The following is a 144,179-nucleotide window of genomic DNA, read 5'->3' as shown; positions in this document are numbered from 1 at the left end:
ATATTAAGGACAACAAATTTCGTGATGTATTATGATTTTGTAATTAGCTTTTAATTAATGATTATTATAATCATCAACCGATGGACTGAGTTTTACTGGCACGAAAATAGGATTGCATTTATTATAAATACACATTCATTGTTACATCTAACAAGACAACTTGAATGAAAATAAACAATTCACATTATCATCATTATTTTATAACGTTCATGAATACATTACATATTATTCTACTCTACTCGGGGTGTAAATCTTATAAATGTCGAATAAGCGGATGACCGTTTTACATAAGACAAAAAATACAAAAACACGCGGAGTCTGGTGAATGGATCCGATAAAACTTTTGCAATAATTGTCATAAATTCTAGATATTATGTAGTAGATATCCAAAACGCTTTAGCTTAACACAATAGTTTAACTAAGTTTTTATCATATAAAGCACCCGTATAATGTGTCTTTTCATTACTTTTCGACAATGAAAGTGTACAACAAATCCAAACACGTATAACTACCGACCGAAAACGTGTAAATACAATTGTACCTAATTAATAAGCTTAACTTTCAAAGTCATGTATTAAATATATTTTATATTAACACAGTGCATTGAATTGCATACTTAGCATTCATAATAGGTGCTTTTATAAAGAGTGCAGGCTAAAAAATATTACAAAAACAAATAGGATTTGTTACGACCGGCGTGCGTCCATCAAAAACAGCAGTAAAAGCGAATAAGTATAATGAAAAGTGGAGTTAAAAAAACATAAATAAAAATAAATAGCATTATTACCTTTTATTTTATATAATCCAAGACTGAATCACTAAACTTTATGACAAAGAACACACTTAACAGTTTTAACAAGTACAGACTCACTTGACCGGGGCGCGCACACAGCTCAATATGGCGGCTACCCCACCCCGACTTGATTTCAAACTTTTGTTGAGGAAGACAGACTATTTTAGCGTCATTTCATTGGTACAAAATACTACGACGCTTCAATTCTGCCAACATAACAGTAATTGAGTAATGGACAGTGGCGCCAGTGGTGGACAAAATAAGAACTATGAGTTCAATCATGTAACATCAGAAAACAAATAATATGAGATTACTTGTAATACTTAATCATATCGCACTATCTTTCTTATAATGTTTCCCATTTAAATTTAAAACAAATTATTTAATTACTGCTAAGACCCGAATAATATGCATCATTATAGTATTATTTTATATTTTAAGAGCAGTTTTTCTCAATAGGTAGGTACCTACATATGCTATTTTTATAATATAAGTACTTACCTGACTACATTTAAACCTGATTGTTTTTATATAAATTAGTACTGAAATATTTCATTATTATGTTAATAATAACTTAATATTAAATGTTTGAATTATGTAGGTATATTTTGCGAGTAAAAATAGTCTTATAGTCAAATTATTGATAATCAATCACTGCACAGAAATCTCTTTTATTGTGTAATATATTAACCTTTTGGTGGTTTTAATATTGTTGACGGACCTATGCAACCATTTATTTAACAATTATCATTGATAAATTCCAGCCGACTCTGATAATTCAATTATTATTCGAATTTGACTTTGAAGTCCTTGAGATAGGGTTTGCCCTTTTTTCTTCGCGTGAGGTTATATTCTACTAATTTATTTTCCTTTTTCTTGTCGTTGGTCATTCCTCTCTTTTTATTTACTGGTCATACCCGCGCGTTTATTTTTTTATTTAGGGAGTTTGGGACCCCTTTATCTTCATTATGGATTTGACTTTCTTATTGTTTACATGTTGCATCAAAAAAATTATCTTGGACGAACGTTAAGTGATCAGTGATTATGGCGCAACATCTGAATGACCGTGGGGAGGATATTCTAAAAGCAACACCAGACGGCGGAGCAGAACTGCTACAAGAGGAAAAGTCGATTAAGATGCTGATGTTTGAGGTATCCTCGTTACGTACCTTATTTCAGCAGGGGGACCGGCAAGAAGTGGCACAACGCCCAAAAAACAATTCTTGGCGGCCCCTACGGTCGTAGAGTTAGGTCTAAATGACAAGCTGCGTCGGTGAGACCACTCGTCATCAGCTAACCATCTGACGGAGAGGACCATCGTGGCCCTCCAGAATGCGATGTTTTCCCAACGGTACAGCTTCTGGAAGGGTATGCAAGGGTTAGTGGATTGGGCAACCAATCCTCAAAACATAACAGCGATGGGCCTGTACCAAAAAATCGAAGAGGGTTTTGGGGACAACGCATAATAAAATTTGCGAGAACATGACTCAGATCCTTACCGGAAGGATACCTTTACTCGGGAGGCACTATCAAGGATTCCTCCTAGCTCAGAGTCCTGGAAAGTCCTCGAACTCACATAATGGCCGGGGGTACTCCCAAGGGGCGACGCCCTGTCCATCGGAGGTACGGGCTCCACAAGGGATTCGTACTCTATGCGGAGGTGACCGCATCTGGACGACCAACAACATTGGGGGCCGCCTAAGAGACTTTCGGGGAGTCTGGATGGCGTAGTGTACCCCCCCCTAACATTGGAAGTAATAATAGCCGTAGCCCGCATACCTTTTGTGCGGACACCACCATTGGTAAGTCCTTCTTTACTTTTACGGAAAGAATTTCAAACGCAACAATCAGCAGAGGTCACTTTCGAGATCGAGGACTAAAAGAACTCAGGGGTTTTAGAAGAAGCGGGTCCAACCCCCAGTTTTCTCTCAACCCTGTTTCTGATCAAGAAACAAGACGGGACCCTATGCCCTGTTTTCAACCGAAAGCGTTTGAATGCGTTCCTACAGCCAAAGCCATTCAAACTAATTCACCATTACGAGGTTCCAGCCGTCTTACAAACAGAAGACTGGCTAGTAATAATAGATCTAAGCCAGGCGCTCCTCCAGGTACCCATGGCTTCTCAACATCATCGATTCGTTCGACTAGCCTACCAAGGGGAGCTCCTACAACTCACGTGTCTCCCGTTCGTGCTGTTAGCCGCTCCGATTATGTTTGCATCCCTGACCTATTGGGTCGCCGAACGCCTACGAAAGAATGGCTGAGAATATTCACTTACCTAGACGGCTTCTTAGTAGCCAACCAATCCGAGAAACAGTCTCGGTTCAGGTGGATTTCAGGATAACCTTCATACAATCTTTAGGGTGGTTAATAAATATTAAAAGATCTTGTCTGAACCCAAGCCAACAATGAGGGTTCCTGGACATCACGTGGGACACACACAACAAGCGGAGGTTTCTGTCGCCGGAAAAGTGTGTAGCACTCCGTCACCATCTACTAATGCAGGTACAAAAAGGCAGTTGGTCCCTCAGACAGGCACATATCCAATCCCTTCTGGGGCGACTCAACTTCACATACTACCTCCACGAGGAAGGTTGCATTGCCGACGGCTACAACGCTCCAGTCATCAATATGGCCGAGGTCCCATCCTCGCCAGTTGATGACAATCCCACCACAGGCCCAATAGGACATCATGTGGTGGCTCTAGGCGATAGGATCCTCAGAGTTGACACAACGTAGGTACAAAAACGCAGTTAGTCCCTCAGACAGGCACATATCCAATCCCTTCTGGGGCGACTCAACTTCACACCCTACCTCCACGAGGAAGGTTGTATTGCCGCGGCTACAACGCTCCAGTCATCAATATGGCCGAGGTTCCATCCTCGCCAATTGATGACAATCCCACCACAGGCCCAACAGGACATCATGTGGTGGCCCTAGGCGATAGGATCCTCAGATTTGACACAACGCAGGTACAAAAAGGCAGTTGGTCCCTCAGGCAGGCACATGTTCAATCCCTTCTGGGGCGACTTAACTTCGCATCCTACCTCCACGAGGAAGGTTGCATTGCCGACGGCTACAAAGCTCCAGTCATCAATATTGTCGAGGTCCAATTCTCGCCAATAGGTGACAATCCCACCACAGGCCTAACAGGACATCATGTGGTGGCTCCAGGCTCATCTCATCACTCTCAGAGTTGACACACAGAACGACATTCAATCACTTCCTGACGACAGACGCAGCCGACACAGGCTAGGGAGCCCAACTGAATGAATACCACCTATCAGGTACGTGGGAACAAGACCAATTCAATCTCGGGTACAATCAATCATAGGATCAGATCTGCTTCTGCAGACAGACAACAAAACAGTGGTGGCATACATCAACAACGAGGACGGCACAAAATCTGTCACCCTCCTAAACCTATACCGACAGATACTAGTATTTACCAGTCGAGCCAACATCACGTTTACTGCACAATACTTCCGCAGAAATTACAACTGCGTGGCAGATCATCTCTCCCGCAGACAACTCATTCCCGAATGGTACCTCATCAACACCGCAACCACCCCCCTGTTTCAAAGATGGGGTGGGGTGTTCCCGAGGTGGATTTATTCGCAAGCGAAACAGCACACGTCGTTGCAACGTATGTGTCACGAGACGTTACAGACAGTGGCGCACTGTTTCACGACGCCTTCAGCCGAGTATAGGACTTGCGTGGCTGGCGTGACTGGCGTGGATATTTCCCCCACCAAACTTACTTTCACGAGTCCTAGCGCACCTGAACTCAGCAAAAGGGAAGTACTTACTAGTAAGTGGCACCGAGCTGGAAACAATGCTTTTGGGGAGTGGACTTACGAAAAAGGGCGATAGTACCTCCTTATACGATGCCTCACCTACATACGACACTAGTAGGTATGGAGACCAACCGTCCAACTCCAAGGACCCAGGACCTGTCCCTTTAACTATGGATAATTTCGGGTGGAGTGAAATAACATCAAATTGAATGGTGGAAGAAAGGGCACTCCTTACTTCCAGATGGCGGCCTTTGACTCTAAAAACTTACAAACCAGCTTGGAACAAATGGAAGACAATGACATGGTGTAACATGAACCTAATGGATCGTAATAGCCCTCAACCAATAGAATTGGCCAGATACCTAGGCTACTTGCACAACATTGAGGGTTTGTCGTACAACACCATCCTGGTGCATAAGTCAGCCATAGCCACATTTTGTAAACCGATTATCATTGTAGATCAACGTGCTAGTACAGCACAATATGTTACAGGCAATTTCGGTACATAAAACGAAACCCGTCAAACCACAGGTTTGGGATCCAGGACGATTGGTAGATCATCATAGGAAAACAACGCCGGTGGAGTACAACCTATTCGAAACGTCTCGCAGGACAGCTACCTACTCGGCTGCTTCTCGCATCGGGACGAAGGGTTCATGACCTCACACTACTCAGTAATAGTAGACAATGGATTAGTGGAGAAAGGTGACCACATAATTGTATGGCCAATGTTTGGCGCAAAGACAGATACCGCCAAGCATCATTAATCGGAATGGAAGCTAAGCGCTTCCACGTGTCAAAACATCGACCCAGTATTCTGGTTACGGAAACTCGTCTGCATGTCAATCCAAAGGAGAGAGGAAGGTGGGGATATTTCGGAATTATTTATATCTTCAAAAGGACCACCAAAACCAGCCACCAGGACAGTTATAGGGAATTGGATAAGGTCAGTACTGTTGGAAGCAGGGGTACAAGAACCACCAGGCAGTGTCCGCTCAGTGGTGGCTTCCTTAAACTGTAAATATACCCAAAAGATGATATCTTAAAGAGAGGTAACTGGCGTAGTGAGTCGACATTTCACGACAACTACCAGAGAACGATGGACACACCACCATCAGAAGGCGAAAAGAACCCATTAACTTTTCTATTCAACCATATACATTGAAAATCACGATGGTCTATGCCTCGTCAATAAATCATTGTCACATACAGGAATTTGGCATACATAACAAACAGATATCTCAAGGACTTCAAAGTCAAATTCGAATAATGAAATGAGTTTTCCCTAGCAATAAAACTCTTATTATTCATGTTGACTTTGAAATCCAGGTAACTTCTACCTGGTTCCTTGAGCCATATCATTATGAAGACAAAGGGGTCCCAAACTCCCTACATAAAAAATAGACGCGCGGGTATGACCAGTAAATAAAAAGGGAGGAATGACCAACGACAAGAAAAAGGAAAATAAATTAGTAGAATATAACCTCACGCGAAGAAGAAAGAGCAAACCCTATCTCAAGGACTTCAAAGTCAACATGAATAATAAGAGTTTTATTGGTAGGTAAAACTCCTTTCATTATGCTAAATTTAATTGCACCAAAAAGGTTGAGTTGAGAAACACGTTGAATCAGTAGGTAATGATCCAACAAAAAATCAATTAGTTTCAAAGACATTGCACGGTGCCAATTAGTTTGTACTTCATTATATAAATAGGTAAGTACCAAAGAGATTGAAAGACTGTCCAATCTCTTTGGTAAGTAGTAAGTAGGTAGGCTACTTACTACATGCCTTGATAAGAAACATTCAATATTTTCTTTTGGTGTAATGCAAGGGTTCCCAACCCCGAGCCCGCGGGCACCATGGCGCCCGCGGAACGATTCGTATGTGCCCGCCACTATTCGACAGAGACAGAATTTTCACACTAGCCTGACACACGCAGTTTGTTTGTTTACTTTGTTTACGTTTTGTAAATACATTTCTCTGTGTGTATGCAATTTGAATAATAGTTTTATTATTTTGAAACAATTTTGTTTATTATTTGTTAATAAATTATGAATATAAGAAAATAAATTATGGGAAAATGAGAAGTTATGGAAGGAGTTTGTCGATTAAAAATTGGTGGTGCCCGCCACCCTACCGATATTTTAGAATGTGCTCTAGAGTACAAAAAGGTTGGGAGCCCCTGGTGTAATGAATGATTAAATTTAATAACAATGTCTTAAATTAATGATCTATTTATTATACCTAAAGCAAACTGAAACGGTAATAGTACAATGTCATCTCCGTTTACGATATTGATAAATAATATTTTTACCATTAAGTTTTATTGGGTTTCGTTTTTTCATTGCCGTAGTTTTCGATTTAAAGGAGAAATCCTTGGACAATGGCAACTTCGGTCAGATAGACAGATATGTCAAAATAGTGACATCGTTTTTGAATTATTTTTGTCAGTCAAAATTATTAAAATGTTTGACAAACTTATCAAGTATCTCAATGATCCGTTATTGGTTGTGAAAATTCAAAATCTTTTTGGTGTTCGTTACTGTAAAGAAAAAACGAAGAATAAAATTGCAGTGCACAAAAATAGTTATTCTAACAGTAGTGAACATTTGAATAAAAAGGATGGCAATGTCAGAACTGCTAGAAATAAATGTGAAGATGAAAACGTGCAAACGTTAACGAATTTTTCTAGTGATAATGATCTTTCGGGTGATTCTGATAACACCGAAGATCCCCCTTGTCTGGTGACTAATAAATTTTGGTATTATCTCTTCATTGTTTGTACCGCCCTAGGGGATGAAATATTCTATGCTACTTTTATACCATTTTGGTTTTGGAACATAGATGGAGCGGTGGGAAGACGGGTTGTGTTAGTTTGGGCCATTATAATGTATGTTGGTAAGTATGTTTGTGTGGATGGAGATCCCTAAGTTTATCATTTAGTATTGGCCAATATAAACAGTAAATATACAGTATAGCATATTGTTTTTGGGAAGTACACCGTATAAAATAGTATTCCATATCCTCGCTATGGCGATTTTCATTTTCTTTTGACTACACGCCAAGAAAAGAAGCCAAAGAAAGATGTGCCATTGACAATTAAACATTAAAACAAAACAGTCTTAGCAGTTTGGATCTGTTTATTTATTGATCGTTTTTCAAGCATCTGATATATCAATTCAAGAAAATGAAAATCACCATTTAGACCAGGGGTATTCAACCTTTTTATACCTACCGCCCACTTTTGTATCTCTGTTAGTAGTAACATTTTCTAACCGCCCACCGGTTCCACAGTAATGGTGATTTATAAAGTAGGAAAGTAACTTTACTTTATAAAATTTATAAAGCAGAGTTACAGCAAGTTAAAGCATGTAACAATAATTACTTCAAATCAAATACTTTATGTCAAGACTTTCGCTAAGTTTGGCAGAATAAATCTTTATAAAACAACTTACATACTGTAGTTAAATCTATCTTTTTATTTATACTTTGCATACATGGAAGCATGAAGTATGATGAAATTAAATTGTCACAGGGTATTTTACGAAAACATAGAAAATGTTTTTAAAACCCCTACCGCCCACCATGAAAGCTGGAACGCCCACTAGTGGGCAGTAGGGACCAGGTTGACTACCCCTGATTTAGACAATATGGAGTACTGTTTTATATGGTATACTTTACCCATTTTTGTGGTAGTGGTCTTATTTTGTAACTGGAAAAGACAGTAGCAGAACATTGTATATTGTCAAAATGGCAGTTTTCATTTTTTTTTCTCAACACACTAACAATAAGCCATAGAACAGTAAAAATAAATTTGAAACAATTCAGTAAGTAATTGCCGGTTTTCAAGTATTTCTTTGACGATACAGAGTAAGTACTGTATATTTACCGCAGATTTTTATAGAGCTACCGACATGCTTAAAAAATTAATAAGTATACAACGACATTCAGAAATGAGTTTCTAAAGATAAAATGTGTTAATAAATAGAGATGAATGTAAGTATAGATTCACCAGTACAAGTTGTCCACTGAGTAAGGGCGCCACATGCTCACATTTGACATATCGTCGCTATAGGATTGGTTTCCCGAATATCCGTTTTTGTCGAAATCGACCTCTTAATGCATAATGTTTTTTTGTATCTAATTGGACGAGAACCATCCTTTTCTTTAAATTACTTTGTAATGGTAATGAATACATCATTCATATGCCTTAAAAATAACAATTTAAATATCTCCATGTATTTAAATATAGGATTATGAAATTTGTTTTTCGTCTCCTGAACATTTGGTCTATTCGGGAAACCAATCCTACAGCGACGATATAATTCAATATTTTTTATACTGTGATGAGCTTAGCTCTAAATTCCGACACCGGGTATTAATTTAATTTAAAAAATCTAGTAATACTATTATTATTTTTTATTAGGTAAATCTATATTATTATATAAACATCATTGTGTTACATTGCAGGCCAAGGATTCAAAGATGTAATCAAAATGCCTCGGCCTGGGCCGCCTGTTCAAAAACTACAAAAGAAATGGGCGTTGGAATATGGGATGCCTTCAACTCACGCCATGGTCGGCGTATCGATACCATTTTCGGTTCTCTTCTATACTATGAATCGTTACCAATATTCATTTGTCTGGGGGCTGTCATTCGCAATACTTTGGTGTTCGCTGATTTGCATAAGCCGAATCTATTTAGGAATGCACAGTGTATTAGTAAGTTCCTAATCTATCTCTGTTACTATTCACTGGACATATTTTATTTTTATCTGAATAAGAAACTTTGTTTATCGTTGGTTATAAATTTATTCATTTATTTAAGACCCATATGAATAACTTTTAATACTTTTTATTAAACATGAAATGTGAAATAAGGCGGCCATATCTATAAGGTACAATTAATAGACAGAGTGCCTAGGGCTTATAATATTTCAGTTGAAAATATAAATACAAAAACAAAAAATCTAAAATAAGCAATATCAAAAGTTCGTATTACTCCTTTGTTATATTCCTGGCCCCCAAATCATGAAACGGGCCCCCGGGCCTGGAACTATGTCAGAGCCCCCTACTTATCGCTAAGGTTAAGGGCAGTGTGATCTTGTACATAGTGTTCCCCAAGTGGTTTCCATGGAACTATTCCGTGTATTTTTAGCGATTTATAAATAAATCCAGTTGTCAATTGTCGGCACTTAGCATATTATGAAGCACTGATCGCGACTTCCTTTTGTGATAGCCAAGTAACATGCAACAATTATTTTAAATAAATTTTTTTTTTCTCTCACTTAACTTGTTCACCCGCCACGCCGTGTCCCCTCTAAGCACGGGCCCACAGGATAGAGCCTTGTCAGCCCCCCCCCCCCTTGTGGGGACCATGGTTATAGTGTTCATCATCTTTGTTATGTTTAATAAATAATAATATTTTCTTTATTTTATAGGACATAGTGGCTGGGCTCCTATTGGCTGTTGGCCTGTTGATTCCTCTGATTCCATTGGTTGATGCTCTCGATTCTCTTCTTCTTACCCACCACTGGTCACCTGTTTTTGTGCTTGTTATATCAATATTAGTAATCGTCTATTATCCAAACAGCGAAAAATGGACACCCACTAGGTACGTGATATGCTTATTTTATTATTCACAGTCCCTACAGTAGCAATAATAAATAGTCAAAATTGAATTCAAGATCAAAATCGCAGGTTGAATATTTAATTTGAGTAATTGAAAGAAATAACAAAAAATTGTTTTCAAATAAAATCAGGAAATTAACAATCATTGTCATATAAGTTGATATAAAAAAATATATACATGCAACAGTTATTTCATTGCCAAATCATTTTCTTTCTGCAGATCTAGTAAAACTCATTGAAGGAAACAATTATTCACATGTATACTGTGTTGATTCAAACATTGTCAAAAGTGAATTATTTCTACAACAAAAAATCTTTGAATAAAACGTGTTAAAGAATACTATTTTTGTTATGTGGTAATTTTCATTCTGTCTTCTACTGATTTATTCTTTGTAATAATTTCGGTAGCTTTTTTTCTAATTTTGTATTTCGTTACCTCAAGACTACAACTAGATAACTCTGATTTGGTCATTGTTAGGAAAATGAAATTTAAACTTTACTTGATTAACATAAATTTAAATTTAGGCTATAATTATTATTTAAAATAAAAATGGAAAATTGTGCTTTGTCTAATTGGGAACAATTAAATAATGTTCATTTGTATGATAAATATTGTAGATATATTATTTTATTTATTTAATGCATTTATGGTTTTAAAGTTATCTAATATTTTCAAACACAAAGTTAATACAGTTCCCATTAACTTCTGAAATACCTAGTTTTATCATGTTGTATCAATAGCTATATCAAAAGTAGTGAAAATCAAGTTATCTAGTTGTAGTATTGAGGTGACAATTTGATTCATATTTTATATTCTACATAAAAAACTATTTTGGAATTCCACACCGATGCCATTTCTAAATCAGCAATATCCGGTTAATTACTGAAGAATCTCAATTCCAAGTTGTTAAATTCAATTTTATGACGAGATTTAACATAATATATTATAGTTGTTCAAGTTTATTAAACCTTTCTAATAAAAACCTATTTTATTTCTTCAATACTCGGTAAATAGATTTTTATTGTATTTTCTTAGGTAGCAATACTATTTCCTATGTAATTATTACATTTACATAAAAATTATAGCCACAAAAAATAAGTGAACGTTGAAATTAGTATAACTATTTCCCACAGATATACAAATTACTCTATCCCAGAACAGTATAATAAAATTAATATAAAAATTTAAATATTATGTAGATATCTTGTGTAAACTATTGTAATTTTTATCAAATATTTTTTTGATAATTTATGAAAATCTAATACTTTCTAAAAATCATTTAGGTAGGTATAGGTACTTTATGGTATAATCTTATCAATTTGTAGATATGTATTCGTCTTTCTATGACTTTTGATCGCATAGTCTATCCCTTATGTGGATTGATATCTTATAGAATTAGTGGTATGTGATAATAAAATGATAACATATCACCAACGCAACGCATGTTATACTTAGTAATTGTGTCAATTGATTACTATGTCAGTCGTAGTTTTAATGATTAGGATAATTTTAATTCTTATTATCTATATTTTATGGTTTACATAATTTATATTATTTACCTACACACCTACTTAACCTTTTAACAGCCCAGCTGAAAGTACTAGGTATACTCCCCAGGGCCCAGGAATTAATTATATTATAAAAAAATTAAAAGAATAGTGAAAAGTCCAATATAATGCACTTACATATATGAGACCTCAATTGAAGTTCGGCGAAAAAGTTTTTCATACACAATTTCGTGAAAATGTCTGAAAATTTTCAGGTATGGTAGGGTTGTCACAACACTGCACTTACAAGAATTAGTTGATTTTTTTTTTTTTTTTAATATAAGTATTTTGAAAAATAAATTTTATAGTATTTTTGTAAAATTCACCATAAATACTTATAGCACTAAGAAGTATACTAAACACATTAAAATCACTAAAAACTTTCTTGTGTATGGAAAATTTCGAAGCACGGTTCAAAACACAGCAATGTCGCACTGCTTGCACAAATACCTAGTTTCTTTCCGTCTTTTCTGATTTTTTGTATTGGCACATACATAACATCTTCTTGCCGCATTAATTTTATTGTTAGTAGGTGGTATTTTACCCAAAAAATGTCTTTCTGTTAGCCTAGAGGGTAGGGGTGCTTCAAAAGAGTTTTTGGTTCTAACTTATGTTTTTCGATCAGTTGTCCGATGACTTTCAATTGAAATTCACCCAGCGGTTGTTTTTTTCCAGTTTTTTGTTGGAACAATACATGGGCATTCAGCAGAGATAAATCTATCAAATGGAAAAAAAGTTTTTTGTACCATTTGACAGTTTTTCTTGTCGAATTTACAGAAGAAATTATCATATCACTACGATCCACAGCATCCATGTTTTTATTGTAATCAACAATGCATTCCGGCTTGGAAATCGGAATTTTAGTCTTATAGTCTACTTTTCCAGTAGGTTTGAAAGTATTGTTGTGAATTGTGGACAACATTGTAACATCCTTTTTATCCTTCCACGCCAAAGCCATAATTTCGTCAGTATGGAATGTATCGGTTTCCCCTTTTTTCAATTTCTTAGTAAATTTGGGCATCCCAATTCTGTTTCTCCTTACGGTTCCACAGGCATTCGTCCGGTGATCATAAAGATACTTGAATAACGTTGGGCTGCTGTACCAGTTGTCAATGTACAATGTATGCCCTAGTTCCAAGTATGGTCCAAGCATCGTTACCACCACATTGCCCGATATACCGATGTAATTATTTTTCTCAATTTCAGTTTGTTTTCCGGTATAAATGATTACATCTAAGACTAAACCAGTTTTGCAATCAGCCATTACAAAAATTTTTATTCCGAAACGACTAGCCTTCGTCCTGATGAATTGGCGGAATAAAAGTCTGCCTTTGAAAAGGAGAAGACTCTCATCAATACATATGTTCTGATATGGACACATGTACTGCTTGAAAGAAATTTTCAGTTCCTTCAGGACCTGTCTAATTTTATATAGTCGATCTCCGGGAACCTGCGTTTCATTGTCACAAAAATGCAACATTCGATGCATCAGTTCGAAACGATTCCTGGACATGGTTTCGGAATAACATGGTGAAAATAACAATCTGTGGATAGACCAGTGTTCAGATATTTTATTCCGTGAATTCCTTGACATTAGCATACACAGCCCCAAAAATGTGTACATATCATCAATTGTGCAGTCTACCCATCGCCGTAGACGATCACTCAAAACTGTGATATTTTTTGTGGCAAATACAAATTGTCTGTTGGTCTCTCGGACTAACATTTCAACAAAAGAAATATCGATGAAACATTTGAAATAGTCCATTTCGAGTGCATCCGAAGTCAAATTATCAGCTTTGCATCCCGAAACGTTAGCATCGAAGGAAAATGCGCGTGGCTCAAACATATCCGATTTCCACTCAAATGTCAGTCTTTCAGTGGATTCCGGTGTGATAATTTCACTTTCATCGACTTCCAAAGTTTCCTCAAGTTCGACATCCGAATCATCACTTCCATCGTCTTCAGATTCAACTGTTTCGATAAGGTTATCGATTTCACCAACTTCGTCGATCTCATCCATTTTGAATAATAAAATTTGTAAAACTAAACTCGTAAATAAAACACTTTGTATACGCAAATCGAATCCGAAATACAAATAAAAAATAGTCACAACACTTAGTTCTTTGTCAATTTCTATCTAAAAACATCGAAAATCTTTCTTTTCATTCAAATTTAGTAGGTAAAATCTAAAACAAAACTCGTAAATATAACACTTTTTTATACGCAAATTGTATATGAAATATAAATAAAAACACTTGGTCACTCAATAGAAATTAAATTTCAATGTAAAAACATTGAAAACATTCCAATTATAACGCAAATCTGAATAAGAAAGCATTCCGAATTAGCATCCCGACTAAATGATATTCCGGCGACAACTGACTCATCACTATCGAATCATACCAACTGCCTATTGTACAAGATATCCCTGTGTGCAGGGGAATTTTGAGCTAACCCTGATTTGGCCTCTCGGGAAATTCCCTTATTCTCGCGATGTATGCGCCGTACAAATGTTTTTTGCTTGCAAGGTCTGATCAGAAATGTAGTTACACGTTTTAAAATTAAATAAATAAATATTTGACTCATACAAGCGCGTAGAACGGCTCGGCGTATATCGTACGGTACGGGCGCCTGAATCACCGCCGTGCATGACGTAAACGTTACGTTACGGGCAGCTATCAGGTTAATTTGATAAATATTTTATTCTACTGAAGTTAAAATATGTCATGATTTTTGGAAGTTATTCTGATTAATCAACTATAAATGATTTTACACTAAAAAAAATGACTTCTCGTCGTTAATTTTCTACAAACATGTATCTCAAAAAACATAACTTTTCAGGAGAGGCAAATAACAACTTTATTCTCTCAGTTTTTAATTTAGAAATAAATTTTCTTCTATAAAATATCCATTTCGTATAGTTACACATATTTTCATGAAAAAAAATGTTATGTTACTTCAATTTATCGCACTATACTTTCGACTGATCAGTCATATTGTCGGAGATACGAGAATGCGTTACAGCTTTACTGTGAATATTGCTGCGATAAACACGTATCTTGACTTACGAGGAAGAGCTTCAGTATAATCATCTGTCGGAGTTCAGTATTCTGTATACTTACAAACACGTAACTCAAGATACGAGTTTATAATATTTATAAAAGTTATTGTGAAACGAGTTTTATGTAATTGCTTAAATCTATTATGTTATAAAGTATGTTTTGAGATACGTGTTAGTGGAATATGTGCGTATTCAAATTCTGAATACATTACATCAAACAACTCAAAACTAACAAAAATTGAGATACGTGTTTGTAGAAAATTAGCGACGTCTGTAATCCATTCTTTATTTAACATACATAATTTAGAAAACACTTCTGCGAAAATATATTAAACCAATAGAAAAAATCTTTTTGGTAATCTTCTAAAACCTTCTTTATTTATTTTCATTAAATCTCTGGTATTGTAAAATTGTATTGTTTTTAGGGGTGACACGACTATGGTGGTGAGCGTCTGTGCGGGTATACATATCGGGGCTTGGATCAATTACCAGCTGGGCCATATGGAAGCCAGCGGCATGTCTCCCCCGTACCGGATTATCTGGCCCTCCTATGACATGTTGGGCATGGCGATCCTGAGAACCATCCTCGGGTTTTGTGGGGTCATCGCCACGAAGGCTATTGCAAAATCTTTTTCATACGCTGTCGTCTGTGCCTTATTGGGTAAGGACAAAAATGAACTGAGAAACTCGGAAAACAGTTTGGAAAATAAAAACAAAATAATTGTCGAGCTTTGTTACAAATATTTCACTTGCGGCATGATAGGACTGAACACTCTTGTTTTGCTTCCGAATGTATTTAAGTTAGTCGGTATCGAACGACCCACTTTTTATACAGAAATATAGATAATATATCAACACGAATAATTTATTGCGCTTAAATCAAAGAACAACATTTTGTATGTTGGTAGAATAGCCCCCCCACAGTGATTTATGATTATTTAAATAAAATACTGAATTTACATACTATCACTGTCATCATTTTTACATTTACACTGCCCAGTGATTGTGGTGGTAATTTTACAAGACATACTTTTCATATTCAAGTATTTTTTGTTTGATGAGTATTTACCAGGAAAGAAATAGATCATTTTCACTCCTAAGAGTGCAAGAGGAATGGATATTAGCCATTCGCCCAACCATAACAATAATGATTTATCCATTCCATAATGACATGTAATCGAAATAATTCTCGTGAATTTCTTATAATTAATATTATCTTTTAAGAAATATTTCTTATTCCTTCATTGTGATATTAAGATAACCAATATAATGGATTCATATTCTTCCAGTGATTAATTATTATTGTCATTAATTAGTCTTGTTTGAGTTTTCACAGCTCTAGTATTAATTTATAAACCACAATTAATTACGATTGAAAGATTATTCATGCTCTAGTTTTTTTCCATTAACTCTATGGAGTCCTTTAATAATACAAAATTTGTATTAATTTTATAAAATAATTATTATTATGAGGAGTCTATTTTCAAAAACGGATAAGTCACAAATTTTATTAATTAATATTAATTGTTATAAACAGCATTTCGTATGATCGGTTCAGCTTTAATGATAGTTGCCTTTTTCCATTGTATAGTATTTTTAAATTAAAATATTATATCCATTTTTATTAGCTGATAAACCAGTTTGTACAATAAATATAAGCAAAATAAAATTGCATCTACAATAGTGTGAAGTTTGATAGTTTTGACAGAAAATAAGTCAAAGCGATACATTAATCTTGATCGAAATGCGTTAGTCAAATTCACCGTCTGTAAGTCATGCGCATTAACAAAAATCGTATCTGCGCATATTCAATTTTTATGAAAATAGATGCCTCATATATGTATTCTTAGGGAATATTTAAAAATTGCAAAAGTTTCATGATTCTTTTTTCTAATTCGGTATTACATTTCTAATACCTAACTATGTTAACACTATCCATATCTTATTTACTCACTATCATTTCTAAACATTAGAAAATTTATCATTACATTTCATATTGTATTATGAAAATATTTTTGTTTAATTAAAAGGTAAATATTGTAGTTTGTGTACCAATATAATAGACACTGAAGCGCACAGCTTTATGTTATGTGCAAATAACATGCAGATGTCACCCTATTTTAAATGCTTAAAACACAAATGTAATTCCAATGTTTGACTAAAGTGAGCTGTGTGATATTCCTTGTTCGGTATCTGCAATCTTCAGCATGTTGTGATGAAATGCGTGTAATATGTGCTTTGACACAATTTTATGGAAGTACTGACAACCAATAATTTGTGAGAATATCTTTTGCTTCCAATAAAACTAAAGTCATGCAATGACATCATGTATATGTCGGTGCCTATTGCTAAATATAATAACATGTGAATTCAGATTAATTATTATTGTATACTAGCTGAAGTAGCCAGCGTCGTTTCGTTGATGAATTGATGTATTGATCTTCAGTAATCATATTATTATTTTAAATAAAATGCATTTGGCATTATCCAGTGGCGAAGCTTTCATACTAGGCTATAATTTAAAGCATACCTATTTAAGGTGGGCGAAAATCTTATATTGCTCACATTCGGTTTGGGCAAACCTGATATAAAATCTGAAAACCGCTACATACTAATCACTAATAAGCGGCAGAGCCATCCGTCTAATAGGATTCACATTCACATAGATATAGTAGTCATAGTGTATCCAATTTACTATGTAACACATGCAAACAGAGGCTTGCTATAGAGTTTTTTCTTATGTACTTTGATGATGTTTGTCCTTGAGACCTGATTAACTGTCTGCTTCAATGGGTGAGGTTCATACGGTGAAGTCTATCTATGTTTATGTTATTTTACGCATACCAGGAAAGCTCTGACTGGCTATCGGATAGAAAATGCAGCTAACGCCTTCGCAAATTTTTTTAGTGCGTGTCTTTATTTTTTCGTGAAATATCTTTTATAAAAAAGTAAAATATAATATTTATTTCATTTAATACTGAAGATAAAACAAAACTTAAGCGGCTTACATACATTTCTTGTAAAAAAAAAACTCATAATACAACTTCCACTCTGTGAGGCCAATTTATGATCTTCTTAGGATCGAACATGATAAAAAACAGACTTTTTTCTGTTACCTACCATAGCCTAACTTCCTTCATCGGGCACTCTTCGCCACTGGCATTATCCTTGCACATTATGGAGGAAGGATACTTTTTGATTTAGTGTTAAAAAGTAAATCAAACACACATAAACTGTGGTTTATATTTTTATATTGAATAGTATTCAATAGAAATATGAATTACTCTGAAGAAATTTAGGCTGACATTATATGTTATTTAGTTAGTAAATTAATTTATTTTAGTCAGTAAAAATAAATCGAATGTAAACATTTTCATTAAATATTTTTTTAATATTATATTTTGGCACAGAAATACAACTATTCTAAACAAAGTAGTTTTGTATATCTGTATGTTGCATAATAGACAATCGATTAATATTATATGGATAGATAAATAATGAGGGCACTTCCAAAATTGTTCCGTTTATGTGATAAGGCTTGTAGTGTCAAAATATTAATTCATAGAATTGATGGTCACTATTGAAATAAATGACGCCACCGTGATAGTCATGAATTCTTTTGTAAATCATTTACTGAAAACATAATGACGTATGAGGATATATTATTAGCTCAAGTCGACAACTTGAACAATAAGAGATTAATATTTTCTAACACAGGTGTTCTTAGGAATGATTCGTTTGAAGATAAATAATTAATACTTTATCTGTAATATTGTATTTTCTAGATTTATGTTTCTTTAGTAGGAACATAAATTAATAATTCATCATGATTTGCTTTAGTAATATTACTTACTACGATTTACAGGGAGTCATTATAGTTCAATGTTACCTTAATTGCATGTATTATAAATATTAGTAATTAGTCGGAGTAGCTGTATTCGAAAATCTATAGTTCAAAATAATTTTGCATAAAAATATACATACATATATATTTGATATTATAATATTATATAGAGAAATTAGGGAAAAAAAACATAACATCATAAATCATGCACTACTATGCACAGTAGTGTAATAAATTCATGTTAGACCTAAAGATATTGAACTAGGTATTGTAATGGGTGGAGTAATACAAACTTTATGTATTAAAGAAATTAATAGTCATTCCGGAATGTTTTAATAATATGCTTAAGTTGGTAACTAAAAAAAATATATTCTCTGCATAGTCTGCATTGTTTGTAAATAAAAAAAAAAATGGCGGTATATTCGTGACGTCTCGTTATGGCTGTTATTTTTAGTGATTGTTCATTTAAATCAGTTGTGACGAACCAATGGCACGCGTTTGAAGAGAAAAAAATACCTATAACAATAATAAATGACAGATCGCAATGTATAAAAAACAGCAGGTAAATACTCTTCAAGTATAAGCATTATGTTTCATGTAAATATATAATTCCATTGTTCGGTCTTTAGGCTTTATGTGTCATATATAAAATTATCGCACCAATCTCATCAGGCGGCGGGGTATGCCGCACCGTGAACCTTTGATTTTGATCAATTTACAATGCTTGAGATCACTGAAGTGAGAGAATGCCTTGTCTGATCGGAGCAATTCTGATGTCAATTTGTGCGTAAAGAACCAAACTAATTAATACAGTAACAATTTCAATTTTATTCACAAAAATGGCTGCACCGAATAAGAAACAAAACTTGGTGGAGCTAGTATGTAGTAGTAATTCTGACACAGTTTCAAAATTGATGGAATGAAATGTATGGCGTAATTGAAAAAAGTGATAAAACTATATGTGTGCCATCTTCTGTATTTTTAAAAACTATTTTTTCCATGAAAAACTGCTCGGCATGTCAGATAGTCATAAAATAATATTTGGGAAATTTACACACGCGTACGTAAAAAGGTTCGCCAACCCTGATCTAAATGGTGACAGTTCACATTATAAAACTTCTTGTTTAGGCAAAATCTTGGAGCATGTGTGAAACTTGCTTTAAATGAAGCTGCAATTTCAAATGAATTCCTAATTTACACACAAACATCAATGTTTTTTCGGCTTCATTTTCACATAATAATAGTTCAATATGCGTAGAAAAGGTTTTATGTATTGAATACATGTTTATAAAAAAATAAGCAGTGCTTCCTTAAAATATAACAAATTATAGTACCTATGTATAATAATTAAATAAAGAGTGAAGGTCTAAAAACAATTAAATGACTCGAAACAAAAAAATGAATCCACAAAAATATTTATAGCTGAATTTCAATATGGTTAGATTTTTTTACTGAATATTTTTGAATTTGAATAGTTCCCTGAATATTTTTTTGTTATTTTGTAAATTATGAATTCATACTGTTTATTATATTTTTGTTTGGTGAGATTATTTTGTTTCTAATCTATTTGAAATAAACCTAAGTTATACATATAATATTATTATAGAATGTAAATTTTCTCCATAAATCTGGTTATTTATTGCATTCTAACATTTAAAACTCAAATAATAGAAATCTTTAAAAATTGGGTGAAACCCGAAAATCAATGCCTTTATTGTAGCAATTAATGTAATGTAAGATTTATTATAATTTAAGGGCGAAATGCAGAACCATATTTGAAAAAATACGTCGCATGTTCTTTCTCACTTCAACTAAGGCGTTCGATTAAGAATATTAATGTTTTTCCACTTAATCATGTTCACAATGTAGAACAATGTAGAGGTAAAGCGGCAATGATATTCGTGTTCGCGAAGTGACTAGCTAGGCTGCATGGACGTTATAGACGTCTATCTTATTGTTCTGCATTGCGCTGTTTATGTTTTAGAAGTAATATAAGTATCCAAAGGTTGTGTAACTTTCCCCTCCATTTGTAATATACCAATACATATCATTTCTATTGAAATATTGTCATTAGCAGTGTCATTTTTTATTTTAATCAATTGTCATAGTTTTTACTGATAACTAGTAACTGGTACTAGATTGAATTTGGACAGTATTTGTGATAAGTACCTTTCATTCTACTAGATATTTTTAAATCTATTAATCCGTTACATTTAATATCAATCATAATATGACAAAATAATAATATAAATTGAATATTGTACATTGGTAATAGCTATTTCGGTTGTCACACTATGTATTATCAATACAGGTAATTCAAGGTTCGTAGTAGATTTTTGGGTGTCCACCGTGTGTCCTTCTTCCTTCTTTCCTCGACGTTTCGGGCTCGTTGCAGAGGCCATTATCAAGAGATGATATGTTTTTATGATGAAATGTAGTACACAAATTTGACTTTGAAACCAAGATATTGGGTCGGAATAAAGGATATTTCGCACGATTGGTAAAGGAGGCCATTGAAATCCATCGAAACCCTGAAAATATTAATAGGGATGATGGATTACGGTTAAAAACGTCATGGCTTCCGGCACTATCAGCAAAATCCAATATTCAAGCTGGTATCTCTGGTCGTAACGATTGACACATTACTCTGAGCAACGTTTGCTCTTAGCTAATCGGATTCCTTTTGACATTCTTAGAGCAACGTTTACATTCATATACCTACACTACATTTCATCATAAAAACATATCATCTCTTGATAATGGCCTCTGCAACGAGCCCAAAATGTGGAGGAAAGAAGGAAGAAGGACACACGGTGGATACCCAAAAATCTACTACGATGAAAAACAACCGTGAAAGCCTCAAACATTATATAATTCAAGATTGTTCAGTAACCGAAATAGCTGTCAGTCAACTTTAGATTTTAATACCTTATTAGTTTACATTATTATTTTGTAAAATGAAATGCTAACTCAATTAACCCAATGCTTACGGGCCGCACAAAATTGTGTTTTTGCTAATTGCTTTTCAAATGCAAATTAACACATTAATTACAAAATTAATTAAAGGGGCCCGTAAGCATTGGGTTAATATATCATAATATGCATGACACATTTTTATTTTAGAGTTTTTCATGTACCACAAGCTAATTGGCTTTATAGGAAAATAGAATGTAAATTTTTTCAACTTTACTTACTTGAAATTTATATAAATTGAAAGTTTTGTAGTCTTTTGCCCAATTATATGTATGAACCAGTGGCGTGCGGTGAGGTTTGCTTGTGGCCATGCTGTTGGAAAAATTTATATAAAACCATTATTTACTACATATTATCAGCACTCCTAAACTTTGGGGTCCCTGTTTATTAAATAAAACTATATTCAGTTACTTACATCATTTGGGAGACAAAGTCAAAATCAATGTTCGTCACACAAAATTATACAACGTAACAGAATCAAAAATTAAAATATTTAGTTAAAGAAAATATACCGGCTAATTGCATAATATTATTGCATGGTATGTAAGTATTTCTGGGCATGCTCTGCATCCTCAGCATCTATGGATTGCACGCCACTGGTATGAACCCATATTCATAACATTCAGTCACAAACTAAGGTTTTTTTAAATATCTATATGCAACTGTACGTATACACGTATGAATATCATTTAATTGACATTGCTAAGTTTAAATATGTAGTTTCATACTTTTATTATGCATTTTAAACATCAAAATATGCAAACTTGTGATTAAATACTAAAATATAAATTTTGTACTTATTTATATGCTTTCATGGATACCCTTTACCATATTTATGTGGTCTATTTGGATGAGCCACTTTATTGTTTGGGTGTCTTTCATCATTGAGCTGGTTGCCCCACTTCCATTCCTGCACCTTCCTTGCCAATTTCACATTCATAAATATCTACTAATTAATACAGCTAACAAAGAAGCGGAGAAGTTAGCTTGTATTTGTTTTTGGCATACCGGATTACCAGTAGTGGTAAGATTGGTCAGATCATTGTGGATGTCATCGTGCAGGCTCTTTCTATGCAACCCAGGAGGGCTTATATGTCAGATTGAGAAAAAGCTATGTCGTGCGTTAGAAGCACTGGATGAATATTATACGTCCAATGCATCGCGGCCCAATTCATACAAGACCGTAGTATTAGCGCCTGTACACATGCATGGATTGACTGGCACCAATAGTGTATAAATTTAACGTATCGCGTTAATATGTTACTGTTTACGCGTCATAGTGCTGACTGTCTCGCCAATTTCATTCTCCAAACGTAAGCGAGACGAGTTGTCATTATGTATGTTGCTATTTAAATGTCAAAATGCGCTACGCGGTGTATTCGTATTTTTTGTGGCAGGTTCGCCACTATTGTTCTTGCATACCGCATACCTTATGAGATCCAACTATCGCAGGAAATTTCAGAAGCTTCTGAACTTTTTTGATCCATGAATGCAATCTTTCAACTTGCACAATGTGTTTACACGTGCATTTTCTTGTTATGGTTGCGATAATACTTACTGTCAGTAAATTCATGCACGTGCAAACGGGGTATAAGCATCTTAACAGACTTGCGGGGAAAGAGCTTTTTGGCAAATAGAGCAAAATGCAACTATGCAGCATTCTCAATGGCGCCTGAGAAGCTACCACCTGGGGCATGGCTCCCACAAGGGCGAAGCTAACAGGGCTCTAGCCTGGGGCCCGGCATGGTGGGGTAAGTGAAACACTAAAAAGGTCGCTAATTTACTTCTAATGTTAATTATGGTTTTAAAATATATATAGTTATGCGATGCAATTTTCGATGTGTGCCAATACTCGACAATTCAATAATTCAAATGGATGTATTAAAAAATACTAAAAATCGCTAAAAACTATACAAAATTCTCTTAATTTTACCTCGAACACCATTTGGAAGTAGAGAACCATACTGCCTTTAATCCTAGTGGTGGGTAGGGGGGGCTACCAAAGATCTGGACTTGGGGGTCCGCTTCAGGATATGGGACCATGACCTGGGGGCACGCAGGACTTCGCAGTCAGACAATGAATTGAATACAAACTGGAGTAACTAGGATCAAGGACAATATGAAGTGGGGATATTTCGATGATCCTGCAAACAGCGAATGTGACGCCGAGGAATCTGCAAAACATATGATGGTCCGTCCGCTTGTTCCAACGATGATATGTTTGAAGCCAATGATGCGGTTATTATGGTGGCCATGGCATGGTTGGGAAGAGTCTAGGTCTAGTCTCTTGCATGGAGATGACAGAAGTTAGTTTGTTTATAAACAATAATATTTATCAAAATTTTCAAAATATAAAATGTATTCTACTCGGGAAGAAAGAGGTAGGTTCAATAGTAGGTAAAATAAAAAAAACAATTAAAATATTAAATAAAACCATTTTATTTTGTAAAATATATATTTTATTTCACGAATTTATCGATGTGAAATTTATCCATATTTCAACAATCCTGTTGTACAAAATAAACTCAAAAATTCTAATACTGGCTTATAAAAAAAAAACTTATGACTAACAAAACGTAGGTACATCGGGGATTTCAAATATAACACAAAACAAACCAGCCCTTTAAGACAGCGGATTGATAATTAATTATCTTCGAGCGAAGACCAAAAATTCAGTTCACATATATGTGTTTACTTTTAAAACAGCAGCTGTAGTGCGTAAAATAGTAAAACTACAGAACGAACATTTAAATATATAATTCTTTCGCCAATTTCCATTCTGACAGAATGATCGGCCAATTTCCATTATTGCTTACTACGCTTGTTATTAAGTAACTTTGTTATGTCATAATTAACTATTATTTTGCCATAGTTGGGATTTGAACATTCTAGTTAACTAGTTAACAATGGGTGAGGTAAGATTATCACATTTAAAAAATAATATTTTCCTTTAGTAAACTTCCATATTATAATTATTAAACTATAGGTACATTGTCTTATTTATGTATAGTTTTGTTTTCCATAAAATTAAGAATATAATAAATTATCTATCAGAAAATGTTTTATAATAATTATCATGATTACTATTAAGGTGACTTTAAAATTAATAAAATAATCTCAAAAAAAAAAAAAAATCATAAGTAATTCATTAACTAAGTAACAATCAAATGACATCTTGCATTGCATTCTGATGTAATTGAAAACACACAATACAATAATTTAAAAAAAACCTGAGACATTAAAATCATATTATAAATAGTATACAAATATTGTAAGTACAAAACTGTAGATAAATATTAATTAATTAAGTCAAACAAGTTTCATTATGAATTAGGCAGTGATAGAGGTCTTTAGTGCAATTAAGTAATACACAAAATATTGAATTGTCGAAGGACTAATTAATATTCATGCAAATTTTTAAGTAGATAAAATAAGTATTGCAGTGGTTAACTTCCAACAAATTATCACATGGAATAATTTTGTTTTCAGTTTAATAACGTATATAAAAAAATATTATACCTAATCAAAAATATACATTCTGAGAGCAAACCTAGTATTGGGAATGATTATATTTTGGCGAGCGCGCTTGGGTGAATTTTCATTCAATTTGTTGCAAATTCGGTATTGGCAATCACCATTACGTATAAGAGTTTCAGATTCACGGTAAGAAATTAGTTTAATTCTGTATATGGTCGAAAAGGGGAGTAAGTCTTGAAAATGAAAAAATGAGATGAATATGCCAAGTTAATCATCAAAATTCACATTTAAATTAGTGATTTTAGACTTATCTCCCTTTTAAACTAAACTAATGTGTTAATTAAAACAGTGACAGTTATTCAAATACTTTTATGACGAAAACCCATTTTTACAACAGATATTTGCTGATAAATTAATTATTTAGCCATTTATTTGAGTCCACATTTTGATGAGTTTAACCTAAACTCAGAGGAGGTCCATACGTTAAGATGGTACTTTTACCACACTTTAGAGTGATTACAAAAATTATTTCTTTTCGACTACATTTGAAGGAAATAATAATAATATATTACTCATTGTCATTTTGAGTAAAGAAAAACTAAAATCAATTCACAATCAAATTAAATTTTAGATATTAATTATTCTATCTAACTTTGAAACTATGAATTATGTACAAAATACAAACTGTAAGGCTAGTTAATATTTTATTCAACGAGCACCTCAATAATGTAATAATATTAAATTGTATACCATAAAAAAAATATGCTATTTTATATTTTTAAATAGAATAAAACAAAACGGTCATCCATTGGGCATATTACACAAAATTAAGTTTATATTATGTGTGCAAAATTTAAAAAAAATCTTAAAACATTATTTCTCACACAACAAATATAACACGATGCTAGTCACACTGTGACAGACAACACATACTTAAGTAAAAGGCATTAAGTGAACAAGGCATCCGAATGAGATAAATGACGAGAGGCCGAGACGAATTTCAATTTATTTATACTAATAATTCGAATTCGATTCAATTAAAAAAATATTCCATCTTCACTACACATAAAAAATGAAAAATATTAACACTGATATTTGGATACCGTATCTACACAACAAAACGCCGATGCTTTTTACCACTTTACCTACCGTAAGTATCTATACAAAGTAGGTAAACAAAATGTTTCATACATATTAACAAATTTCGAAAAACTAAATTAAAATGTGGTTCTTATAACACTCGGCTACTACAGAATGTTACGTTGTCGTGAGCGGTAGGCAAAGTGTTAATACTACGATTTCATGTTTTTAAGAATTTTGTTTGCATTCTTTGAATTCGTCGTGCCATTATAATTATAACACCGCTTACCAAATATTTTTACTAATGATAAAAAGACGCATCAACAAAAATAAAATTGTTCGCAAACTTACATATTAAGGCAAGATTAATAACGATAAAAATCAATTCAATTGACGAGGCCGGCGTCTTTGGCCATTCCGTAAAACATAGAATTCTTATTGTGTAATAGTCTTTCCGGTGAATCAAACTCGGCAAGCTTGCCTTTGTCCAACACCAAAACCCTGTTTGAGTCCATTATCGTATTCAGCCGATGAGCAATGGTCAGCACGGTGCAAGATGAAAATTCTGTGCGGATGGTTCTCTGTAATAACAAAAAATATTACTCATGGTATAAAAAACCGTTATGGTGTAAGGCGATACAAACAGCAAAAACACAAAAAATTTGTGTTTAAAATAATTATCATATAGTGGAATCAAGATCATGCCACTTATTGAGTCGTCGCATGACAGATGAATCTGACACATGATTGGACAGACGTCTCGCGGAGTAATATTTTAATTGATACCGAAATAGTCCCAGCATGTATAAGAATTTATGTTTTAACAATTTCAAAGTGAATAAAAAAAAAAACAAAATAGCCTATCAATATTTAAATATTATTATGATATATTAATAAGTAAGACTTAGACTTAGTAAGAGTAGAAAATATAAAATAGTGTCGAAGGGTGGACGTAGGCTGTGGAGATCCAACATAATGAGTGCACACTAAACTTTGTCAGTCATACTTATTTGTTTTCATTCAACTGAGAACAGAAATTGCGATGGTTTTAGTTAGTTTTAAAAATTCAATTAAACCCTGCCTAAAACAAAACTTGATTTGCAAATGTATAGTACTATTTTTATTAGACAGCTGTGTAGAAATCTAAACAGTTTAAAGTCTACTATGGGAACAAATATATATATACTTATATTTTTTTTCTTTATTTGTGCAAATATATATAGCAGAGAAATTCTCAGAACATGTGCACACTTTTTATGAAATAAGGTTTTTGTACCAAAAAAAATTAAATAATTTGACACATTTTCCTGAAAATTGTCACATTGCAGCGGTCCTAGCTACAGATCCTATAAGACACATACTTCATTTAGAGCAGAAAGAGATATTAACCTGAATGAGATCATCAGTCTCAAGGTCGACAGCGGCCGTGGCTTCGTCGAGGATGAGTAACTTGGTCTTGCGGAGCAGGGCTCTCGCGAGACACAACAGCTGCCGCTGCCCCACTGACAAATTATCTCCGCCTTCACTCACAGTGTGGTTCAATCCTGCTGCCAGCCCTATTGTTGATAGAACAAAAACAAATGAAACAATCAATAAAATATCTCTATCCGTTTTCTCAAATACTTCATCTAATCTAAAATTACAAAATTAAACAAACCTTGCTTAAAAAATGCATGTTCAAATCTCACTATATCCAAGAATTTTTCTTGGATTCTTCTCAAGATGAATTAGGTCCGATAAGCTACTCCCAAACCTGTCATTCTTATAGAAACTCAAGATATATGGCAATAAAATGTTGGGATTATAGATTTTGAATCTTTCCATTTGGCAGGGTAAATTATAGTCATAATAATGTAAACTGCTAACATATTTATAATAACTGAGCGTTTGTTAAACATACCCTTAACGAAGGATTTAAGATGCGCATGCTCCAAAGCCCTCCAGACTTCGTCGTCGGAGAAGACAGAGAAGGGGTCGAGGTTGGAGCGGAGGCTGCCGGAGAAGAGGACGGGGTCCTGCGGGATGATGGTGAGGCGAGAGCGCAGCGAGTGCAGCCCCAGCGTGGCGATGTCTACGCCGTCTATCATTATCTTGCCACTGAACGCTTCCACTATCCTGTTGTTGTATTAATACATTAATATTGTTTATACTCACACCTCAAAATGAATACTTATCATTACGTTAAAATTCTGAAAATTGAAATTAAAATGTTTTTTGGAATAATAACTTGCTTTTGTCAAAAATTGTATTAAAACTAATATGTACCCAGTTTACATGTGTATGGATTTACTGTAGAAATTAGTATTATCGAGGCCATAACAAGAAAATGCACGTGTATTATCGTGCAAGTTGCAAGATTGCATGCATGGATCAAAAAAGGTCAGAAACTTCCGAATTTTCAGGTGATAGTTGGAACTTGTATGATATGCGCAGTAGAACGATAGTGGCGAACCTGCCGGAAAAAAACGAACTATACCGCATTTTCGTCATTTACCAATTTTCACAACCAGTCAAATAGCACCATACAATGACAACACGTCTCGCTTACGCATGAAGAATAGATTGGCGAGTCAGTCAGCACTATTACGTGTAAACAGTTATTATCGTGATAGTTTAATTTACAAATTATTGGCGCCAGTAAATCCATGCATGTGTACAGGTGCTATAATCCGGTAATTCTTGGACATTTTCAATCCCATGATATTGGGATGAGAGAATCGTTTAGGATTACTACCAGATTGCAAGCCCTAGGCATACTATTAATTTATATCAATTAGGTATGATTAGTTATCAGTCATTCGATCAATATTTATTCAGGATTGTTGAAAAGACACTAAATCTAAATATGGAAAAAAGTACAGTATCATATTATGGGACTCCACAGAGTCTAGGTACAAGTTGTATTAACAGGCCTTTTTATGAAGAATAGTTGTTAGCCATTCCTCCAAGCCATTGGGTGGATTGCACTGGATCAAATACATATTGAAAAAATTACATGCATTTTTGACCAGCTACGGGTTTGAACCTGCGACAGACGGCTTCATATTTATGACAAAGATAGCTGCTCCATCAACTAGGACCGCAATACAGAACCGTTGACGTTAAGCAGCCATTCTAACAAGAAAAACATGTTACATGTTCTTTCTTTCTTCCACTTGGATCGCAATACCGAATGAAAATACCAATACCGGTATTCGTAAAATAATTGTAATAAACAGAAGTATATAAGTATGTGGAAATCTATTATTTTATAGCATGTGTCATTGTTGGTCACCAAGGATGAAGAAGGCCCACGTAAGTAAACCAGATATCGCGTAACCCGACAAAAATTGCAGTCCTGTTAAGCCTTTTACATAGATTAATACATTTTGTATCCACTTTTCATACCGAATGTATCGGTATTGTTTGATTTTAAAAACCGGTATTACGGTATCGTAAAATACTGGGATACCGGTATTGCAATCCCTACTTGGGGGTTCTAATAAGAATTATATATGTTTTTCTCACTGAACTTAGGTTGTTGAAATCGGCCCATTAAAGTTAGGTGCATATCTTAAAGAGGCGCCTAAGTATGGTTTTGCATCGTGCTCTAGGCCAACATAGGTGCTTATGCAATCATTAATAAAAATTCGATTCATAAAAAATTTCACATAGCAAGGATAAGATCTGGGAGCAATTTTCTGATTGTAAATTTGTTCCTGTATGCATTGCATGCAAATCTGACACTCATCTATTGCAGACGGCATACAAACTTATAGTGGCGTTGAAATAGGTAAGTATTGTAATAAACGTAGACTAACCTGAAGAGGGCTAGAGTGAGAGTACTCTTTCCGGCTCCAGTCCTTCCAACGATGCCCACCTTCTCCCCCGACTTGACATTGCAGCTGATGCCATGCAGAACAGGCTCGGTGTTAGAGCGGTACCGCATCACCAGTTTTTCGATGGACACCTGTCCTTCCACTGGCCAATCTGCCTTAGGTGCCGTGGCAGGAATGTCCCATGGTGCTTCCTAGTTCATTAAATATTGGTATTAATAAAATACTGTTTTTGGCTCGATCGTGTGCATCTGAAATCTTACGTGGAATTACTATTTATACAAATGCAGTCCATATATTATAAGAGACATTGTCGCAATTAACAAATCATAATAGACCTTACTGCTCTAGTTATGATTTGAAGAAATGCTGACTTTGTTTTTGCTCTATTGTTTTTTTTTTGACAACAAAACATACATATTTAAGTGTGTCATCTATGTAATGCTGAGTATGCTGGGTACGATTGCTACAGATAGAAAATGTACTAAATACCTTCATTCAAAATAGATGAGGGTCAAGTACTGAGAATGGTAACTTTTTTACCATGGTTTGAGGAGATACCATCAATTTATAAAAAAACTACAGTAGTAAAGCGTTTCTGAAGCCGCAAGTTGTGGGTACAATCCCGTATCTGGCAATGTACACTTTTCATTTTTAATGCGTGTTCGGATTCAGAGCAAGGACTTGAGGTGCGGCGGTTTGAAGAACAATATTTTGTAATACACAAGTACTATTCATATTCGTACGACAAGTCATGCTTCAGTTTATAGGTGCTCATCACCGAGACTTAATAAGATACCTTAAGGGTTGACAAAAGGTATATCAAAAAAGGTTAAGAACCAATGGTCAAAACCATAAAATGAGAATAATGGATGGTCATTTTAAAATTGCATATTGAGGTTTGTGTACCGCATAGTTATCAGAACCATTAAATTTCTGTAATCCTTGGGTAATTGTGACAGATAAATGTAATAGACATACTTGGACTGCTTCCCCGTACTCCTTTATTCTTTCAACGGCAACGATATTTGTTTCCACTTCAGATGTCATTCTTACAAGCCAATTCAGAGTTTGAGTTATCTGCAAAATAAAAATAAGTTTTTTGATTTTGTTGAAACAATAAAATGTTGAAGGAAGCTCTTCTCTCAAGTAAGATGTAGTCAAAAGATAATAATTAAGATGTCTATTTCCAAACACCGATAAGTCCAGATATTGTCAAAATCTAACCAAAAATATGTATACATTCAATGTGTAATTTCACACAATAATTAATGATCTATAACTTCCAAGTCCGCCAAGAGTGGATTTATTGTTATTTGGAAATAGACACCTGATATCGTCATTAATTTTCTACAAACACGTATTAAATTTTTGTGAGTTTTGAGTTATTTGATGTAATGAATTCAATATTTGAATATACACATATTCAATTAACAAGTATATCAAAATATACTTAATAACATAAAAGATTTAAGTAGTTTCGCAGTCTCGCAAGTCAAGATATGTGTTTACTGCAGTAATATTGTGGAATGATTCACAGTAAAGTTGCAACGCATTCTCGTATCTTCGACAACATGACTGATCAGTCGAAAGTATAGTGCTATAGATTGAAGAAACACAACCCTTTTTATGAAAATATGTGTAACTATACTAAATAGATTTTTCATAGAAGAAAAGAGAATAAAGTTTTTGAGATACGTGGTTGTAGAAAAGACATGACAATATGAAAGATTCCTTTGAAGGGATTTATTTAACAGAATTTTTCCGAGATAAATAAGCCTTGTATTAGTATTACAAGCATAAGAAATATGAATTGTCATTATTTAGAATATTTAGATGAACAATCGCATAAAATCCCAAATAACATAAATAGGCAACTAAAGAAAAACATTAAAACAGACCGCCATTTTCATTGTTGACATAAATGTTGCCACAACGCAGAATATCAATTTTACTATGTTTGCCGTACTCGAATTGCTATCAAATGTTATAATAGGTACGAAAAGGTTATCAAATCAATCAAATCAAATTTATTTATTTTACATATAATGAACATAACAAATTACAAATTCAAAGCGTTCACGACATGACATAAAATAAGTTTTAAAAATAAAAATACAGAGAATAAGTAATAAAATAAGAAAATAAATAAAATAAGTAACACAATAAAAGTAGATGGAAGCACACAGAGTGAACTTTGATAGACCCTATCTTAAAAACTCATAAAACAACGTCCACCTAAATTCACCCTCACGTAAGTGGAATATATCAATATCCGAAGCGATTTCATTAAACATGGTTACTGCCCTCCCAATCGACATTACTAATGGCAGGTTAGTTCTGTACCGTGGGATAACAAACAACGGATGCCCTCGATTCCTAAGGTAATTATCAGAGACACACACACAAGCCCACACCACCAAGAATGTCAGAGAGTTCACATTTACGCCGCGTATAAGTCTGAAAAAATATGTAGCTAAATAAAGATCCCTTCTAAATTTTAAGCTACAGTATGTAAGCATCCCTAAGAGAAAATCAGTCAGATAGAGCCACGGATAATATCCATACAGCCGAAAGTAAAGGAGTCTTAAAAATTTCTTTTCGACTCTCTCCACCATAAGGCCGTACTTCAACTGATGCGGGGCCCAAACGATAGACTCACTCTCAAGTCTGTTTAGCGTCTTTTTACAAATGGTATCTATATGACCACTAAACGTCAGTTTACCGTCAAACGTAATTCCAAGATCTCTTACAGATGATATTCGCGAGAGATCACTGCCATGCATCGAGTACTGGAAAAACAACACTCGTGAGGCTTTAGTAAACGATAAAACATTGCATTTATCAATATTGAAGTCCGGTTTGTTACGCCTGCCCCAATCTAATATATTATCTATATCAAGTTGGAGTTGACGACAATCGTTCAAGGTGACCACTTCCATGAAGAGTTTCAAGTCGTCAGCAAACAACAAAAATATAGCATTTGTAATTACCAATGCAATGTTATAATATGTTTCCTCCAGGTATAGTATAAATCGTTGGCTAATGTATATTTCTTTGAAATTAAAATTTTGTAATTAAATTTTTTTGGAACTAGTTATTAAAAAGAAATGATGGGATCTTGTTGAGAATAATTGCATAAATAATATGTAGGAATCAAACTAATATTGAAATACAAATTGACCTGCAGGGCATAGCTGACAGACAGGCCGACCAGTCCAGGGTTCATTGTCTCCCTCGCAAGGACAGCGAAGAGAGCGGAGAAGAGAATGATGAGATTGCCGATCATCTCCAGTCGCACGGCCAGCCAGCGGTTCGCTATGATACTCGGGTATGTGCACACTTGATTGTAATCCACCTTCGCTTCGGATTCTTCAATAAATCTACACATCAGGAAAAATATGAGACAATTAAAAATAGTTGAAAAAAGTAATCGTGTTCATAGATAGTTAGTTAAATTGGTAAATATCACATCAGATATCGGTTGTTCTATATGTAATTCAATGCGGGCAATGTAATTCAAATGGCAATGCCATGGGCTGACTGCTCCAGGACGAACGCTACAGGATCCCCTCATAGTGAAATGAGATTGTAGTATTGTGATATCTAATTTTATACAATGAGGCATAGTTAATTGATAGATGAATATCATATAATAGTACAATATTAACATTTGACAATTAATTATTATAATCAATTATTGTTATGCATCTTTTTGTTTTGAATTTGCACCTCCTTGATTGAATTTTTACTGATTGACTTTTCACTTGTTTTGATTTTCACTTTGACGTTGGCACATATTTTTATACATAGTAGGAGTAGGTTTAATTTTACATGGGAGTTTATATTATTTATTTTTAGTTAATCACATCGGGGTCACCATTGTGGGATTGCTTGTGGAGGTGACCAGGGAAACACGTGTTAACACTTTTGATATCTGTTTATTTGTGATGATTATAATATACACATACATGTTAATTTATGAGCGTGTGTATTGCAAATGTGTGTATCGTCCCGTGTTGTTAAAATATTTATGCCATATATTCATACCTGTTTTCGATTCCATATGCTCTGATTACGCCTGCGCCCGTCACACTCTCTCCAAAATGAGAATAGATGGGCGACCGAGATACGGATTCCAATCTCTTAAGCTGCCGGGACGTGGCCACATAGAATCTTTGTATGAAGTAATAGACTATGCCGATAGGAATGATCACGGCCACAAACACCGGAGTAGAAATGCTTATCACCACCAAAGTGGCCACTACCTATAAATGATAAAACCTCTTCAGACATTGCATTAAGTTAAGCAGTAGAAGTATAATAATATATCATTGACTTTTGATTTGCATCGACTAAAGATAATAATATTTCATAATTAATTAATTAATTAATAAATATGTAACTGAAAAAAATACATGCTGATTTTTAAAATAAAAAAAAAACTAAATACGTAGCAAAATCATTCATTTTCTACAATCAATCCAATCATAGGAGTGCTTTATAAATAGTAATAAATTCACATTTTCCCAATTATATGACGGTTGCAAAATTTACTAATAAAAACAAAGTAAGCAATAATACATGTCTTATGGGAGAATACAATCATTATCAGATTACAGTAAAAATCGAATATTACATTGAAAGCCTACACTTATAGTTAAGAACCCAAAATATTATATAACTAAAGTGAGAATTCAACACGACAGAGAAAGACTAAAAGGAGGCATAAATATAATATAAGCCCTGCGCAGACCACAGTATGGATTATATCGAGGCTGCAGATATGAAAAAGGTAGAAGAGAAGAGATAAGACTGAATGACTCAAATGCGGTTTGCAGGAACGGTGAGTGGTTATTGCTAAAATGAAAATGGCACGAAATCTGTGCGTAGAAAACTAGGCGAAAACAACAGATGCATCTGCGTCATACTAACGACAACTAGTGCCAAGATGTTAAGCCGTATGTTCTGTTCATTACCTCAAAGACGCAATAGGTACAATCGGATATTTCCTGCGGCAGGGACGTGTCCAACACGTCGACGTCTCTAGAAAACCTAGCGAGAATCCGGCCGGTGGGTGTGGTGTCGAAGAAATTAAGCGCTGACCGCATCACTCCGGTCAGCATGACGTCGTGCATCACCCGAGCGGCCATCCAGCAGCCCAGTTGGGGGGCCAGGTCGCAAAAGAAAGAGGCCAGCGCTGCAATGCACCAGATCAAAACCCCACGTCAGACAATTTGCAAGTCACTCAGCCTCTACACCGGAACGATCGCGACGATTCCCCCGACCGATAAACAAGCATTTGCACTAGCACCAGCAACCCTACGTGTTATGTTATACGGACGTACACTTCATTACAAAAAAAAAAAACAAAATTTGACTGCCATTCATATCTACCAATCCTGATTCTCAGGAACCTTCAGTGGCCTCTGATATTGATCAATTCATTTTTTATGAATGTTTTGACTCTACAATATCGGATTATATACAGAATCAACAGAGTATGAAACAGTATTAAAGTCACACTATTGCGACTGTTCTATGCGGATGCCTAGTGATGGTCGATCTCGCCAAAGAAAATTAAACAGAAGAGAATAGAGATAGGTACATATATTAACTGAGAAAGAAGAACATTAACACGGGCATAGAAAATATACAACACTGCAAAACTAAAATAACAGTGGGACATACATAAATAATGAACAAAATATGTAATTTCAAATGTCATGCTGATTTATAACCTGTACATGTAAGCTACATAGGATTATACCGAAAAACTGAATCCGAGAACACGACAGGTAATATCACCAGTCTTCTGTTAGTTAAGGGTATTCATCCCATTTGTTAGCTGTCTCCACGAGAACATGTATCTTATGTTTAAAATAAAGTGATAACTATTAATTCAATGACAGTGACACAGTATTAAATAAAATTTCGGCTTGATGTAGAGCACTGAGAAAGAAAATCACTTTATTAAAAAAAAAAAAAAAATAATAACAAATGGCACTCTTTTATAATTATTTATATTCAAACATACAGCGAACAGTTATGTTCGTTTCAGATTCAAATGAAATTTATGAGAAAAATCAACATTTTTGTTATTCTTTGCTAAAATCCAATTAGATTAAAAATCTGTTTCACTCAAGATTGAAAAAAATGCATAAACTGCAGAACACATTACTAAGATGGAAATCTGAAAGCAGTCACCAGAGACCAAGGTTTTGAAGTCAGTATTGGAGCCTTGTTTGTTAAATTTGAAAACGTGTGACCATTCGGTGTATATTTGAAAAAGCTAAATAAGCTTCATCTTTCATTTAAAATCATAAAAATAAATATAAAGGAGCATTGGTTATAATCAGAGAAGATACATTTTTTCGCCAAGACAGAAAATAAATGGGATGAATCCCCTTAGAATAGGATATTTATCACCTTTACTTGATAATGAGAAAGATGTTTTTCCTAAGTTATTCATCACTACATATTTATTTTAACAAAGGGTGAGAGCAATAATAAATAAATTAATTAATTAGCTCCAGTCTACATGTTATTCTACATAATACATTGTAAGTATATTAATAATTGCTACTGGGTATTACAGAACTGACCCTAACACAAACCAGCCTAAACTTTACCCTACCCTATTAAATTTCCCTGTAACCTAGAACATTAAACTTAAATTTGTATTGATTAGGAAAATTAATGAATTTCACATACCGTAATAAATCAAATTAAGATCTACTACCATCCCATCTGCCTAAATATTCATAGAAAAAGTAGGTAGAGCTTAAAATATAATATATTACATATTATTTAGCAATTAATCTGAAAGGCACTAATCTGGCAACTGCTCAGGAATATGAGACGGATTGACCGATGTCCGTACGGATTAAAGTATCATTATCGCTTTCAAATACCTTGAGGATTGTACTGATACACGTTCTGAGGTTTTCGGGAAAACGGTTGTCCAAGACATCAATGTCATTGGAGAATCTCGTCAACAATCGGCCTACAGGTGTGACATTGAAGAAATGCATTGGTGCTCGTAGTATATTTTGGAGAAGCCATTTGTGGATTTTTTGGGCAGAATTCAATACACCGAAAAACAGTACGATGCTACCAAAGCAAAACGACAGTGCTGTAAAAATATTAATCAATATTTTATAAAACTTACACTATCACCTCTAAAAATTAAGTATATACCTAAGAATATCTATTCGTTATAAAAATGTCATATCCTCCATTCATCAGTGTACACGGGACAAGATGAATTAAAAAAATAAATAAAAATCAAGATACTTATATAATATGATTAAATTTATGGGGTCATTATTTTTCCAAATTCAATATTGTATTAAATATAAAACATGATTTTTGTACCAATCATTCATAACTAATTAATGTTAACCATAATTTAAAAAACTCTGACCAAATAAATACAAGTCATAATATAATATAGGTATATTATAATAAATTACGTAAACTATTGTACGGTGAGTATGTTATATTGTTAGTTTGTAGGAAGCACATAAATATATTCTATGAACCACTAGGTATGTAATTATATTTTATTTCAATTTAGGCACAATGTGGTTTACCTTCTTTAATAGGCGATTCCAATCATGCACACATTTAATTATTGATGTCAGTTGGATGCGTTTGCCTGCATTGTTTATTAATTGTCACTATTTAAAATATAATTTGTACCTATGTACTTACCATTCAAAAATGTGTGAAAATATTATTTCGATATTGGAATGAGCCTAACAAACCTTAATGACATGAATTATTTCCACCTGGAAATTTGTTTGTCATGACTTGTGAAACACTGCATTTGAGAAGGTACTGAAGTATTTTAGACTTTTCAACATATTATTATTGCGAGAAGATTCCATTTTGGTAGAGGAAAAACAGCAACAGCGGACACTTTGGATTAAAACTATTAATCCTTACAGCGCGAATGCCACAGCTGTTGTGTCCTGATTAAGGGGTCATTAGATATAATTAGCATGTTATTTAAATGTGGTAATTAAAAAGTAATGAAATGCTCCGCAGTAAATCGGTTAAAATTGAATTATGGATAGTCCCACTTTTGATTTTGTATTAATCAATAATCAATTTTATGAAATTCAGCGTTGGTATTGACAACATAAAAAAATGTTTTACATGTGTTTCACTCACATGGTGAGCTATATGAAGTATGAGTACTAAAATCTTATACTTGATATTATGATTGATTATAATATCTAGTGTATTAAAAATTAAATTAGTAATTTGTTGAACAAAAATTTGCGACTTAGTTAAATTAGTTCCCCATTAATTACTCGCAGTCATAAAAATCAGGCAACATGTTTCAATAATCAGTAAATGTTGTAGTCAAAAAATAAAAATACTATCGTCAACCAAAGCTTTGAAGCAAGAACAAACACAATTCGATAAAACTGAAAAAATTCAAAGATTCTTCACTCTCTCTCCACCTTCTTGATGATACAGCATAACTATTGAAGCAATTATTATTAGAAAACAAATAAATTTAATTGATTGGTAAAACTGTAAAGCTGAAATTGACTGAAAGAGAAAAATATTCCATAAAGTATCCGGTAACCGTATCACCGAAAATTATGGTGTCAAAATGCTGAAAAAAGTTTTTAAAGGAAAGTAAATTTTCATAACCTCCATTTAGAACAGAAAAAAAAAGAAGAAAGTTGTACATTTAAACCATTTCTAATACAAATACTATAAAAAAATTTGTTGTACAGTTTTCTATGTCATTATGAGATGCATATTTAATACACAAAGCACAGGACAGAATAATATGTTAAATAGATGCACCCAGATTATTTACAAAGTTGAGTCAGTGCATGAATTATGTAGATAGTTTAACGGGAACTACAAAAACTATGTAACAACAATAATATTATAGAAAGCACATTTTGAGCATTATAGATTACGATGTGTTTCCCACAAAAAAATGGTAAAAATAATGTTTTCATTTAAAAAGAAACCGATTATTACCAGTCTCTACTTGCTTATTACATAAATACTATACTAGAAATAATAAAAGCGTGTATCTAATAATGAAAGTAGTGAGAATGATGAATATGGATGGGTCGAAAACAGTGGATCGTCATACCACAAAATACATAGTGTTCAAAAATATTCAACTGGATGTTTTTTTTGAGTTCTGGAGACATGTGTATTTTCACACCTATACGTAATTCTGAGAATTGTTCTTAAATAATTTTAAAATCAACCATCGCAAGAGGGAAAATGTGAATTCAATAATGTTAAAACTAATATTATAACTACATATGTTATTCAAAAATGGTGGGTTAATTTGTCAGTGCGATCGTTTCACATTATTGTGATTAGATAGATTTTAGTGAATCTTAATTCACTAAAATATTGTAAAATCTGTCAAAACTACTGTATTTATAAAAAAAAGTTGCAACTTGAAGAAACATAATTTCGAAGTATTACAAAATTATATGACTTCAATTTATTTGAGTTACGAGTATGTCGGAAAATTGATACAATGATGAATCTTTAGTTTTCTGAATATAAAAATATAAATTGATAATTTATGGCAAACTGTAATTTGATTGTACGTTACAATCGTTGGTATCTTTCTTAAATACAATCGATGTGAGACGAGCGCACCGAAAAGTTTCGACAGCATCATAAGAATAATTGTCACTTATTAATAAAATTGTTTCAGCACAAAATACAAGTCATGTAATAAAAGGCATCGGGTGCAATAACATCGATGAGGGAGTGGGGGGCCGTACCGCAAAGAAGCAAGAGACCCATCCGCGCAGCGTCATGGGCAGGACGTTGTCGAGGACGTCCACATCTTTGCTGAAGCGATTGAGGATGCGGCCGACGGGCGTCACGTCGAAGAACTCCGTGGTGGGCGCTCGCAGGATGGACGTCAGCATGTGCACGTGCAAGATGGCCGACGCGTCCAGCGTGCCGAGGTACAGCGCCAGGGAAGACACCGACACCGTCAGGACTGTCACAGGTCTGCACTTTAGTAAGGTTGTCGGGGAGAGGAGGCCTCGCGGATTCGTTCGGATCGTATTTTACGAATGGAAGCCGAAACCGCAGCGGGTAACTTCACGATGGCACGGTCTTTAATTGATGAAAGCTGGGGGCGTCCCTCACCTCTATTTATACTATGTTTAAGCGACAGAATTCAAAACGATTCCTTCAAACGATGTCAGATTGTGGAGTGATCAGCGAACAGATACAGTGAAATACCGCCTAAGTGAAAAACGCTTCATTGATTGAACTGAACGACAAATTTATACTATTTGCACAAATTCATATTAGAAACGGTGATAGCTTTTGCAGATGACAACAAAAGTACTATCAAACCTTTAGCCTAGCGCTATTTCTCTTTGAATAAGCCTGAGTACTCGAGATAACAGACAGAGCGTATTACGACAAGCAGCAGGGAACAAAAGGAAAATGGATTTTAAACATAAACGAGGGTCCTCGCCGATATGCCATACTCAGCAGGTGAGTGCAATTGAGGTGAGGTAACAAATACAAGTGCACCTGGGACCAAGTTGGGTAAATTTACTTCAAAGTTAACTGTTTTAAATACACATATAAGCACATGTTCTCAAATGATCCACTACTACTATTACAAGAAAACATTATATTTTTAATTCTTTGTGTTTTTTAATATTATTAGCCGGGTCATAATATAAACTCATCTCGACTGCAACATGTCCAAATTGTCGATGTGATTTTGTAGGCATTTACAAAACATATATAATTAATATATCGCCACACACAGTATGATTGCAACATGTGTGGTTGAAAAACACGCTTGATGCCGCATGCAACATATTTTGAATGTCGCTTGTGTGTAGTTCAAAAAGTCGTTGCTACGAGGGTGGGTCAATAATTCCTTAGAAAAAAGCATTAAAACAGTTTTTATTTTTGTATTTTTTTTTTATTTCTCAACATAATCTCCTTGGAGCTCAATACACTTGGTTAGACGTTTCTCAATTTTTTTTAAACCGTCAGAAAAATAAGTTTTCGGAAGGTCCTCAAAATAAGCATTTGTCCGATCGATGACTTCTTCATTTGAAAAAAAAACGTTGTCCACTTAGCCATTTTTTTAAGTTTGGGAAAAGGAAAAAGTCACTGGGGGCTAAATCTGGCGAATACGGTGGGTGGTCGACCAATTCAAACTTCAATTCTTCAATTTTAGCCATTGATCGTAAACATGTGTGAACACGGGCATTGTCCTGATGAAAGAGGATTTTTTTCCTGTTTAAATGAGGCCGTTTTTCTTCAATTTTGTTTTTTAGCTGGTCCAATAAAGATGCATAATAATCCCCTGTTATTGTTTTTCCTTTTTCCAAATAGTCAACGAAAATAATTCCACGTGCATCCCAAAATACAGTAGCCATAACCTTACCAGCTGATTTTACGGTTTTCGCCTTCTTTGGACATGGTTCGCCTTTCGCAATCCACTGCTTTGACTGTTCTTTCGTCTCGGGAGTATAGTGGTGTATCCATGTTTCATCTACAGTCACAAAGCGACGAAAAAATTCATCCGGATTGCGTTGCATGAGCGACAACAGGGCTTTAGAGGCCACCACCCTATTGCGTTTATTGTCGACTGTAAGCAAACGCGGCATCCATCTTGCAGAAATTTTTTTCATGCCCAATTTGTCATGTAAAATAGAAATGACGCTACATTTTGAGATCCCTGTAACCTCAATTATCTCACTCAACTTTAATCTTCGGTCACTTAACACCATATCGTGGATTTTATTGATCATTTCTAGTGTAGTCACCTCTACAGGACGTCCTGAGCGTGGTTCATCCTTTGTTGATGTACGACCACGTTTAAATTCATTTAACCAGTTATAAATAGTTGCAAGTGAAGGAGCAGATATGCCGTGAACTAAATCCAACTCATTTTTTATTTCCTTTGCTGTTAACCCTTTTATATTAAAATGTTTAATAACAGCTCTAAACTCAATTTTCTCCATTTTCCATTTTTCCATTTTCCACAAGCAAATTTTTTTTTTAAATGTACGAGAAACACACAACAACCCGACCAATCTGATTGAAACTTCGCAGCATACTGAATCGGTAGTGCCGCTGCATGAAAACAAACCGCTTACAGTACTAGTCGCGCCACCTGTCGGCTTTTCTAAGGACTTATTGACCCACCCTCGTACCATGCATAGAGTGCCTACTATTTTACAGCGCGCAGGTCGCCTTGAGTACTAGTACAGTAGTACACATGATCGCCACGCGACTTCAGAGACCTTGTCAGTGTCAGATCATGAGAGAGATACAATGACAATTAACGGCAGTGATCATAATGAAATGACATTTCAGGTTAAGAAATATCCTTCAAACAACTGGAGCACTATGCATTCATATATTTCTAACTGATAATGGAGTGTATCCAAATGACTGCTTCTTTGTCGGATGTACAACAACGTTTATCCGTTGACATTAGGTTGCTTCATGTCAGTGTCGCAAGCTCGTAGTAGCTGTCAATAATGATTTATGGCTTTGTTGATGTCGAGTTGAATTCAGTGTGCATTGTGCCTTAGTGTTTTAAGGAGGAAGTCAGGTCAAAATAGTCAAACGATGTTATGAAAATAATAGTAACATTTCATACAGAATGTCATGGAATGTAATCCAATGTTGGAACTAAAATGCTTATAGCTTTTTATACAAACCAGTTATATGTTTAAATCCCGTTTCACACATAAATAGGCGTGTGGTGATGTGCAGAGGGGTGCTAATACCAGGGGACGCGGGTTTGAATCCCGCTGTCATATCTTTACAAAAAGATTTTTTCTATTGGTAATATATTTCTCACATGTCTTTTCAAATCGTGTATCTTTAATATTTGTTTGTGCCACAGAAGGCTTTAAAAGGAATGGATTAATTAACAGACTGTGGTCAGTGAAATTCAATTTGGTCTCTATGGCAATTTGCAACAAACGTATTGTACATATTGTAGTGATGGAAAATTGGCTGACCCCCCGACACTGAGGTCACAGGTTCGAATTACGCATATTGTATTTTTTTCACTATGCATTTGAATCCAAGGTTTCCAATATTCATTCCTCGCAAAAGTCAGTTAAAATAAACTTAAATTCCCTAAATGAAATTGCTATCCCTCAACACTACTATATGATTATATTGTTACTTTTTGATAGTAAAACATGGGTTTGCAACATTCGTCACATCTCATAAGAATTTGAAAAAAATAGCATAAATTCATCACTTTGAAAATGTTAACTTGTTTACAAAAAAATCCTTTTAACAATCATGAAAATTAACATAATCATAACTGGTACAACATTGTGACAGCTATAACATGAGGTGCGGCAGTTTTGAGAACTAATCGCTCACAATACTCACATCTGTACTGTCAGTCTATAAGCTGAATAATTTATGTGATGATAATTGAATATATCACTTTTTTTTGCTAAGTACTTATTTCAAGATGAAAAAAATACTAGTTAATTTTGTCATAATGAGTTAAGACGCCGTGCCGTGGCTTAATTTGTACGTGACGTCGTATTTTCTCAAAGATTGATCTGAAGTGTTTATGTATGTTCAATATAACTTTACTCAATCAAGGTGATATTAAGGGGGAGTGCTTTGCTACTGTGGATTTATTTACTGGAGGAATCTAGTGGCAAAATATATTTTAGATAAATAAAACACTTGAAAATATAAAATATCATAAAATTGTATTAAATTGCATGTTTCATATTCTGTCCCTAGATACCACTAGTAGCATTATACTCCCCCTTAAAACAGAAGTGAATAGGTATTAAATTGAAATATCTATTTTTGGTCACGTGAACGGTTCTTGGCCTTTGCTACTTGTCAAAGCTATGTAATTTGGAAGAAATCATAACGTGTACATGCAATCGGATGAGATTATGCAGAAAGAAACTAACCCACATTTCGTCAAAAAATATGTCAAATATATAAAAAAAAATTACTTGTGTGGGTTAGTTTGTTCTACATAACACCCATCCGATTGAGGTAATATTACCATCCCAAAATATCAATTAATGTCCTGAGACAAAGTGGCTCAACTCAGGTACGATGCAGAATGATAATATTGCAATATGTGAATATAGGTAAATGAAGTAGTATTAGCAGTATGTTGACATTCTGTTGTAAGAATATTATAAATATTATTATTTTTATTGAAGATGGAAGACTATGAAAATGCCAAAAGACATTAGACCAGCGAAAGTATTGGTAAGCTTATACATCCAAAAAGTTTTATGCAGTTGCTTGAAAGTTAGAGTTTGAAATAAATCGCAGAAATAAAAATAGTTTGACAGTTGAATTTTAAATTGAAAATTTGGCTTGTATTATATTTTGTTTACAGAGTTCTATTATACCGGTAGGACATACAAAATCGTCTCAACTGGAAGGAACATGGTCATAAATCAAAACTGCCAGCAATATTGCAACTCTCTTACGCGCACACAGCTTGGACAGTGATGTCACACGGCTAGCCTAAACGAATGGCTGCCGCGAAGAGCAGCATTTACTATGCTGATGATTTTTTAAAATCAAAATTGCAGTCGATACAAGTTTGTGTGTGCGAGTGGCCTCAGGGTATACTCTATTTTAACAAACTGTCTCTAGTTTACAATTCGTAGTAAAAACAGTGAAAACAATGAGACCGTTACTTTACTTTATATTGGCAAAGAGACATCGTCTTCTACCTACTATGTTATAAATATCATCAGTTTCAGACTACCTACGTAACAAAACTAAAGGGTCACCCATATATACCATTTTGGTATTTTTTTTAACCGTCCCTCGATGTAATCACAAAATATTTTACCTCCCTTCCTAAATAACATCAGTTATTTTTGAACTTCCCCATTCATTAAAACACAAATTCGTTAAAAATTTATGTTCTCAGAAAAAAATGATGTTACATTTTTTTAACCCCCTTGTTTCAATTCATCATATTATGTCAGACTCCTTCCCCTCTTAGGGTTGAATGTAATGGACGACCCCTAAGCTGCAAACAATAAATAACTAAAATCTTTTGTAAACAATTGAGAAAATACAGTGAACATTCATTTTTGAAGATCTAACAGAGAAATAGGAGAATATTTACGTGTTTACCTGAATAGGCAATACAGTCTATATTTGCTATAAGATTTATAATAGCTACTGACAATATCCAATACCTACACATGTAACATCTATTACATGGACGGAAGGATAAATAATAACACACAAAAGCCTTACTTAAAACTCAGGCAACAATGATTTAAAAAAATACCTATAAATGACTCTTATTACTTACTTACTGAAGAACTACATCTTAATGATAACTATGTATCTATTAAAATTAATAAAAAATACTATGTATTAAGTAAATATTAAATTCTTCGCATACTAAATGGACATAGATATTATGGATGTAATAAATTATTGAAAATATTATGTGAGGTGGGTGGATTAAAGAAAAATATTATATGAAGCAGTGACGAATTTAATGTATGAATGACGACCTTAGCTTATACTGTTAATAATATCAGATATGAAATTGAAATACAAAAATGTGATATCTCAAAATGTTCTAAGATCCTTAAAAAAATAAATCTATGTAGAGAATATAAATCAAACCAACCTATAATTAATTGGTGTCTATTTACAAAATAAATTAAGTAGGTACACAACTGGAGGCTTCTTTTTTCATGTTGATTTAACACAATCTCAAAAAAAATTCATTAAATTATATTTTCAGTTGCCACATTCTCACTGGGCGATTTTAGTCATTCAAGTATATGTTGAAAGTCAATTTTACCATATTTCAACCAATTCATCAATTTATAAGTTGAATTGAATGAAGTTGAGGTTCTTTCTACTTTTAATCAATTTAACAGTGAATCATCGTTCGAGTCAACCATGGTGATAACTCGCATCAGCAAGTCTAACTTGTTTTGACTTGCATGCGATTACATAGTTGATTGTCGTGAGTCACAGAGTGATATTGTTTTAGTTTCTGAATTAAGAAGTATGGCTTTTATATACAAAAAAAGGTTTAAAGTGATAGAATAAAATGACGTTAACAAGCTAATAAATTCAATCAACGCCATCACGGTTACGACTATAGATTCAACTTGAATTGATATGTGGGAACATTCCATTCAATTTATTTTTCAACGTTCAACACCAAGTTGAGCAACAAAAATCGACAAGTGAGAACGCAGCATAACTAATATTCTATAAAACAGAGAAATAATAAGGTATAATGGGTTTCTAAAAATGAATTATTTTCTATTTTGAACAAACATTATTTACTGACACTGGGATGCCTGACAAGAATATAATACTTTTTTTATATCTTGTCTTTGATAGTTGTGTCTGAATACATAATTTATTGCTATTAACCCGGCACCTGCCTCAAAAATCGTATGACGCACCATAACTACGCATGAATTTCATTATCGTCTTTGTTCTATACTAAAAAAAGCAATAAAAAATATGTCACAGCTCCAGTCGAGAACCCAAAACCATTAAAATAATTTCGACACACTAAAAAACCGTAATAAATCAGTTATAATATCAGAAACACTCGAACAAACGAATGCTATCCAAATTTGAAAGAACTCACCGTAAGACGCCATTTTGTAGCCAATAGTTAGAGCTCTGCGCGGTGTGTACTATTTCGACACTTGTGCATTACGTTCCCACGAATTGAAGTGTTACTAATTTTCAAGTGCATATCGATAAATCACATATTAATGTCTTCGGGTTGAGTCGTAAACAAATATAAAGGGGACCCTTTTAATATATTTAAACTACACAAACACTTAACTTATTGAATATTATTGATAAATTAACACGAACTCAGATATTAAAAAAAAAACAAATACAATAATAAACCTATTTTAAAATTCTTTTGACGTGTGATATATTTTAAAGCAAGGTGACAGACATAACGCAACATCACACGTTGGGCACATATAGCGAGAGAGTTTTGTTTTTTTCGGATTTTTTTTAGAATTCCCGCATACGAAACATCTCCTTCTAGGCTTATCGGTATTTTGTGTCGGTAAAATGTATTCTGGCAAATGTCCCGTTGCACTTTTGGGCAATAATCGTACGGGATTATCGCTAGTTGACGCTGTCGGCTTGGGCAGGGGTGCATTTGAAATTCTCACACAATATTTGTTCACTAATTGTTTTATTACACAGAGTTGAAAATCGCCCAATGTTTTTTTGTCACATTTAATAAATTTATATAAATAAAAAGCATTTAATAAATATAAGTCGATCATGTGGAATGCGACCTTTTTATACCACTTGATCGACTTTCTCATACACGACAAGTTGCTAAGCATCATGTCGGACTTATCTACCGTACCCATATTTTTGTTATAATCTATAACACATTTTGGTTTTTCGATGTTTTCGCCAGTTCTATAGTTCACTTTTCCCGTTGGTCCAAATGATGCATCGTGGAGGGTGGATAGCATGTGAACATCCCTCCTATCGTGCCATTTCAGAGCCAAAAGTGGACTATTGTACTTAGACTCGGTATCTCCCTTTTTCAGTTTGCTGAACTCTGGCATATCTTTACGATTTTTTCTCACTGTACCGCAAGCATTCGTTTTGTGAGAGTGAAGGTATTTAAAAAGCGCCGGACTCGAATACCAGTTATCACACCATAAGGTGTGACCTTTCCCGATGTAGTCTTTCATTAGCGTTGTCACTACCGCACCGGAAATACCGAGATTTTCATTGTCTTGTATGTCAGTCCCTTCCCCACAATAAATTATAAAGTCAATAATATATCCTGTCATTACGTCACACATCACAAACATTTTTATTCCAAATCGATGTCTTTTGGAAGGAATGAATTGTTTAAAAATTAATCTACCCTTAAACACGATTATGCTCTCATCTATGCAAAGATTCTGATACGGTATCATCGTTTCCCTAAAAATTGTTCTTGTGTGTTCTAACAGTAATCTAATTTTAGCTAGTCTATCATTTGAGGCGGTCACACTAGGATCAGAAAAATGAAGCATTTGTAAAATAAGTTGGTATCGATTTCTAGCCATTATTTTCCCAAAAATGTCTGCATGCAGGTAAGGATCGGTACTCCAATGTTCCTCTATCGACGTGTGCTTATTTCGAGTCATCAGCATTGATACGGCAAAAAATGTATACAACTCCGGCACTGACGTGTCTGTCCAATTGTGTGATCGCGATTTCGGTCCAAGGTCTCCCGCACTGTACGAATGGTTAAAAAATGTATTCGTTTGGTTCACTATTTCCGACATTATATTTTTATTCAAAAAATGTTCAAAGAAAAGACATTCGGGAGAGGATTCGTTCAAGTCGTTCGATGTCACGCCAGATCGACAATCATTGAATTCGTGAACTATTGGAATATACGGGCCAGTTCTCCACGACCGCAAAAATTCAATTGGCTCGTCAGAGTCCGTATCGTCGACGTCATGATCAGTCTCATGCTGTTCCAATTCCTCTTCCGACATATCATAATCTGAGTCCAATTCCTCATTAGTACGCACATTTTCTTCCTCCATATTTACGCACTATAAAACTATGAAATGTTTTTAAAATGTTTAACTACAGTATTAGGGAACGCCAAATCACAGAAACCATTAAACTCACACACAATAGTTATTGATATCAGTATTAATTTTCACATTCACTAAAATGGGACACGGTAGACAGTACAAAAAGTATTTTAAAAATCGCGGTAAAATAAAATCATACGTTCAATAGTTAATCATGCCAGTTTTAATGTGATAAGTACACCAGACAGCAAAAAAAGTATTTATCAACGATTGCGGTAAATATTCAACTTGTATGCGATAAATACAATCCCGCGCAATGGCCCGCTCGGTTGAAAGTCTGTCGTATACTGCGCAGTCGCGGCGCGCAGTTCAAACTGATTTCTGTCGACCGGCAAAACTTGGCCGTACGAATTGGTTCGAAACTTTGGTGATTATTTTATATTTAGAACCAATGCTTTTAAAATATGTCATAGGTGGCAGGAGAAGGACAAATCAGGCCAAATTTACGTGAAAAAATCAGTCCCGTATGATAAATATGGACGCGGTGACATCGATTTATACACATGCGCATTGCGAATTTGGCCGATTTGTACAAGGTGTGTGACATCGGCGCCGGCCGGGTTAATAAAATCAGTATTAAGTAAACTGGACGAATACTAAATATTAATAGAATCAAGAACAAGTAAACTGGACGAATACAAATATATACACTTAAAAAATAGTTGAAGCGTTGTGTGAGATACAGGACACGTAAATATAGGCGTGAAAATATACACGTTGAGTTATTTTGGAAATCCACAACCGTCGGTACATATATTTGGCTATTTATTTTAGACAGATTTCATGTTTTATAATACTAAAAGAATTGTGAAACAAATGATGAAACAAGCATGAAAGCAACTGACACCAGGCAGCGGATAGTGTAAGATTTGTATTGCGAAAGCATTGGTGGCTCGCCCATTAGAGGTTTCACTATCATAATACTCGTACATACGTTATGAGCCAGTTTTATAAAATAACATTCCAATGAAATGATAAATCCTCCCATGAAAGCGTTACTAAATTATGCCCAACATATGACAAAAAATGACAAACACAATATAAACCAGACCAATCTTAACATGAACACCCGGACGGAACAATGATATTAAAATATACATAATAATATAATAGTGGAAAATCGAGATCGAAACAATAATTTTGCATTGGAAAAAAATGGCACTCATTAAAATAATATGAAAATATTGTCAAATAATACATTGGAATTATGTATAATAATTAATTCTTAGCTGAAACCTTCGAATATGAAGGAATTTTTTATTTGTTTATTATCTAGTAAGTAATTATTTATTTATCAAAAAATTAATAATAGAGAATTTACAGAGGTAATCAATCAACAGAGTGAATAAATAAATACCTTGTCCAGCTCCCATTGCACCGTACACACCAAGATATAAATCACGCTTTTGTGGGTCTGTTGTGCCATTCGCTGTCTGAAATTTAGCACAAAATCATTATTATTATAAGTATTGAAATATACATAATTTGGAAACACCTCAGAAACATATAACAAAAAAATATGACACCGGACAGGACTCGAACCTGCATCCACTGGATTCCGGCCAATATGTTTTACCAATTTAGCCACCTGCATCCTACCTAATTACGATGAAATTTTTAAGCAACTTCAGTCATAAATTTCAGCCATTTTTATCTATGTGTTAAATGATTGATTAAAACCATCTGAATTCCTCTACAGCGATCAAACCGATTACAGTAGAACCTTGTTAATAAGAACACGGATAATTCGGAATTCGCCGTAATTCGAAATTTTCGCGAAAAAAAAGTCCCTTGAAGATTATTTTCATATAAAACCATACTTTTTATTCGAATTTCGTAATTCGAAATTATTTCCGAGTCCAGGCATATAAAAATATTCAATAAATCGTAATAAAGTACACTATTTCATGAGCCCGTCATTGAAAATTGTGACAGACTTTTCGTAAAACATCATAAATTTCTTATTTTAAGGTAATAAAAATAATCCTGACATTATATGACCCATGCTTTAATGTGTCATTATACATACCACCATATCAGGGTCAGCTGCCCACACAGACAGCCAAACATTTGAACCAATAGAAAAGCCTTGGAAAACCAAATTCATTATAATTGTAGCAACGGAGAGAAAGATGCCGATACTCCTCAGGTAGTGAGAATACACTTTCCATTTAACCTGAAAACACACATCAAATTAATTAAACACAACGCACACATCGGTTTATCATTAGGTAATAACACAAATTCAAATTGAATTTGCAGCTATGAGAAAGAGATTAACAAAGTGAAAGATTTATAAATACATTTATCATACAATCTGATGTTGATTATGGACCATTTCAACATTTAAATTTTCCAGACCCAGGATTCGAACTCTAGACCTAGGGCTTCATAAGCAGTCACGTTACCATTTGTCCATTGCGTAAGCTTCCGTTACATAACAATGACATTGGGATATTAATATGAACAATAAATAATGAAAGACAGTAATAAAATTAGTATTGTGACCATTGGGGTACACCATTCTATAAAATATTCAAACATAACGATGGGTACTTCTCAGTTCGAGTTCAGCACAGGGTTTACATCGCTTCTGTCATATTGGGTTGTCTCTTTCTCGATGCCCACCTGAATTTTACGTACGATGTGGTACATTTATTGTTAATTCGATAAAAAATTTACTCACACTTCCGGTTTCAGTTTTCTCAACCTCGATAAGTTTATTATCTGCCGCTTTATTTTTGGCGGGAGGAGTGAATGTGTCGGGAGTCTTTTCAGGAGTGCGTTTCCTCACACTGCTGCTGCGTTCCGCTGCAAAGTAATACCATTTATATATTAATATTATGAACAGTAAATAATGACATCGTGTAAGTGATAAGGATAAACCTATAAACGGTAAACCTTGTAAAAAAGTGATAATATGACGCCATATCTATCATTATTATATTATTCTAATCAGCATTTAATGGTCAGATAAGATGTTTTGTCATCCTAAAATTAAAATTGCATTATTGTAACGCGTTTGTGTTTGGTGAATTCTCAGTGTTTTTAGTTTGGCAATAGCAAAATTAAATTCATTAAGTTAACACTAAAATCTTGATTATAGCCGCCATTGGTGGCACCCCTCTTTTGATGTTCCGTTATTATAATATTAAAAATAATGATAGTTCAATATTTGGCTGCTAAACTATGTATGTACATACAATTGAATATTGTCATAGTTTGTTTTATCATGGAATTTCTATTATAATATGAATGCTTTGTTTTACTATGTACAAGTCGAACATGTTTCAAATTTGAAATGGTCATTGTAATAATTAATTAAACAAATTGCAAGAAATTAACTGTTTGCGCGAATCGAAAAGTTTATTGAAATGACTAGTGATTATTTTTGAAGATATGCGAAGTTTGTTACGAATCAATCTGCAATGTTTTATAGAAGTCATTTTCAGCTTTACTTTAAAACATTTATGTTCCATCTTCTAGAGAAGATATTCTTCTGTGTTTGGTTGTATATTGGATTTACTGCAGACCATTTGACTTTTGCTACTGTGCATCGAGCCTAGCAGAATGCGGACGAGGACTTCATGATATAAATACACTATCATTACCTTGTTTGTCAAACTGTTCACTTCCTCTTTCAATAGTTAATTTACCTGCCGGTAATATAGATGTTTGGTAAACCAGAGATATTATAGATGGTAACTTACCACTGGGAGACTTGTGGTCCGACATTGTCTCTGATGCACTCTCTGAAAGTGAGCGAGCTCTTTGAAGTTTGTTCATGAACTCCATGCTGCCCAAACTATGTTCTAGCTGTTGCTTAATCTCAATCAGTTCTGAAAATAGAAAAATCAAAATGATAATACCTACATAATATACACAGTTTTTAAGTTAAAGTTTTAGGTGCCATTGATGGTTAAAAAATGGTATTTTTTTTTGAATAAAGCCATATGATGATATGGGTGTCCATAAGGTGGTCGGTATCTGCATAGCGGCAGTGACAGAGGTGTAACTTATATATCGATAGGTACATCAATAAAATTTGTCCTTGAAGAGGCACCAAAATGTTCTTAGAGCAGAATGCAGAAACATTTGTCATAACTAAAATTTCCTTAGCAGAAAACAGTATGCAGAAACATTGTCCTTAGTTAAGATCATTTCTATTGAAAATAATACCATATTTAAAAATTCTCGTTAGGTAAATTAGGTAAATTATATTATAATTGTTAAACGATGACAAAAATATGACAACTGCATTTTATAAATGCAATAACTATAAATACATATAAATATTAAATTATAATACTCTTATGTTTCCATTATAAGTCATTATACGTGATTCCACAGGCACCGCAAGATATTTTTTTAACATGGTAACACTAGCGTTAAGCGTTATTCTTCACCTGGTATTTTGTATTTCTGCGGGTTGGCGTATAAAAGTAAAATAATATTTTACAAGTACATGTCAAAAGAATTAACACTATCAATATCCATATTGAGATACATTGTTAAATGAATTTGAGTGTATGGACTGTGTTATAGACATGCGAATTTATTTTGACAGCAGCTGTCAGTGGTAAATGGTAATACAGAAGGGGGCGTGTTCATAACAAAAGTAGTCTATGGTTAAGGATTCCTTAACTCTATACTCAGGATTGTCTATAGTTAAGTCATGCTTTTCGGCGACTTATCCTTAGGAACGAAATCTTAGATTGTGCATTCCGCTCTTAATTCTTAAAAAAGATTCATTTATTGAGTAGAAGAATTTTTAGAAGGTCCATCATTACCTGGTTTTTCTTCTGTAATTTCATCAATATGCTGCATCAAGAAATCGGCAAAAGCTCCTTTCTTTGCAAGCAGCTGCTTGTATGTTCCAAATTCTGATACCTCGCCGTTTTTCAAAACGATGATGTGATCCACTTTCGGTAAATACGTAATGCCGTGGGTGACGAGGATACGTGTCTTGGATTTCAACAATCCAGTGGGGCCGATGACATTTTCGAAAATGTGCTTGCCAACGTGAGAATCGACAGCGCTCAGGGGGTCATCCAAGAAATAAATATCACTGTTAAAGTATACCGCACGTGCCAGAGAGACTCTTTGCTTTTGACCGCCGGAAAGATTTATACCTGGAAGAGATAAAGAAAAAATTGTGATATTCTGTGCAGGGCATTTATGGAAGCAATATTGTAATCCGTCGTCCATAATGGAATTGAGTTAAAACCAATGTAACAATCGTAACTGTTACCAAAAGCAATTCTTGCCGTAGGCTGTTCGACAAAAATAATAATTCCAGACGATCTTCATTCAATGCGATGATGATTGGTGATTGTTTTCTTTAAATGATAAGAAATTTGAAATTGTTCTTCCCTTTTCGGAGACATTATCGAGTTAACAAAATAAATCTTACCTTTCTCTCCGATTTCAGTCTGATCCCCACCCGGCAACATATCCAAATCAGGTCTCAGAGCACAGCTGTCAACAATAGTATCGTAGGACTTTTGATCCAACGGTTTTCCGAAGAGGATATTGTCCTGGAGGGTGCAGTTCTGTATCCAGGCCTGCTGCGATACATACGAGATGGTGCCGTGCGTGTTCACTCGCCCTGACAACTTGTCCATCTCGCCGAGGAAGGCCGACAACAGGGAACTCTTTCCAGAGCCTACGCTGCCCACCACGGCCACCAGGGAACCCGAAGGGATGCTGATGTTGATGTTGGATAATGTCGGTTCGTCAGCGCCCCATGAAAATCTGCCGTTCTCAATTAAAAGAGGGTCAGCTGAAAAAGTGATAACAATTTGTTATTAATGCTAATGCATAAAAATCTATCATCTGTTTAATAGGTACTCCAGATAATTTTTTTTAATCAGTGTCACATTATACGCTCTCTAGACATTCCGATTTCATTGGCTGTTGGGTCAATTTAGTTGATGTTGGGATATCTGTAAGTGTGTTGGGTGATTTTGAACTGTCGTTCTATTAAATTCGTACCGTAAAACCCCCTAACTTCGCCAAGTGTCCCTAACTTCACTAAACACTAGAAACTTATGTTTTTACTATTGCACCACTTCAAGCCACTAAGGCGATTTTAAAGATAATATTCGTCCTGTCAATACACAATTTTCAAACCGCCATTATTTTCACCGTGTTTGTGTTAGTAACGTTTTTTCGAGTCCGGTTTGAAGACATTTTTTCGGAATACCTCTGAACTTTTGCTGATTTCTACGAATCTTGTAGAGGTAGATTTTTCATAATTGTACTATAATATAGTGATAATAGTCTGATTGCCAAATGTAACTTGCAATTTCCAATATTTATATTAAAACATCAATTATTTGAGTATGCAATGTTTTGTGAACTACTTGTTCCTAAACATCCCCTGGGTTGTCAAAAAAAAATGCTTTTCTTGAAATAAATGTGTTGTTTTTTATTTTTATGGTTTTTAGACCATAATGCTTTAGGTTTTGGCAGCCCTAACGTAAACTGGTAGGTTGTATGAAACAGTCATTGAAGTGATTCCTATCTTCACCTAAGTAGATATTTCTTTAAAATATGTCAAATTGCCTCTGGCATAGGACCTACATTTGCTTGAGGACATTTTTTAATGGATTTCGTGAGTATCCATAGACAATATTTTTATACTGGACCTAGTAAAACACACTGGGCGAAGTTAGGGAATAGAGCCGTAACTTCGTCCATATAAAAAATAGTGATTTATTGTATTATTTATTATGAAAAGGGTGTTACTTCAATATAAATAAAAATAAACACAATCATTGTGCATTACATAACGTCTATAAGACTTCAAATTGGTGAATATTTTGGTGGCAAAATGACTTTCTGTTAAAAAACTGGGCAAAGTTAGGGGGTTTGACGGTAGCATTGTTGTGAGGTCTATCATACAACAAATAACAGATACATTTTGTTCATTCTATTAGCCATTTTTTTATTCCTTACATTACTTAATAGTTAATAACTCTGCCGCTAGTGTGAGCCCAAATTTTTGATAAAAATAAGTGTTCTGTTCAGGAAATTCAAATTAATTGTCAAAAATTGAAACGTCTGACGGTGACATCCAAATTGATTGAGATAACCATAGACTGAAATATACTATATTATGTTATTCAACCAAATTGGAATAGTTCGATAGTGTTTTACTGACATTTTGAATGTGAGATTTTAGTGATGTCATTTAAGCAAATCATCCTAATAAGGGCTTCACAGTTAGTGACAGTTCTTTCCGTAAAACGTTCTAATATTATTTTCAACATCAGCCTAATGAAGTGAAGGTAAAAATAGGTAACATGCAATATGCCTACTTTCTGACGGGTCATGAGACGTGCTGTTGGGATCCAGTTCCTCGGCGTTCATAAATTTATTTATCCTTTTGACGGAAACGCCGGTCTGAAATATTAATCAAGCAAATTAAATTTCAATAATACGACATAGCATTAGACTAAAAGAGTAAAAACTTAAAAGTGTTCTACATTAGATAAAATAAATAAACTATTATTATGCAACTAAAACAATACCTTCATTGAAGTATGTTCATTTAAATGAGTGGATATTTTCAAGGCGGAAAATATAATGATGTTTTATTACTCACCTCAACCCTATAATGCAAAGTTTTGTAATTAACTATAACTATGAAAAACGTCAAATCATAGAACTGATATAATTACTAAAGTTGTTATCAACATGATTTAATCAATATAGAAGTTTACAAAATTAAAATATATTTGAATCAAAGTTATTTTTACTAAATTTGATGGCAAAAATACAATACGAGGGGTGTTCAAAAAATATTTGACGATTGCTTTTCCATGGAAACAAATGAAGTACGGTGGCAATCTCCTCTGTTGAAGAGACAGATAATACTTTCATGTGAATGCTTGAATTTTTTTTTCGTGTGAGCGAGTGTAATCAGTGGCTGGCAGATTTTCTTTTCACACAATATGACAAAACGACTTGGGCAGCGGTATTATATTAAATTTGCATCGCGCTTGGCTGTACCTAAGCGGAAACTATTCATAAGATTTATCAGGCTATTGGCAACGATGCCGTAAGCATCACACAAATTATGGTGGTAAAACTGGTTCAAAGATGGCCGTACGCCGTCAACGAGTCGAAATGATGTGGTCATTGACCATGTGCGAACCTTGCGTGACCATTAAAAAACTTGCAGACAAGGTGGGAAGAAGGCCCTCCTGATACAGTATGTAAGGTGCTGGCCTTTCACCTGAGGGCCCCCAATTTGATTCTCGGTGAGGTAACAATATATTTATGTGATTTTCTCAAAGTCTCTACTGTCATTGGGCCTCATAGTCTTTTGTAGTATTAAAAAGAATACCACATGTTCGGCCAAAGATTAGATTCCGAAGCCGCTAACGATGTAACAGAAGCAACTCTGTCCGCAAATCTCGCAAGACAGTGCGGACGGCTCGTAACGTGGTTGCCTGTGATTTTTTACTGTTTGCTGAAAACACACTAAAACGGACTCAATTTGAATCACAAAAAGACATTATATAACAGCTGTAATTCATTCCGAAATAGTGTGCAATCCCAAGGAGATTTTTTAAGGGGATACAGGTTTAGACTCGTAAGTGAGTACGTAATTGTATTTTCTCAGCCGAAGGTCGGATACTTTTTGAACAGATCTCATAGATGTATTTTTGATAACATGTACTTACAATTTTTTTTAAATATTTTGTTAGGTTAGTACAGTAAAACCTCGTTAGTAAGAACACTGATAATTCGAGATTCGCCGTAATTCGAAATTTTCCCGAAAAAAAAGTCCCTTGAACATAATTTTCATACACAACCATACCTTTAATTCTAATTTCGTAATTGATTGAATAATGATTTCAGAGTCCCTGGCATATAAAAATATTCAATAAATCGTAATAAAGTACACTATTTCATGGGCCAGTCATTTAAAGACTTTCCTTAAAACACCAAAAATTAGTTATTTTATGATGGTAATAAAAATAATCCTGACATTTTATGACCCAATTCGGTAGGCACATCTATGATCTGAAATGAAATTAATAATGAAAATCATTTTTTTTTTCTTCAAAATATTAATATTTTTCCCCCATACATTTCGTAATTCGTAATTCGAATTTTTTTTCGATTTTCGGTCCCATGGAATTTGTATTAACGAGGTTTTACTGTAATTCTATAATGCTGTAAAGTTGAAGATACATAGGTTTAAAACAAGTTGAATAACAATAGGAATAAAAATAAGTTATATTCAGCAAAAGTCAAAGATTATTTATAGCTGACAAGAGGTATTATTGCAGCGACTACTGATGGGCAATGAAGAGGTGTCAAATAAAAAGAAAGCTGTCAGTATTTGTGAGACTTACTTGTACGACATTAGATATCATCATAGGCAGCATAGAGAGAGGAAACCGGAGGATGTTGAACAATGAAAGAGAGACGAAAGCCGTCTTGGAGTCCAGAACATTTTTGGGGTCGGATAACACAAATGTTGCAAATGTTACCAGCGACACCTGAGTACCATAGATAAATAAATTTTGCTCAGTTAGAAAAGTCAAGGAATGAAATGAATGACAGCCACCCTCACCGTACAACTGAGTAATGAAAACGATGTTTGCAATGAATTATTGAACCCAGTGAAACAATAAAAATTACTGACACTAATAGTTAAAACTAGTTCATCACTAAAATCTGTGAAAACAATCTGAGTTTGGAAAAATGATAACGTTTGACAATTGAAAATTAAATTTTAATTGATTTATACTTTATAGTACTGTTCATTTGAGTAATTTTTTGCAGCTCAATCAAGTAGAATTTAATCCAATTTTTTAATTCGCATTAATGAATGTTCTGCACTTATTCCATACGAATCAGTTTTAGTGACCTTTTGGCATCTTAAATTTCTATAAAGGATTTTTGTCAGTTGTATATTAATTAGAATTCTAATTCCATCAAATCCCCTGCGTCGGTAGTATTACAACTATACAATTCAAATAATCATATAACTGAAAAGCCAATTTATAAAATTAAAATAGAATAAATTTCATAGTAAGTAGGTACTTTATCCACATAATTTACTAAAGATCACATGGAGTACTTGAAAATATCTCTATCAGTGTGACAGAGTTAAAAAAGTGTTACTTTCCAATAAGTCATATAGAATGGACAGAATTAAAATCCTGTCCGATACATCTATTGTGGGCACTGAGATTAAATTCTACTTTTATAAATTATACTTCAACATGAATTTAGCTATTGTTTCATTAAGTTCAGAAGCTATTTAAAGGTCAGACAACAATATGGCCGACGTAATGTAAAAAGAATATAAAAGAGAGAGTGCGAGTCGTTCTCTGTAATTGAGTTTCCGGCATGTATTGAGAGTTCAAATATGATACACGATGAACCTAGTGATTAGTAGAGAGCCGTGTTAGTTCGGCCGAAAGAAGACACCGCGCGATTGCCATCGGAAGGTCACATTAAAATCACTTGTAATAAAATACCTCTGCGCAGAAAACGATCAAAATTGGCAGCAAATTGAGGGGCATGTACATAATGTTGAAGAGAGTGAGCGCGACGAAAGCTTTCTGCGGAGTCAGCACGTTCTTCTCATCGGCAAATACGTACGTGATAAATGTCAAAATGGTCACCTTTTAACAGATTTCATAAGTGAAAAGATTATCTTTACAGATATTTTCATAGAAGACACTACAGATGAAATTACAAATATCAACAGTAAATCTAAACATTCTGAAGTAGATATTAATGTTCAATGTATCGGAAAATAAAAAGGTAGATTAGTGACCTCCAGTAAATACCAGTTATCAATATGGAACAGTGCTAAAAAAACAACATATCTGACAACTATTATCTATATCTAATATCTGATCATTTCATTATCAAATTTCCTATCATTCTTCCGTGTTTTTTATATCCACCATGATTCATCTGTATTTGATGAGTAGAAAAATTCAGCTTTTAACAAATTTATTTTACTGTGTCTAAGTTATGAATACAGTATACTCCCAAATATCGTGGCTGAGGAGCATAGACAAACAAAAAAATCCTACATATTAAAATTTTTATTTCATTATAAAATACTACATAATTATGAGGTTTCGAACTGGAACTGAAACGAAAACCAGAAAAACCGTTATTTTTGTCAGAACGAAAACCGGAACCAAATATCGGTTTGGAACATGTTCAAACACGCGTGTTAACATGATCTTACTCCCCACTTCAGTTGTTGTAGTATTTAAAAAAAATTATGACTATGGCCGTGCAGTGCAGCATAACCATTTGTTCCAGAACGTGGCACCGGGCTATCATACAAGTACTATAAAATGTTCTAAATTATAGTGGAAAATATTTTTTTAATACAAATAAAAACATTTAAAAGTTAATCACTCGGAGCTGAACTGAAAACCCAAAAAAAACGTTATTTTTTTCGGAACGAAACTGGAGCCAACCGATATATTATATATTTTTACTTGAAAACCGAAATGAAAAAAAAATAATGGTTCGAAGCCCTGCTTTTTACCATCATTTTCCATAATCAGTCGTTAGTTTTAAAATATATTTTTGGAGGCTATAGATCGGTATGTCCTATTGTGTGAAATAATACATTGAATATGTACACCACATTCATCTTTATGGTACATTTTTATTAGTAAAGGAAGGTTTCCTTCAACAATGTGACATATTTTTAATTTTTTAATCATCTGAACAGATAACTTTTGTTTGTGTTTGAGAATCGTATATGATTTTCGAATATATGTACGAAACCTTGATAATTGAATGCATGGATAATCCAGGTGTTAGATCTTGTCTGGCAATGATTGTAAAAAGGTTTCTTATGTAAATGTAAAGAGGCACTTGTAAATAATGTAACGAGTACCGATAAAAAAAACCCTAGATAACACATTATAAATATAAAATGATGTATCGGCACTAGATAAAATTACTTTATTAGTATATTCTATGGAAATTAGGGTGGGCAACTAATACTATTTCTTACTAAGTAAACAGAAAATGACAAATTGCTGATAGTGATGATGAAAAATCAATTACATATTATGTATTTACTATTTTATATTGGTTTCAATACAATATTCCTTATCTTTGTGAAACTTTCACACATTAACCACCCCATTTTATATTATCCCAATAGTTATCAGTTTATCACACATTTAGGTTCAATCAATATCCAAAATAATGGCCATGTATTTTCTAACACAGAATGAACAACTTACCAAAAACGGAGCACAGGACCAAATGAAGGAAGTCGCGGCATTCAAATATGCGGACTGTTTAAGAACATGGATTTCTTTGTCGCGAATCTTCAATATTTGCTCTTCGAAGCTTGGCTCCCATGCATATAACTTGAGAACCTGAAGAGAAACGAATAAATTATCTATCTGAGGCTCTTTATTTGAATATTCTCCTAGATCACAGCATGCAGTGACATAAATGAAAATAAACTATATTCTTTCTTTTTTTTTTCTCTTTGGCCATATCCGCCGCTTAATTGGAGCATATGGACACCACGCGGCGCCTATCGCCGTTAAATTCAATGATCACACTTTGGGCATCAATGGCAGAGGTATACAGGACTGCCATGCCATTTATTGTGGTTCCCCAACTGAACTAAACATGGAAAAAAAATCACTGGAAACACCAAGTGAAACATGGTAAAATGCTTTCATTCATAAATTATGTCTGAAATATTCAAAATTCAATAAAATTATGTATTGAATTTAAAAATCAAATTTATCTGAACAAATTCGAATATTGCATGACATCTTTGAAATGAATTCCAGACGCATGTGTGCATTCGTTTGATTTATAGACGTTATGTGTGCAGCGCCCAAGACCGAGGTTACATAACGTGACTGTATACGTTTGGTGATTGTGTTGTTTAAGCCAGTTCAAATAATATCTCCGCAAAGAAGTTTGAGAGAAAAGGAACATTCTCAAAAATGTGAAAGAACACGTTGACATAATAAGCTCTAAATAAATTTAAAAAAAAACATCCATTTTCCATTTGTTTACATTTTTTTATCAATCTCTTCAAAAACTTTAAATCCGAGTCTCACTAATATACATACATATCGTCTCTGTTCTGGCAGAACACACTAACTGGAGAATACTAGTTTTGAGTAATTTGACTTTGAAGTTGTTAAAATGTTTGAAATGGTCTATCATGTAAGTTTATTAAGTAATTGTAAAAAGGATGACTTTAACATAAAGACTATTTATTTATTAAGAAGGTTTCCAGACGGTAAAGTTTGAAATAAGGAACATTTTGGTATAACAAACTCAATATGTCATTTTTTCGAATTAGTGTCTTCTGCCAGAACAGTGACGATATTATATCTTATATAAATTATCCATGACACATGGCCAGCAAACAATTAGAAAATTGATAAATTGGCCAGACCGATACCAACAGAACATCGTTTCATGAAGAAAGCAGTGTGAAAATCTTAACCCTCAGTTGATTCACCCAACTGCGTGCGGTTACTTACATAAACGTGAAACCAATATGCATGAGGCAAAATAAAAAGATCACTACGTACTACATTAGTCAGAACTTTACCATCTTAGTAGACATTTGAATGAAAGAGACAATTAAATAGAATAGATTGGCAACAAATAAATAAATTTAGTAGCAAAATTACTTGACACTGTAAATAATACATTATCTGTGCTTATTTATTACGCAGGTCAGTTGTCTTGCATCAGGTCGTTTTGCAGAGTAGTCCAATTTCAGATAATATAAGAAATAATTTAATGACTCCTTTTGCCGTATGTACGTCATGCATTATAAAAATAAGATCTTATATATAAACACAACATATCGTCGTTTCCGTTGCAAAATTGTATATCTGCAAAATATGAGTTTTTTACATTTTTGTATAATTAAAACCGCAAAAATCGCCTTAACACACATGCAAAATAACACAATTTACAAAAATTGCATTTTCGTTGAAATTATGAAAATCTTTTTGAATTGATTCAAGTGCCATACATTTTTTAAACTGTTTTATGCTCCCCTGAAAACTTGAGATTTTGCAGATATACAATTTTGCAATGGAAACGACGATATAAAGCATTTTTAAATCGGACAGTTTAATCCCTAAATAAACTGAAAACCAAGTAGTATTTTTAACCCAGGCTAATTGGATTGACAATGTGAAAAAAAAACAGTTTTCATCACCTTAATTCCACTGAGGACTTCATTCATGAGTTTCACTCTTTCGTCCTTATTCTTCATCTGACGGATCTGCAGGATCTTTACTCGGTTGGCAATAAAACCGTTGATGGGGATGAGTATTATCATGACGGCCAGGCCAGCCAACACCGAAGGGCCGAGAATATTCCACAGGAAGTAGAGGGCCAGAGCAATTTGTAGAGGGGCAGACCAAATCATGTTGAGGTAGGCAGTCAGGTCCATGAATCTGTGCAATACGGATTTTGAGTAAATTGTTATAATTCAAATGGAGACAGGATAAAAATGTTAAAGAAAACATTCCCTGCTAGACGGATCCTAATACATGTATGTAAGTGAAGGTGAAACAAAAGAACTCATGGTCTACTATTTAAATTAAATACTATTTTCACATGTTGGATTCATTTAAACATGCAGTAAAACCTCGTCAGTAAGAACACTGATAATTCGAAATTCGCCGTAATTCGAAATTTTCCCAAAAAAAACCTCCCTTGAACATTATTTTCATATAAAACCATACCTTTAATTCAAATTTCGTAATTTGAAATGATTTCTAGAGTCCTGGCATATACAAATATTCAATAAATCGTAATAAAGTACAATATTTCATGAGCCAATCATTGAAAATTGTGACAAGACTTTTCTTAAAACATCAAAAATTACTTATTTTATGATGTTAATAAAAATAATCCTGACATTTTATGACCCAATTCGGTAGGCACATCTATGAGAGGATTTTTTTTTTTTTTTCAAAATTTTAATATTTTTCTCCCATACATTTCGTAATTCGAATTTTTTTTCGATTTTGGGTCCCATGGAATTCGTATTAACGAGGTTTTACTCTACTTCACTGCTCATCTTCAATTTATTATCAAAAACATCAAGCTATTTTGAACACTTCTGAGAAATATATAACCAGAAAAAATCTTTTTGAAAAAAATACAACACACAGCAGGATTCAAACCTGTGCCCCCCGGGATTCGCACCCACGTATCGATCACTAAGCAATATTAGTGTTTTCAATTTTAGATTTACCGAAACAGTTAATTCTATAAATTTTTATTATCATTGTTATGTCAAATTTAAAAGGTGATTTTACTTGTGCGATGATCGCACTAGTTTCTACATTTTGTTAATTTTACAATGCATTTTGGCTGAAATATTGCAATGCGACAACACTACCGCGAATATTGCATAAGAAAAATAATACCAATATAAAGCGCCGAATCCATGAAGCCATTTTAAATGGCAGAATATGATATGTGGTGAAGAGTGAAAAACAAAAACAGGCTACGCTCGAATGGCGTCATAATATGGAATCGAATCATAATTATTCATGTATTTGGCTGACATTTGATATAGGGTATTATTTAAAACTTGTTTCAGTTACCTTTGTGCGTCCACAGACATAAGATTAACGATTTCTCCGACTGTAGACTCCTTACGTGCGGTGTTGGATAATCGCAGGGCTTTTCTGTAGATAGCGCTTATCAAAGCCGTCCTAATGCGCAGACCAACAATGAACATTCGGTGGAAATATTGGGCGAGAACAAGCGTCTGAATGACGGCTGTCACAAACAGGAGGATCACATACATGTAACCCTTCCACAGGTGTTCACTGCCTTCCACAAATGTTATCAACCAGCTATACAAAAAGAAAGAGAACACAGCTTTAGTTTATATTTTGTGTCAATCCGATTTGGTTTTTGAATAATTCCTATATAAAATGTGTAAAATTAATTATTTTTTATGGATTGTTCATTTAATTCTTGGCAATAGTTATGATTTATGAAATATGATTTGCCTCTGGTTGCGGTGGTAATTGGTGCTCTTTCGACTAAATTCTTCATTACAGTTCGGCATATTTCTTGGGTAATTTGGATGATTTCTTTGCAAATGATAATTTCAATTGTTGAAATGATTGTGAAAAAACAATCTGGTGCGGTAGGTATATAAAGACACGCATTGTAGTAATACTCATTTCATATAGTTTTTTTTTTAACCATATACTATTCAGAAAGGTTAGTTAAGTATGAAGGTTGTTGAATAATAAATGAAATGTAATTAGTTTACCTCAAAATCTGCGGAGAGAGGAATGTCATAACGTCTTGTGTGAATTTCAAAAAGGCTCCTAACAAAAATGTCGGTCCAAAAGCTTTGCAGAGGGCCGGTAATATTGACGCTTGATTCTTGGGCTTGGCGTTTCCAAAGTCAACACTGCCCGATGCTATTCTGAAGGATGCGTTCGCTGATTGTTTCCTGTAATTTTTAAAACATTTTTATTGTAATATTATGTACCTTATATTACAACATTCTACAACAAGTCTTGTCTTTTGAGTTTTTCACTATGAATAAACTGGCATGCCTGCAATACGAACACTCAAGTCAGTCAACAGATGTGTCAGTCTTTGGCGATGGATGTTATCACTAAAAGGTGCTTCGTGTCTTTCAGATGCTGTCTGAGAGTGACACTTCAACGTCATAACTGAACCTAACAACAAACTGGTCTACTCAAAGTATGATTGAGAGATTTTTACGGGTTATGCTAACATTATTGAATATCTGCATCCATATGATACACACATCCATGATAAGTTATTTCAAGAATCTATTCACCTTGTAATTCATGTCAATACAACAGAAAAATTTGCAAACATCTAAAATACTATTTGTGTAAAGTTTGTTCTTGTCATAATTTTTTTAAATTTCGAAATTTAAGTTTTTTCTGTATCCTCAAAGAATATTTTTGATTTACGAGGTTTAAAAGATAAGAACAATGATAGTATTAAATTTAAACCATATTCTGTGTTACAAATTGTCATTCAAAAGTATAACAGATAGGGTAAGACAATAATAAGCTAGTCGGTGGAATATTAAAAAAAACCAGCATTTCAAAATATAGGACATAATTATTATGAACATTCTTTTCACAGGAACAAAGATTTAATAAGAATTTATTGTTTCGCCACTACGATTAAAAGTGAATACAGGTAACATACCTATAAAGGTCCAAAAAGTCAGCTGGCTGATTTTCAAGCAAATCTGTTGTAATATTCTGGCATTTTTATGAAGGATTTTAAGCTGTTTGCAATGTCAAAAAATGCTAGATTTAATGCTGTATAATATGCCAACACAAAAATTACTAAATCAAAGAAAACTTACGTTGCACTCTTTTTCAACGACTGATTCCAGTATTTATCGAAGAGCGGTACGACTTCTATGGAACGATCTTCGGCGTTCATTGTCCATAAATCATCGACGATCAGCGGCCGTCTGAACCCTGTCCATGATAGCGTGTCGAACCAGGCATATAAGATGCGAGACAAGAAACTGCTGTGGTATTCAGGACAAGGATTCTGGAAAATGAGCACATTACAAAACTTATAAATGCGATCTCTTGCAACTGTTACATGGATTTCATTATTGATTTCTCCGAGGACAGACAGGTGTGTAATTGTATGGCTTATTTATAGAATAATCAACATTATTTGACGTTGTGATGATTGGCGTTACATTTATGTGATTTTGCATAAAACTACGGTAGGGACATATTATGAGAGAATAAAAGTAATGGCCGAGTGATTACGTGTCAGGTTGTGGATCCCGGGTCTGGCAAATTCACATGTTATTTTTAATGTATGTTTGGACCGAAAGTATGGACCTAATTAGGTTGGCAAGTGGCTAACATCTATTTCTCGTAAAAACAAAACGAATCTGTTAATACAACCTTCACTCTGTGGAGGCACGGCCCATATGACAATATCTTAACTTTTAATATCGAACATGGTACATGAAAAAAAAGTAAATCCTCAACTCATTGGTCAAGAAAAAATTAATGGGAAACGTAGCAGACGATCACACGGCATTTCATACCTTAATACCTTCTTGATTAGTATGTGCCCAAACGGTGCAAAGGCACTTTATTCAAAATGCTTCCAAAGTAACATGGATCAATATTGTTACATATGAATTTTTATGCGCAGTACAGCAATTTCGCCGTTTGTAGTGGGCCATGGTCAGCCTCGACCTACCAACCTTTCGGTTGAAAGCCATGTGCACTATCGAGGCAGTGGTGAATGTGATTTTTTTAAGAACACACAACCACTTGACATGGTGGATTGCTTTGATTTCGAGTCAGCCTGCCAACCATGTAAATCGCTCGACTCTCGTGGAAATTTCATTAATAACAAAACAGAAATTACTGATTGACACTTAAATTTAGTACATCATGCATTCAAAACGTTAAAGACAAACCATAATAGATATTACCTACATAATATGCTATTTTGTGTTTTACGTACATAAATATGTATCAAAGTCTATGTTAACGATGAGTAACTCTGTAAGTATGCTTGTCATACTCTCACTTTTCTGTTAGAAACCTTGTCCCATTATTGTGTAAAAAAGAAGATAACATATTATAAAATATTTATATATTAAACTAAGTTTTTGCAGCCAGTACCATAGTCATGCTACTAATAGTTGGTTAAGACAACATCTAATTATGGGTCGAAAAACCCTGAGATTACACTTAGGATAATGGTACCCTTGTAATAAACGCTTGGTTTTAATCTGTCACAATGCCGATTGAATATAATCGCAAATGTATTTAAAAAAACATACATCATGCATTGAATAAATACCCTTTTGACATCAAATGCTATCTTTAGACTGTGACACAATAATCATTTGGACAGGTAATAATAATATCATGTAGTGGACTACATACCATAATATTTTTATTATTATAATCTTTGGAAGCTTTAAAACAGAGATGTAGAACCCGCTATGTGATTTATAGTGGTCGACTGATGAAATGAAAAAAAATCCTAATATATCCTGAAAATTTATTAATCAAGATTAGGTTTTCTGTGGAACATGATAAAATGCTTTCATCAATTAGTAATAAATTTAAGAGTTTATTGTGATACAATTTATTATCATTTGCCGTAATGTTTCACTGAGATGCAGAGAATGTCGATGTTATGTTAAATTGAAATATAGTCGAGAACCATGCATTTATCCTAATATAATGACAGCTACGAAAATATTAATTAGTGAAGCAACAGTGTATTCCGCAATCGGAATTATTACCATTTTTTATATTCTGATTCCCTGATGGTTATTAAAATATTTTTTAATTGACTTACTACAATGGTACACTTGATATAATGCAGTTTGCAAACTGCATTATATCCATTGAATAGGTAGTTAAAATAAGCTTTAAATAATTTAATGGTTGCGTTATCTGAGGTTAATTAACGGATCCATGACGGATACAGTGTACCTGCAGTGCCTTCTAATTTGTATATTTTTTATTGATATTACAATGAAATTCGTATATTAACATGGCGTATATTGTTCACATAATAATGCTGACAGTGTGATTAAAACAATTACATAAATTTAATATTGCTAGTCTTTCGTGTATGTATATATAATTGGTACGTACTACTAATAATTTTCCTTTATCGGACACAACGTTAAAAACTATTTATTTAATTTGCAGTTTATCCGTCGCGCACGCATACGCAAGATGGGCTAATTACCTGGAAAACGATTAATTAGTATTTCTTTATAAGTGAAATTCTATGTTGTATAATAATATAGAATGAATGAATTGGACTTAATAATAAAAATGTTGTGTAACGCTGTATTAAAATAATCATTATTATATAGTGGTATTTGGAGTAAATCCTCTTTACGCATGTGTGCATATATTATACCTAAGTCAATTCATATGCGTGTATATAGCCAGAGAGATAAAACAGAATGTGACATAATTCACGAGAGCTCCTATGTTTACTGTTTACGATGATAACAAAACATATAGGTAGTATTTTTGTGGTAATAGATTTCTCATTCAAAGTGTGTGTACTATTTAGGATTAAAACATTTATATAATAACAGAAATCTGATAACGTTTTAGAGATAAATTAAATGTCTATAAACTTGGCACCTTTGTACATACATTTATAAAATTATGTAATTTCTTTTACTGTGTTAACTGTCTATTCATGGTGGAACTGCATTGTATTATTTATTAATTAAATAAAACACAATTTTTTTAGTACTTATTCCACTTTTATTATTTAATAAATCTGGACCAGTTTCGTCCCTCTGAGGCGAAACCGGTCCAGATTTGTTAAAAATAAAAGTGGAATAAGCACTAAAAAAATTGCGTTTTATTAAATTAATCAATAATATGTATTATATAATAGTATAATATAATTGGCTTATCTTCAAAACCCACATGTATATACATCAAAATTTATCATAAATTCTACTGATATCAGTAAAGACCTTATTGAAATAAAAATTTTTATATATATAAACATAAAAAATACTATATTAGGTATACAAAACAAAACATTAGGTTATCAACAATTTTATTGTTATGTATGTAAAGATTTTAATTTTGATTTTAATTCTGTAAAAAAATCCCCATTTCCCAAACTAAGGTACAAATTTACAAATTAAATAATATTTAAGATAAGCAATAGATGATGTACAATGGAATCTCTATCTGTTGTTCTGTCACCAAAAACCCCTTTTTGCAACCATTATTTTTATCAGCTCTACAATCCGACGTGGATCTTGGCCAAATCAAAAATAGGTTTCTTAAGAGATTTTTTTGTTACATGGAATGGATTTAGCCACTCTATTGGGTGCATGCTCTGGGTTCAACCACACATTGGAAAAGTGTGAATTTGCCAGGCCCGGAAACATATGTTTGTGATTAATTTCGATATCCGTACTTTAAAAATTTCACTTCTTAAAAACAAAAAAAATCCAATTCTAAAGGGAAAATTTTTAATTGGTTGCCTTATATGATTCTATTGTATTCAGACACATAACACCACTTAATCTCACACTCCTGCAATTAAAGAAGCTTACTTCAACAGCATTATGTCTGTTAAACATTTATGTGATCGTATCACTTCTACTATAGGGCCATATAACCTGTAGTAGCGTTAAAGAAAAAGAAAAATATAAATATTTTTTTTATTTCTGTATTTAAAAAAAGACATTAACGAACCCTTCTATAAAAAGCTGATCGGATTTGAAGCATCATTAAGGGGGGACATGCTCAGCGTACGTTAAAATGGAGCTTTTGTTCTATTTTCTTTATGGCTACGGCCGTATGTTGTAGCTTAACCACTGGGCAATGCCAAAAGAAATGGCGTATTTAAAAAAAACACTACCTTATTATTAGGTCAATAATTATTATAAAGCAATCATTATTCGTATGATGTTTATCACACTTGAATGGTCAAAGACATAGCTTATAATCAGTACCTATCTTTAGAATTATCTTCAAATGTGTTAATCTTGCCCATTTTTTGAATAATAAAATGCCTAATTCTTGTCAAATTTGGGATGACAGAGATTATCAATATAATTTTTTATCGTAAATATTTCACAATAATAATGTCGATATAAATTATACTGATGGTTTTATAAATGCGTTTAAAAATTAACAAATGTAAAAAATCTTAACACCACTGCACATTTATGTACTGAAATATGACTATATTCTAAAGCATTAGAGCGAGAGGTTGAAAAGAATACTATTTTATCTAATAAAAATACTTAATGCAGTCATCAAATGTTTAAAATAAATATAAAGGATAACAAGGCTTCAAAATTATATAAATAGATTATCTACAACGTTTAAGGTATGTCCAGGATCATGCTTTAAAAATAGAAAAAAAGCTCCATTTTGACCGACGCTGAGCACGTCCGCCCTTAAGAAAAGTGCATTAAGTTCCAATGAATTATAATGTTGAAAAGTAAAAAATTTTCCCACCCACACTGTTTGCTTTTTGAGACTGCAAATTTTAATGATTTTCATTTTTATTTAACTCTGTTTTGTGTTCCAATGAATTTTTGTTGGACTAATTTAACTATAATACCTACTTACCTACCTATTATAGCCACATAATTATTACTCTTAAGGTTCAAATAGACTATATGACGATCAGGCACATATATGCTAAGAGCATTTTAGTGTCTATGATCAAATCTATGCCATTCCGACATATTATACATACATATTGTATGACAGCTATGACATCCTATTTACACTCTGTGACACAGGACGCCAACATAAGAAACGGGTTTTTCGACATATATATGACCGATCGTCATAGAGTGTATTTGAAGCATTACAGCCATACACATTTATTGTATTTTGTCTATGGACACCAGTCCTACCAACTGAATAAAATTACCTGTCATTACTATTCTCAAAGACTGATCATTATATTATCTGGGATCAACCAATAATGGAAAAGCCGGATGTGAAGCAAAAATAAGAAGGTGTACACCGATTGTGAAAAATGCCATGACATGTCCTACCACTATATCGGGAAATTTGGCCTTGAAAAATGCCTTTGAGATGTGGTGTGGACGCCAAATGCTTCGTATTTCTTGGATAGAGCACAAGACAAACCAATCAATCATCGAGACTACAGAGAAAGGAACGGTTCTCGACAGTATGTCTGAGACGCATTTTGCAGTTTTTTGGACATATTGTTCGGCACGGACCGGATAACCTGGAGAGACTGGTGTTTTGGGTAGCCTCCAAGGAAGGCGAAGCAGAGGAAGAGCGTCGGCATGCTGGAACGACCAAGTGAAAGAGCTTTCTGGGGGCAGCCTTCACTCTGCCCTGAGTGAACCATAGAATTGAGAGGGGTGGTCGCTCAAAAGATGACAGCATTTCAAGGTGGTCACGATCGTCAGCCACGAGGGAATGACTGAGAAGAAGAAAGACTAATCGAATTTGTCGATGTGATTTTGCTGTCATTCACAAAACAGATGTAACTTAATGTGCTGCCACACATAGCATCGGTGGGACATTTTTGATAGAAAAAAAATCTACTTGTGGAGTGTGACGAATTTGACTGGACATGGGGCGGAGGTAGAATAACAAAATGTCACATTGGCATATTATGTACAGAAGTTGTTTTTTCATTAATTTCGGCTAGCCTTGTGACGTTACTATTCCGGCATGACCTCACCTGTACGTATGGAAGAGGGTTGCAACATTGCACAAGGTTTTAATTTATGACAGTATCCCACTCAAGACGATTTTCAATGTGCAACCAGGCTTACTGTTCGTCCGCATATTCCTCACAATTTTGTATATGATTTTATTAGTTTAACGGATATGATTATAATGTGAATAATTTTAGGAATAGATTTTTATAATAGCATTTAAATATAACACCTGCAAGATTGTTTTACTGAAGTAGAATTGATTTTTAGAATATCTAATATAGAATCATAGAAAACTAAAATTATTAATGTGTTGTAAAAATGGAAAACAAACTCACCTTTTGTTTGGGATATGCCGTCTCGCTGGGGCTCATATCAGCAAAGCAATTTAAAGCTAACAGTATTAACACTAATGGGTAGAAGATCATGTAGCTGACAAACGGGTACATGGCAACTTCGGGATCTGTTCTGTTCGCCTCTCTCATTATTTCAGATCTAAGTTGCGGGATACTGCATATGGCCAGTAAAAACCAGAAGAGGAACAGGAGGCCGGATGTTTGAAGCCCATACTTTCTATTGTAATAAAGAAACGTTCCACACAAACACTGCAAAATAAAAAAAAACATGTTGGTAATTATTTTTTATTCAGTAGATACTAAATATACAAGATTTGTGAATAGGATTTTTTAATTGAACATACATAACTTATAACTGTTTCACTACCTTATAGAAAAATGTTAACTAAGTATTCAGCTCAGTAGGTTAATGGATAAAGCAGTCCCCTGCCAAGTGAAAGTAATAGTTTCAAATATTATGAGGACCAATGTTTTTTCAAGAATTCTTCTAATAGGTATATTTCTGACTTTGTTACAAGTTTTCTATTTTCAAATGAATTCGCTGGAACAGTGCATTTTCATGCTTATATAAATTTCACTCCTACTACTTGAAATATTGTCAATTTCCCACTCATATTCCTACCAGACTTAAGAGCATATCTTTATATTTATGATTCAAACTTGTATCATAAAAAAAGGTTTTATTCAAGACTGATTTAATGATTCATTTAAACATTGTTTACACTTTCAAGATCAAGCAGTGGTCTACATGTTCCCTAAAGTGCCACTGTATGACATATCAAAATGTGAGTCGGAACAGCAATGATTTATACAGTTTGAGAATAGCATATTTTCATGAGAATTGGTTGTTAGCCATCCGCTCAAACTCCTGAGGTAGTGTGATGAACATCCCAGACTTAAATGTTTTTATTTGAAATATACTTCATTATATATAACTACACTTGTTAAATGGTTACGTTATTTTGATTTAAGGCCAAAAGAATACTTTACGACATTGGAAAAAATATTGGTAAAAATATATATACAGCAGAACTTCGGTACAACGGACTAATACCGGTGAGAGGTGTCCTGTTTATTCGTATTCGGATGATATATCCAAACACACCCGTTGTGGAGTAACGTTAATGTTCGATGTCGACGCGCTTTATAGGTTCAGTCTATGAGCAGGATGACAATATGACATGATGATCATGCGCAGAACATTGTTTATAAGCGGTGGCACTTGGATTTAAACATGTATAATATTAACAAGATGTCTTTAACAATTTTTACATTTGACTGAATACTTTGTTCGTTATATCAAGGTTCTACTCTACTTAAAAAATTAATAAGAAATTTGGACAATTAACAATGAATCGTAGATAGCATAGGTTTGCACTGGATGCAGAGCAATAATAGTCATGAGCACCTGCATCACAAAACTACTCCGCCGACGATTAAACTCAAAGGATTTGTCAAAAGTACTTTCTCATTTCAAACAGGGAATGAACATCGTAGGTCAAATTGATCCCAATAAATAACTGAGAGTTGAAGACATGACATTCCACAAGTAGTAAAATAATTGAAATAAACTGACATAATAAATTAGAGTAAAATATTCAATGTTTAAACAAAGCAAATTGTAAGATAATAAAATGTAGTGGCGATTAAATCATTTGAAAATAGTTTTTTGAATTAATAATTATAATTTCAATAATTATAATTATCCCAAGGTAAGGTTAATGCGCTTATAATGGAAAAATTATAATGTTATGTCATCTGCGAAATGTTTTTACTTATCACATTTGCCGAACACGTTGATTTAACAACAACCTTGCTGTTATCACATTTACCGGTTCATATGATGGAGACCTGTTCAATCAAATGAATTAGAAAATGTCATCTGTACGACGAGATATCGTTTAACCTTGTAACTGCTTGCACAGTTTTGCTAAATCACAAAGTATTGAGTTTTTAATATAACTGATAACATGGACTTCCTTTGATTATTTACGACTTTTTAGGAGCATTCCACTGACTGATTGCATTAATTTTATTTTAATTATAACTTAATAAACATTGTTGCAATTAAAACAAAACGTTTTATATTTCAATTCAAATCACATCTTCAACTGTGGATATACATAATTATTATCATTTATTTTTATTTAATAATTATAGCACCTGTACACGTGCATGGATTTACTTGCAGCAATAGTGTATTTTAAACTATCGTGATAATAACTGTTTATATGTAAAAGTGCTGACTGTCTTGCTAATCTCATTCTTCAAGAGTAAGCGAGACGCGATGTTGTTATTTTATAGTACTATTTGACAGATAGTGAAAATCGGTTAACCTCAAATTGAGTGGGCGGCGGTGTAGTTCATTTTTTACCGGCAGATTCACCACTATTGTTCTACTGCGCAGGCACAAATATCGAATTAGCCAACTGTTGCGTGAAAATTCAGAAGCCTCCTAACTTTTTTGACTCATGTATGCAATCTTGCAACTTGCATGATAATACATGTTTACACGTATATTTCCTTGTTATGGCCGCGATAATACGTACTGTCAGTAGTAAATTCATGCACGTGTAAACAGGGTATAATAACGGATAGGCGATAAGGGCTACCAAGGTTCCTACCATCACCCGTCATGTATGTACAGCCGTGGATATGCATGGCCGCCTTCCACGACTCTATAAACGTGTCTGAAAGAACTGATTTTAAGTGCCCATTCCATCCCGAGATGGAGCCGCACGGGACTGATACTGCAACCATGCACCGTAGTGCTAAAAGGAAGTTAAGAAAGAAAAAAAGGCTGACAGAGTGGAGTGGAGAGCGCCTGTCACTGAATCTATTGTTTCGTAGAAATTACTTCAGCTGATAATAATTATACATATTATATTTTATGATATTTTAGAGTTTTTAAACATTTTAATATTATTTAAATATATTTAATAACCTTCTTTAGATTACATTTTTAAGTTATATGTTATTTTGGATTTTTTTTTATATAAGTAGACTTCAATCCTGATATCCTGGAATTTTGCGGAAAAAAATGAATGTGTATTCCAGCATTGTAAAGTCTAATACTAGAGGTGAGTTAGAAATACTGTCACCAGTTTGTGTACTCAAGTCTTGGTATGCAACTACCCATACTAAGTACGTGTGGCCCAATAAACTTATTCCAAGAAACTTGTTGAAGAAACTATTGACATTAAATGCGCGGGAGCGAGATAGCATAATACACGTATGTCGAGCCGTGACACACTCAACTGTCATTTGAGTCATTGCTTTCGCTTTCTCCCCAGTTGTAAAGTTGGTATAGTGAAGGACAGAAATGGTGATAAGTTCATTTTATAGTAGTAATATGGAGCTAGTTTTAGTTCCAGTTGAGTATGAGACTGGTAAGTATTTACGCGTCTATCTGGTTCCGTCACGTCGAGTTTCTCGATATTTTAATGTTATAATTGGAACTTATACACTGAATTCAAATTTATGCGTGATTGTGTAAATGAATAATAATTATACAAACAATTTTTGTAAAAATGGCTTCTAAAAAGCACTGACACAGCTTTGCACGCCAAACGCTCTATATAATATCCCAAATACTAGTAAATATTTCAGAACAAGTTCAAATACTAAGTATTTTTTTTATACTGGTAGTAAGTATACTTTAGTCTTCAAAATCGACCAGTTTTTCCACCTCTAGTATATACGTAATTTCCTTTATTTTTATATAAATGTATGACCATGACCCATGTGAGTACAGAATTCTCCCAGTAACACATTTTGATGACATGTAAACATTACAGGTAGAAGAACTAGGTCACACTTGAGGGAGTTAATTGGGTGAAAGGAGAAGAAGTAACTTATTAAATATTCAAAATAAAAATCAATACTTACAAAACTTAATATTTTGATGACAGGTGTGTAATATTCCACGTCCGACACAATTTCCGTGGACGATTTGTGAACGGCGACACCCAGGTCGACCACAGTCAACACCACAAGTAAAAATGTTCCAATTAATTTGCTAATGCTAAGAAAGTTCCACGGTATATTTCTGTCTTTGCTATGGAGGATGTAGGATATCTCCATCAATGAGAACAACCACAAGAAGGCACACGGTGTCCAAACTAGCACTGACTTCTCGAAGCACGGGGTGAAATACGGGTCCTCCGTGTACCATGTTAGATTTAGGTCCTGAAATAAAAAGAAAAAAGTAATTATTGGGATGCTATGATTTAGGCTTACATTTTTTCCTCTAGATAAGAATAAACATACGACTATTAATAATTGGCACAACACAACCAAATAAACTAGCTTCTATAAAAATAAAGATGTATGTAAATGAATTGTTATCAATTTTATTCATATTATAATTATTGATATGAGGGTTAAAAGGAGCCAAGTGCATGGGTAATCAACTTCAAACAAATACCTATGAAATAGTATAATATTCTTCATAATTGTTTATAACACTCTAAATGACTGAAAAGTATGAGAATATATATGAAAGAAGTATGAATGGTCTGAAACAGACATTAACCATTACATTTTCATTGTCTGGCGATGACTAACATAACAATAATAAAAATGCACACAACTCATGTGATAATAATATATCTATAAAATGTAATTATCTTGGATTAATGTAGTAAGGTGGCATTTTAGGTCTTAAATTATCGATCTTTTCTGTGTGGATCAGAAAATACGTAAATATTAATAACAGCTGGACAAATGACAAGCTAGACGGGACATTGGGACCCATCGTCAAACTGGGACAATCTTCGTCAAATCAGAATGTGTGGTATGCCTTCAAAGAAAAAAAATGCCGTTTATCAATTTTTATTAGTTCAACATTATCTGTAGGTATTCTAAGTTCAATGAAAACAAAATCTAAGTATGACTGACAAAGTGTGTACATATTAATGTTGGATTCCCACAGCCTACCTCTACTCTTCACTATTGCAAGTAATGAACCTGCATCCATTAGTTTTCGGTCAATGTACCATAATACGAGGGTGGGTCAATAATTCCTTAGAAAAAAGCATTAAAACAGTTTTTATTTTTGTATTTTTTTTTTATTTCTCAACATAATCTCCTTGGAGCTCAATACACTTGGTTAGACGTTTCTCAATTTTTTTTAAACCGTCAGAAAAATAAGTTTTCGGAAGGTCCTCAAAATAAGCATTTGTCCGATCGATGACTTCTTCATTTGAAAAAAAACGTTGTCCACTTAGCCATTTTTTTAAGTTTGGGAAAAGGAAAAAGTCACTGGGGGCTAAATCTGGCGAATACGGTGGGTGGTCGACCAATTCGAACTTCAATTCTTCAATTTTAGCCATTGATCGTAAACATGTGTGAACACGGGCATTGTCCTGATGAAAGAGGATTTTTTTCCTGTTTAAATGAGGCCGTTTTTCTTCAATTTAGTTTTTTAGCTGGTCCAATAAAGATGCATAATAATCCCCTGTTATTGTTTTTCCTTTTTCCAAATAGTCAACGAAAATAATTCCACGTGCATCCCAAAATACAGTAGCCATAACCTTACCAGCTGATTTTACGGTTTTCGCCTTCTTTGGACATGGTTCGCCTTTCGCAATCCACTGCTTTGACTGTTCTTTCGTCTCGGGAGTATAGTGGTATATCCATGTTTCATCTACAGTCACAAAGCGACGAAAAAACTCATCCGGATTGCGTTGCATGAGCGACAACAGGGCTTTAGAGGCCACCACCCTATTGCGTTTATTGTCGACTGTGAGCAAACGCGGCACCCATCTTGCAGAAACTTTTTTCATGCCCAATTTGTCATGTAAAATAGAAATGACGCTACCTTTTGAGATCCCTGTAACCTCAATTATCTCACTCAACTTTAATCTTCGGTCACTTAACACCATATCGTGGATTTTATTGATCATTTCTGGTGTAGTCACCTCTACAAGACGTCCTGAGCGTGGTTCATCCTTTGTTGATGTACGACCACGTTTAAATTCATTTAACCAGTTATAAATAGTTGCAAGTGAAGGAGCAGATATGCTGTGAACTAAATCCAACTCATTTTTTATTTCCTTTGCTGTTAACCCTTTTATATTAAAATGTTTAATAACAGCTCTAAACTCAATTTTCTCCATTTTTGTAAACAAGCAAATTTTTTTTTTAAATGTACGAAAATAAAAAACAACAACCCGACCAATCTGATTGAAACTTCGCAGCATACTGAATCGGTAGTGCCGCTGCATGAAAACAAACCGCTTACAGTACTAGTCGCACCACCTGTCGGCTTTTCTAAGGACTTATTGACCCACCCTCGTATCATTCTGCACAATACTAATCATACTGATTTACCAACAACTATGAGTTTGAGGTTTTATCTCAAAGACGGCAATGAAAGTAAGCAGAATCAAGAATGAAGTTGATACTATTGTGAAAAGAAATTCTACTAAGTAAATGCTATTTCAATTAGTGAATTAAATTTTTCTTATAATTTTAGTATTATTTGTTATAACTTAGGAAAAAAAATTATGAGTAAAGAATGATGTATGTATCTTTTCTATAAAACACAGTTTGTCCGGAATTTAAATGCTCTAGAGCAGTGGTTCCCAAAGTTGACTGGGCTCCGACCATCTAACAAAAATTTCCAATCTTGGGACCCACCTATTAGCTGTCTTAGAGAAAAGACGGCATAAATATTGGTAATGACTCAGATTCCCTAGTGGCGAGTCGTGGAACTACTTAATGCTGTCTTATTTGTTATAATTGAAATAAAAAAAATATTTTTAAAAGTGTTACCAATATGAATGAAAGACTGTTGAAATAAGAAACACAACTTAAATAAAAAATATTACTTAAATACCTATACCTGCAAGGTTTTTTTACAAAGTTATTTCAATGGGAAGGATGTATTTGTTTCTTATTTTTCTTCATTACAGTTTTAGCATCAACTTCAACTTTAGTTACTTTTAATCGCAGTGAGTTTGATATACCTATCCAATTTATTTCGGTATTTAATAGCCGAAAATCCGACCTCACATAGATATGAGGTAGTAAAGAGGAGGAGGACTTTCATAGCTTCATCGAACAGGCAAGGATAATTATCGGCAACTGAGAGCCATAATTTCGTAACGTATCTTCTGATAAATCAATGAGTTCTTCACTTGCTTTTGTTGACATACTAGTTGGTAAGTCGTCTTGAAATCCGTAACTGTGTTGCCATCTGTAGTGCATTGGCAAATCAAATTATTATTTTATTATCACAATATTTTCCGTAACTTAAGTTTATTTCAATTTTTAGGAATTATAAATAGCTGAATGAAATATCAAATGTATCACTTCCTATTTTTTTAAATTCATGTATACAGTGGCGAGGGCCCACTGAATATTCGCTCGCGACCCACTGGTGGGTCGCGACCCATAGTTTGGGAAACCATGCTCTAGAGTGCTGAATTTTTTATAGAAATTTTCTTAACTAAACCACAGATCAATTCAAGAAAAATTGAATGAATTGGAGTTTTAATTTACAATATATGAACATTTGAAGGTTCCCATATATTATCATGTGCCGACTGTACCTAGTCGAAATAATGGAACGGTATCAAATAAAAAAATTGAATTTATGGACGTAAAGATTGTCTATGCCAAAAGCTGAAAGATTATCTTCGGGGTAGAACGGTAAAATGTACATAAACACCATGGAGAACCCTCAAGCGAAGCTGGGTACAAATGCTGGTATTACATGATCATAAAAAATTATGTAGCATGCGTGCATCATATTTGATTGATTTAAAAGTTGTCGATTATGAAGTATACCATTATTTTCATTGCCAATAATGGAAGTAAAATATATTATTACTACGGCATTGACAGTGAATCAGAATGCAACACATTTGACAATAGTTGAAACTAAACTTTAACAATTTACCTCTATGAGGGTTTTAATCGATATTTATGTTTGCATTTATAAAACCATCCTGCGTGCTCATTTCGTATAGTTTTAGATTGAATGCAAATAATATTTTGACATTATATAAAACTAACTAAATAATATGAATCCTATGCGGAAGATAGTTAAGTAAAATAATAAATAACATGTGATTTTTAGTGAGTATTATGCGAGACATTATTACAAATGGTTAGAATCCTGGGTCTGGTAAATACACATAATATTGTTTTTCAATTTCTGGAGTCAGAGTATGGACCCAATAGGTTGGGCAAGTGGCTAATATCCATTTCTCGTAAAAACAAAAATCTGTTATTACAAACCTCCACTCTGTGGAGGCCCATAATATGATCTTATTAGGATCAGACATGGTAAAATGAAAAGCTTTGGTGATGGGGTTCATTTCAATGTACCTATGGATATTTGAACAAATTATAATTTAAATGGGTAGTTTTAATTGAATTTTGAATATTTCAGATGTCAATTGAGCATATAAAAAAACATAAAACTGGAAATTAAATGTGCTAAAATAAATCAGGACGGTAGAAACTACACACAAATAACGGGAAAATTTAAATTCCGATCATGTAAAATCGGGGTTCCAACGTAGTTATAAATTATAGTGAAACAATAAAATTTTGACAATGCTCAGCAAATTACGTAGGGTAAAAGCGATTATTGTTACCGTTGCTATTTGCTCAACTGCAATTACATGAAGCCTATTGCATCGCTTTCTCTTGCTAGGTGCCAGTCTGATTATGTTGTATTTTCTGTCAAAACTATCCAATTTCACGCTAATGTGGTGTTTATAATACTTTTAAATTATTTGAATAAATGCACGCATCGCGGATTCTGTATCCCTGGGATTTAGAATACTAATTGAATTGCAAGTATTGTAGCAATTATGTTGGTTAAAGCATGCGTACAAAAATGTCAAACTGATTTCAATCGTTTGAATAGCATAATGAGATATTTTTAATACTGTGTTTGTAGATAATCGGTACACAATGCAATTTTGCTATGTCGGAAACGAGTAAACGACGTTTGATAATATAGTTACTTGATTCCTGTTAACAGAATTTATTTGACATTTGTCACTCATCGTGCATCATGTATTATGTGCACCTGAAAATTAGCCACATAATACATAAGCCCACTTATTTACGTAAGTATGATTATGTAGAGGGCCCTCATACAATATTAACATTCTTTCAAAGTATCGGAAGCTTAAAAAATATTCCCATCACATTTAAAATTATAAAAAAGTATGCATTTTCAAGTCAATTAAAACTCATAGTTAATAAGGGATGATCTTTAGTGTGTGTTTAGGGCAGGGGTGGCGAACCTTTTGCATACCATGCGCCAATTTTTTTCACAGACGAGAGCGCCATACAACTCAAGCACCTTTTCTACCTTCTTGCGTTCACGGTTGGGGTTGGAAAATAGGGATAGGAATTCGCTTAGGGTAGGAAAAGGAATAACTCAATCATGCAATTAAATTAATTAATTTATGCCAGTTCAAAAAACACACGTTTATTGGAGCACCAATCTACCCCGCTGATGGTGTTACAGCTGCCGGAGAGTCTCATTTGGATTTCGCTAGTCTTTAAATGTTTGGTGTTAAATTTGTTACCGAGAGCAACAGAGAATTCTTCAAATTTGAATAAGTAATTCGCGACCTTGTTTTGCTTTTAATCAGCACTCAGGTGTTGGAAATATGAAGATGGATTCAGTTTATGGCGCCTACTGTAGAAGAATAAGTAGGCGCAAAGATTCAATGCGCCGCTTGAAATCATCCAATGCGCTACGGTTTGGCCACCATTGGTTTAGGGTGTGGTGAATATATGATATAAAAATGTTTGTGGTATTAATTAGTTTTTAATTGAAGTACTACTGGTAAACTGTATTAACATAGTGTCAACTCTTGAGCAAATATTTTGAATTAATCAATACGTTATAAATGTCAATATCAATGAGTTCCAACGTAAACATTTTATTTTTGATTAGTCATATTATATGTGTAGATATTTTAATTCAGTTTTAATATAGAAACAGTACATTTTAGGATTTAATCATGGCTACAGGATAAAAACCTGTCATAATTTTATTATATTGATCAAAATTATACCCTACTATGAATATTATAATAACAGAGATAACATCATAATAGTATACCAATACGACACGGTTTTATAAATAATCTTTTGAAAGGATTGAGTATTTCATTGATGGTAATTCATATACTTTTTAATAAAAAGAATCTCGATTTTTTTTGAAATAGTGTTATACATACAAAATTTACATACGCATGGATTTACTGCTGGCAGTACGAATTGTCACAATCATAAAAAGAAAATGTAAGCACTTATTGTCGTGCGAGTTGCAAGACTGCATGGATCGATAAAAAAAGTTTAACAGGTTCACACAAACTATACCGCGCAACACACAAAACATGCACGCAACAACAACAAACGCATCTTGCTGACACTTGAAAAATGAGATCGGTAATCAGTATTTTTATATGTAAATAGTTATTGTTGCAATATTTTAATTTATACGCTACCTATTGCTTGCAGTAAATACAGGTACAGTATAGGCGCTATTAGATCTTTATTTATTTACCTATGTTATTTTGTATGATTTGTTGATATTGTTTGTTTGTCTATGGTAGATTTAATAGTGATCACAGAAGAAGTTGATTTGAAAAGTTGGTCACCTTTAATTATTGATTGTGTTTTGTTTTATTCATAACATCGGTTAAACGTACATGTGTCATTATTACATACTCCACGTTGAAAAATAGATCATTAATAACTATGTTAACCTCCCATTTAATTGAACCTTTTACATTTTAAATGTTATTGAATGATAATATTTTGTATCAATTTCAGGTATTTAATATATTTGTCATGACAAGTGCTAATAAATAACGTTCCACAAATGTGGAACTACATCCAATTGCAGAAAGTTCGATGCGTATTATAGAAAGAGTTAATGTCTTTGTTCAAATACAGAGCAGAGCTGATCTTTCATGTCTAATGAATATGGTTACGCAACAATGTCCAATATAATAATAGCCGATCAATTCGCTATAAAGTACAACTTTTCAACTAACAATGCAGCAGGAAGTATGTACAGTGAACAGCATAATTGTAGCTAAGTATTTTAAATGTACTCTTATACAGAAATTACTTCATAGAGATGAGAGTGACTGTTTACTGATTAGAATCACATCATAACTGTGTAAAACGATAGTCAATAATTCAAGTTCTATTAAATTATTATACATATTTAGTGAATATACAGTACTTTGTATTATTGAAATGGGAGTTTTTTTTGACAACGCACTGAGAATACGAAGAGGGGAGCGAAAAATCATTTGAAACAATTACTTTCACTAAAATCTCAGTAGGTTGGCTTTCAGTGGCTTGTGGTGATTTTTGAGATTGGGCATGCTGTTTATTATAAGAATATTATGTTATTGCTGGATAAGATTATAGTGGAATCACTTAACCTTGAAATTGAGCAGATTGTGATCTCTTCTACTGCACACGAATTACATAGGGTAATTTTAATTATTGTTACCATTATTATTTTCTGACTTCTTTTACATGAAGCCTATTGCATCGCTTTCTCTCTCTCAGCGTCGCTCTACTGACGTCATATTTTCTGTCAAAACTATCGAACTTCATGCTTATGTGGTATGTTTATAATACATAATTTTATAAATTTTGAGCTGGTGTATCGCACAGCGGTGGTTGAACGTTGCGTCAACGCGACAGATTTTATTCATGTCTCGTCAGTATTGGACAACATACAATATTTATAAAAATGTGAATGTTTTTATATTGTATCGACATGAATGTATTGGAATAATTCAGGGGTCCACGACATCCACAACATCTAGCACCTAGAGACAGACAACTATAGCTTGAGGCACATGCGGCAGTTTAAAGAATAATAGCTTGCAATACTCATATCGCGACACTAAAACCGAGGTTACACCTCGAGCAGATGTCGCTCTATATCATCACAGCACACCTACTGTTGGTTTATTTTGTTGTTTTCCATTTCTCAAGTAATTCTCTGACGCTATGGAGTACTATTTATTTACAATTTATTTAGAATTATTATGAATTATATCTAATCTGATAAGATAAAAAACAAAATTACGATTGTGTAAAAGATAGAGCTTATCTTAAGATGTGGAAGAAACCCATTATTGAAATGGCATTATAGAGCGACAAACTATTATAATTATATATAACAGCATGATGTCAACATTAAACCAAATGAAATTCAGATATTTAACAAATTAAGATTTAGGCTTTTTTATAGGTACTTAACACAAAGTATGGTTAAATCTGTGATTTACATAAAATTTTATATAAAATTCAAATTAATATCGAATTTATAAATATTAATTATAAAAAATACCTATACAAGAAATTTTAATCAATAAAATGATTACAACCTAACCTTTATACATCCAACTACGGAAACATGTTTTACGAATGGCATTGAAATAAACACCTTATTCAGAGTCAACATAAGTATTATATTTACAGGAGTACCTAAATAACCCATTACATAATTCGTGAAGGTCAGATATTATAATATTATGTGATTAAAATTATTTATCTAGGCAGCCTCAAAAAAAAAGATGATCTTTGTTTGATTGAGGAGAATTGTAATTGAATGAACAGCATTGGCCATGGCAGAGAAAATTTCGATAAAAAAATAAACAGCACAATACAACTTTATTACTAATGAACACATGACATGGCAAAATGGTGAGTAATGCCACATCAAAATATTATCTTGTTTCAGTACAAGAATAATAAAATTATAAATGTTATATTCTGCTGTGTCCATACAAATATTTATATTGTGAAAGATGTCTTGATACTGGATCAGTTAAGAGTTTAATTGATATGAACTTAAATAATATGAAATGTAACATGTCGTGAAGACGGGGACACATGCAATAGAATTATTACAAAGTTAGAATAGGTATAAGTGATTACTTATAAATTGAAAATATTTTTCATAATATTGTCATGATTAAAATTAGTTTCTGCCATTTTTCACAAGTAAAATATTATCATTTTGATAATTGAAACAAACATTGGTATACATTGATGTATTTATTAATTTCAGTAGGTAAATAAATGCTTACCTTTTGCCTGATAAATGTCAATATCACATAATACTAGCAAATAATATACAATGCTCCCATGTGAGACCTATTTGCTAAATAATTGCAATTAATGACTTTTATCTGTGATAATATTATGACAACTAACTTAACAATGTTCATCAATCCTTCATTAAATAATATTTGTATTTTCGGTAAAAGATACTGCAATATTAGGCTAATCACTTATAAGCTAAACACCGATTAAGTGGCTTCACGGCAGTGAATTCTACGATTATGTTTCCAATTTATTCAATCGAACTTACTCATCATTAAGTGTTTCTGAAAACTTTCTCTGTCGCACTCAGATTGCAGTTTCTTACTGGGTTTCATTTAAAACTTACTTGCTTGCACTTAAAACGGAACATCGACACATAGAGTACTAATTTTATTAGTGAATTACTTAATTATTATTTTTTTTATTATTTTAACTTGTTATCATATTCTATTATTTATATTTTTTGTTGATAACAATACTGTTTTTTTCTGTAAAAAAACTGGAATTTTTACTTCATTTTGAATTACCTATATTCTAATTTACTAAGATAACACCAAAAAAAACCAAGTAACAACTGTCAAAATAATAATTATTAAAAAGAAATTTCCTGCTTCAAATGATAATTTCTTAAAAACAATCAGCCAAAAGCCTCGTGGTGATAAATTTTGACATTTACAAGAATGTATATTAACAGAATAATACAACTAAATCATAAACATGCAGCGCCGGCGCGGGGTTATTTGGTGCCCTAGGCAATGTGTTTATTTGCGTGCCCCCTTTTTAACAAATTGTCTCATTTTTTTCGAAATAATAAAAAAAACATTTAGGGATCATTAGACATATTATAATAGACACTTATTAATAAAATAATTTTAGTCTCTTCCAAAAATTTTGATTTAATAAATTATTATAAAACACGCACTTTAATTATTATAAACTCTTTATTTTTCAGTTTCAAATATACAGTTTAATTTAAATAAAAAAAGGATTTGTAACCAAATAATAAACAAAAATGCTAAAACTACGTTCACCACTTGCCACTGGTACAAGTGTTATTGATATTCTTAGAGCTACAAAAACATTTGGTACACAATCTTCAATATTTTGTTCCACTATAAAGAGCAGTACTTCTGGTGGTGGCATAGATTTTGAAAGTCTTCAAGCTACTGCTTGAAGCTTATTGCATAGAGCGTTAGCATCAATATTTTTGTTAGCAGTATGGGTCAAAGCTTTTTCTAAATTTTTGCAGTCGACAAGTATATCTGCAGGTGGCTTTATTATATTATATATGTCATACAGGAAGCCAAATAAAATATTATGTTGCTCCAATTGTTTGAACCTCTCCTCGATAGATTGCATAGCCATGTCTAAAACTGGATAGTAGAAACCTATTTCGTATTGCTGTTTAGGTTCTTGGGGTGCCTCGTCTTCTGCTTCATATTGAAAGTGCCGTTTCTGTCTTCTCCTTCGAACATGTTTTGTGTCAAATTTTGGTTCGGTTTCTAGCATCTTTGCAATCTTAGCAGCATCAATTAAAACTTGTTCATAACTTTCATCACTCCTGCATCTTAGTAAATATTTTTTAGTTAGCTCTAATTGACTTCAAGCAGAATATATATCAGTATCATTTCCTTGTAATATTTACTTCTAAAAGAATAGTGTTCCATGCGACAATTGACACCATACATTTAAAATCGCAAATTACATCAGCAAGGGAGGGCCATTTCCAGAGAAATAATTATATATTTGTTGAAATATATTCATATAAATTGCTGAGATAAAAACGTATACGGTCTCTTTTTATCTTGGATTAGCTTAGACTGCACCGCCTACCTGGAAATGTCGCAGTTTTAACAAAAACGGTCGATAGAAAATAAAAATTTTGATTAGCGATCGGAATGTTTTCCGAATCTCGCGGCGAGAGGCTGAGTTTCAGGCCCAGAACCGCCTTGTAAACGTTTTTAAGTAATTAGACTAAACAATACACAGCTGTGTGACAAAACCCCGAGGTTTGTATCATTTGTACCATTTGTATCTGGCTGTATCGTTCGTATACCTGAAGCTGGCCATGGAACGACACCAGATTCCGAATCCGATCACTACTTATGATACATAATCACAACCGATAAAAACATAAAAATTAAATAAAACGTATTAAGTATTTAAAATTATTAAAATATGGAAATTAATTTTAGTTCTCCATTTATGTGCCCCCTTATGTCTTGTGCCCTAGGCGGTTGCCTAGTTCGCCTATATGGACGCGCCGGCCCTGTAAACATGCATAAGTGACGTATTTTAAAAGTGTACAATTTAAAAACCTACAACAATGATTTAACAAATGATTTGAAGAACACCCAAGGACTGAGAAAACGACCGGTGATTAGTTTAATTGAATTTGAAAAATAATTATTTTTGCTTAGGAAGACTTAGTTTTCATAAAATATTATAGACTGATGCAAAATAAATTATTTTACATCTGTCTATAATAATTATTACTATTTATGATATAATGACTGTATTATATCATAGCAACAAAAAAAGAAGCCATTACATAAGTAGGTAAGAATAATATAATCCTCTTTGATAAAATAGTCAAAAAGTATTAAAAGCAGAACAAAAGACATAAAAATAAAGAATGAAAAAAAAAACCTAGCAAAAGGTAAAAAGGTGTCAGAAATTTTAACTTCAATAGACTATTACGTTACAGAGAAAACTGGTTAACTAGATTCCTTAACCTTGAATGTTTTTAATTAAAATTTATAAATAAAATAGTAAAACTGGTTTTTTCAATAAGTACCTCGCCTTTATTTACCAATTTGAAATGCACTTCGCGAAATTTTCCAGTTTTCCGTGTAGGTTTAAAAAATATTTAACATTGTAGCAATATAAATACGCACCTACGATTGAAGATGTTTGCGTTTGAAGGTGAAACCAATGCAAGATTGTAGACAATAAAACTAAATTGGGGGATTAGTCCGACGATGGCCGAGCGGCTTATGATGTCGTGGTCCCAGGTTTGAATCCTGGGTCTGGCAAATACAGATATATATTGGTATTCAATTTGTGTTTGGAGTCAGAGTATGGACCTAATAGGTTAAGCAAGTGGCTAACATCCATTTCTCGTAAAAACAAAAATCTGTTAATACAAACTATGCAGAGGTCCATACGATCTTATTAGGATCAAACATGGTCAAAAAAAACAACTAAATTGACTCATATATAATATACTAGTACTTGAGTTAATAGATATACAGAATGCAGAAATACACTGTTTGTGAGATCTAGGTACACGCCCTCACCTCACCATTCTACCGCTGACAACTGACCACTATAAATAGCTACTTGTGACAGATTGTTGTAAGAAAAACGAGTTTGGCAAATGAACCATAAAACATTCACGCATAAATGAGAAAAAGGATATTTTACACAGAAATATTGGCGTTCCCATTAAAAATCTTTTAGCTATCATAAAGAGTAGTGATTTTAGATGTATCGCCTTTTTCCTGTCGCACATAGATTAAATTCTGAACAAGTGCAGATGCAATTTCTTCTAGTGTGCAGCAATTAGGAAGGCCGAATGTGATTATTGTTACAGTTGCTATTGCTTGACTGTACTTAAATCATAAGAGGTATTCTCATATTTTTGTAAAGGGGATGTTTTATCATTTGGTCAAAACTTTGGCAACATTTTTGGAAAATCGTGTCTTGTCTTTCCATGGAATTAACAATGTTTAAAATGCATTGACATTATCAATTTACACTTTCATGCATTGCACACAGCGATGAAAGAACAGGACAGTATTACACAACAGTTGCAATTGTTGTGCAATTCTTGTAAAATACAACACAGCAGGTCATACGACCCGATGACAGTAGAGTGAGACAGTATTGCAGGAGTAGAATCAAGAACAATCACATAAACACCCAGGTTTTGGGAAAATCACACACATGTATTGTGACTTAACCGGGATCGAATCCGGAGCCTCCAGATAAGAATCCAGCACCTTACGCACTGGGCTATGAAGGCAACTAACAACCAATTATCGTTATTTGTGTAGTTTTAATTGTTACTATAAATGCTATAAATTTCATTTATAATTATTTGTAATGATAATAACATTGTTATAGTATTAATAATACACATTAGCCTAGATATGGAAGGTAAAGTATGTAATGGAACTTGTTGATGCCAAAATATTTTTTATGACGTGTAATGTTAACAATGACATGTTGTTACAGCTAACAAGAGCAAACATTGAATTCTCTCTACTGTTTTGCAATTAGCATTATTTGCACCTATTCCGTATAATTAGTATTTGGTATGATGCTAGTTCATCATGTTGATATCAATCACATATTATATATTCATCGTTTTGGAAGGATATTCCTTTAATATACTTGTCAAAATAAGTCATGTCCATTCATTGTAGAACAGTAAAATATTTAAAATGAATCATACATGATGCTTTCAATTTGAATCGTTATGAAGAGTATAAATATTGAACAATCTGCAGAATTATCAATCATACCAAAAGATAGTCGACAAATCATATCACTAGATATATAACTAAATTAATACCATTTATTTTTCAAGTTTCACATCTTTGACTGATCTATGACTGACTGACTATCTTGGCGGTACCGATTCTAGAGTTTGCTGGCCAGAATAATGTTTTCAGTGAACCTGTGCTTCTTTATTATCTTCCCTAGAATTATTAGCCGGAGGTGTCGGTTCCTATTGTTTCATGTGATATAATATCTGAAATATTGAAGTTTTGTTTGGTTGATCGAATTAAGTTAATTTTCCTAATTATTTGTTAGTTAAGGTTCAAATATATTATGATGCACGTCGCGTACTATCATGTGATGTCACTACGGGAAAAAAGTGTGTTATATCGTTTTTCTTGGTGGCACATTTTGAACGTTGAAACCTTAAACGAGCACTGTCAGTTAGCAAAATCTGCCGAAATCACCAGAACAACAATGAGGTCACCCCATGTTGTACCCTACTACATCGACACCTGCATGACTCAATGAAAGTTTTTTATTATTTTCTACATGCCAACACATTTGTGATTCATGTTAAAATCGCGTGTTTTTTTTTTAGCGGTTGGCACAATGTATTTTCTATAAGAATGTTGACTCTTATCTATGGTCTGCAGCTCGGGTTCTGTTCAAAATATTATCTATGGATGCAATATCGCAAGTAATTTTAACATACGCACACGTAGAAACTGTTAAAATTAATTGATATTAGCATGAAGAATGAATAATAATTCAAAATACTAATAAATTAGAGTTGGCACTCTCCATCATTGAATTTAGGTATAGAGATAGTGATCGTTCAAAATATTCTGCAGAATGACAAAACCATAGACTGAATTTGTCGCCGTGACAGCATGACAGTACACGACGTGCATCATAATGTAATGGAATCATTACTCACATAGTATTATAATTACCAGAATATTTAAATGCCCATTTCCACAGGTATTTCCCAACACTTAGGTAACATAATATAACCATTTTACTATTATGACAAGAAGTCAAGTGTCAAATAAAGATTTTATCTTTTAAATGTCCAACAATGTGCAGTTGAGACATTGTTATCTAATTGGATGTATCTTTATCATTACAATGCATTTTTATATGAGAGGCAATCTTCATTGCTTGCATGAAGGCTCTATCTATTTAATTTATATCTACATTTACTAAGTACTTAATAAAATTGTCTATTGGTTTCTATTTGTTAATTTATAACTCAAAAACTATTAAACCAATATTAATGATTTTTCGATACTTAGGTAGTAGTGGTGGAGTGGTGAGGTCAGATGGCATACTTGCCTAATAGCCTTTGTCATTTTGCACACAGAAAATCTTCCACTGTAGTAAATAAATGTTACAGAACGAATGAATGACAGATGAAGCACAAACAGATATAAGTCTAGTACAGATTGAGAACATCTGTGGGTATATGAACAATGCATGGGCATTTGTATCGAAACATATTAAATGGTCTTAAATGTTTCATGAACATCTTAGATATGTATAATTTTCGGAGAGTTTGTATACAATATTAATATGTACATCAAACTGATGTACAGTAGACTCCCGATTATCCGGGCTAATGGCGAGAAGAGGCGGCACGGATTAACGAAAAACACGGATAATCCGAACTATGGTTTTTCTTTTTAAAATACTACGTATTATACATTTCTAAAGCAGACTATTATTTTAACATGTTTAATACTCATTATATATTAAGAAAGCCTGTGATTTTAGTTTGTTTGCAGGAATCTTTTAATGATTTTCCAATATCAATTTTCCTAAGAGCTATTATAAAGTTATATGTATTCGAATTCCCATTGGTCAATGCACTCGAATAAAGTGTTAACAGTAGTCAGTGCCGTATTATGACTAATGTGATTGATAATTTTTTCTTTCTCACTTTTAGCCTCATTCTCTTTCTCTTCTGGTTGAATGAGATTGGAAATAATATCCGCATCACTCATTATTTGAGAACATAAATCACAATATGAATCATATTCTAACCACTCTTCTTTATCAACATTTTCAAAGCCATGTAAATTTGCCATTAGCTCACATATTTCAGATACTATTTTACTTGTCTCAGGCTCGATAGAATCCAAAAATTCACTTTCTACATTTGGTAGAATTTTCGTCCATGATCGAATGAGTGTTATTGGCTTTATTTTGTACCAAGATTAAGTTACTCCATGTATCGCATACAATATCCATCTATTCATCCATGCTCCTTTCTGGTTGTAATAATCAACAGTAAGATTTCTTATACCCGTTCCCTTAAGGGCACACATGCTTACCTAGAGTTTCTGTTTTTTCATTTAAAGTTGAACTATGACATTGAATACTAGGTATGATTTTTAAAGTGAAAGTGATATTATGTTACATCTCTTTTACGCATGCTAATATGATTAAAAAGTTTTTCTTTCTCTTTCTGTCACATTCGAATTTGATTACCAAAGTTTAAACATTTACTATGCGTATTAGCTGACGTGCTTCGTCGTTTACAAATTATAACATGAATTTAAAAAATATATGTATTTATAATATTAAATATATTTTATAATGTACACAGATTTTTTTAACAACTATATTATATATACTTTTATTTATTTGTCGCATATTCAAAATGTTCTTGCTATATTAAAATCTTTTTTTTAGCCGGCCAAGTAAATCCGTATTTTTGGCCATAGACTAATAGAAAAAACTCTCTGCTGTCAGATTATGTTGATAGCAAATTGCAAGATACCTAACGAAGGAATTGTGTTTTATATCAGGAATAAGAAACACTATCTGTAAGTACAATATTATGTTATTTATTACTGTAGTAGTATTCTGTGTGTTTTGCATATATTATTCAAGTGTTAATTTATTGTTTTCTTAGTCTACATTAGTTGCGTGGTTAGTTTAGAGGTTATTGCGAGAATGCCTGTGATTTCATATTTATTTGTTTGATATAATCTAAGGCGTTCTAGTTGTTATTAAACATGTTACCTACCTGATTACTTTATTTTAGTTAATCAATCTTTTTTGATGCTTTGTATTATCACTAATCCGTTTTAATTACCATTCTTCAAACAGTCGCACACTATAAAAGATTAAAAATCACACTATTAACAGTTCATATGTTATGTTTTTTGCAGATGGAGAAAATGTCTACCGAGATCTTTGCTTGTCGACGGTTTCATATGAATAAGATGGAATGAAATAAATCTTTTAATTAATAATGAAATAAATCCGACTTTCGGCGTACGATCCGAACATGGCGTGATTCATATAATATTATTTATGACGTAGACCATCAAGCATATATACCCATTTTATAGATTTAATAGTACAATTACAAAAGGTAAATATAAAGTGACTAATGTTTGTAACCTATAGCTATGTCTATCTCGCATACATATTTAAAAAATAAAACAATTTTATAATTACATTTTTGCACTAAATTTATTATCGATAATGATATAAAAGTTGCTAAATTGATTCATAATATTCTAAAATATAATATAATTTTGCATATCAGTTACTTGTATCATATCAGGTATGTCATTTGGTAGAGCTTACTCTCCAAGTCTTTTCTTTTTCATCCTCAATATCACTTTGATATTAGAAACATTGTCTTTCTAACACCATTTCAAAGACTTTAAGTTTTCTAGATGCTGTATATTAATTCTTCTCTTCGGCTATATCTGCATCTTAGTTGCAGCATATGGATACAATGCGGCGCCTCCAAGAATCTCTGTCACTCTAGTTTTTTTGCATCGTTCCAGGTCATACTAGCAGCCCGTAACTCCGCCAGATATGCTATATAGATAGTATTTAGCGGCCATCCAGGACGCCGGAATCCGGTTGGCTTGAAGAACAGGCAAACCAGATTGGGATTCTCTTCAGGCACTCGCAGCACGTGGCCGGGCCAGGTACAAAGTTGCGTATTCACTCTCAACGTGATGCGAGGCTATTTGGTGCGTTCTTTTATCTCCCGTTACTTCTAAAATTACCGCACACCCAGTATCCGTCGTAAACATCTGTTCTCGAAGCTCAGTATACGGTTGCTCGGAGCCTTTGTAAGGTGCCATGACATAAAAACTAGTAAGATATTTAAAATAGCTGCTAGAATGAATACATTGTTGAAAGGAAATGAAAACTGATAATATGATATATCAATTAATTTGTCCATCTGAAGTTGTAGATATCAGTTAATAATTATGTGTTATACCAGTAATTAAATGCTGACTTCAAATGAAAATTGACTATTAAATATTGAAATAATATATTACCAGTTTTGATTTTTTTAAGTACTATACTATATCCATGGTTCATATTACAATGTCATAGTAAAACTTAGAAGAATAAAATATGTCGTAAGACGAAATCAATCTTGGGGTTTCAATATAAGTTAAATAAATAGTACACAGCTAATTTGTTATTACTTTGAATACATGCCATGTCTTTACATCAATAAAAAACAGAAAAACAATTTAATAATGTATAAATATTTATATAAGACTTAACAACGTCTAGTTAGACATCTAGTTAGACACGATGACCTCCATTTAATTTCCTCTTATTTTAAAATTCACCAAGATATATCCTAATAAGTAGGTAAGTATATTACATTTGTACATATAATAAGTAAATCAAGTACTTAACATAAATAATTATACTGTAAAATTAAATTACAATTGAAGCAGTATATATGGACCCCACAGAGTAATTAACAATATAATAATTTATATAATTATATCGGGTATATACTATATTGACACATTTTAATGAAGTCTATTTTTCTTGGTACCTACGTTCAATGATAAATGTTGTTTTATATTGTAACATAAACAATGGTAATATGCATTGATCTTTCTGATTTTTAAACTGTGATATCTATTTTATATATCTATTGATTTCTATGTGTATTATTGATACATTATTTATTTCAAATACAATAATTTCAAAACTAACAGTAAATAATATATAGAAAGCGTCATGTTGTTTAGTTGGAACATCTACTAGGAAATTCCATCCAATCCAAATTCAATTTTTACCAGGTGGGTACTTGTAGGTCAGTTATTTTTGGAATAAAATGAATCCCTTAAAAAATATGAAATAAGAATAGAATGATAAATATTTGTGAAAATTTACCAAATCAACATGTTTAACGTGAATATTTTCACACTAAAATGATAAATATTGTTAAGAAAATATACACAAACAGTTCATTCAGAAGTTATGACGTTTAAAAGATCCCGCGAGTTAACTCGTGCGTGGCACTGATCATGAGGTGATATCAGTTATAATCATTTATGAGGAATGGTTATAAGCCATTGGCACAACCAATTTGGTTTTTGACCTTGAGAACAAAATGTACTTTTTACACGGAACCAAAACTCACGGCTGCAGAGACGAATGCTTATACAAAATATGGCGCAGTGGAATCGCCAGCAAGATCTGCAGGTATCATTATTTAGATGTAAGTATACATATTATTTTGAATTTCATAAAATTACACTCGTTCTGGGTGTCTCGTAACAGTAAACTATATTAGTAAATTAGATATATCTTGATGAACTATAAAATAGTGATGTAATATAGACTTGTTGAAAATATATTAAGCATAATAAAATTTAAAATAAAAATTTAGAAATTCAGCCTTTCTGGTTCTCTAATATTCATAGATCTACTGGTTCTGGGATCTACTATTTCTGGCAGTAGACAATTCATATAAAAGTGATATATCTTTTTTTCAATCTTTTCAATCCAAAATGTCTCGTCTTTTTTGATTAATTCTATTTTAACAGGAAAATTATGTCCCGTCCAAACTCCAAATAAACAGACATCTTTCTTAGTAATATGAAGCTGCCCCTGAATCTGGAAGTACCAATCGTGATTTTTATCTATTACCATATTCCTGTCTTTATCTACTTTCCAAAATTTAATTTTTTTCTGTACAATAGCTTCATCTGCACTTATTCCAGCAGCTGAGAAAGGACATTTTATTTCAATAATTGTATCATCATCGCTGATGCCATCTGGCGTTGCACCGATAAAATCATACACATCATCGATAAACAATCCACATCTCTCAATCTTAATCCGTTCTTGTACACTAAGCTGTTGTAAAGCTATTGATTCATTTTCTTTACCATATTTTACCGCTTTCACGTTGGCTAATGATTGGCTATATAATAAACGTTTTACCAAAGGCCCAAATTTTGTATTTTCTCGCCGCTTACACACCTTACCAAAAACAGAGGCAGTAAGAAGGTTTCGTCGCCTTTCTAGCCATTCTGCACATTCAGATTGTAATACGGTGCGTCTTTCTATATCCCTCCTCTCATAGTTTGTCAGTTTGAGTTTTTTCAAAAAAGTTTCTTTTAACAATTGATATTGATTTTTGTCCATATCAGGTTTTTGGCAACTCTCTCCATAATCTGGATTAGATAAAGGAACAGTATGTATTGGTTTTCGCCAAGATTTTCCTATTTTTTTTTTATTTATTTTCAACCTTCTTGATTCTAAGCGATTTATGAAGGCTTTTGGGCTATTTTTATAAACTTGTTTTTGAATTGTGCAATGTAACTTATTTGTATTAAATGCGATTACCGCCGCTGCACATCGTCCCATGTACGATTGTCTTTGAGAGTAGTTAATTCTCTTGCCGCCTACAAATTTTGCAATCATGTTATTAAAAGATTCTGAAATATTAGTAGAAAAATTATAAATTAAACTTTTTGAATTTAGCACCAAACGAGAATTATATATCATTAATTGAGAAAATAGACTGCATTCTTTTAATGCTGGTACATAATTTACATCAAGCATGTCCTCTGTATTTGGTTCATTTGTACAAAAATATGGTAGACAAGAAGTATGGTCTCCAAAAACATGGTGCGGTCCATTAAATAAATCTTTTTTCAGAGCGATAACCTTTTCTTCGAAAGTACTATCTTGTAGTTTTCTATACTTGATTGCACCTATGACGGCTTTCCGCAGACGTCTTTTTCTTGACGCAATGATTTTTCTTACATTCAAGGGATATCTTGTGTCTTTGGTTAATGCCTCTATTTTGCCACAATAATTTCTAATTAAATGGTTTTTACATTCAACTTTCTCGACAGTTACATTCGGATAAGGGTGACAATCAAGAATTTTTTTGTATGTGCTGGAATCTCCATCAGCAATCAATTTTGAATAAATCAATCCATGTGTATTAATAGATTCTTTAAAGCCTTCTAATATTGCTGTAGATTCCATTCCACCTGACGGACCGGTATAATTTAAAAAGCATTTATGTTGTTGAGCAGGGATATTTTTATTTTTAGCTTTGGCGCACAAATCGCAATATTTATTTTTCACTGACATGTACAAAATCTTTCCGGTTCTTTGACCAATGATCGTGGCAGCGCCAGATGCTGCGGAATAATTGCATCTGTATGAACGTTTCGACCAACAGCCGTCTGCAACAACTGATATCATGGGAATACCAGAAGAATCGACGTCACCATTTTCGATTGCAAGTTGTCGCTCTTCTTTCGCAGCGTTTTCCATACTCTTATTTTTGGTTTCTTCAAACCACTCGTACACCTTCTGTTGACTCTTTCTGTATGTTCTTGCTGTAATCGATGGTACGTCAATTGCTGAACACATTTCTTCCAGATTTGAAAATCCACTGCCGATACTGATTATACTGGATACAAATGCGTCACACAGATTCATTTTGTTTTTGTTCATTTCAGTGGTATATAATTTTAATTTTTTACCACAAAGTTTACATTGAATAAAAAATGTACTACTAAAGTTATCCCGATTTTCCCCAAAAATTTCTAAATGTGATAAATTACAATTAAATGGAGAATCATGGTGGCTAATTAATTGAAGTTGTTGGAAAAAATATGAAAAGTCTATAATTCTACGGCCTTCTACACGGAATTTAGGGCTTGAATCTTCAATTTCATTTTCTATAATAAATTCTTCGTGTTCGTGTTCAAATGTGGGATGAAATTCTGGTTCAGGTAGTATGCTTTGAGGATTTCCATGCTCAGGCATAGTCTTCGGCAATATATCAATACTATAATACATTCAAAAATATTAGTTTAGTAGATAGTTAACAGAAAACAAAATGTATAGCTGCTATTAATTATTGTACCAGATTATAATTTTTGTCACAGACACACTAATTTCGAATAAGACATGGCACAAACATAATATAAAAATAATATAAGTACAAATGATCATTATACTTAATTGTGTGTATTAATAAGTAATACGCAAAACTTCCTTTTGCAAGATAAATAAATATTGTGAACCAAAATTTTCTGTGAAATGTGGTTTTTTCAACTATGTATAATTATGTCAAATTATAAAATAATAATTTCAAACCTTTGTGTTTTTAATGTATTAATATTTCCATCTTTTCTCCTACGTCTTTTTTTGGAACTTCCAGCCATCGGATAGTGAGTTCGTGGCATTTTTTGTAAGTACAATCGATATAAATAATTGTGATAATATTGTTAGGTACCTATGTCAAAAACCGAGGATGAAAATTTCGCATTCCCGCTGAAATAAATGACGTTCATAGTATTGCCAGGCTAAACTTTCGAAATTAAAGTTAGTTTTTAAAAAAAAAATTACATTGGAAAATATTATGTAAGTACAGGCATCCATTATTATGTTATTTGATGAAAGTATTCTTTAAAATCATCTGTATTATTATAATCTCGCAAATTCATAATTTAGTAAAAGTTAAATTTTCTGTAATATAAACATCAGTAGGTACCTAACCTATGTTGATTCATAATTTTGGCTAAGTAAAAAATATAGATATTTTTACTTCGCGATGTGTTTGGGGTGTTCTAAATTATGTAAGTATGTTTAATAACAAATGTGAAATTCGTAAAACCTCATGTGTATTATTTATTAAATAAAAATAGTAAAACTAATAGTAGATACAAATGGTGAAAAACTTCATTCTCTTATTTACTAAAATATCAATTCAATAATATTTTAGTAGATATGGCAATACTGGACGACCCGATATATGTCACTGAAATAAAATAAAATCTATCACAATTTATAAAATACATACCTACTACAATCATAATTATTTTGAATGTAGAGGGAGATAGTTATAGAAAGGGACAGAAAACTGATTGCTATGTTGCAATATTAGGCAAAATAGATTGCAACAGTGTTAAAAATTATAATGTATGATTTAGTATGACATAACGTAGAATTGACGCAAATACAAATTTCTTCAGATTTTTTTTTGTTTTGTCCTCAAATGTCAAAATATGTTTTCCTTTTGAATAATATGTTCGAATTTGTGTTTGTTTCGCCTATTTTTGTGTTCAATTTGTAGCATTCACTTTTATAAACATATTTTTGTACAATACTTGTGTGTTGGCGTATTTTTTTGGTCATATAAAGTTAAAATAATACCAGCTAAAGATTCCATACATCATACACCAATTCGCAGGTGGGTCTGGCGGATATCAAGATGGTCGAATATTTCGTGGAAACAGTTGTTTTAAAAAGGTCTCTATTTAGTATTACAAATTTATAACTAACAAGATATTTCATCATTTATTCAATGATTAATGATAAACCTTCTGATACGTAGCTTTATATTATTTCGTATGTCTATAATTGTAGCATATTTAAATAACAAAATGTCCACTCGCTTCCATTAGATTTAGAACCAATAGAAACTGCAAATATTATAATTATACTGAATATATTTTACTACATTATGTTTTATAACATTACAACTATCTATAATAAATCGTTTGAGATAATAATTAAGGGAAAAATTTGTCATCATCACAGCCTATTAATGTCACAAAAATATGGCTTCGTTCTCAATTATCACGTTTCACGGTTTCAAAGAATATTATTTTACGTCATAAAAATACTTTATGTAGTTATCAAATGTTTTACATAAATATTTGACGATGAATAAGCTTCATAATGATATAAATAGTTTTTCTACAAATCTTACGTACTATTCAGGCTTAACCTCTGAAAATACCAGAAAATAGCTGACATGGAACACCTTCCCCCTTAAATTATCTTGGTTTTTTCGCTTTTCCAGACACCCTCCCCACCCGCTTCAAACATCTAAACACCAACACATGCACTTATAGGTCACGTAAACATGAAAGCGAGTAATTAAAAAAAAAATTAATTCATGCACAGATAATCCGCAAACTGGATAATTTGTACAAGGATAATTGGGAGTTTACTGTATCTTGGTCTGGACTAGGCATAATAACGGATAAAGATGTCAACGTTATGTAAAACTACCTAATAATGAACCCTATACAAAGTCAATAGATTAGAAAATTCTCACCACGTATAACTAAATATTGTTTGTATAGTTTTAGGTATAAAGGTTAAAAAGTAAAACATAATAATTGTGGCTAGAGTTGAAAGAATATTCAGTATATTAAAAATCATAGCAGGTAATGAAAGAAATTCAGTTGGACCAATGAATTTGGACAATAAATACACGGAGCCTTATATGTTATTTCTGTTATGAGATTTTAAATTATTTAGCAAGCGTGTGAAGCGTGAAGATTGTTAAGGTGGTAAACTCTACAAATATGAACATCACTCAGTTACGTGCAGTTATAAACAACGTAGTAACAACGACGAAATGTAGCATTAATAGCAACTTATATTTGGTAACATGGAATAATTGTCTGCATGATTTTTACATAGGACCAAAATAGATTTACTACACCACTGGGTTCGAATATTATACATCTGAATATTAAAGCCCGTTTACACATGCATGGATTTACAGCTGACAGTAGGTATGTATTATCGTGCAAGTTGCAAAATTGCATGTATGGATGAAAAAAGGTCAGCAGCTTCTGAATTTTCAGGCTATAGTTGTAACATCTGCCGGAAAAAATACGAACCAAACTGGGCGGAGCATTATGACGTTTATCAATTTTCATAACCTATCAAATAATACCATACAATGAGAACAAAGCGTCTCGCTTCCGCTTGAAAAATGGAATTGGCGAGAAAGTCAGCACTTTTGCTTGTAAACAATTATTATCGTGATAGTTTAATTTATACACTATTGGTGCCAGTAAATTTATGCACACATACAGGCGTTATTAAACCTTCAAACATCATTTATGACCTATGGAAACCGATATTCTTTAAAATAAGTTCAAATATAGTACAATGAGAATATGATGAATATAACATGCAGTTGGGTATCTGCTGAATGATTTTTTTGATTGGAGCTATAATACAGATAAGGTGCGGAAAATGATATCATTCATGATGATTAGTTAGATAATCAGGAAATAACCGCAAAATCATTTTCTATAATATAAGAAATATTTCATGGCACTTCTGGATAAATGATAAATATAACAATGTTGATTTATTTAGCTTTGTCATGCTGAACTACTATAAAAGATAAGCTTCTGATAAGTTCTAGAATTTGAATATTAATATCGGAGTTATAGTATTTTGAACTAAAATTTTGATGTATTAATATGTGAAGATTGATAATGCAAAGTAGAGTATACACTTCATAACTTTCCACTCTGGCTCTAGGATGAAAATGATGTAATGTATTCTAAAAATACTTTTTTTTTTACATATATTATCCATTTATTTAATTATTATTATATATATTAATACAAGTGAATACCATTCGATCTAATTTTATGTGAGGTAATCAGGCAAGTGTAGTAAAAAGTGAAAAAAAAGTGTTAGTTATAAAACGTATACTCCGTGGTGTATTATCTATGATTTAACCATAGATTAGACTTGGCGAAGTGAAAGCTTTGATGAACCATGTAGACAGCAAAACAAATTCCTCTTCTTGACGCATGCACAAAACTTCTCGGTGTAAAACCAGAATTTAAAAGTTGAAACGAAAGTGGGCGATGAAGTGATTAGATGTGGACTTAGATTTTGAAGTAAATATAAATCAGTATGCAGTGGCACCATGGGTACCAACACAGTAAAACGCTTTACAGTATTGTAGTGAAATTTTTTGCTAGCATAGAAACAGACATTACAGCAAACAATTCCAATACATCCGTGAATCGCCTATGTTACCACTGTTCACTGATTCACCTATACATTTATATTAATTATAATTAATTTAATTTTCAGGTAAAAAATAATACTTATAAAATGATATGCTCTCATCACTATTTTTTTCTTGTAGATCATCTTAAAACCGCACTATCAAATACTGGCAAACAGTTTCAGTCATGATTTTTTAATGATCATTAAAAACATTAGTTTGGTGTGATGAAGGGGGGTTGGGGGGTGCACGAAACTCGCTATGTCAATGTTACTAATAGTTTGTTTAATGTTTTCAGTAGGATAATTTTAACATGCATGCATAATATGGCGAAAGCTAGAAGCCTTCTGATTTTTATTGTCTTATAAGTTCAGTGTATATCTATGTATGTCTATGGTTAAAATTCACAACAATAAGTCCATGCATGTGCAATTTTAAAACTTGTGAAGATTTTGTACTATAGTCAACCTAAATAACAATGGCAACACTTATTTCAGCTTCAGGTTATTTATTAAAGAGTGAAGATCGAATGACAGTTGATTTGACAGCTAATGAAAACTGTCAAGTTATAGCTTAGAATAATTGTCATTTTGAATAGTATAACACGATCATAGTTTTCATAAAAATATTGCATAAAAAACATTGAAACCATTCAAAAGAATAAATTATCGAAAAATTGAAGGTACACGTATTTGAGTAAATTGACGGAAGATATTCTTACATCATGATATTATATTCACAGTTCTGAGGAACAGACAATTCAGACAATTTCAGACAATTCATTAGTTTCAGAGGAAGCCCCGTTTTGCTAGTAAGAAATTGTTATCAACAAGATTATAGGTATCAAAGTTAACACAGTGAGTGCATGATCATCCAATCAAAAATATTAAGCCGAAAATGATTTGATTAATTTAATCATTAAAATAATCCCCTGCACAGTACATTATTATGTATAATAATAACTTTTAATATCTGTGTTGATGTAATTCAAAGATATATCTTTATCTGTGTCATCCGTACAAAAATCCCATGTCGGTGTTATTAACAAAAAAGTATAATTTTACATTTTCCAAAAACTAAAGCCTAAAATGCGTACGGGTCTTTTACCTACTTCCAATTTTAAAAACATTATTTTGAAGTCAATGACAGATGACCAAAAAACAAATGAAAATCTAGTGAAAATTACACATTGAAAAGATAGCTCCATATCAATGGTTCCTTGTTAATAATCAAATTATGTACATGCATATATTATGTTGTGGCGATTCCTTAAATTAACGGGGAACACTTTTATCCGGCCATTTGGATGACTCCATTACTAATTATTATTTGTGGAAATGATACTTTTACATGTGCAAGACATTTTCCTTGGCAATCGACATATCGATATTTGGGAATAAAAATCTCGGTAACTAAATATCAGATTTTGGTAATTATGCCGCAGAGGTGGACACGAGCTTTTATAATTTTTTTTTACGAAAACAATTTATTCCATGTAGACAATTATAATAAATACCTTTTTCTGTCGGCGCATCGGCTTTTCGATCCATTAATCGTTAATTGAAAATTTGAAATTTTCATACATTTTGATACACCATTATCACAAACTAAGATTATATAAGGTAATATTAGGTTGGCGTAGGTTAGATTAGGTTAGGTTATGTTTGGTTTAGTCTAAAAAAGAAAGTTGTAAAATCTCATGTCCACCTCTGCGGCACATTTACTATATATTATTTTACAGAATTCGAGAAAGAAGATCCAATCTAAATAAAATTTGGTACTGTTCGGTTATCAGGAATACAGCGGAAAACACATTTTAAAAATACCCGATATACTGGATTATTTGTTAGATTGGGTTAGTTTAGGTTAGGTTGGGTTGGGTTAGGTTAGGTTTAGTTAGGTTGGCCTAACAAATAATCCAGTTTATCGGCTATTTTCAAAATGTGTTTTCCACTGTATTCCTGATAACTGAACAGTACCTAAAATTTTATATAACTTAAATCGAAAGTAAGCTTTACTGCTGGTTTATTTATGAACAATTTCAATTAACTTTATGAAATCAAAAATACGTTAAAATTTGATTGAATATCTTATGTGGTAAATAAATAATATATTAGGTACTTATTGATAGTGTTCATAAAGAAATACGTCACAATAATTTATATGCACACATGTTTTAAGATTTCAACATATTATTTTGACATAGGTATTATGATTATTTGTTATTAGAGATACAATGGATTTTTTAAATAACAACAATAACAATGGATAAAACACAAAATTTACACAATACAAATGAAAAGAGAGCTCTAAATTCATTCAAATGTGTAGTAAATGTCATGAGGTTATTTTATAATTGACACTAGAAAGTAATGTTGTACTAATTATGAAGTGTTTGAATGTGGATACATTATATTTTATTTGACCAATTTACTTAATAGTTTTTTTCTAAATAAAATTACTGGTTTATTTAGTTACTGTACGTAAGGATAGCCGAGCTAAAAATAAAAATCACAAAGACTTCCCAGTACTGGGCACTGACATCCTGTGATCAAAACAAACATGACATGGGGTTATTGCCCTTGAGGGTGCATAAATGACATTTCAATTATTTTATGAAATATAATCGAACCTTTCAAGTTAAAGAAAAATCAGAGATGTTGAAATGTATTAGATAATGAATTTTAGTTTGAGATACTACTATACAGTTTATTACAATATTGATTGCTTTTATAACCTAACTTTTTGACTGAACTTCCAGAGAGTTCCGTATAATAAAATATTGTTATTCGAGGATAGATAGTATTTAAAGTGAATTTATGGAGAGAATTGTCTTTACTTTTTGACAGATTTTAACAAGAACCGATTTCACAATCATAATATGTTTACATCGATCACTGAAATATGGATAAATGACAGAAATTCCAACAAATTAATTAGAAAGTATTACAATAATTGTAACACAAAACAGTTTCTTGCAGCCAAGAGATTGTCATTATTCGCAATAATAACTCTCGTATTCATAAATTTAAAAAATAAGGATGATGGTTATATGTTTTTAAATGTTTTCAAGTATTGTGCAATCTGTCAATCTTCACAAAGTTTACATAGACCAAATACCTCAAGCGTATTTAAATCTCACTCGGTGTACCTAAATTAGAGACTAATTTATTTTAAAATTACGAAATTTATTGTCACTCGTAATGTCAATAAATGTCAACTATATATATAAAAAAAAATACACGTGAGTGTCACATACAAAATTCATGTATTCATAGAGGGAATGATATGAATATTTTGAATGTCATTGCATTGTTATCAAAATAAGTTAATACATACCCAAAATTTGGAACCGCAAAACTCGTCCATGGAGCTGTTATCCATGGTGAAGCGGGTGACACTACCTTTATGACACAACGCCCAACTCCCGAGACCGGCGGATTTCGAGAGAATGTCGAAATCAAAAACAATTCTAGCCAACCGTTTAACAGTCGGCACTCGGCCTTGACCAGGAAGTTGATCGAAACCAGAATATGCATACTATTCATTTTAAGTATAAATAAAATTTACAACGAATCTCAAAATCTTCGAAATCACTATATTATGATAAAATAATAAAAAATACGCTCGTAAGAGTGCAAATAACATTTTTATAGAACGATCAAAGTTATTCACAAATTAAAATTAATTTATTTCTATAATCGAAGATAGGTAGACGACATGGAGGTTGAGTTATGTATAGGTAGGTAATTTTATCGATTGTGCCTTAATTTTAGGTCCATTTACCTGGATCACCCAATGTTAAAACTCCAACTTTTTTTGTGTGCATTTGTTTGTGCATGATTTTTTTTCGTTTGTGCACCTATAATAACCGAAAAATTCCAATTTCAAATTGGGTGTTCCAGCTAAACGTTTGGTCACCCAATGTTGAATTTTCAACTTTTTTTTAGTGCATCGTTAGTGCACGCGTTTTTTTCGTTTGTGCACGCACATTAAGGGGGTTATTTGCATTTCAATTTGGGTGACCCAGCTAAATGCTGGATACTTGTGTCACTAAACTTGGATTTTTTTCAAAATTTAAATTGTAAACACTAGTGCGTTGGTAGTGAACGTTAGTGCATGATTCTTTTTTGTCTTTTCATCTGTATTCAGCGCGCTATTTAATTTTTAAGTTTGTATGCAAAACCTGGCTGCGTGGGTTTAAAAATATTTCTTTTTAGACGAAAATAGAAAATTATATTTTAATTCTGAGCGTCTAGTGCGAGCACTACCGAAATGGTCTATGGTCTCGAACATTTGTAGACGAATGCGTTCGCTCGCCCACAAACCAAACGCATGGCACGCAGCTTAATTTAGCAATGCAACGGGTGGCGTCTAGATGTATCTATAGTCTATGAATATTATGCTCTCTGCGAATATAATAATATCTTATAACTTAACAGCTGAGCAAAGGAAAGGGTGAAAAAATGAAATTCAACATTTATCATAAAACATCAATTATTTATTAAAATACTTTAAACTACCTTTCTATTATCAATCATCAATCCAAGAGGTACTTAACTGGGTGGTCGACTTAAACTTAAAAATGTAAGGAGGTGTAACGTGTAATTTCTTTGCTTGGTCTAAATATATTACAATAAATCATCAATGTTATAAAGGAAAAATCATGAAATTTATGATACAAAAATTAATCAATTTTCTGTGGGTAGGTAGTTACATAGGTAAGTATTGAAAGTAATAAACTTCTGTGACCAATCAAAACGTGGGCGGACATTCTTCCAGGATGAGCACTATGGTGTAGAGTAGAGAGCCGTTACAAGGCCCAACTCGTCTGGCTCGTAGCAAAGCTATATTGGCTTCCTGGAGTCGATTCGCATACGACACAGCTCGGGCCATGTAAATCAAATCATCCACATTATGGTGAGCGTGGAATTTGTTCAAACAATTCTCATACTGCAAACAAAAAAGCATTGATAAGATTAAGCAAACGTGATATAGATTTTATACAGAATATTACTTAAAATATTTGCTGTATAAACGTATACTACGTAGTCAATAATTTATTGTTTTTACATTTCATTGATTGTTTAACCATTAGATGGGTGAGCAGCACATTGCATAGAAAGCCTTGGGGATAGATAGCAGTGGTGAAGGGTGGAGGTAGGCTGTTAAGAACTGCCATAAATAGTGCACATTAAACTTTGTCAGTCATGCATATTTTTTTCATTGAAATAAGACAACTTACAGATGGTGTTGGGTTAGTTTTTAAAATTCAATTAAGCCCTGCGAAAACAAGTCTTTTACAGATTAACATCCACATAGACTTTTTTAGAATACACTTTTTTTATCCCAAATTGCTCCATGAGATTTAGTCGATCACCCTTGTCATATAGATACACATATTTCGGACCATGGATTGGATCTACAATATGGCTGCTGCTCGCTATAAAGACGTGCTTGGTGAATTGTGAATCTGAATCTCTTAACTGTTTTACAAGTTTAACAATGCAGATAATAAACACCTCTTCTCTGAGGTGTATATTGATCTATCTAGTATCAACGATGAAACAAAGACACATGACAAAATGACTAAGATGGTTATACATAATTATTATATCTTTAAAAATGAAAGTTTATGTCTTGTATATTAATAAAAAATGGGATGATATAACTGCAAATCAGACTGCTCTAATTAAATCCAAGCTTCGATGTCATCTGGGAATTGATCGGTGACTTTCTTGAGATGTGCACGAGCTACATCTCGTTAAGATTGAAAGGTAGATTTAGCGTATAGTGATCCAAGAATTTTTTTTATCTCGTAGTTGTTTGGTTGAGCCTTTATGACATTTTTGAAACATTGGGAGGCCCAGTGAAGGAATAATTGTTGAATACAATAAAACAACTTAATATATTTATACATTGGCTTTGCATGAATTATTTAAATTCGCCCACCATACAGTATTGACAATAATAATTACAACATTATAATAATATAGACTAGAACATAAATTTCAGTCCTCATATTTGATAAAAAAATAAGAAAAAACTCAGCAATAAAGTTGGATGGCAAAATTAAAAAGTGGTCACGATCCTCAGCCATGAGTGAACGACCAAGAAGAAGGATGTATGTGGCAGTAAAGAATTATGGACCGAGAAAAATGGAGGAAGCTAAGGGAGGCCTTCATCCAACTGTAGATCGACCCCGGCTGATGATGTTGACTTGATAAAAAGCTTAGTGCCCATACGCACTTGCGGCTAGCCGAAGCGGCCTGCCGCATATCGTTTTTTGTATGCCGGCTAGCCGCAGCGGCCTGCCGCAAGTGCGTATGGGTGAACAAAACAATTATTGTAAAGCAATTTTCTTAAGTGGTGAATACCAGACCATATTCTATTATATACAAATTTTGATTCATAGATAGCATAAGGATCTCTTCGAATTTTCGTACTGACATACTAGTACTTTTTAATAGTTTAAATTAAATTATAGATTCTTCAAGATGTTACACAAGATTTAACAATGAAACATTCATCAATCTTCCATACATAACTCAAAACAGGTTCAGAAACAAACCTAATTGATAAAAATGTTAGAACATGACATGGGAATCAACCCTAGATTTATCGCATGCCAGCTGAGTCAGCTTGAGAAGATCCAAGATTTTTCGAATGGGTATTTTACTGAGGCTGTTCCAAGTTAAATATTTTCAATGAAGACTGTTACATTCTTAAATCACGTGTATTATTTAGGAATATCAACTGTTAAGCTGTGGACCCAATAGGTTGAGCAAACGATCATATATTTCTTGTAAAAAATATCTTTTATGAGACCTCTTCGTGAGGCAGCCGAGATCCACATCGGATTGTACGGCCAGTAAAAAATATATTTTTAACTGTACGCCTATACAAATATGATATAAAATATACATACATTCTCTGAATCCCCCCGATAAAATGATATACATCTGCTCGAGGCCAAAGTGCGGCAGGACAAATGCAGAAAGTGCAAACTGCGTAGCCTGGTCGCGGTTTCTCGTGCAAGTTAGTAACAGTTCTCCGCACACAACCCCTGATTCTCTGTGTTGTTATTGGACTTGGATTGTAATCCTGAAAACAAATTACAAGACAACTGAATGAACTGAACTGAGAAAAATTTTCACCCTGCTGAATTAAGCGGATAGACAAGGTTCTTGAATTACTATTATGATTACTAGATAGATGGAGCAATGAGATCTTTTTAAAATTTATGTAGAAAGGATTTTATTCTTTTCCTCATAAATTTCATTTCATACTCATGTGATATATGAAATTTATATCATAATATTTACATTAAGTATGTAATTTTATTAATCAGACATAATTATAGGTTCATATAATTTCTTCATGTTTTCTTTACAGAGACTTAACGGCCCACATGCTCAGCGTAGGTAAAAATGGAGCTTTTATGGTATTCTTTTTCTTTTTTCTTTCGACCATGTCCGATCCTAATAGGATCATATGGGCCTCCACAGAGTAGAGGTTTGTATTGACAGATTTTGTTTTTTACGAGAAATGGATGTCAGCCATTTGCTCAACCTATTAGGTATATTCAGAGCATAATCCTGGACATTCCTTAAACGTTTTAGATAATCTATTTATATAGTTTTGAAGCCTTATTATCCTTTATATTTATTTTAAACATTTGATGACTGCATAAAGTATTTTTATTACATAAAATAGTTTTTTTTAAACTTTTCGCTCTAATGTTTTAGAATATAGTCATATTTCGGTACATCCATGTGCAGTGGTATTAATATTTTTTAGATTCATTAATTTTTAAACGCATTTACAAAACCATTAGTAAAATTAATGTTAACATTATATAGTGACATATTTACGATAAAAAATTATATTTAATAATCTTTGTGATCCCAAATTTAACAAAAATTAGGCATTTTATTATTAAAAAATTGGCACGATTAACACATTTCAAGATAATTCTAAAGACACTAATTATAAGCTATGTCTTTGACCATTCAAATGTGATAAACATTCTACGAATAATGTTTGCTTTATAATAATTATTGACCTAAGAATAAGGTACTATTTTTTGAAATACGCCATATTTATTGGCATTTCCCAGTGGTTAAGCTACAACATACGGCCGTAGCCATAAATTGACAAATGATAAATGAAGTAGGGAGTAAGATCATGGTAATGCCCGTGTTTGAACATGTACCGATTTAAAAAAATATTTTTTTTCAGTTAGGTTAGATTATGGTTATGGCTACGGTCGTATGTTGTGGCTTAGCCACTGGGAAATGCCAATAGAAATGGCGTATTTCAAAATAATACTACCTTATTCTTAGGTCAATAATTATTATAAAGCAAACATTATTCGTAGAATGTTTATCAGTTGTGTAATTCATGCGCACTAGAAATCGTATCTGTGGATGATCAGGGTTAAATTATTGTTACACTATAATGGTTTTTCATTGAAAAATATATTTTAAATATAAAATATTTTTTTTATGAGAAATGGATGTTTAGCCACTTGCATTACCAATTGGATCCAGAGTCATGAGTCATGACTATTTAGAATTTGAATATAAGATGGATAATGCAAAATTGCACTTGGCACATGGCATTCAGCCGTAAATCAACAAAACTTAAAAAAACATGAGAATTAATGGATCTTTGATGAAATATGCAAACTCAATTTTGAAAAATTCTAGATATTCATTTTAACTGAATATTTAAACTATTATATTGAACTATTTTAAATGAGAGATGAGTATATTCTCATTTCACAGATTGACGTTTGCTGTGAAAAATATTTAAAACAATGTAAGTATCCCAAACCTTGCTTTATCCTGATTATTTAGCTTCATAAAGCAATGGCCCATGCCGAAACGGAGACGGAGAACAGCCAGGCGGTTGGGGTTGGTTCTCAGAGTTTCCCTGTAGAAGCCGAGAGCGCTGCGGTAGTCCTTTTTTATTGAAAGCGATGCACACTTTCCAGAACAGCGAGGGGATGTTGTTGGAAGATTGATTCACCACAAAATTGAATTGCGCATCCACCGTCCACCACTTTATCACCCTCCAACAAGCACAAGTATGCTCGGCCCAAAGGATGATTCTGCAAAAAAAAAAATACAGATGTACAGCATTTTCGCCGGTAAAGTAAATTCGGCTGTTGTATAATGAAAAATCAGTTGTTTTCATTTTGTTTTTCCAAGTCATGTTGTGAATGGATTGAACTTGTAAATTGTAAAGTTCACTTCATATTATTATATATAAAGAAATTTGAACAAAATTTGACTAGGTTGAATAAAATAGGTATCGTCTTACATGATCATACATGATGATTTTGTCGGCAGTGGTGTATAGGTGTGTGGCTTTGGTGAACAGATCCCGTTTCATGTTTATATTCTTTTCATGGTTAGCTTCCTGCACGCAGTATGTGGCGAGCATGTCCAGGCACCGCATCTGATCTTTCTCCGAGTTAGAATAATCGATGTTGGCCGCGGTGCGGCCCGCATCCAAGATTTTAATGAAGTCATCAGTTCTTTTTGTTTACGTACGGCACCTGTATAGAATACAAACATTTATATGAGAATACGCAATTTGAAAAATTGAAAGGACCCTCGCAAACGATGCTAATAGAAATCAAGATCTGACAGGTCCCATCCATTCATTCAAATATCATTCTCTCTGGACATAAAAATGTGGATAAATGTGGTTGAAAAATTAACCCTGCCTACATCGCAATAAGGGTTATTTTTGTACAACATTTCTTTCCAAAACGCTAATATATATATTATATTATATTGTAGCAAGTAATTAAATATTAACTTTACCCACATTGCAAAAAAAGGATTATTCGAGATTTTTGAAAGATGTCTTTGACCTATTCTGCAAAACTTGCCCACTTTAATATTGTGATTTTGTATGATTTTGTATGAAACGGTGTATTATCATGGAACTTATATCAATGTATACAAACGAGTAAGTTTTAATACCCGCTCGGTTATTGTAACTTGGTTTCTATGGGGCACTATTTCTTTCAAAAAGTTTGAAACGTCATATGATGAGCAAGGTCTTTTTTCATTGAGGCATGACCATAATAGATTAAATTGGACTAGAAATCATGCATTCTTGCACGCCAATCGAGATATCGGGAAGATTCTACAGGTGTCACTCTTAGCACAGCTATGAAAAACGCCCAATGTTTGGTACACCATGGTATACGCTCGACTATGTGTATCGAGACGTGGTGGTTGGCGATGGAGAAAAGCAAACACCAGAGAGTAATCATTACCCATAAAAATTGATTAAAAAAGTATTCATTTAGTTATTTAGTAAAATATTAATATACCTACTCAAAAGGGTTCGCCATCCAGATTATAATTGATAGTTTTTTTTTCTACAATAGACTGTTTACCCTAGGAAATTGATGGTGACATTCTAACTTCATTACATTCCATGCGTAAAATCTTATAGAGTATTTTTTTTCACCTCATGCGGCAGGTAATAATTGTTCAGGATCACCTAAAAACAATTTAGATTAGGCAAACGACATTGGTTACGTTAATCACATGTCATAAAATGAAGTAAAATCACATCACAAAACTTTAGCTAGTTCAATGTAATAATTATAACGAAACTAAACATTCAAAACACTACATTATTATAAAATAAGTGATGTTAAAAGTTTATCTTTACACTATTATCAAAAATAAAAATGTTTCGAAGTCGCATGACCAGGCACCTGCAGTAGGTACGAGGAACTAAAGAATGACGTCATTACATTTTAAGTATACTAGAGTAAAAAATAATTGCGCTGTACTTACCCGTGTTATGGGAATTCACCGTCTTCGAGCTGCATTAGAAAACTTGGGTTGCCCCGTAAGCAATTATTGCTTTGTCGTAATCTATTTTCACATTGCTGCAAAATTCATAATATATTATATTTTCTTATAACGAATAATCGTCAACTTAACCCTTTGTCTATTGTACGGTATAACGATACGCTACGGCCTACGCCAATCGATGTATGAAGCTTCTCTAAGAAAAATAATGAATCATTTCAGCGTATAGGCATGTGGGGCTTATAAAATTTATATCAAAAATACGACTTGGAAGTTAAAGGCTTAAAATAGTATACGATCACTTCGTTATAGTTTTTTAGATCTGCTAACACATAAACAGTAAAAAATAATGATTCATATTATAACACAGCATAATAATTATTAATTATTAATGATTTGCTGTATTTTTTGCTTAACATCGATATTATGGATATACCAGTCTCAGGAAATAAAAATTACAATTGAGATCGCAAGGAGCGCCTTTCTCAAAATGAGACGCCTCCTTAGCAATCGAGATCTTAACCTAGGTCTGAGACTGCGTATGGTACGTTGTTATGTGCTCTCAATTCTTTTCTATGGCATGGAAGTATGGACGCTATACTAAGAGATGTCACGGAGACTTAAAGCTTTCGAGATGTGGCTGTATAGACGCATCCTCAAAATTCCTTGGACTGACCGTGTGACAAATGTTGAAGTTCTCAATCGAATGGGGAAGGACCGAGAAATTCTACGTAGTATCAAAACCAGGAAACTACAATACCTCGACCACATTATGAGAGGACACAAATACAGCATTCCCCAACTTGTCAGTCAAGGAAAGATCAATGGGAAGCGTAGCAGAGGACGGCGCCGCATTTCGTGGCTTAAGATTCGTGATTGGTACGAGTGCAGCTCCACCGAACTGTTCCGGGTAGCAGACGACAAAGATAAGATCGCCTTGATGGTGGCCGACCTCCGCTAGGGGATGGCACAATAAGAAGAAGATAGGTAGGTACCTATCTCTATAAGTTTTATAGATTTTTAATAACACAGGTTTTCAATACGCCGTAAAAAATCAAATTATATGTGAGTACTTATAATATAAGTATTATTATAATTTAGGTAACTATTCTATTCATACATATACTGCATTCCTAATCGCTGAAAAGCCTCAATTAAAATAAAGACTCAACTCGGTGTTGTCGGCAAGTTAGGTACCTAGGTACCTATATCTCGCCTTAATGCCCTTAATCAATCTAATATTACGTTCAAAGCTGACTGGAAGAACGAAATAATGAGTTTAATAATTATGTGAAGATAAAAAAACAGGAAGATCGCCTCTCTTCTAATGATAGCAAGGAATCAATCATTTTGAGGCTGCTGTTGAGAGATGTCCCAAGACTACAAAATGTTATAAAGGTTTTCGCAACGCCATTTTTTCATTGTACGTAGTCACCCAAGCATTTTGAACCTATAAGATACCTAGACGAAATAATATAGCTTGCCAGCGATTATTATTAACCAATGCCCATACAGGTCACATTGAAGTTAAAAAAATGTATGATATGTAGGTACCTACCTACCATTAGTAATCGAGTGGCAATAGTCGTGCATGATTATCATTTTTGAGGTTTTTACGCCGAATATTATGTATAATATGTAGGTACATACCTATTTCTTTGTATTTAATTAATACATAGATATGGTGACTTTTATTAATGAATTGGCCAAAGCATAGTAGTTGGCCGTTTCAACTTTTGGTTGATAAACTAAGGTGTCAGTCATTATTTTATTACGTCGTCTGTTGATATGTATAGCTTGGTCTCCATTTTCATACAGAAAAACTTGAACCAAAATTATTCCCCGTGATTTTTTAAAAAAAGTTATTGGTGAAGAAAAATACAAACACTTCAAAATGATAAACACCACAAAGGCTGTGAAGACACCCCCAAAAATTATAACTTGTTTCAATATTGTGGAGTTATTTTAAAACATCAGAAAATGAAAAGACCAGAGCAGCATTAAATTTCACTGCCATAAGGTACGAGGGTGGGTCAATAATTCCTTAGAAAAAAGCATTAAAACAGTTTTTATTTTTGTATTTTTTTTTTATTTCTCAACATAATCTCCTTGGAGCTCAATACACTTGGTTAGACGTTTCTCAATTTTTTTTAAACCGTCAGAAAAATAAGTTTTCGGAAGGTCCTCAAAATAAGCATTTGTCCGATCGATGACTTCTTCATTTGAAAAAAAACGTTGTCCACTTAGCCATTTTTTTAAGTTTGGGAAAAGGAAAAAGTCACTGGGGGCTAAATCTGGCGAATACGGTGGGTGGTCGACCAATTCGAACTTCAATTCTTCAATTTTAGCCATTGATCGTAAACATGTGTGAACACGGGCATTGTCCTGATGAAAGAGGATTTTTTCCCTGTTTAAATGAGGCCGTTTTTCTTCAATTTCGTTTTTTAGCTGGTCCAATAAAGATGCATAATAATCCCCTGTTATTGTTTTTCCTTTTTCCAAATAGTCAACGAAAATAATTCCACGTGCATCCCAAAATACAGTAGCCATAACCTTACCAGCTGATTTTACGGTTTTCGCCTTCTTTGGACATGGTTCGCCTTTCGCAATCCACTGCTTTGACTGTTCTTTCGTCTCGGGAGTATAGTGGTGTATCCATGTTTTATCTACAGTCACAAAGCGACGAAAAAATTCATCCGGATTGCGTTGCATGAGCGACAACAGGGCTTTAGAGGCCACCACCCTATTGCGTTTATTGTCGACTGTGAGCAAACGCGGCACCCATCTTGCAGAAATATTTTTCATGCCCAATTTGTCATGTAAAATAGAAATGACGCTACCTTTTGAGATCCCTGTAACCTCAATTATCTCACTCAACTTTAATCTTCGGTCACTTAACACCATATCGTGGATTTTATTGATCATTTCTGGTGTAGTCACCTCTACAGGACGTCCTGAGCGTGGTTCATCCTTTGTTGATGTACGACCACGTTCAAATTCATTTAACCAGTTATAAATAGTTGCAAGTGAAGGAGCAGATATGCCGTGAACTAAATCCAACTCATTTTTTATTTCCTTTGCTGTTAACCCTTTTATATTAAAATGTTTAATAACAGATCTAAACTCAATTTTCTCCATTTTTGTAAACAAGCAATTTTTTTGGTACTGTTCGGTTATACCGGAGGCAGCGGAAAACGCATTTTGAAAATAGCCGATAAACTGGATTATTTGTTAGTTTGGGTTAGTTTAGGTTCGGTTAGGTTGGGTTAGGTTAGGTTAGGTTAGGTTAGGTTAGGTTTGGTTAGGTTAACCTAACAAATAATCCAGTTTATCGGCTATTTTCAAAATGCGTTTTCCGCTGCCTCCGGTATAACCGAACAGTACCATTTTTTTTAAATGTACGAAAATAAAAAACAACAACCCGTACAATCTGATTGAAACTTCGTAGCATACTGAATCGGTAGTGCCGCTGCATGAAAACAAACCGCTTACAGTACTAGTCGCGCCACCTGTCGGCTTTTCTAAGGACTTATTGACCCACCCTCGTAACAGCTTCTACTATGCAAATATACAATAATATTGATGTACCTACTACATATGTAGGTATTCAACAGTTTTAAGAACACTAAATGATATAGAACCACAGTCTAATCACGAACCGACAATCATACTTAATATTATTATCTCGGCAAGATGACATTGAACCATCCACATCTGATTATTTGATCCACTGTGGTGCAGTTGAAAACTATGTATTCCGTTTAAAAAACCTACTAGAAAATTGAAGAAAAAGATTAAAAACTTTTTTTTTGCAATAGTGAAACAACATTTGTTATTAAAATAGGTACGAGTAGGTAGGTACCTAATTCGGAAAATATTATTCTTTGCAGATGATACATACTAGGAATTATCGATATTAATGGTATTATAATAATTATATAGTACCTATAGCAATTATTATATTTAACACAAAAAATATTGCTCCAGTATTGGAAGATAATGACTTGTTTTTGTGTCTTGCACTATGTGGTGCCAGATAATATCTCAGATGGTATTTCAGATAAATCCGGCATTCATAAGAGAAACAAGGACGATTCTGAAAGATGGATACAGAGAAATACTAAAACCTGGTTTTTTCAATTATTTTTTTAATGGTTTTTTCATATTGTTTTATGTTTGTTTTTGCAAAATCACTTATTTTCCATCAATTTTCTTAGAATTGGGCTCTTATCTTCAAAATTCTAGAAGCTCGTATATTTGTGTATTCCTTCACTGCAAGTTCTTTTGTGATTTCACATTATTTTTCGGGTTCTGTAGACCTACTAATTTTGGGTCCCGGACCTTTAGTCCTTTTTGTAAATTCAGCCCTGCTTGTAAGGGTAAATAATTACAAATTTGGAGCACATCTGAAAACCGAACAGCCTATACATATTATATTGTAGACCTTGTAGGACTAATCGTTAATAAATAACCTAACATATTCTCACGAATCAATTCTTACAACTTTAAAAACTATATACCTACATGCAATATTATCTCAATAACACGAAACGGAACGCAATTTTCAAAGAATCCACGAGCCGGAACGGTATCTTTTAGAATTTCACGAACAGGAACGGCGCTCCGGTGCGTTCCGGTCTATTTCGAGCCCTGGCTTGGTTGTATATTTAATGATGTCAATGTATAATTATTAGGATAACAGTGTTGTAAAGACACTAACGTCAATTTGTTGTCAAATGTTATTTTTATTTTTTTGACACTACAATAGGCTACAATCACAGTGGTGTAGTTAATCATAGAATTAGTGAGACAATCACAAACACGAGGTTTGGGGAAAGAAAATCACATTTTGACCTCACCAGGAGTTAAATCCAGAAAGGCCAGCGCCAGTGTTACCAACCGTACTATAATTATAGTATTTGTACTATAATTTTGGTCCGCGTACTATGTACGATATAAAACAGGTATAGTACGCCCAAAATACTATAATTTGGAATATCAGAAAAAAATGTGTAAAAAGACACTTTTATTGACATAATGGTGCATGTATATATTGAAAAAGCTGAGATATAAACCCGGGACGTCGACTTGTCAGCGCAAATCGCTACCGGCTTTTCCAATTTATGCATTATTTTTACAAATACATACAGTATGTTACAGTTCATACATACAGTTTTATTATGCAGAGAAAATTAACGCGATTTTCCTTGTTAATGTCACGAAAATTATAATAATAAAATTACTTAATATAGTTTTTTAAATTATTAAAAAGCAATTTTTTGTAGTACTTAATTCACTTTTAATCAATTTGCGTTTTATTAAATTAAACAACAATACAATGCAGTTCCACCATGAATTGACAGTTAACAAAATAAATGAAATTACTTAATGGTAATTAACACAATAAAATTAATACATACCTCCAATATGGTAAAACTGAGCAGAAACGAGTAAATAATACGTTTGAAATTTATGCCAAGCCACTACAATATTATATTCGAAACCATAATAATATTAGAAACTCTTTAATTTGTAGCTACTTCAAACTAAATATTATTATCTACGACTTTACTAGCAAACGTCTTATAGTCAACTGCAGCCAACACATCAACTGGACCACACTTATATACGGTCGCTCTTAGTTCAGTGCTGCCATATCTACTGAAATTTCAGTAGATCTACTGATATTTGTGTTTTTCCATAATTGTAAGTAAACTGATGATTATTTTAATAATAAACATGAAATGATTTTCGCACGCCCTTTTTTGATGTGTGACTCTTCTACAATGACAACAAAGAAAACATTGTAACTCTACCCAAGAACGCAATTTTACCCACTAACATAATCATTGTTTATGAAAAAAGAATATTATCATTTATTGTTATTCTTATTAGTCTTAAATCATATCTAATATACTACATTTTCCAAAATCTACTGGTATTTTATGGAATCTACTGAAATATTTGTCAAAATCTACTGATGTTTTAAATTTTGACTTGGCAACACTGTTGGCGCTTGCTCCTTAATACCTTTCAAACGCTGTCCACTGCTCGCTGTCGACGAATGAAAGGTCAAAGGGGATCGGACAAGGCCTGAACAAAAACGATGCACTGGTTTACAGATGTGGGAGATGGGGGTATAGGACGATTTGGCACTGGGACAACTGGACGCCACGGAATTTGAAAATAAATAGACGTTAGGTACTTATAGGTACTTTAATATTTAAAATATTTAATATTATTATTTATACTTATTTAAATGATTATATTATGATTTAATAGTTGGTGAGAGTATAAATATGCAGAAGTAAATAATGATTTAATCGTGCATAATATGTTTAATTAAGTACCAACGAAAAAGGAGTTTTTTTTATTTTATATAGGTACCTAAAGCCTTAGGCATGGTAATTCTCGATCCGCAATAAAGAATATATTATATTGTTAAGAGTAAAATGAATTAAAACTACTAAGTAGTAGATATAAACTGATTGAAATACCTCGTCTACGTTCTGTATACTTCAGCGCACGAAATGTAAAATTATACGAACCGGAGCGCTCGATAATTTTAAGATAATATTAACATAAAACTTATAAAAATAAGTGTGTTAATTTCTTTGTTATGTGGCCTATCTAGCTCAGATGGTCACATTTATTTTTTCACAAGGCGGAGCGAAAATTTTGGGGAGTTTATGAAACGGAACGGTGCTCCGGTCGATTCCAAGCCCTGGTATACGTGTCTACGACAGTGTGGCGTCCAATTGTATTGAATCCAGTCGTCCCATTCCCGGGAGATGGTTTACTAAAGTGTAGACGCCAAATCGTAGTTTGTTGCTTAACTTAGCGTCGATAACCGTGTTGCTAAAATCGTTATTTTTGTGTTAAACATAAAGTCAGTGGTAAATATTTTTAGTTAATAATTAAATAATTAGGTAGAAAAGATGGTTCTGTGTGTTGACTGTATTAAAAAGCGGTAGCCGTACTGATAAACAACAAGATTGTATTACGATCAAGGCCTGAACAAAAACGATGCATGAGTGCGAGTGAGAAAGTGTTCGGCACCCTTACAATCTCTGCGACACGCGCTAGAGTAAGATAAAAGGTCTACTAGCTACAAGCCAGTTTCCAAAAGTATCGCCATCAAATCGGGGCGAAACGCTTCACATAGCGTCGATAACTTGCGAGCTCGTGTTGCTAAAATTGATATTTTTTGTGTTAAACATAAAGTCAGTGGTAAATATTTTTGGTTAATTAAGTAGAAAAGATGGTTCTGTGTGTTATCTTAAAATGTGGTAGCCGTACTGATAAGCAAGAAGATGGTATTACGTTTCATAAGTAAGTTGATACATGGTCGTGATAATTTATTTGTATTTTATTATATATTTTAATATCAGTGACCTAGTGTTTCTTTAAAATAACTTGAATTATGGATAACTTTATCTAATGGTTGCATTTTGACCGCTTCAAAATACTATATAACGTAAAAAAATAGAAAATTATATTTTAATTCTGAGCGTCTAGTGCGAGCACTTTGGGCGAGCACTAGCGAAATGGTCTATGTTCTCGAACATTTGTAGACGAATGCGTTCGCTCGCTCACAAATCAAACGCAAGGCACGCGGCTTCATTTAGCAATGCAACGGGTGGCGTCTAGAAGTATCTATAGTCTAAGATTACGAATCATGGTTAGTTGATACATGTTCGTGATAATTTATTTGTATATAATTATGTAATTTAATATTAAGTAACCTGGTGTATCTTTAAAATAACCTAAATTGTGGATATCTTTACCTAATGGTTGCATTTTGACCGCTTAAAAATACTATATAACGTAAAAAATAGAAAATTATATTTTAATTCTGAGCGTCTAGTGCGAGCACTAGCGAAATGGTCTATGGTCTCAAACATTTGTGTTGCTAGATTTCAAAATTAGCCAATTCCATAATAGATGAATTAGAGAAAAACAGCTTTTTGTTTTCTCAAATACACAGTTACAAGGGTGAAAGTTTATATTATTTCAAGTATTGAATATTTAAAATGAATAAAATAAAATTCATATTTTGATAATGCAGAAATGTTAGAAATAAGTAGTTCTTCAGCAATTCACAAAAAAGTGAAAAATACCTAAAGTGGACTTTTTGATTTGTGGTGATTTTGAAATGTTGCGATACATTTGTACACGAATGCGTTAGCTCGCCCACAAACCAAACGCACGGCACGCAGCTTCATTTAGCAATGCAATGGGTGGCGTATAGATGTATCTATAGTCTCTAAGGGTTCGGATAAGTTTTGATAAAATTGAGTTTTCATATTTCGACGCTTGTTCCCTATTACCTTTCAAACGCTGTCAACCGCAGGCTGTCCACGAATGAAAGGTAAAAAAGGATAAGTTTTGACAAAATTGCGTTTTCATATTTAGACGCTTGTTCCCTATTACCTTTCAAACGCTGTCAACCGCAGGCTGTCCATGAATGAAAGGTAAAAGAGGATAAGTTTTGATGAAATTGAGTTTTCATATTTCGACGCTTGTTCCCTATTACCTTTCAAACGCTGTCAACCGCAGGCTGTCCATGAATGAAAGGTAAAAGAGGATAAATTTTGATAAAATTGAGTTTTCATATTTCGATGCTTGTTCCCTATTACCTTTCAAACGCTGTCAACCGCAGGCTGTCCATGAATGAAAGGTAAAAGAGGATAAGTTTTGATAAAATTGAGTTATCATTCCACACAAGTTTATTTCGCATATCTAAAATTTTTTAATACTGTAATAAATATACATAAATAATTACTTACTTCGCATGCTTGTACGTTGGTTCTGTTTCGACATCTCCACAATCATTACCTCTTCAAAACATTGTTTATATGCAAATATGAACCGATAGCAAGTGTTTACTTAAGTCAAATTGACATCTTACGCCAAACTAAAAATTACGAAATTTCCATAAACTAAACTTTATGTCGGTGTCATAAAGACGAAACGCCGCTTACGCCGAACTGTCCTTAATCAATCGGGATTAATGTCAGTCACACAGGCGTAAAAAGGTGTTCGCCTATATGAAACTAAAATTCCATATTGATTTGTAGATACGCCGAGTAATGTCTGGCAAACCGCTATACGTACGAGTTTCATCTTTGTACATATAATAGAACTGCGTTCTAGCAAGACAATGCAATATTTAACTCAAAACAGCCATTTTGTAATTTCGCTCTTATGATCCTAGAACCCCGATTTAATGTCAACGACACACATACTCTTGCGCAGCCCTTATAAATGAGAGCTTGGCGCATGGAACTCAGAAATAGTAAAAGTTCTATGGCTTGGCGTAATAAGGAAATTTGTTTAGAGTCAATAAATCGGCGAACTATATTTCTGTAGACGATAAGAATGCCAAAACTATATCTGTCTTCTTTTCAGTGACGAAGGGTGGACGTAGGTTGTGCATATCGGGTATACATAGTGCATACTAAATTTTGTCAGTCAAACATAACATAAGTTTTCATTGAACTCTAAATTGCAATGTTTACTAAGTTTAACAAAGATTTTAAAATTCAATTAAATCCTACTGATCTAAGCGATATAATACTAAAAAAATATTCGACTATTAGCTGCTGTCTTTCTAATGATTTTTTAATTACCACCTTTAAAATGCACGTTAATTACATCGATCGGCCGCCTGGTCATTACGCGCCAGGTGCGTCTTCAGCGTCCAAAGTATTAATAGGATGTATTCTTAATTCAACGAAAATAAATAAATACGACTGTAAACGAGTGCACCATTTTCGTCGGGTCGCGCATATCACACCTGAACTATAATGGTTTGGAGAAGGCAGGGCTTAATTGAATTTTAAAAACTAACAGCACCATCTGCCTGTATTCTTAGTTCAATGAAAACAAATAATAATGACTGACAAAAAGTATAGTGCGCACTATTTATGTTGCATCTCAAATGCCTACCTCCACTCCTCGCCACTGCCATTAGATACAGAGATCCATAATTTAAGCTATTAGTAAAAAAAACTTCATCACTTGATATTAAAATATATAAGTAATAATATACTTACAAATAAACTATCACACACATATTATGTGTAAACTTACCTACATATGAAACGTAATATCTGCTTCTTACTTCTCAGTACGGCTATTATAATTTTTAGTTAGACCCCTTTTTCTGATTCTATTTTTGTGACCGAATTGCATAAGCGACACTAATTCTTAAATTGAGTCATATTTTTAAAAAGTATCAACACCACCACTTAGACACAATCTTCAGGACCTTATAAAAGTGCAAATTTTAAAAATCGAACCATTGGGTGATTTAGAATGATTTTTTTTCCAAAATTCTTAACTTTTGAACATTTTGTATTTTGTCGGTTATTCCCGATAGCCTTTCAAACGCCGTCGACGTATGAAAAGCTTTAAGGAATAAGCGACAGTTTTGATGAAATGGAGTTCTATGTAATGGATGTTCTTTTTCATGTGTAAATAAAACTAGCTTAACGGTGCATAAAAAACATAAAAAACTATTAAATTTCCATATGTACCTATGTGATAGTTTAATACCTATTAAATGTGTTTTAAAATAAACAGTTCGGTTGTTTTTACAACGTTTTTCTTAGCTTGTATTCTTATTTGTCCGGTGATGCTTTGTCCGGTACAAATCTTGCAATCGATTTTTAACTAATTTTCCGACTAGCTAGACATTTGAAACTTTTAGAATATATCAGAACACGATGCCAATGCATTCTTTTAATACTTCTAGCCCTTTAAGTAGAATTGAATTCATTTTCAGTTAATTCTGTTTTGTATGAAAAGTTATTTCGACACCATTATCGGTTGCTAGGGGTCTGGGGTCCTAGCAACTAAATTATTATTATATACGTGCCTTACTATTGAAATCATTATGACATATTGTCAAGTACTTACAATTTTTTTAAATCGTTTAAGCTAGTCAAGTTATGGTTCAACAGAATTTAAAAACGTTGTATATAAATATCCACATAGCGTTTTCCAAATGGTGTATACGGTAAAATTAATGTGTATATTAGGTGTTTTTTGCATATTTTAATACATCCATTTGAATCATAATCGCAGGCGACTTTTTTTTTTACTATGGAAGCAATTTTGTGATTTGTGTGTTTATCTCACTTATCTGATGGACTCGCCTCACCGGGCCGCTAGGCTAGGGCCCTGCCAGAGCCTCCCTTGTGGGGGCCATGCTGTACACGGTGTATACGGCGGAGCCACGGAATGCTGGAATGACGCAAGGAGACTGATGAGTGACAGGGATTCTTGGAAGCGCCGAGTGGTGTCCATAATATGTTTCAACTAAGTGGCGGACAAGACATTTATAACAAAATACATCGAATTTGTAAAAAAAAAAACTTCGCTATAACCTTTCTAGTAAAGCAACCAGCAGCCCGGTAAGTAGGTACTACTACCTATGAGAGAAAATATTGCGTTTTGTGGTAGTACCTAGGTATCTAGTGAAGAATATTAGTTTAGAAAAACTATTTTTTCTCCCATGAATAATATTTGGGAGATTTTCAAAAATTGCTTTATTTTTTAGTCTTTTCCAAATTATTTACTTGTATTAAAACAACAAAAAAATCAATAGTACATAATTCTTGTTAAAATTATCAATTTACAAGTCTGAAAGGCATTAAAGAATCGCTTGTACTCAAAACATGACATTTTTCTACTATCACTTACCTAAAAAATCTTTTTAAGTTACCTAACCATGTTAAATTTTTTTGATTTTATTTTACTAATCATTTGTCTATTTGATAAAGAGAAGACAAAACTTATGGTCGATTCGTTCTAATGTATTAGATTAAATGATAATAGATAAATTTAAAAAAAATACGATTTTTATTTTACTGACGAAAATTCCCAGATCACCAATGAATGAAATCATTCTAACAAATAATTTTTGTATTTATTGAAATAATAATTGTTTTTTATTTACCCTATACTTGTCAACCACTCATCGTTAGCTTTGAGAAACAAAGACCAATAAGTCACACCGACTGGGTTCCTAAATACGATAAATTTGACAGTTAGTTCCAAATGCCGATAAATCTATAACTGTTTTGTCAATTTCTCCTTTACTGCTATGAAAATGGTAAAAGAGGATAAGTTTTCGACGCTTGTTCCCTATTACCTTTCAAACGATGTCAACCGCAGGCTGTCCATGAATGAAAGGTAAAAGAGGATAAGTTTTGATAAAATTGAGTTATCATTCCACACAAGTTTATTTCGCATATCTAAAATTTTTAATACTGTAATAAATATACATAAATAATTACTTACTTCGCATGCTTGTACGTTGGTTCTGTTTCGACATCTCCACAATCATTACCTCTTCAAAACATTGTTTATATGCAAATATGAACCGATAGCAAGTGTTTACTTAAGTCAAATTGACATCTTACGCCAAACTAAAAATTACGAAATTTCCATAAACTAAACTTTGTGTCGGTGTCATAAAGACGAAACGCCGCTTACACCGAACTGTCCTTAATCGATTGGCATTAATGTCAGTCACACAGGTGTAAAAAGGTGTTCGCCTATATGAAACTAAAATTCCATATTGATTTGTAGATACGCCGAGTAATGTCTGGCAAACCGCTATACGTACGAGTTTCATCTTTGTACATATAATAGAACTGCGTTCTAGCAAGACAATGCAATATTTAACTCAAAACAGCCATTTTGTAATTTCGCCCTTATGATCCTAGAACCCCGATTTATTGTCAACGACACACATACTCTTGCGCAGCCCTTATGAATGAGAGCTTGGCGCATGGAACTCAGAAATAGTAAAAGTTCTAATGCTTGGCGTAATAAGGAAATTTGTTTAGAGTCAATAAATCGGCGAACTATATTTCTGTAGACGATAAGAATGCCAAAACTATATCCGTCTTCTTTTCAGTGACGAAGAGTGGACGTAAGTTGTGCATATCGGGTATACATAGTGCATACTAAATTTTGTCAGTCAAACATAACATAAGTTTTCATTGAACTCTAAATTGCAATGTTTACTAAGTTTAACTAAGATTTTAAAATTCAATTAAATCCTACTGATCTAAGCGATATAATACTAAAAAATATTCGACTATTAGCTGCTGTCTTTCTAATGATTTTTTAATTACCACCTTTAAAATGCACGTTAATTAGATCGATCGGCCGCCTGGTCATTACGTGCCAGGTGCGTCTTCAGCGTCCAAAGTATTAATAGGATGTATTCTTAATTCAACGAAAATAAATAAATACGACTGTAAACGAGTGCACCATTTTCGTCGAGTCGCGCATAGCACACCTGAATTATAATGGTTTGGAGAAGGCAGGGCTTAATTGAATTTTGAAAACTAACAGCACCATCTGCCTGTATTGTTAGTTCAATGAAAACAAATAATTATGACTGACAAAAAGTATAGTGCACACTATTTATGTTGCATCTCAACAGCCTACCTCCACTCCTCGCCACTGCCATTAGACACAGAGATCCATAATTTAAGCTATTAGTAAAAAAAACTTCATCACTTGATATTAAAATATATAAGTAATAAAGTACTTACAAATAAACTATCACACACATATTATGTGTAAACTTACCTACATATGAAATGTAATATCTGCTTCTTACTTCTCAGTACGGCTATTATAATTTTTAGTTAGACCCCTTTTTCTGATTCTATTTTTGTGACCGAATTGCATAAGCGACACTAATTCTTAAATTGAGTCATATTTTTAAAAAGTACAACACCACCACTTAGACAATATCTTCAGGACCTTATAAAAGTGCAAATTTTAAAAATCGAACCATTGGGTTATTTAGAATGATTTTTTTTTCTAAAATTCTTAACTTTTGAACATTTTGTATTTTGTCGGTTATTCCCGATAGCCTTTCAAACGCCGTCGACGTATGAAAGGCTTAAAGGAATAAGCGACAGTTTTGATGAAATGGAGTTCTATGTAATGGATGTTCTTTTTCATGTGTAAATGAAACTAGCTTAACGGTGCATAAAAAACATACAAACTATTAAATTTCCATATGTACCTATGTGATAGTTTAATACCTATTAAATGTGTTTTAAAATAAACAGTTCGGTTGTTTTTACAACGTTTTTCTTAGCTTGTATTCTTATTTGTCCGGTGATGCTTTGTCCGGTACAAATCTTGCAATCGATTTTTAACTAATTTTCCGACTAGCTAGACATTTGAAACTTTTAGAATATATCAGAACACGATGCCAATGCATTCTTTTAATACTTTTAGCCCTTTAAGTAGAATTGAATTCATTTTCAGTTAATTCTGTTTTGTATGAAAAGTTATTTCGACAACATTATCGGTTGCTAGGGGTCTGGGGTCCTAGCAACTAAATTATTAATATATACGTGCCTTACTATTGAAATCATGATGACATATTGTCAAGTACTTACAATTTTTTTAAATCGTTTAAGCTAGTCAAGTTATGGTTCAACAGAATTTAAAAACGTTGTATATAAATATCCACATAGCGTTTTCCAAATGGTGTATACGGTAAAATTAATGTGTATATTTAGTGTTTTTTGCATATTTTAATACATCCATTTGAATCATAATCGCAGGCGACTTTTTTTTTTTTTACTATGGAGGCAATTTTGTGATTTGTGTGTTTATCTCACTTATTTGATGGACTCGCCTTACCGGGCCCCTAGGCTAGGGCCCTGCCAGAGCCTCCCTTGTGGGGGCCGTGCTGTACACGGTGTATACGGCGGAGCCACGGAATGCTGGAATGACGCAAGGAGACTGATGAGTGACAGGGATTCTTGGAAGCGCCGAGTGGTGTCCTTAATATGTTTCAACTAAGTGGCGGACAAGACATTTATAACAAAATACATCGAATTTGTAAAAAAAAAAACTTCGCTATAACCTTTCTAGTAAAGCAACCTGCAGCCCGGTAAGTAGGTACTTCTACCTATGAGAGATAAAATGGCGTTTTGTGGTAGTATCTAGGTATCTTTTGAAGAATATTAGTTTAGAAAAACTATTTTTTCTCCCATGAATAATATTTGGGAGATTTTCAAAAATTGCTTTATTTTTTAGTCTTTTCCAAATTATTTACTTGTATTAAAACAACAAAAAAATCAATAGTACATAATTCTTGTTAAAATTATCAATTTACAAGTCTGAAAGGCATTTAAGAATCGCTTGTACTCAAAACATGACATTTTTCTACTTTCACTTACCTAACAAATCTTTTTAAGTTACCTAACCATGTTATATTTTTCTGATTTTATTTTACTAAACATTTGTCTATTTGATAAAGAGAAGACAAAACTGATGGTCGATTCGTTCTAATGTATAAGGTTTTATGATAATAAATAAATTTAAAAAAAATACGATTTTTATTTTACTGACGAAAATTCCCAGATCACCAATGAATGAAATCATTCTAACGAATTATTTTTGTATTTATTGAAATAATAATTGTTTTTTATTTACCCTATACTTGTCAACCACTCATCGTTAGCGTTGAGAAACAAAGACCGATAAGTCACACCTACTGGGTTCCTAAATACGATAAATTTGACAGTTAGTTCCAAATGCCGATAAATCTATCACTGTTTTGTCAATTTCTCCTTTACTGCTATGAAAATGGTAAAAGAGGATAAGTTTTGATGAAATCATGTTTTCATATTTCGACGCTTGTTCCCTATTACCTTTCAAACGCTATCTACCGCAGGCTGTCCATGAATGAAAGGTAAAAGAGGATAAGTTTTGATGAAACTAAGTTTTCATATTTTGACGCTTGTTCCCTATTACCTTTCAAACGCTGTCAACCGCAGGCTGTCCATGAATGAAAGGTAAAAGAGGATAAGTTTTGATAAAATTGAGTTTTAATATTTCGACGCTTGTTCCCTATTACCTTTCAAACGCTGTCAACCGCAGGCTGTCTATGAATGAATGGTAAAAGAGGATAAGTTTTGATAAAATTGAGTTTTAATATTTTGACGCTTGTTCCCTATTACCTTTAAAACGCTGTCAACCGCAGGCTGTCCATGAATGAAAGGTAAAAGAGGATAAGTTTTGATAAAATTGAGTTTTCATATTTCGACGCTTGTTCCCTATTACCTTTCAAACGCTGTCAACCGCAGGCTGTCCATGAATGAAAGGTAAAAGAGGATAAGTTTTGATGAAATTGAGTTTTCATATTTCGACGCTTGTTCCCTATTACCTTTCAAACGCTGTCAACCGCAGGCTGTCCATGAATGAAAGGTAAAAGAGGATAAGTTTTGATAAAATTGAGTTTTCATATTTCGACGCTTGTTCCCTATTACCTTTCAAACGCTGTCTACCGCAGGCTGTCCATGAATGAAAGGTAAAAGAGGATAAGTTTTGATGAAATTGAGTTTTCATATTTCGACGCTTGTTCCCTATTACCTTTCAAACGCTGTCAACCGCAGGCTGTCCATGAATGAAAGGTAAAAGAGGATAAGTTTTGATAAAATTGAGTTTTCATATTTCGACGCTTGTTCCCTATTACCTTTCAAATGCTGTCAACCGCAGGCTGTCCATGAATGAAAAGTAAATGAGGATATGTTTTGATGAAATTGAGTTTTCATATTTCGACGCTTGTTCCCTATTACCTTTCAAACGCTGTCAACCGCAGGCTGTCTACGAATGAAAGGTAAAAGAGGATAAGTTTTGACAAAATTGCGTTTTCATATGAGTACATTGGTATCAAAGTGGGACATAAGCCATTTACAAAATTTTACAGGAGACTGGCAAACATGTGTGAAAAGTGACCGTTTTTCATATAACATACTAACTTTAAACTCAAAAATCTCTATGAAAACTACCGTTTTTGATACTTTTAGTGGATTTTTTGAAAAGAGCATCACTTGCACTACCATAATCAATTAAAACATGAATTTAGTGGGAGGTGGCGTATGTCCCACTTTGATACCAAGGTACTCATATTTAGACGCTTGTTCCCTATTACCTTTCAAACGCTGTCAACCGCAGGCTGTCCATGAATGAAAGGTAAAAGAGGATAAGTTTTAATGAAATTGAGTTTTCATATTTCGACGCTTGTTCCCTATTACCTTTCAAACGCTGTCAACCGCAGGCTGTCCATGAATGAAAGGTAAAAGAGGATAAGTTTTGATAAAATTGAGTTTTCATATTTCGACGCTTGTTCCCTATTACCTTTCAAACGATGTCAACCGCAGGCTGACCATGAATGAAAGGTAAAAGAGGATAAGTTTTGATAAAATTGAGTTATCATTCCACACAAGTTTATTTCGCATATCTAAAATTTTTTAATACTGTAATAAATATACATAAATAATTACTTACTTCGCATGCTTGTACGTTGGTTCTGTTTCGACATCTCCAAAAACATTACCTCTTCAAAACATTGTTTATATGCAAATATGAACCGATAGCAAGTGTTTACTTAAGTCAAATTGACATCTTACGCCAAACTAAAAATTACGAAATTTCCATAAACTAAACTTTATGTCGGTGTCATAAAGACGAAACGCCGCTTACACCGAACTGTCCTTAATCGATCGGCATTAATGTCAGTCACACAGGTGTAAAAAGGTGTTCGCCTATATGAAACTAAAATTCCATATTGATTTGTAGATACGCCGAGTAATGTCTGGCAAACCGCTATACGTACGAGTTTCATCTTTGTACATATAATAGAACTGCGTTCTAGCAAGACATTGCAATATTTAACTCAAAGCAGCCATTTTGTAATTTCGCCCTTATGATCCTAGAACCCCGATTTAATGTCAACGACACACATACTCTTGCGCAGCCCTTATGAATGAGAGCTTGGCGCATGGAACTCAGAAATAGTAAAAGTTCTAATGCTTGGCGTAATAAGGAAATTTGTTTAGAGTCAATAAATCGACGAACTATATTTCTGTAGACGATAAGAATGCCAAAACTATATCCGTTTTCTTTTCAGTGACAAAGGGTGGACGTAGGTTGTGCATATCGGGTATACATAGTGCATACAAAATTTTGTCAGTCAAACATAACATAAGTTTTCATTGAACTCTAAATTGCAATGTTTACTAAGTTTAACTAAGATTTTAAAATTCAATTAAATCCTACTGATCTAAGCGATGTAATACTAAAAAATATTCGACTATTAGCTGCTGTCTTTCTAATGATTTTTTAATTACCACCTTAAAAATGCACGTTAATTACATCGATCGGCCGCCTGGTCATTACGCGCCAGGTGCGTCTTCAGCATCCAAAGTATTAATAGGATGTAATCTTAATTCAACGAAAATAAATAAATACGACTGTAAACGAGTGCACCATTTTCGTCGGGTCGCGCATAGCACACCTGAACTATAATGGTTTGGAGAAGGCAGGGCTTAATTGAATTTTAAAAACTAACAGAACCATCTGCCTGTATTCTTAGTTCAATGAAAACAAATAATTATGACTGACAAAAAGTATAGTGCGAACTATTTATGTTGCATCTCAACAGCCTACCTCCACTCCTCGCCACTGCCATTAGACACAGAGATCCATAATTTAAGCTATTAGTAAAAAAAACTTCATCACTTGATATTAAAATATATAAGTAATAATATACTTACAAATAAACTATCACACACATATTATGTGTAAACTTACCTACAAACATATGAAACGTAATATCTGCTTCTTACTTCTCAGTACGGCTATTATAATTTTTAGTTAGACCCCTTTTTCTTATTCTATTTTTGTGACCGAATTGCATAAGCGACACTAATTCTTAAATTGAGTCATATTTTTAAAAAGTATCAACACCACCACTTAGACACAATCTTCAGGACCTTATAAAAGTGCAAATTTTAAAAATCGAACCATTGGGTGATTAAGAATGATTTTTTTTCCAAAATTCTTAACTTTTGAACATTTTGTATTTTGTCGGTTATTCCCGATAGCCTTTCAAACGGCGTCGACGTATGAAAGGCTTAAAGGAATAAGCGACAGTTTTGATGAAATGGAGTTCTATGTAATGGATGTTCTTTTTCATGTGTAAATGAAACTAGCTTAACGGTGCATAAAAAACATACAAACTATTAAATTTCCATATGTACCTATGTGATAGTTTAATACCTATTAAATGTGTTTTAAAATAAACAGTTCGATTGTTTTTACAACGTTTTTCTTAGCTTGTATTCTTATTTGTCCGGTGATGCTTTGTCTGGTACAAATCTTGCAATCGATTTTTATCTAATTTTCCGACTAGCTAGACATTTGAAACTTTTAGAGTATATCAGAACACGATGCCAATGCATTCTTTTAATACTTTTAGCCCTTCAAGTAGAATTGAATTCATTTTCAGTTAATTCTGTTTTGTATGAAAAGTTATTTCGACACCATTATCGGTTGCTAGGGATCTGGGGTCCTAGCAACTAAATTATTAATATATACGTGCCTTACTATTGAAATCATTATGACATATTGTCAAGTACTTACAAGTCTTACTTTACTAGTCAAGTTATGGTTCAACAGAATTTAAAAACGTTGTATATAAAAAGTTCTTTTTTATCTTGTAATTATTTTTATATAGGTAATATTTTATCTTAACAAATCCAGTATTCTCAAAATATAAATTCATTTTTAATCAAAAATGATGCTTTAGGTAAGTAAGTAGGTACCTAGGTACATATCTAATTCATTTTGCTATTGTCAAAATATATTTTCCTTCCAAGCGGACCAACTCATCACGCTGATAGTGAAGAGGCGACGTTGGACCTAGCTCGGCCACTGCGGTCGCCTGAAGAGAAGTTCAACCTGACTGACCTGTTTCTTACAAGCCACCATATTCCAACGAAAGGGCACCAAATAACATCTACAGACCTACAAAGTTATCTAAAGAATGGATGGGGGAGCCGCCGTCGAAAACTACCCAATCAAGACTCGCAGCTGGACACAATTTGACATTCGAATGACGTTTTCAAAATGGCGTCCATAGTGTAGTTCGTAGTTCAATTTTTGACCATTCTTTAGATAAGTTTGTAGGACTGTACGCTATGGCCCCCACATCCTTAACCGGGCCCCCAGGCTAGGATCTTTGGCGGGAGCCCCTTACCTATCACTAAGGACAAATACAGTGTGACGCTCCACATAGCGTTTTCCAAATGGTGTATACGGTAAAATTAATGTGTATATTTAGTGTTTTTTGCATATTTTAATACATCCATTTGAATCATAATCGCAGGCGACTTTTTTTTTACTATGGAAGCAATTTTGTGATTTGTGTGTTTATCTCACTTATCTGATGGACTCGCCTCACCGGGCCCCTAGGCTAGGGCCCTGCCAGAGCCTCCCTTGTAGGGGCCATGCTGTACACGGTGTATACGGCGGAGCCACGGAATGCTGGAATGACGCAAGGAGACTGATGAATGACAGGGATTCTTGGAAGCGCCGAGTGGTGTCCATAATATGTTTAAACTAAGTGGCGGACAAGACATTTATAACAAAATACATCGAATTTGTAAAAAAAAAAACTTCGCTATAACCTTTCTAGTAAAGCAACCAGCAGCCCGGTAAGTAGGTACTACTACCTATGAGAGAAAATGTAGCGTTTTGTGGTAGTACCTAGGTATCTAGTGAAGAATATTAGTTTAGAAAAACTATTTTTTCTCCCATGAATAATATTTGGGAGATTTTCAAAAATTGCTTTATTTTTTAGTCTTTTCCAAATTATTTACTTGTATTAAAACAACAAAAAAATCAATAGTACATAATTCTTGTTAAAATTATCAATTTACAAGTCTGAAAGGCATTTAAGAATCGCTTGTACTCAAAACATGACATTTTTCTACTATCACTTACCTAAAAAATCTTTTTAAGTAACCTAACCATGTTATATTTTTCTGATTTTATTTTACTAAACATTTGTCTATTTGATAAAGAGAAGACAAAACTGATGGTCGATTCGTTCTAATGTATAAGGTTTTATGATAATAAATAAATTTAAAAAAAATACGATTTTTATTTTACTGACGAAAATTCCCAGATCACCAATGAATGAAATCATTCTAACAAATTATTTTTGTATTTATTGAAATAATAATTGTTTTTTATTAACCCTATACTTGTCAACCACTCATCGTTAGCGTTGAGAAACAAATACCGATAAATCTATCACTGTTTTGTCAATTTCTCCTTTACTGCTATGAAAATGGTAAAAGAGGATAAGTTTTGATGAAATTGAGTTTTCATATTTCGACGCTTGTTCCCTATTACCTTTCAAACGCTGTCTACCGCAGGCTGTCCATGAATGAAAGGTAAAAGAGGATAAGTTTTGATAAAATTGATTTTTCATATTTCGACGCTTGTTCCCTATTACCTTTCAAACGCTGTCTATCGCAGGCTGTCCATGAATGAAAGGTAAAAGAGGATAAGTTTTGATGAAATTGAGTTTTCATATTTCGACGCTTGTTCCCTATTACCTTTCAAACGCTGTCTACCGCAGGCTGTCCATGAATGAAAGGTAAAAGAGGATAAGTTTTGATAAAATTGATTTTTCATATTTCGTCGCTTGTTCCCTATTACCTTTCAAACGCTGTCTACCGCAGGCTGTCCATGAATGAAAGGTAAAAGAGGATAAGTTTTGATGAAATTGAGTTTTCATATTTAGACGCTTGTTCCCTATTACCTTTCAAACGCTGTCTACCGCAGGCTGTCCATGAATGAAAGGTAAAAGAGGATAAGTTTTGATAAAATTGATTTTTCATATTTCGACGCTTGTTCCCTATTACCTTTCAAACGCTGTCAACCGCAGGCTGTCCACGAATGAATGGTAAAAGAGGATAAGTCTTGACAATATTGCGTTTTCATATTTAGACGCTTGTTCCCTATTACCTTCCAAACGCTGTCAACCGCAGGCTGTCCATGAATGAAAGGTAAAAGAGGATAAGTTTTGATGAAATTGAGTTTTCATATTTCGACGCTTGTTCCCTATTACCTTTCAAACGCTGTCAACCGCAGGCTGTCCCTGAATGAAAGGTAAAAGAGGATAAGTTTTGATGAAATTGAGTTTTCATATTTCGACGCTTGTTCCCTATTACCTTTCAAACGCTGTCAACCGCAGGCTGTCCATGAATGAAAGGTAAAAGAGGATAAGTTTTGATAAATTGAGTTTTCATATTTCGACGCTTGTTCCCTATTACCTTTCAAACGCTGTCAACTACAGGCTGTCCATGAATGAAAGGTAAAAGAGGATAAATTTTGATAAAATTGAGTTTTCATATTTCGACGCTTGTTCCCTATTACCTTTCAAACGCTGTCAACCGCAGGCTGTCCATGAATGAAAGGTAAAAGAGGATAAGTTTTGATAAAATTGAGTTATCATTCCACACAAGTATATTTCGCATATCTAAATTTTTTTAATACTGTAATAAATATACACAAATAATTACTTACTTCGCATGCTTGTACGTTGGTTCTGTTTCGACATCTCCAAAAACATTACCTCTTCAAAACATTGTTTATATGCAAATATGAACCGATAGCAAGTGTTTACTTAAGTCAAATTGACATCTTACGCCAAACTAAAAATTACGAAATTTCCATAAACTAATCTTTATGTCGGTGTCATAAAGACGAAACGCCGCTTACACCGAACTGTCCTTAATCAATCGGCAATACTGTCAGTGACACAGGTGTAAAAAGGTGTTCGCCTATATGAAACTAAAATTCCATATTGATTTGTAGATACGCCGAGTAATGTCTGGCAAACCGCTATACGTACGAGTTTCATCTTTGTACATATAATAGAACTGCGTTCTAGCAAGACAATGCAATATTTAACTCAAAACAGCCATTTTGTAATTTCGTCCTTATGATCCTAGAACCCCGATTTAATGTCAACGACACACATACTCTTGCGCAGCCCTTATGAATGAGAGCTTGGCGCAAGGAACTCAGAAATAGTAAAAGTTCTAATGCTTGGCGTAATAAGGAAATTTGTGTAGAGTCAATAAATCGGCGAACTATATTTCTGTAGACGATAAGAATGCCAAAACTATATCCGTCTTCTTTTCAGTGACGAAGGGTGGACGTAGGTTGTGCATATCGGGTATACATAGTGCATACAAAATTTTGTCAGTCAAACATAACATAAGTTTTCATTGAACTCTAAATTGCAATGTTTACTAAGTTTAACTAAGATTTTAAAATTCAATTAAATCCTACTGATCTAAGCGATATAATACTAAAAAAATATCCGACTAATAGCTGCTGTCTTTCTAATGATTTTTTAATTACCACCTTTAAAATGCACGTTAATTACATCGATCGGCCGCCTGGTCATTACGCGCCAGGTGCGTCTTCAGCGTCCAAAGTATTAATAGGATGTATTCTTAATTCAACGAAAATAAATAAATACGACTGTAAACGAGTGCACCATTTTCGTCGAGTCGCGCATAGCACACCTGAACTATAATGGTTTGGAGAAGGCAGGGCTTAATTGAATTTTAAAAACTAACAGCACCATCTGCCTGTATTCTTAGTTCAATGAAAACAAATAATTATGACTGACAAAAAGTATAGTGCGCACTATTTATGTTGCATCTCAACAGCCTACCTCCACTCCTCGCCACTGCCATTAGACACAGAGATCCATAATTTAAGTTATTAGTAAAAAAACTTCATCACTTGATATTAAAATATATAAGTAATAATATACTTACAAATAAACTATCACACACATATTATGTGTAAACTTACCTACATATGAAACGTAATATCTGCTTCTTACTTCTCAGTACGGCTATTATAATTTTTAGTTAGACCTCTTTTTCTGATTCTATTTTTGTGACCGAATTGCATAAGCGAGACTAAATCTTAAATTGAGTCATATTTTTAAAAAGTATCAACACCACCACTTAGACACAATCTTCAGGACCTTATAAAAGTGCAAATTTTAAAAATCGAAACATTGGGTTATTTAGAATGATTTTTTTTTCTAAAATTCTTAACTTTTGAACATTTTGTATTTTGTCGGTTATTCCCGATAGCCTTTCAAACGCCGTCGACGTATGAAAGGCTTAAAGGAATAAGCGACAGTTTTGATGAAATGGAGTTCTATGTAATGGATGTTCTTTTTCATGTGTAAATGAAACTAGCTTAACGGTGCATAAAAAACATACAAACTATTAAATTTCCATATGTACCTATGTGATAGTTTAATACCTATTAAATGTGTTTTAAAATAAACAGTTCGATTGCTTTTACAACGTTTTTCTTAGCTTGTATTCTTATTTGTCCGGTGATGCTTTGTCCGGTACAAATCTTGCAATCGATTTTTAACTAATTTTCCGACTAGCTAGACATTTGAAACTTTTAGAATATATCAGAACACGATGCCAATGCATTCTTTGAATACTTTTAGCCCTTTAAGTAGAATTGAATTCATTTTCAGTTAATTCTGTTTTGTATGAATATATACGTGCCTTACTATTGAAATCATTATGACATATTGTCAAGTACTTACAAGTCTTACTTTACTAGTCAAGTTATGGTTCAACAGAATTTAAAAACGTTGTATATAAAAAGTTCTTTTTTATCTTGTAATTATTTTTATATAGGTAATATTTTATCTTAACAAATCCAGTATTCTCAAAATATAAATTCATTTTAAATCAAAAATGATGCTTTAGGTAAGTAAGTAGGTACCTAGGTACATACCTAATTCATTTTGCTATTGTCAAAATATATTTTCCTTCCAAGCGGACCAACTCATCACGCTGATAGTGAAGAGGCGACGTTGGACCTAGCTCGGCCACTGCGGTCGCCTGAAGAGAAGTTCAACCTGACTGACCTGTTTCTTACAAGCCACCATATTCCAACGGAAGGGCACCAAATAACATCTACAGACCTACAAAGTTATCTAAAGAATGGATGGGGGAGCCGCCGTCGAAAACTACCCAATCAAGACTCGCAGCTGGACACAATTTGACATTCGAATGACGTTTTCAAAATGGCGTCCATAGTGTAGTTCGTAGTTCAATTTTTGACCATTCTTTAGATAAGTTTGTAGGACTGTACGCTATGGCCCCCACATCCTTAACCGGGCCCCCAGGCTAGGATCTTTGGCGGGAGCCTCTTACCTATCACTAAGGACAAATACAGTGTGACGCTCCACATAGCGTTTTCCAAATGGTGTATACGGTAAAATTAATGTGTATATTTAGTGTTTTTTCCATATTTTAATACATCCATTTGAATCATAATCGCAGGCGACTTTTTTTTTTTTTACTATGGAAGCAATTTTGTGATTTGTGTGTTTATCTCACTTATCTGATGGACTCGCATCACCGGGCCCCTAGGCTAGGGCCCTGCCAGAGCCTCCCTTGTAGGGGCCATGCTGTACACGGTGTATACGGCGGAGCCACGGAATGCTGGAATGACGCAAGGAGACTGATGAATGACAGGGATTCTTGGAAGCGCCGAGTGGTGTCCATAATATGTTTAAACTAAGTGGCGGACAAGACATTTATAACAAAATACATCGAATTTGTAAAAAAAAAAACTTCGCTATAACCTTTCTAGTAAAGCAACCAGCAGCCCGGTAAGTAGGTACTACTACCTATGAGAGAAAATATAGCGTTTTGTGGTAGTACCTAGGTATCTAGTGAAGAATATTAGTTTAGAAAAACTATTTTTCTCCCATGAATAATATTTGGGAGATTTTCAAAAATTGCTTTATTTTTTAGTCTTTTCCAAATTATTTACTTGTATTAAAACAACAAAAAAATCAATAGTACATAATTCTTGTTAAACTTATCAATTTACAAGTCTGAAAGGCATTAAAGAATCGCTTGTACTCAAAACATGACATTTTTCTACTATCACTTACCTAAAAAATCTTTTTAAGTTACCTAACCATGTTATATTTTTTTGATTTTATTTTACTAATCATTTGTCTATTTGATAAAGAGAAGACAAAACTGATGGTCAATTCGTTCTAATGTATTAGGTTTTATGATAATAAATAAATTTAAAAAAAATACGATTTTTATTTTACTGACGAAAATTCCCAGATCACCAATGAATGAAATCATTCTAACAAATTATTTTTGTATTTATTGAAATAATAATTGTTTTTTATTAACCCTATACTTGCCAACCACTCATCGTTAGCGTTGAGAAACAAATACCGATAAGTCACACCTACTGGGTTCCTAAATACGATAAATTTGACAGTTAGTTCCAAATGCCGATAAATCTATCACTGTTTTGTCAATTTCTCCTTTACTGCTATGAAAATGGTAAAAGAGGATAAGTTTTGATGAAATTGAGTTTTCATATTTCGACGCTTGTTCCCTATTATCTTTCAAACGCTGTCTACCGCAGGCTGTCCATGAATTAAAGGTAAAAAAGGATAAGTTTTGATGAAATTGAGTTTTCATATTTCGACGCTTATTCACTAATACCTTTCAAACGCTGTCAACCGCAGGCTGTCCATGAATGAAAGGTAAAAGAGGATAAGTTTTGATGAAATTGAGTTTTCATATTTCGTCGCTTGTTCTTTATTACCTTTCAAACGCTGTCAACCGCAGGCTGTCCATGAATGAATGGTTTAAGAGGATAAGTTTTGACAAAATTGCGTTTTTATATTTAGACGCTTGTTCCCTATTACCTTTCAAACGCTGTCAACCGCAGGCTGTCCACGAACGAAAGGTAAAAGAGGATAAGTTTTGATGAAATTGAGTTTTCATATTTCGACGCTTATTCCCTATTACCTTTCAAACGCTAACAACCGCAGGCTGTCCATGAATGAAAGGTAAAAGAGGATAAGTTTTGATGAAATTGAGTTTTCATATTTCGACGCTTGTTCTTTATTACCTTTCAAACGCTGTCAACCGCAAGCTGTCCATGAATGAATGGTTTAAGAGGATAAGTTTTGATAAAATTGAGTTTTCATATTTCGACGCTTGTTACTTATTACCTTTCAAACGCTGTCAACCGCAGGATGTCCATGAATGAAAGGTAAAAGAGGATAAGTTTTGATAAAATTGAGTTTTCATATTTCGACGCTTGTTCCCTATTACCTTTCAAACGCTGTCAACCGCAGGCTGTCCATGAATGAAAGGTAAAAAAGGATAAGTTTTGATGAAATTGAGTTTTTATATTTCGACGCTTGTTCCCTATTACCTTTCAAACGCTGTCAACCGCAAGCTGTCCACGAATGAAAGGTAAAAGAGGATAAGTTTTGACAAAATTGCGTTTTCATATTTAGAAGCTTGTTTCTTATTACCTTTCAAACGCTGTCAACCGCAGGCTGTCCATGAATGAAAGGTAAAAGAGGATAAGTTTTGATGAAATTAAGTTTTCATATTTCGACACTTGTTCCCTATTACCTTTCAAACGCTGTCAACCGCAGGCTGTCCATGAATGAAAGGTAAAAGAGGATAAGTTTTGATAAAATTGAGTTTTCATATTTAGGCGCTTGTTCCCTATTACCTTACAAATGCTGTCTACCGCAGGCTGTCCATGAATGAAAGGTAAAAGAGGATAAGTTTTGATAAAATTGAGTTTTAATATTTCGACGCTTGTTCCCTATTACCTTTCAAACGCTGTCAACCGCAGGCTGTCTATGAATGAATGGTAAAAGAGGATAAGTTTTGATAAAATTGAGTTTTAATATTTTGACGCTTGTTCCCTATTACCTTTCAAACGCTGTCAACCGCAGGCTGTCCATGAATGAAAGGTAAAAGAGGATAAGTTTTGATAAAATTGAGTTTTCATATTTTGACGCTTGTTCCCTATTACCTTTCAAACGCTGTCAACCGCAGGCTGTCCATGAATGAAAGGTAAAAGAGGATAAGTTTTGATGAAATTGAGTTTTTATATTTCGACGCTTGTTCCCTTTTACCTTTCAAACGCTGTCAACCGCAGGCTGTCCACGAATGAAAGGTAAAAGAGGATAAGTTTTGACAAAATTGCGTTTTCATATTTAGACGCTTGTTCCCTATTACCTTTCAAACACTGTCAACCGCAGGCTGTCCATGAATGAAAGGCAAAAGAGGATAAGTTTTGATGAAATTGAGTTTTTATATTTCGACGCTTGTTCCCTATTACCTTTCAAACGCTGTCAACCGCAGGCTGTCCATGAATGAAAGGTAAAAGAGGATAAGTTTTGATAAAATTGAGTTTTCATATTTCGACGCTTGTTCCCTATTACCTTTCAAACGATGTCAACCGCAGGCTGTCCATGAATGAAAGGTAAAAGAGGATAAGTTTTGATAAAATTGAGTTATCATTCCACACAAGTTTATTTCGCATATCTAAAATTTTTAATACTGTAATAAATATACATAAATAATTACTTACTTCGCATGCTTGTACGTTGGTTCTGTTTCGACATCTCCACAATCATTACCTCTTCAAAACATTGTTTATATGCAAATATGAACCGATAGCAAGTGTTTACTTAAGTCAAATTGACATCTTACGCCAAACTAAAAATTACGAAATTTCCATAAACTAAACTTTGTGTCGGTGTCATAAAGACGAAACGCCGCTTACACCGAACTGTCCTTAATCGATTGGCATTAATGTCAGTCACACAGGTGTAAAAAGGTGTTCGCCTATATGAAACTAAAATTCCATATTGATTTGTAGATACGCCGAGTAATGTCTGGCAAACCGCTATACGTACGAGTTTCATCTTTGTACATATAATAGAACTGCGTTCTAGCAAGACAATGCAATATTTAACTCAAAACAGCCATTTTGTAATTTCGCCCTTATGATCCTAGAACCCCGATTTATTGTCAACGACACACATACTCTTGCGCAGCCCTTATGAATGAGAGCTTGGCGCATGGAACTCAGAAATAGTAAAAGTTCTAATGCTTGGCGTAATAAGGAAATTTGTTTAGAGTCAATAAATCGGCGAACTATATTTCTGTAGACGATAAGAATGCCAAAACTATATCCGTCTTCTTTTCAGTGACGAAGAGTGGACGTAAGTTGTGCATATCGGGTATACATAGTGCATACTAAATTTTGTCAGTCAAACATAACATAAGTTTTCATTGAACTCTAAATTGCAATGTTTACTAAGTTTAACTAAGATTTTAAAATTCAATTAAATCCTACTGATCTAAGCGATATAATACTAAAAAATATTCGACTATTAGCTGCTGTCTTTCTAATGATTTTTTAATTACCACCTTTAAAATGCACGTTAATTAGATCGATCGGCCGCCTGGTCATTACGTGCCAGGTGCGTCTTCAGCGTCCAAAGTATTAATAGGATGTATTCTTAATTCAACGAAAATAAATAAATACGACTGTAAACGAGTGCACCATTTTCGTCGAGTCGCGCATAGCACACCTGAATTATAATGGTTTGGAGAAGGCAGGGCTTAATTGAATTTTGAAAACTAACAGCACCATCTGCCTGTATTGTTAGTTCAATGAAAACAAATAATTATGACTGACAAAAAGTATAGTGCACACTATTTATGTTGCATCTCAACAGCCTACCTCCACTCCTCGCCACTGCCATTAGACACAGAGATCCATAATTTAAGCTATTAGTAAAAAAAACTTCATCACTTGATATTAAAATATATAAGTAATAAAGTACTTACAAATAAACTATCACACACATATTATGTGTAAACTTACCTACATATGAAATGTAATATCTGCTTCTTACTTCTCAGTACGGCTATTATAATTTTTAGTTAGACCCCTTTTTCTGATTCTATTTTTGTGACCGAATTGCATAAGCGACACTAATTCTTAAATTGAGTCATATTTTTAAAAAGTACAACACCACCACTTAGACAATATCTTCAGGACCTTATAAAAGTGCAAATTTTAAAAATCGAACCATTGGGTTATTTAGAATGATTTTTTTTTCTAAAATTCTTAACTTTTGAACATTTTGTATTTTGTCGGTTATTCCCGATAGCCTTTCAAACGCCGTCGACGTATGAAAGGCTTAAAGGAATAAGCGACAGTTTTGATGAAATGGAGTTCTATGTAATGGATGTTCTTTTTCATGTGTAAATGAAACTAGCTTAACGGTGCATAAAAAACATACAAACTATTAAATTTCCATATGTACCTATGTGATAGTTTAATACCTATTAAATGTGTTTTAAAATAAACAGTTCGGTTGTTTTTACAACGTTTTTCTTAGCTTGTATTCTTATTTGTCCGGTGATGCTTTGTCCGGTACAAATCTTGCAATCGATTTTTAACTAATTTTCCGACTAGCTAGACATTTGAAACTTTTAGAATATATCAGAACACGATGCCAATGCATTCTTTTAATACTTTTAGCCCTTTAAGTAGAATTGAATTCATTTTCAGTTAATTCTGTTTTGTATGAAAAGTTATTTCGACAACATTATCGGTTGCTAGGGGTCTGGGGTCCTAGCAACTAAATTATTAATATATACGTGCCTTACTATTGAAATCATGATGACATATTGTCAAGTACTTACAATTTTTTTAAATCGTTTAAGCTAGTCAAGTTATGGTTCAACAGAATTTAAAAACGTTGTATATAAATATCCACATAGCGTTTTCCAAATGGTGTATACGGTAAAATTAATGTGTATATTTAGTGTTTTTTTGCATATTTTAATACATCCATTTGAATCATAATCGCAGGCGACTTTTTTTTTTTTTTACTATGGAGGCAATTTTGTGATTTGTGTGTTTATCTCACTTATTTGATGGACTCGCCTTACCGGGCCCCTAGGCTAGGGCCCTGCCAGAGCCTCCCTTGTGGGGGCCGTGCTGTACACGGTGTATACGGCGGAGCCACGGAATGCTGGAATGACGCAAGGAGACTGATGAGTGACAGGGATTCTTGGAAGCGCCGAGTGGTGTCCTTAATATGTTTCAACTAAGTGGCGGACAAGACATTTATAACAAAATACATCGAATTTGTAAAAAAAAAAACTTCGCTATAACCTTTCTGGTAAAGCAACCTGCAGCCCGGTAAGTAGGTACTTCTACCTATGAGAGATAAAATGGCGTTTTGTGGTAGTATCTAGGTATCTTTTGAAGAATATTAGTTTAGAAAAACTATTTTTTCTCCCATGAATAATATTTGGGAGATTTTCAAAAATTGCTTTATTTTTTAGTCTTTTCCAAATTATTTACTTGTATTAAAACAACAAAAAAATCAATAGTACATAATTCTTGTTAAAATTATCAATTTACAAGTCTGAAAGGCATTTAAGAATCGCTTGTACTCAAAACATGACATTTTTCTACTTTCACTTACCTAACAAATCTTTTTAAGTTACCTAACCATGTTATATTTTTTTGATTTTATTTTACTAATCATTTGTCTATTTGATAAAGAGAAGA

General features: G+C 33.4%; 4 protein-coding genes and 1 long non-coding RNA gene across 11 annotated transcripts in view; 2 read left to right on the top strand and 3 right to left on the bottom strand.

Annotated features, from left to right (window-relative positions):
- LOC147078550 (uncharacterized) overlaps positions 1–922 on the bottom strand; it is a 222,293-nt gene extending 221,371 nt beyond the window's left edge. For both annotated transcript variants that reach the window (XM_085960217.1, XM_085960218.1), the window contains exon 1: positions 788–922. The gene's annotated coding sequence lies outside the window, so the exon portion shown is untranslated. The remainder of the gene's footprint in view (positions 1–787) is intronic.
- Positions 923–6,978: 6,056 nt separating this feature from the next.
- Positions 6,979–15,780, top strand: LOC147078549 (sphingosine-1-phosphate phosphatase 2-like). The gene is made up of 4 exons (XM_085960224.1): positions 6,979–7,488; positions 9,061–9,311; positions 10,031–10,203; positions 15,258–15,780. Exons 1-4 carry the CDS (start codon positions 7,056–7,058, stop codon positions 15,673–15,675), a joined length of 1,275 nt encoding a protein of 424 aa, XP_085816350.1. The 5' UTR covers positions 6,979–7,055; the 3' UTR covers positions 15,676–15,780.
- Positions 15,781–25,906: 10,126 nt separating this feature from the next.
- Positions 25,907–105,470, bottom strand: MRP (Multidrug-Resistance like Protein 1). 5 transcript variants are annotated; one of them, XM_085960216.1, is made up of 26 exons: positions 105,316–105,470; positions 76,146–76,445; positions 72,240–72,506; positions 66,064–66,257; positions 64,975–65,160; positions 64,292–64,546; positions 62,890–63,130; positions 60,923–61,060; positions 58,040–58,186; positions 55,991–56,075; positions 54,082–54,450; positions 53,459–53,800; positions 52,379–52,507; positions 51,355–51,479; positions 50,698–50,844; positions 50,026–50,101; positions 39,807–40,030; positions 36,736–36,775; positions 35,001–35,221; positions 34,072–34,289; positions 33,206–33,404; positions 31,003–31,101; positions 30,007–30,215; positions 28,107–28,321; positions 27,596–27,762; positions 25,907–26,787 (listed from the first exon to the last, which is right to left on the bottom strand). In XM_085960216.1, the coding sequence occupies exons 1-26, from the start codon at positions 105,358–105,360 to the stop codon at positions 26,593–26,595; spliced, it is 4,833 nt and encodes a 1,610-aa protein (XP_085816342.1). In that variant the 5' UTR covers positions 105,361–105,470; the 3' UTR covers positions 25,907–26,592. The 5 variants fall into 5 exon arrangements, with proteins under 5 accessions (XP_085816342.1, XP_085816339.1, XP_085816338.1 ...); XM_085960213.1 differs by lacking the exons at positions 35,001–35,221; positions 36,736–36,775; positions 58,040–58,186 and adding an exon at positions 59,174–59,320; XM_085960212.1 differs by lacking the exons at positions 35,001–35,221; positions 36,736–36,775.
- LOC147078548 (uncharacterized) lies at positions 92,638–94,298 on the top strand. The gene is made up of 3 exons (XR_015072181.1): positions 92,638–92,713; positions 93,062–93,267; positions 93,692–94,298. It is a non-coding gene; the product is annotated as an uncharacterized LOC147078548 (long non-coding RNA).
- Positions 105,471–106,458: 988 nt separating the features above from the next.
- Positions 106,459–112,725, bottom strand: LOC147078546 (RNA polymerase-associated protein CTR9 homolog). 2 transcript variants are annotated; one of them, XM_085957336.1, is made up of 6 exons: positions 112,678–112,725; positions 112,331–112,503; positions 111,304–111,541; positions 110,815–111,091; positions 108,905–109,080; positions 106,459–106,929 (listed from the first exon to the last, which is right to left on the bottom strand). In XM_085957336.1, exons 3-4 carry the CDS (start codon positions 111,439–111,441, stop codon positions 110,948–110,950), a joined length of 282 nt encoding a protein of 93 aa, XP_085813462.1. In that variant the 5' UTR covers positions 111,442–111,541; positions 112,331–112,503; positions 112,678–112,725; the 3' UTR covers positions 106,459–106,929; positions 108,905–109,080; positions 110,815–110,947. The 2 variants fall into 2 exon arrangements, with proteins under 2 accessions (XP_085813462.1, XP_085813460.1); XM_085957334.1 differs by lacking the exon at positions 112,678–112,725 and having other exon boundaries at positions 112,335–112,501.
- Between the last annotated feature and the right edge of the window lie 31,454 nt (positions 112,726–144,179).

The sequence above is a fragment of the Rhyacophila brunnea genome, unplaced genomic scaffold, assembly GCF_057557595.1.
Source record: "Rhyacophila brunnea isolate RB1 unplaced genomic scaffold, BYU_Rbru_1.0 scaffold_11, whole genome shotgun sequence".
NCBI lineage: Eukaryota > Metazoa > Arthropoda > Insecta > Trichoptera > Rhyacophilidae > Rhyacophila > Rhyacophila brunnea.
Note: the sequence above shows the minus strand (reverse complement) of the source record. Positions and strands in the feature narration are given on the sequence as shown.

What these genes read in the sequence shown, in the direction of transcription:
- LOC147078549 (XM_085960224.1), top strand. Translation starts at nt 7,056, where the DNA reads ATGTTTGACAAACTTATCAAGTATCTCAATGATCCGTTATTGGTTGTG. An exon ending in GGCCATTATAATGTATGTTG is followed by an intron (nt 7,489 to 9,060) that starts GTAAGTATGTTT and finishes GTTACATTGCAG; the next exon opens with GCCAAGGATTCAAAGATGTA. An exon ending in TAGGAATGCACAGTGTATTA is followed by an intron (nt 9,312 to 10,030) that starts GTAAGTTCCTAA and finishes TTTATTTTATAG; the next exon opens with GACATAGTGGCTGGGCTCCT.
- MRP (XM_085960216.1), bottom strand. Translation starts at nt 105,360, where the DNA reads ATGGATAACAGCTCCATGGACGAGTTTTGCGGTTCCAAATTTTGG. An exon ending in GTCTCATGACCCGTCAGAAA is followed by an intron (nt 54,451 to 55,990) that starts GTAGGCATATTG and finishes TCACTTTTTCAG; the next exon opens with CTGACCCTCTTTTAATTGAG. An exon ending in GACTGAAATCGGAGAGAAAG is followed by an intron (nt 53,801 to 54,081) that starts GTAAGATTTATT and finishes TATCTCTTCCAG; the next exon opens with GTATAAATCTTTCCGGCGGT.
- LOC147078546 (XM_085957336.1), bottom strand. Translation starts at nt 111,441, where the DNA reads ATGCGGTGCCTGGACATGCTCGCCACATACTGCGTGCAGGAAGCTAAC. An exon ending in AAATCATCATGTATGATCAT is followed by an intron (nt 111,092 to 111,303) that starts GTAAGACGATAC and finishes TTTTTTTTGCAG; the next exon opens with AATCATCCTTTGGGCCGAGC.